The sequence below is a fragment of the Trachypithecus francoisi genome, unplaced genomic scaffold (assembly GCF_009764315.1).
Source record: "Trachypithecus francoisi isolate TF-2019V2 unplaced genomic scaffold, Tfra_2.0 Lachesis_group7, whole genome shotgun sequence".
NCBI classification, from domain to species: Eukaryota; Metazoa; Chordata; class Mammalia; order Primates; family Cercopithecidae; genus Trachypithecus; species Trachypithecus francoisi.
In genome coordinates this window covers 29,788,987-29,933,165 of record NW_022681472.1, presented here as the reverse complement: position 1 = coordinate 29,933,165, position 144,179 = coordinate 29,788,987, and the positions used below count along the sequence as shown (strand labels likewise).

Here is a 144,179-nt window from a genome sequence, read left to right as displayed (position 1 = left end):
ATCATGCAATTACTGCCTTGGTGTGTTTAAGTCTACCACCTTGCTATGTGTTTTCCATTTGTCCCTTCTGTTTATTTGTTTTGTTGCTTATTTCATTGGCATTTTATTTCTATGTGTTTCTTAGGGATTTTTAAAATTTGTTTTTAGTGTTCCTCCAGAGCTAACAACGTGTTCTTATCAGTTTACTCAGTGTCAAAATTGCACTACTTCACCCTTGACACTACTTCCTTCCTTACACTTTCCACCTGATACTTTTCATTTGGCACATCTGTCCTCACACTTCATTCTTTACATATCACTAACCTAATAGCTTTACAATAGTATAATTCCATTAATCCACTTCCCTCAACCTTTCTTTTTTTCATATATTTACTTCTACATATATTGTAGAGCCCAGAAATTTACATTTTACATAATAATGCTATTATTCTTGTTCTAAACAGTTACCTTTTAAGGAAATTACGAGGCAATAAAAGTCTTTATATATACCCATTATTCGCCATTGCTGGCACTCCTTTTCTTTCCCCTCTCTGCGGATTTGGTTTCCATTTTGTATCATTCTCCATTAGCCTGAAAAAGGCCTTTAGCATTTTTTTGGTTTTGCAGGGGTCTGCTGGATCCAACTTCTCTCGGCTTCAATTTATATGAAATCAAGTATCTTAAAAACCCAAGTTTTTAAGGGGCATTTTCTCTGGATATAAAATTTTGAATTGGCAGGATTCCCTCACCACACCTTCCCACCCCATCAGCACTTTGAAAGACATTTTCATTGTTGTCTGCATTCCATGATTTCTGGTAAGTCAGCACACATTCTTATCATCATTCTCTTGTGTATATCTTTTTTTTCCCCCTCTGACTGCTTTCAAGGTTTTTTGTTTTCCGCGGTCCGACAATGATATGCCTAGGCGAGACTTTCTTGGTATTTATCTTTCACTGAGTTCAATGATTTTCTTGGATGAGTAAGTAAATGTTTTTTCATCAAATTTGGGAAAATATGGGATTATATTTATACACACACGCACATATTTCCTGTTCCATTCTTTATTCTCTTTTTAGAACTCCCATAATACATATATTAGACCAGTTGATATTTTCCACATGTTCCTGAGGTTCTGTTTATCTTTCTTTTGCCATCTTCCATCTGCTGTGAAGCCCATCCAGTGAATTTTTCACTTACATAATTTTCTAAAATTTCCATTTGGTTTCTTTTAATGGTTTTAATTTCTCTCCCATGGTTTTCTATCTGTCAATTCAATCAGACATTTTCTTTTAATTATATAAACATATATTGTCTGTTAGCTGCTTTAAAGTATTTGCTAAATCCAACATTTAGGTCATATCTATTGATTACTTTTTTTCAACTATAGTCCTGTAACTTTGCTTATCTAGTAAAATTCTACTGTGTCCTGGACATTGTTAGTGATACCTTATAGAGACTCTGGATTCTGTTATCTTCTCTCTGAAGCATGTTGATTCTTGTTCTAGTAGGCAGTCCAGTTACCGGCTAGTCACCTTTAAATTGTGTACGTCTTGTCCTGTGCTTTGTTATGGAGGGCACGTAGAAGCCCAAGATGTTTCCCACACACCTCTGACTAGGCCTCTGACTTGGCAGAAATCAACCCCCAGAATATGTCTCCCTTGCAGATCTTGTCATGACTTGGTTTCAGGCTTTTTTAGGATGGGTACAAAGCTGTGGTCTTCAACTGGAGATGATTTTCCTTCCCTGGTGACATCTGGCAATATCTGAAGACATTTTGAGTTGCCACAAGTGGGGTGGGGGGCACTACAGGCATTTAGGAGGTAAAGGCCAAGGAAGCTGGTAAATATCCTACAACACACAGGATACCTCCACACAACAAAGAATTATCTGGTTTACGGTATCAATAGGGCCAAGACTGAAAAATGATGGTAAGCCTTACTCCAGGCCATGGTCCTTACTCCTGACTAGGGGATTAACAAGGTGCTAATGAGGCCCTCCTTTCTACCTGAAAGACACCTCCAGTGATTTTCAGCACTGCTTGATGTCTAACATCTCTTGTAAACTGCTCTCTGATAGGCCTCGTGTAGTCTTGCTCTGCAGATGCTATTTCTTGATGGGAAAGTTTATAACATCACGTTGCAAGGGAATGAGCAGAGCAATAAGAATTTTTACAATGTAGCCACTTCTGCTTTTAGAGCTAATCATTTTTAGTTCATATCATTTTCATCATGCAAACCTTCATTTTCTTTTGGGTACTGAATTTAATGTAGGCTCTTGAAAACCTGTCCTCATTATATTTTTAGGACACGTATTTGGCAATGTTTACAAGTAATTTTGTTGAGTATCAGATTCTTAAATTCAAAAGGTAGTTTAATCTGAAGATACCAAAAGCTATACTTATACATGCTGGCCATACATCTGAAATTTTACTTTGTTAAAAATTAACTTACATATATGGATGTGAATATTGTTTCTGGCATGGAAACCTGACCCTTTCATTATGTTTCACTAAGATCTTTACATTTTTACCCATACTACTGGCTCTCCTACTAAGGGATTTTAATGACAGCACTTTGTAAATAAGGAATCAATGCATAAGGAATAAAGTAAAAGACTGAAGACAAAAACTTGTAACTTTCCCAAAGGAGTTTTATGACAAGGTAATGTGAATGAAATAGATACATGACTCTACTTGAATCAAAGAGTGTATCAAGGCCCACCTCTGGCCCCAACTTAGGTGCAATCAATAAAGGATACTGCTGTCATCCATCCACTGTCTTTCTAATCCATAAACTGAGTTCTTTCATTCCCTCTCTTCATTTTCATAATGTACTACATAATTAAAACAACTATCCTCACACTAGAAATTACACTTCCTCACTTTGTTTGGAATCTACTACCCCACCTAGTAAAACAACTGTTCTGGAGTATTAAAAAATCAAGACATTCTGATATGGGTAAGCAGAGATCAAGTAAACGGACCAATAGTTGGCATAAACAATATGATGGTTATATCTGAATACTAATTCATTTATTGCATTAATTTGACCTTCATGTCTTTACCATATTGTTTTTCTTTTCTGAGCAAACTATGAAGTTAGATCATCATTCGGGTGACTTTCCACAAGTATTCAGTATTGTTTCCCTTTGGTCTTGTTTGTAAATTCAAGGAAAACAATGCCAATTAGACTTGCATTTACTTTGCTTTGTTCAGTGTAAAATGAAAGTACTCAATTTCTACCTGATTAGAATGGCTAAGCCTACCAAGCTAGAAATGTGGAAGGTAATTTGAATATTCATAATCCATACTCAATAAAATTAGCTATGTCAAAAATATACATAAATATGAGTAATACTTGAAACCCAGTAAACATGTAAGAAAACTACTTTGCAAAGATAAATACTCAGTGTTCATCATTTTCATGCTCTCTCATGGTAGGTGGCTGCCTGCGAAAGAGCTGTATTAATGAGCAGGATCATTTTTTTTTTCGTTTTTGTTTTTGTTTTTTGAGAGATCAATGTTATTCTTTAGGCTGCCATTCATTTTAAGTGTGCATATTTAAATGAAGCAAGAGTCAGCAATTTTGTTATAAGGAAAATATGGCATCCTACAGCTAAGTATCTTGAATACCTAACCTCTGCTTATTTTACCCTTTTAATTACCACATGATGCTTTGATTTTAAATGAAACAAAATATCTGTTTTCCAAAAAAGATTACAAAATGAGTACTTTGTTTTAGGGTTCATATTTATTTTCCAAATACTTGTATTGATCTTACAGAATAGTGTCTTGGTCTCTCTATTGCATTCAACAACACCAAAAATCTACAACGCTGGTGTCAACAGCAATAATTACTAAAAATTGAGCAAGCAATTTACAACTATCTGCAATTATGGAAAATGGATTCAAAAGGCATCTGTTGCAATAACAACAGTATTTATGTGTGTTAAGACACAAAAAGCCAACATAACTTTAGTACCTCAGGCATTTTTCTAATTGTGATATGTATACAAATTCTGGAAATTGAGGAGTACATTGACCAGTCACCAATAATTATGAAAAAGAAAATACATATAAGTGCCTATTTAGCTAATAGTGTTTAGCTTGACATTGTGCGATACTGTAATCCCTTACAAAGCATTAGAAATCAGTCACATTTGCCTCAAGCTTTTTTTTAAACAGAAGAATAATCTGATGAAGATGCCCTTATTCCAGAAACTGAGGTCATTACTATCTTTGCTCGAAACATTTTAGAAGAGTTGCTGAACAAAAAGAACACCCAATCTTAGTCTACTGGATGAACAGCGACATCTAGTGGTCATTGTATCCCTAAACAAACGCCTTAAAAGCATAAACTCAAGTATCCATGAAATACGTGAAATTGCCACTATCTTTAATGTATTTCCAAAGAAACTGTACAAGGAAATTATAAACACATTCTATAAAGATTCCCTATGATTCAGGATAATATAAATTGAAGGAAAAGTTAACCATGGACTTCTAATTTTTATTCTTTTTTTTTTTTTTTTTGAGACGGAGTCTCGCTGTCGCCCAGGCTGGAGTGCAGTGGCTGGATCTCAGCTCACTGCAAGCTCCGCCTCCCAGGTTTACGCCATTCTCCTGCCTCAGCCTCCCAAGTAGCTGGGACTACAGGCGCCCGCCACCTCGCCTGGCTAGTTTTTTGTATTTTTTAGTAGAGACGGGGTTTCACCATGTTAGCCAGAATGGTCTCGATCTCCTGACCCCGTGATCCGCCCGTCTCGGCCTCCCAAAGTGCTGGGATTACAGGCTTGAGCCACCGCGCCTGGCCCTAATTTTTATTCTTAACAACCTTTTCACAGGTAAACATCCTTCAGAGATTTTTATAAAAATTCAATTTTTATTTCTTCACGACTCAGTTCTTGTTTCTAACAGAGTGACATAAAGAACTCAAACACTATGAACTAATGAATAATAAGTTCTATGGCTCTTATGAGTACATGGATTGGTATGTACCAGCAACAGATTCACACTCCATATGATGACACACTAATGTGCAAATTTAAAATGTTACTACTTAAAAAGCTGCTACTCAATTATTGTCTGATTGAGTTTACTCTAGAGGTCTTAGTAATCTTTTGTAAATCGGGAACATATAGTTCATCAAGGTTTTCTAATATAACTAGGTCACGAAATGGAATTACAGCCCATCACAATAGAATTAAAGAATCATTTTACCATCAAAACGTCATTGCTTCCTAGGTATGCCTTTCCTATTAATGATGAAGTTAGCACATTCTTTGGCTACTGTTGTTCACAGGGACCTCGGCACATCATATCTATGCCTGCTACCCACCAGACACCACAAATGGCTCCTAAGGCCTTCACGGCCAGCTCCATGGTGCCTTCTTGTGACCATGAAAGACTTTTTCTGAGCACAAACCATTTGCTGCAGTTCTGTAGTTATTCATGGGACATACTGGGACTGTCCCTTCCAGATGAACTGAGGTATCCTCCCCAAATCCCTTAAACATACATGAATGAATACAGGTATGCATCACTATCTATCCTTTTAATTCATCTTCCCTAGATTAACTGCCAAGTGCTAAGACTAGACCTTTCTAACAAGTTTTTGTTAATATCATAAACAGATGAAAGATCTGGACAATTTTTGTGTTAACAAACCACTCTCCCCAAATGAAGAATGAACATATTTGGTGCTACCAGGTCATCAAAATACCCACTACCCAGCCATATGACATGCTAGTGATTAGCTGGGACATTCACATAAATGCCACTTATGTGCACGAAGAGGGCTACAGAGGCCACCCTTTCTACCTCCCACTGGACATGACCATCCAGAGGAATGGTATCTCACAGGCACCATCTAAAACAGTAAGGAACCATTACCACTTGGTAATTCAAACTGCGGACCATCTGAAATGGTAAGGAATCATCTTAATATCACTTAAGACTTTTACATAAATGCTAGGCGGATGTGTTCCAATGAGCATCACATCTCCAAGTATATAAGGAATATATACTTAATCTCACTAAAGCAATGTGTGTGATTCATAAGCATTTAAAATTAACACTGATGTCAAATGAGATGCTATACATATAAAGCCTGGGGTTCTCTCCAGCCCACTATCCCCAGTGATTCCCTAGTCCTCTCCTAAGAGTTCTCAATTACAGGAGTGTATGTGTGGGCAGTGGCCACAAGTAACTAAATGTGAGGTTTACCAATGGGACAGACAGTCATGAATGTTGGAGGCACCCAAAGCTTACTTTCTATTGCTCTACCCTATACAGACTTCATTCTCTCATTTTTCCTTATCTCTTTGCCTTCCTATCTCTGCCTGGAGCTGGCAGTTGTAGAATGAAGCAATTTTGTGTCCTATTGCTATCTGAACCCCTGTAATGTGTAACAAAGATGACTTTTGAATTTTAGGAAAAAATACTGCTAACTACTCAATAAGACAGACTCAGAGAGCTATCGGCAATCATAAGGTCTAGCTAAATGCTTGGATGAGCTGCCACCATAAGATCCCAACAAACCTAGAAATAATTTGGTCTGGGTCTAAATGCTAATATCATGCTGCCAAGCCTCTTTCTGAAAAGCAGAAAAGCAAAATATCCCACTCCTGCAAGCAAACCAACCACAAGGGTTGTGCCAAGAACTTTTGGGGCCCTTTTCTTGGCCACCCGGAATGCTGTTGGCAGCACTGCAGAGATTAATATATTGTTGACATGTCCTAAAACCTTGTTAAATGTTTTTCTCTTCAAGACACGCTCGTAATAGGTTTCCAAGTTTGGTCGCTTTCCGTTTCCCCAGTTTCTCCTTGCAAACCCCAGGAACTTCAGTCGATGCAATGTGACAGCAAGTGAGACGTCTGCCAGGGTGAAGGATTCACCGCAGAGCCAAGGTTGCTGGCCCTCTTCTAATTAGAGAAAGGGACATAGAGAATTAGAGGCAAGCACTCTACAGACAGACTCCAGCTGGTATCAGTGTCTCAGCCTTAAGAGTGAGTGTGAGTATACCAAAAGATGAAGGCTATTATATATTTATTTTCTTGACAGCCACACTCAGAGAGTAATTTCATGCTTTAAAAAAAAAAAAAAAAAGTCCATGCAAATGTATCCTAGGCCAAGGAGACTTGCTTGACGTCTGCCAGCCATCCAGGTCCCTATGTAAGACTGCAGCCACTTGAGCTTATCACTTTGTAAGGACACTAAGGGGTTGAGAGTCTCCAGTTGGTTAAAAGATACTTCCTTCTTGTTTATAAAAAAACAGTTCTGCTTTAGAAAAATCCATAAAGCTGAGTCTGAAACATCACTCAGTGGCTACTGCTCTTAGTCACTTAAAGCAGAAGAGCTTTTGTGACAGGAACATAGTCTTCAACTCTAGTCAGAGCAGCATAAATGGCCCACGTGTATACACCTATGTCTTAACCCTGAAGCCAGTTCACTGGCACGTGCATGCTACCAGCCAGTTTACCACATGCCCATGTGCTGGCCCCTTTATTACACTTTAGATGGAGGCTGTTTCCCTGCCTAAGGAAAAAACTAGAGGGACATTCAAGCAATTACTCAAATTATTCAACCAAACTAATTACTATAATTACAAATCGGCCGGGCGCGTGGCTCAAGCCTGTAATCCCAGCACTTTGGGAGGCCGAGACGGGTGGATCACGAGGTCAGGAGATCGAGACCATCCTGGCTAACACGGTGAAACCCCGTCTCTACTAAAAAAATACAAAAAATTAGCCGGGCGATGTGGCGGGCGCCTGTAGTCCCAGCTACTCGGAGGCTGAGGCGAGAGAATGGCATAACCCGGGAGGCGAAGCTTGCAGTGAGCTGAGATCCGGCCACTGCACTCCAGCCTGGGCGACAGAGCGAGACTCCGTCTCAAAAAAAAAAAAAAAAAAAGTCCATGCAAATGTATCCTAGGCCAAGGAGACTTGCTTGACGTCTGCCAGCCATCCAGGTCCCTATGTAAGACTGCAGCCACTTGAGCTTATCACTTTGTAAAGGACACTAAGGGGTTGAGAGCCTCCAAGTTGGTTAAAAGATACTTCCTTCTTGTTTATAAAAAAACAGTTCTGCTTTAGAAAAATCCATAAAGCTGAGTCTGAAACATCACTCAGTGGCTACTGCTCTTAGTCACTTAAAGCAGAAGAGCTTTTGTGACAGGAACATAGTCTTCAACTCTAGTCAGAGCAGCATAAATGGCCCACGTGTATACACCTATGTCTTAACCCTGAAGCCAGTTCACTGGCACGTGCATGCTTACCAGCCAGTTTACCACATGCCCATGTGCTGGCCCCTTTATTACACTTTAGATTGGAGGCTGTTTCCCTGCCTAAGGAAAAAACTAGAGGGAACATTCAAGCAATTACTCAAATTATTCAACCAAACTAATTACTATAATTACAAATCTGTAAAACAGTTAGGTAAAAATCTCCCAAGCATAATTGAAATTATGCAGAAAAATCCTTCATGTAGATGCAGACTGAATTACAATTAGACACCTGGGTTTTTCCGGGTGCAATATCATTGTTGTTATCATAATTAAAACTGCCCATGAATAACAATAATGAAAAGCAGATTACAGAACATTTTTGGTGAGACCTAAGAATGTTCCCATGAATGATACTGATGTTGAAAAGAGAAAAAGAATACAAATGAGAACCTACCTGGGGTTTCTTCATTTCTTCTTTGCAATTCAGTTTCAACCTGATCCAAGACTTTCTCCAACTCATCAAGAATTTTCTTCAAATACTTGACATTGTCATGATCGAGCAGCTTTGACTAATCAACCACCAAAAAAAAAAAAAAAAAACAAAACAAAACAGATTATTTACACCTTTAAAAAAATAAATCTAGGTAAAGCAAAGCAGATTGAAACTCTTACAGAGTTCGGCCTATTTATTTTAGACAACAGGAAGAAATAGAAAAACTCAGGGAAAAAAAAAAAAAAGCTAAGTTGAAGGGAAATATCCCATCTGTGAAAATGCTGCAGAAGCAGACCCACCACCCATTGGCAGCTCCTATGAGGCCAGGTGACCAGAGAAGGCAAAGAATGGGAGGGGCATGAAGAGCTGTCTGCCAAGCCCAACTCAGAAAAGAACTGCAGCAGCTGGAATTGAGAGTAGCTGAAAGGTCAAGGATGAGAAAGAAGTCCAAGTAAAGGAGTTGAAGGGCGAGTGGAGAGTTGGTCAAGTGACTGTGAGTGCAGGTGTTTCTTCTGAGGAGCTCGTTTAGCTAAGATAGGATACGGGAAGGTGGGAAGTTGGGGAGGGTTGGGAGTACAGCTGTTTTCTACACTTTTAATATGAGAGAAGCTTGCATGTGTTGCTGGGCCCAGGGAAGGAATCAACAGAAGCAGAAAAGCTGACCATAAAGCACGCTCCTCAGAGGGCAAAGCAAGTCAGTGTGACACATGGAGGGATGTAGGTCTAGTGAGGACTTCCAGTGGTGGAATACCTGAAATGACAGATTCTAGAATATGTTATGAACTTCCTTTGCATTTCATAACTTTTTTGGCAACTAGCATGCTCAACATCTGTTTGTTAAGCACTTGTCATCAAGTTTGAATATCAAGTCTAATAAAAAATTCTTTCTAAAAGGAGAACATAAGCCAAAGGTAACATGTGCACTGGTGAATTGCAATATTTAAAAGAAGATATTCTAGAAATAGCGGTACTTTACAAAAAGTAGAACATTTACTCCATGCAGTGTGTTTTGTCAACTGAGGACAGCTGATTGACTTACTTTAAGTCGTTTCTGTTTTGCAATGTATGCTTCTTGTAAATCTGGGTTTTCTTCAGCAAGTTTCTTCAGCTCAGACTCTGTGTTTCCAATTTGGCCTGATAATAAAAACATTTTGGAAACAGAAAATTAGTTTCTCCCTTCCACACCAGAAACAAGAAGCAGAGAAACTCAATGGCAAGAGCATGAGCTCTGGAGCTCATGCCCTGCTTCTCTGCCTTGGGCTTACCCTGTCTGTGCCTCAGTTTCCTCATCTTTCAAATGGAACCATAAGAGTATCTGCCATGCAGGGTGAAGACTAAATGAGAAGCTTCATGGGAAGCATGTAGCGCAAGGCCCAGCACTTTAGAATGCTCAGTGCAGGCTTGCTGCTCTGCCTTCCTCTACCTTTCAAGCTTTCTATAATGAACTCCTATATGAAGGGAGGAAAAAGGCTTATTTTTAAAAAATATTAACTGTAGGTCATAGAATTATACTCAAAACTCTTGTTTCACATCATATGAAGGGTACTTACAAAGAGGAGGAGGAGGAATAGGAGGAAAGAGAAGCAGGAAGAGAGGGCAGTGGAGACGAAAAAGAAAAGAGAAAAAGGAAGTGGTGACAAGGAAGGAAGGGAGAGAAGAGGAGAGGAAAAGGAGGGGTATCAAAAAGGGAAAAAAGAAGAATAATAATAATAAAGGTGAGTATCATATAATGGGGAAAAATGGTTTCTGGATTTAGAAGATCTGAGTTTGAGTGTTTCTGATCAACATTCCCAAAGTGTGACCACTGCCACCATCCTTTCCCTTCTTATCCCCAATTATCTGTGCTATAAAGCACACCTCCTGCTCCACAGATCATGCACTGACTCTATCCTCATGACAGGAGGAAGGCAGAAAGCTGGATGTCACAAGTCAATCCCAATAAATCTCCCATCACTAAACATAGAGACAGAGTAATAGCTACACACTCTCTAGTCCAGTTTGCTCACATAATGAAACAACAATTAAGGACCAGAAACATGAACTCAACTGCCCATAATCCTAGGCAGATCCCAGCTTTTCAGATTCTTAGTCTATCTGTTCATGAGAACATGTTATATTCTTTACTTTTCCATAATCCACTCTTCTGAGTTTTACCCAAGCTTGGTCCTCAAAGCCAAGAGCTGATAAATCAGGTCCTATAGACAATAAATGTCCAACTGAGCAAGTGAAGCACAGATTAATACGACTGGTTCACGGATCGATCCATAACATGCACATCCATGAAGCAAACTCAACAACGCTATTCCCAATCTTCTTTTAGTGACCATGAGACATGCTAGGTCTCAGAACGAATTAAAAGAAAGTGTCAGACAGAATTCTAGGTCTTTAAAATGTTTACATACTACGAATCCTTGTAGTTGCATAAGCCGGGATCATGGAGTCCACAGTTAACTCAGGATGTAAAATGCAGCCATGTGTATAGGCATCCATTGGCAAGGAGTCAAGCAGCTCTCGGTAATGTTGTACCCGTGGGTAATACATGCTTCCTTTATCAGGCATTAATCTGGGTGTTCTTTCTAAAATACACACACACAAATATTGAAGAAAAAGTTACAAATGAGTTGTTACCCTCAAAAGCAAAACAAAAACACTAACCACTCATCATTAACATTTTCAACATATCTGTATATTCAAAGAATGTTGTCTCCTCGCCGCAGACATTCAAAGTTTGAAATAGCCTGATGCACCAGACAAGATCCCAAACCATAATCACACTGGTATTCTCTCATTTCTCCACCTTGCAAACTGCACTCAGCCTTCAAGGCCCAGTTATTTCTGCCATTTATTCCATGAAGCATTCCCTAACCTCCTACAACTGCCAACATCTGACTGGCTCACATGTGCCTTCTTCTATACATCCATAACACATTACACACACTCTGTTACAGCCCTTATCACACTGTAATTCATTGCATCTTTTTACCCCATGACTGTCTTCAGGGAAAGGAACCTGGATTCCAGAGTCTAGCACAGTTCTCCACACACTTAAGGCCCTCAAAGTTTGGTTAATTGAATGAGGACTCATTATGGGAAGATAATCATGGGTTACTCTTTTCTAGGTGCCAACCAACATCAAGAGTGACCCTACTGACACATGTGAACGTGAAATGACAATCTATATGGAACAGGAAAGGCCTTTGCTTAAATATCACAGGTGCACTTTCCCCAGGAATTTCTAACAATTATCTCTAGAAAGTGGCTTCTACATACATCCTTATTTGCTAGTTAAAATCCAGACTGTAGAGTCCTTGAGGGCAGGGACCATGTACTGGTTTCTGTTAAATCCCCAGTGCCTAGTATAATGTTTGACATGTAGTAGGTGTTTAATAAATTATAATGAATACATTCCAAAATTTCCAGTTATTATATAGATTACGTGAGCTGGAGAAGCGCTGCAGTAGTTAACACGTACACTGGAAACAAGGGCTGAAAATTTCTCACAAGATCCCACAGCTAATTAGAGGCAGAGCTAGAACTAAAGTCATCTGATTCCTAACGTAATGCTCTCTTTGATTATACCATCATAACATCTTCAAAGGATTTTAATTTCAGAGACTATCCAAAAACAAGAAAGTGAAGGATACAACCCAAAGGTCGGGACTATGTCCCTTCAGAATCTCTTCCTACCTCTGGCTCTCAAATTGTCCCTAAAAAATGTCAGGTCTATTAACTATCACAATTTCAAAGTATTAAGATATCTGCAATAACTTAACCATGAACATATCTGTGATTTCCATTGGTTATCAAAGTCACAGGCACTCCTGATATTGCCATGGATTGTGCCTACATTGCTAATGGAAGGAAATAATTGCTTTAAATATTAGAGCTACAATTATTCCCCATCCAAGATCTCAAATATCCTGAATTCTATTCATAAACCCCTAAGGGCAACAGTTCTCACACTATGGTCTGAGGATCCCTGGGTTTTCCTAAAACACGTTTGGGGGATTTACAAAGTCAAGATGTTTTTATAGAAATACTAAGACATTAATTACTTTTTCACTCTTATTGTCTCTCTCAAGCATACAGTAGAAATTCCCAGAGGCTACAGGAAGCATGACTCTATCACTCTAACAGCCAGTGGGATTGTGCTTATGTAGGCTAATAGTTTAAGTTTTCTCAGTTTTGCTTTCTAAATGGTAAATATTGATAGCCATGATCCACATTTAAAAAATGCTCTCTGGTGTCCTCAAAGACAAAGGGGTGTAGAGACCAAGAAGTTTAAGAACGAATGCTTTAGGCGTCCAAGAACCTCAGGCTAATAACCATAAATAGTACATTTTCAAATGCTTCCCAAAAGGTCAAAGTAATGGCTAGTGGCTCTGGCTGCTTTCTGGTGCCGGGCCCTGGGGCTTCTCTCCAGAACAGCATACCATTTCCTTCCTAGAAAAGTGAATGAGAGCAGGAAAAACAATGCCTAATCGCTTTCTGGGGAAGATCCATCAGGCCAAGCCCAAATTCTTCAAGGAGGACAAATGTTTAAATCAATGAAAATAATTTTCTTGTACTCAGTGTGCCGTTACTATCTAACCATTTCCTGAAGCACTCTGTCAGAGCACCCACTGAATCCAAGTTATCTTCCCATCTCTCTTTCTTTGTGCGCGTCAACCATGCCCTGTCCAGTATCACAGGGGCACTGTGCTGCCACCCTCCTCCTCAAATCGAAGCACAGCAGTATCTGCTGCTTCTGATAAAAGAATTTTTCAAAGGACAACTGGGAATTTCCTTTGAATTATAGAGGAGATCTTCCCTCTCAATCCCATCGTATTTTATTTTCCAGTCCTTCCATAAAGCACCTTTATCAAAATACTAAAAGCAAGAATTTTTTTCTCAGTAATCTACCTCAACCAGGAGTGGGAAAGCAACGTAAGGCATACCGGGGCAGGATAGAGAATTAGGGAGTTTTAAGAAGCAGGCAATGAGAGGAGGTGCCAGCATTGGGGAGTGGGATTGCAATAGTGGAAATCAGGCTTGGTATTAAGCTGGAAGAACAAATAAGTTGGCACAAGACCGGACTTTCTGAAAGAACTGAGTAGGGGACAAGTTTTATATTACACATAAATTTAGGCAGCAAATTATAAACCAGCAGATAGACATAAAGCAGAAAGATCTGATAAACAGCAGAAGAAACCAAAAGAAGCAAAAAATAAAATTAGAAAGAAACAATAAAAGCACTATGCAGCCATGTAATGGAGACAAACGGGTCTGTACATTCTCAAGTCCCTGTAATGCTGAGTAAAATAACAATGGCTCTGAGCCATTTTTAAAAATTACATTTGGTTTTCCCAAGAGTAAAAAATAAAAAGAAATTAGGGGCTTAAAGGCATAAGTTTTCATTATTTTACTAAATTCACTACTCTGGTTACCCATGTTTCCTAGTAAAGGCAGATAAAGGAGGCATTATTATGCCTTGTTTTCAAGAAAGACTCCCCTAGGTCTATTTGTATAACTTTCAAGTCTCCCTTACTAGCTCAATGGAAACAGATTATATTTCATTCCTCACTCTAGCCCTTTGCTGTTTATTTTACTTAGACTGTATAGTGATTACATCAGTATATAATATGCATAACACAGCTGAACAATATTGTACCCTTCAACTAGTGACACACTAGGCTATTAAAAATATATAATAATGGGCTGGGTGTGGTGGCTCATGCCTGCAATCCCAGCACTTTGGGAGGCCGAGGCAGGCAGATCATGAGGTCAGGAGATCAAGAGACCATCCTGGCCAACATGGTGAAACCCCATCTCTACTAAAATACAAAAAATTAGCCAGGTGTGGTGGTGCACGCCTGTAGTCCCAGCTACTCGGGAGGCTGAGGCAGGGGAATCGCTTGAACCTGCAAGGCAGATGTTGCAGTGAGCCGAGATCATGCCACTGCACTCCAGCCTGGAGACACAGCGAGACTGTCTCAAATATATAGTGGTATATAAATATATATCTACATACACACACACACACAATAGTGTTAAACAATTAAGTTATGACCTGAGGCAAAAGATATGGCTGCAAACTGATTACAATTCAATACTGTCATAACTCTGGAACTAGAAAGAGCAAATCTAAATATAGATGAGGGGGAAAAAAAAAAAAAGACCTGGTGTCAAATTATATCAGTTCACTGTATGCATCCAGGATTTTGAGACAAATTTATAGCATTATTGTCAATAAATTTTATGTACTATACATTAAATGTTTACTTTTAAGTGGTATTATAGTTAAGACTTTTAACAGAAACATTTGTAATAATGGAAGCAAAAACTCCTTTATCAGACAGTTCCAATTGTTAGATACACATAATATAGAAAGAGGGCCTCTGAATTTTAATACCCCCTACTTGTCTGCTAAAATTGGACAAATCACAAAGAGAAAAAAAGTTACTCTTTAAAGCAACTTTTACTGACACAATAAAGACTGATATTCTTTTCTATGCCATATGGTATATTTTCTCCATACTTTGTGCTAATCTGCAATTTCAGTCTATGTGCTAAAAGGCCTATATTCAACTATACACAAGAGCCTTTTCTTGATGAACACAAAGATAAATATTAATTGGTAATTCCTTAAATAACTATTTTTAATATAACAGTGACACCAGAATTAACATTCTTTTTTAAATGTTACATTTGATGAAATTCAAATGTAATATTTAGATATATTTTATAGATAACATTTTATCTATAAATTTAGATATCCTAATAAGATTTATGTGATTTTAATATCATACTAGAATAGTTTATTTCCAAACTAAATTCTATTTCCTAAGAATAAATTATATACCTAGACATAAGACATGAACATCAATGTTCAGGGAACTGTTATATTAAGTTACAAAAATCCATTATTCTTGATTCCATGTTACCAGAGTCACTTGGTAGTAATACATATGTTCTAGTATTTTATAGTTATTTCATATATTTTTGATTAGTAGCCAAGTTAAACTTTATTTAAAGAGGTTATGAGTACAATAGCTAGATTGAAGAATCCGTATTTGTGCGTACATTCACCTTGTCCCATCCATTCTTCCTCAGTTTACCTAGTTTGCTTGCTTTCCTACCTCATCTAGCTTTATCAGTTGCTTGCTGTAAAATAACTATTCTTCACCACATGCCCAGACTGAAAGATGTATCATGTACATGAAAGAGTATAAAACTGGACAGTAAAAGCACATGTATATGTTAAGAACAGATTTGGAATTATCACCAAATTTATAGAAAGAAATTATCTTTGAAGACTAGCAAGCTTCTAATGATTTCAGATCTTTAAAATATCTCTGAAGTATCCCGGGACCCTACACCCAATTAATACCCAATAAATGGTTACTGAAAGAATAAATGAAGAGACAGCTCTTGGCCAGCTCTTAGTTTGGCAGCCGTAACTGAATACTTCTAAGTTTCTCGTTTGACCCAAGTTTTGCCCTCAGGAACATCATTCATATCTATACCATTCTTCCATATGACTGCTTTCCAATAAAAAAAAAATCAAACATAGCCATTATTCAACAGATACTCACTATTTCAGACTATGACTTGAAAAGGATTGCCTCAGCTATCAAACTACCAATTATTTAATGAACTATCCAAAAAGTACAAGGATATAAATATTTAATTATAAACACAAAAAAGTTGAGAAATGTCTCCAGATCAGCAAGTCATCATTTTTGGCATAATCCCCACTGGATCGATAACAGGGGACAGCAAATAACAGTGAAGGACATACCAGTTCATTACATTCTGTTCTTTAGAGGAATGGTTACACTTACAGTCTCCTGTCATGACCATGGGCGACTGTACACCTCATGAAATCCATCCACTTATTCTATCTCATCAACATTCCTCAAAGTTACATCCATAATTGGACAAAATGCCAACTATTCCAAACAGCTCAGAATGCAGAGAGTTACAACTCACCCTGTTCTCAATAAAATCTATAATTTTCAAAGAACCTGAAATCACACTAGCCATTTAACATTGGTAACTATCTATTAACCAGGTGCACTATTCTTTTGGAATGCAGCGGGTTTTTTAAAACAAAAGCCTGATACCCATTTTCCTCATACTCATTTTACATTTAGTCTTGTTAAACTTTATCTTATTTTTCCATTTTGTTGTATTTCCATAAGAAATATTTTATAAGCTAGTCATCACTTTGACTATTTATCTTTTCTGTCATTCACAAATGTAATCTTATTTCTTCTATGTCTTTATTCGAATCATTGACTTGTTAGGCTCAAGTCAAAACAGAAGCCTACAAGAACATTGCAAGGGATTCTTGTCCAGGCTAACATCTGTTTCAATAATTCACTCATTTTAATCATTCAAAATATTTATTAAGCACCTATTAAGAAACATTCACTGTATAAGGCATTGGGGATAGTTTTTAATAAGATACACTGTTCCCAACCTCATAGTACTTACAGTGGTGTACAATTCAAACATTTAAAATAAAGTATAAAAACAATTATAAGTAAAATGAGAGTCTACAGTTGAAGAGGTAAGCTGGTATGAGAAATCTATAAATTAATATTCTTTAATATGGTAGTTTATTCATCTACAAATGTGCATTACAATCCTCTAGCTATATTTGCTCCTTTATTCCACAAGGGTATATGTAATGTAATCTCAAATGTTCTACTTAAATCAAGATATACTATATCTAGAACCATGCCTGGCACATAATAGACAGTTTTTTAAAAGTGTTAGGGACATTCTCCTTTCACTGAGATACACAAAAATTTTAAACATATTTAAATAACTTTTCACAATCTATTCTATATTTCTGCCAGATTTAAAGACAGTAATTTACACCAGTGCTTACTTAACTAAACACTAACTTATAGCAGTACTCGCAAACTTTTAATGTACATATGAATCATTTGGGGCTTTTGTTAAAACAAAGATTCTAATTTGATAGATCTGCAGTGAGGTCTAAGGTTCTGCAGTTCTAACAAGCTCCCAGGTGATGCCAGTGCTGCTGGTGAATGGGAACATACAGTAAGTAGCAAGGATTGGTAGAATTCACTTTTCCCTGTCTTTGACAATAGGATGTTTGTCTATGTTGTCTGACTTTCATTCCCCATGAGTTCTTAAAGTATCTTAATTGTGATAACACTTTTTAAAACTTCAGTACTCTGAGATAAACTTCTTCTTGACCTTGATTTATATAACTTAGCCTTGATTTATAAAAACTATTGTTCTCTTGCTGTCTTCCTATCTACCGTAAGTTTTGGGTCCTTTAATCGTTTTTTCGTCCTTCCCAATTGATTGAAAGATATTCAACAAGTGAGTGGCAGCGTCAGACTAAAAACTAGGACTCTTGATTGCTGAGTTACAATAATATTTCAACCAGAATTAAAGTCTGCGGTTTCCGCATTTCCATCCTGTCACAGCCTACAGTGCCTTCTCTTCTAATACAATAAACAGTAATCAAAAGAATTTAGCATTTCCTTTGGTTATTTAAATACAACTTAGCAGGACACAGAACGTTATTTCTGCTTTGTTATCATTCTGTACTAAAAGCAAAAGAGAAAGAATAAGGAAAATTGTAAGAAAACCTAATAATTGGTAACATTACTATGTTGTAAATATAATTTATATCACTGAATTTCTTAGAGGAAAAACAGTGTAAGGAGGGGAGGGAGGAGGGAAATGACAGTAGGAGCAGTTCAAGCAACGGTACCAAAAAACTTAAATGGGATTTTCCACTTAGAATATCTTTTTAAAGTTTTTGATCATTTAAAATAGAATTAACACAATTATTTTGTTTTGTTCAATTATAATTACATCTCCCAAGAAATACAAATTATTAACAGACTTATCCATTTCCAAAAAGCTCAAGATTAAGAAACATTGTCTTAAATGAACTAGTCATTTTCAGTACAGTCCCCAGCATATTAATTTACAAGGAATAGCAAATAAAGATGAAAAGAAAGTACCTCATTAAATGTTTTGGTTTAGGCCAAAACTACCTTTAATTAAAACCTCCAATCACAATCCTAGGGGACCAGCACTTAGATTAAGAACAGGGGTAGCCCATTGCTAATCTAATTCCCTGGGCTTCCCCGGCCCCACTGCCCACCATCTAGGCCTCATACTCATTTTCCTTCTAAGTACCTGAGACTGTTTTTTTTTTTGTCCTAGTAATTTCCTTTGTCAGCTTCCTGTAGTTTGGGGCTAGGCTCTGCTTTCACCCTACCCTATTAACATCAACATAACTGCTAGCAGATGAAAAGTAACAATCTCACACAGCCTTTTTAGAAGAGCATTCAGCTGGAAGCTCTGAGCCCCCCTGTTTTGCTGGCAACAATGTCCATTGTGATCAGCTGTGTAATCTTGGGTAAATCCTTGAAGCTACAGTTCACCTCAAAGGATTAGTATTAGGCAAGATAATGTGTAAGTGGCAAGGACTATGGGAGACAGTCAGTGTAGTATGAAGGCTTTGGAGACCAAAGACTCTACCACATAATAGCTATATTACTTTGGGCAACCCTGTTGCTTTCTCCTCATGTACATAATGGGAATAACTTAGACAGATTCTTCTGAAGACAACATAGTATAGAAATTATAAAATGTCTGACACATAACAAACTGTCAATAAATGATTTACCTAAATGCACTATACAAATTTAAGCCCTATAATTCCTTAGTAAATATATAAAATTAAAACAATTCAGAAGTGACTGGGGCAAAGACCTCAGCTATACTAACATTCTATTCTCCTTTAACATTTGTTGCTTTTTTTCCCCCCTTGTTTTTAAGGTGAAACCATTTGGTTTATTCGATGAAATTGTCATAGTGCACATTTAGAATATTATGAATTTTAGGCTAAGAAATCTCCAACACAAACCACACATCTGCAGTTTTTTGCAAGTGAATTTTTTTAAGTTTCAACATTAACATTTGTACTTTGCACGAAATTCTTTTAAGTAGCATTATACTAGTTTATACAAAATTTGTTATCGACCTATTTGATATTTGTGTGCTTATGGAAATGGAAAAGGTTTTTAATCCCAAACCACCATCATGACACAAGAGAAAGAGAGGAGAGAGAGAAAAAGAGAAAGGGAACACATAGTTGTGTTGAAAGTAAATCCAAGAAATCACAAGTAGCCTTAACATTACCATCCAGGAAAGTCTGTTCAAGATAATCAATGATCTGAGTGGCCTCACAAATTATGTTTTCCCCGTGGATAAGGACAGGCACTTCTCCAGTTGAGTTCAAACGCATAAACCAAGGCTCATTGTGCTCACTCAAGGGCAGACTTACATCATGTTCCTCGCACTTCAATGCCTTTTCAGCAATTACCAAGCGCACCTGGAAGAGTTCACACTGGTTACTACAACACGTGTAAGCTTTCAATTAAATGACTTCCCTGGACACCACTAAGCAGCCTTTCTGGGCTTCCCTGTGTTACTGACATTTTCAACAGTCGTTTTAACAATTCCTATTCCTGGAATTAACAAGTACAGAACAATATTCAACAAATTAAGAGAAGAACACAAAATAAGTAATGAAATGATTCTGAGTGTATTCATTAAACAGTCACCCTCCTCATCACCACCATTTTCTTGGTGTCCTAAACCTGATTATGGGCCCTCCCCAGACAAGAACCTGAACTGCAGGTACATCAGCTCTTGCTGAAGAAAGTGAACGCGAGAGAGCAGAAGAGATCGCAGATGATAAGGGTGCACGAAGGCACCTCCCTCTGCCTCTCGCCCAAGCCCAGCAGGCAAGGCCTCCAGGCCAAATACTGAAAATGATGCTTTTTTTGTCGCATTTCGCGAGAGGCAGAGCCTGGGTCATAGCCACATAAGATTATCTCAGACCGGTTCTCCCCGCTCCCCACCGGGGCGCATCCTGGAGGGAGCACCTGCCCCTCCAGGGTCAGGACGCTGGAGGCGGGTTTCTAGGTGGAACGGACTCTCTGGGCTGGACCCAGCAGGAGCTGTCCCAGTGCTGAAGCCCGATCCGCGCCACCCTCCGCCGCCAAGGCCTGTACCTTTTGAGAGCTGAAGGAATGCGTCCAGTGGTACAGAATGAGCTTAACCTCCGCGTCGGCCTTGCCTTCCGCCCTCAAGGGCGGGCTCCCTCTCTGCTCTTCCTGCCTCCCAGCCATCTCGGGGTAGGCGAGCGCGGGTGGGCCCGGCCTGTCCGCCCTGGGCTTCTCCCTCCCACACTGCCCCGCAAGGCGTTTCCGGGTTTTGAGCCGTGCCTGCCGGAAGGAGGGCGCGCGACCTGCTGGGAAATGTAGTTCCGCCGGCGGCCGAGTCTGCGAAAACGCATGGTCTGCGTCCGGAAAGCCCCTGGCAAGCCTGCGAGTGCACCTGGGACGTGCAATTGAACGGTTGTTTTTTGTTTTCTGTTTTTTGTTTTTTGTTTAGAAGAAAAAAATCAAAAATATAAGACCCTGGTTATGAAGGGCGGTAAGGAAAAATGGTGATAGCAAATTACTCTTCGGTTTGGAGGTTGCTCAGGTATAAAAGCAGCAATTTCCCAAGATACTTAGGGTTGCTCTTAGAGCCTGTTCCTTTTTTGGAAAGGAAGTTCCAGTCGACAAAGCAACAGGAAAAGGATCTATGAGTTTTCATTATAAGATGCTACTATGACATTAATGGACTAATTCCTCAAATTTGACTAACTGCTGTAGATTAGAGAATAGTCTTGTATAAACCGTTAAGTACTTGATTTTGATAATTAAACTGTGCTTTGTAAAAGAAAAAAAAAGATGCCACTATGGAGTCATGCAAAAAAACTGTTTTTGTCATAAACAGCTAATAAACAATGGCGATATAAAATAGCCTAGTTGTTAAATACAAAAATTCTAGAACAGTACTGCCTAAGTTCATGTCCTGGTTTTTCCATTTTCTAAGAATAATAATTTTATTGTTTCTCTCATAAGATTTTTGTGACAAATTAATAATAAAATGTTAAACACTCAGAACACCCTGTCACGTTGTAGGCACTCAGTCTTAGTCACAGGTTCAGTTGCCTTATAAACATTCTGTTTATAACCATAGTCAGAATCATAATTTTATATTAGTCTAGTTATTGTCTCTGAAAACTTGGCATCACATAGTAAGTTGAATTAAAAAATCTCTTTCAGTAATATGTATAAATATGACCATGGAATAAACGCCTGTACAATGTATTTGGCAAATATTTTTTTAAGCACCTACAATGTTCCAGACATTGTGCTGGCTCCTGGTAATATAAAGATGTGTAAGATCTAATATCTAACACTCAAGATATAATCTGGCAGTAGAGACGACCAAGGAAATAGACAATCACAATAAAGATAAGAACTGTCTTAGGGTGAACGCAGAGAACAATGAGAAAGGAGGGCCAGGCAGCCAACCCAGGTCAGAGAAAGGCCCCTGGAAAAGACAAAATCTCATGAGGTTCTTCCTTGCCTTTACAGTACTTCATTTGTTACTCTCTGTAATTCTTTCATAATTTTCAAAGATTTGATAATGTCTTTTTATATCCTTCAGTTAATTCAAGTGGTATGGAAAAAATGAACTCCTTGCCAAAATTGTTTTTATCAGTTCACACTTAAGAGTAAAAGGGGAAAGAGGAAAACATTGAAATCAGACAGAGTGGGGTTTAAATTCTAGCTCTACCCTAACTTGAGCTTTCTTGAGCTTTGACATCATTGTGTGTAAAAAATGGATACATAAAAATTATATGCCTACCCAGATGGCTGTGGGAATTCAAGAAAGGCTGTACATAAAGCACCTAGGGTATTGCCTGGAATGTAGCCATTGATAATAACATATGTGTAAAAGCCCCTTCACTGTCACTAGGAGGATATCATATTACATTTCATCCTCTCTCTTTAGGTCTCAAAATTTTTAAAACTACCCATATAATCCCCCTCTCCCATTCCTCTTCAGAACTTCATTTTTTAATTATCCACCTTCAGATTCCTAGTTTTCTATTCCATTACTTTCAGTAGCAAACACCGCACTTACTTTTGCACCGTTAATACTAAATCATTCTACATATTTGAATAAATTCCAATACTCATGATAAGCCATTTGTCACCTGCAGCTGAAAAAGTCCTGACAATAAAGCCCTGGTCCCTCAAACACTGAACACTTTCTCCATCACATCCTGCCCACAGCAAAGCCATAGAAGAAACACTGAATGGCTTGATTACTTGGTGTTTAGTACAAAGTAATCATAGATCTCATTGGGAGTGTAAACATGCACAGAACTTCTGCAGGCAAATATATCAATATGCTTCAAGAATCTTGAAAATGGGCATAACTTCTAACCTAGCAATTCCTCTATTTGCAATTTAAGGAAATAATTGTGACAAATTCTGACAGTTGATCCTATTTTCCCCTTCTTCCATGGTAATAAAAATTTTAGCTGAGCACATGACTGCTGAGAATAAAGACTGTATTTCCCAGGCTCTATTGCAGCAAAACATGGTCTCCTGGCTATCTTCTAACAAGGGGAAGGTCATGGATGTGCCACAGGGCAAGTTCTGGGAATCTTTCTTAAAGAGACAATCAGCCCTGTGCCTCTTGTTCATCCCATCCTCCATGCTACTTCAGAGAGAATGGATTCTGACCTGGACCATGAGGAATGGAGCCACGCCCTAGGAACAGCTGGGCCATGAGCTTGGGGAAAATTGACCTTCTGAAGACCCTGAGGAGCAGAACCCACACCAACTTTAGTCTGCAAACCTCCAAAATTTTACTTGAAAAGGGAACAAAGGATCTTGTGCAAGGCACCATTATTTGGTGCTTTCTGGATGCTATTGTCTTAACATATCCTCACTAATACATCAACTTTGTAAAATATAGGTGGTTTTTATTTCTTTATGCTTCTGCATAGTCTAATTGTTCTATAATGAATGTGTGTTGCCTTTAACTGTTAAAGGTGTGAACACTAAAATAATATCATTAAATAGATGACATAAGGAAAAATGTGTTTGTTTGTTTTCTCACAATAGAAGAACTGCTACATCTACTTCCAATGATCTATAATCATTTTTTCCCATCCCAATAAAAGCCACTGTTGGTAATATAAAAACCTTATTATCCATTCACATGTTTATTCAGAGCTTCTACTACACTGTGTATTCTGTATCTATGAGATTTTGTAGATCATAGATATGATTATTGTAGGTTCCTTGAGGACAGGAGCCAGGTCCAGGTAAATTTGTTTTCAATATACACTTGTTGAGCCCTAAGTGCTAGATAGAGAAGATACAGAGTTCAAAGTCAGTCACAGTCACTAGCCTTAAGGAAATCAAGTGTGAAGGCAGAGAAATGAGATCCCAACATGGGATGGTTGTGTGAAATCTAGAAAGTTATAGTAGGAATATAGAGAAAGGCACCTAACACAGATAAGCTTCCCAGAAGCGGTGATAATCTTTACCATAACTAGTACCATACTAATGCAATTACCAATATATCCAGGGGGGTGTCCCCACTGGCTCATGATAGCTGATTGTTAAATTTTCAGGAATTTGCAAAGTGGATGTTCAACTCAGCTATTTGTCAAAATTAAATCAAACTGAGTTGCATTTAAATGAATTATTTTTGCCGAGCGCGGTGGCTCACACCTGTAATCCCAGCACTTTGGGAGGCCGAGGCAGGCGGATCATGAGGTCAGGAGATCGAGACCATCCTGGCTAACATGGTGAATAATTAATTAATTAATTTTTAAAATAAAGCTAACAAATACTTAAAACTCATCATGTCCTAATTATGTGTATTATTATCTATACTCCTGAGTTTGTGTCTATCATATCCATACAAAGGAAATAGTATATAAGGATGTGCTACTTGTATATCTCTTCCTCTCTGTTCAGTGATGTCATGTTAGTGACTTGAAATTGGCCATGGTAGAACTTTTTACAGAAATCAGAAAATGCTATCATGTTTAACTTTTTCCCAGAAAGTTGGTTGTTAAATATTTACTAGTATACCATTTAATGTATCTTATTTAGTATTTAATAAATTGTTTTGATGAGGAGAAAGAGAACCCTGCGTAAATTTGTGAATGAGTAAATTTGCATACTAATTTGTTTTCAGTAACTTTTCCTTTCCTAATCAGCTTTTGCTTCCTTCTCCATTTCCGAGACACCCACTATGCTTATTATCTTTTCATCCTCTTCACTATCCTTAGGAAGAACATGGATATGCACAGGTCAATCTGCCCACTATCAAACACTGAGCACTTCCTCTAGCACATCTTCCCAGCAGCAAAATCATGAACTAGTAAACACTGAATGAACTGATGACTGCACTGATGTTCAATATTAAGACTTTATAAACAAAAGGTATAAAGTAGAACGTCTGCATCTAAAGATCACAGTTTTCTTATAATCTCATTTGATCTTCATGATAGCCTGTGAGGTAGCTACTATCCCTAAGTTAGAAGAGCTTCCACTATAGTTATAGCTGAAGAAATGAGGTTTAGTAAGTGAAAGACTAGTCCAAAATCCTGGAGCCAGTAAGTGACAGAACTACATCTCAGACATACATATTCTGATTACTAGTCAAGTATTAGCTTCTACTACACTATGCTAGCCTTAAACCAAAGAGAGAAAATTGTGGACTTGCAAGTTTTAACCAGCCTGAGGTGGACTTTGGAGAAAAATACAGCCACCTTATTGAAAATGAGTCCATGCAGACGGATACTGTTCCATTAAGAGTCCTTGTCAAACTGCTGTATTATTAAACTACTGTCTATATGTCTTTCTGGTGCATCAGACTCTGAGCCTCTGAAGGGCAAAGATCCAATATTATTCATTTTAGTGTCACCAGGAACCCAGAAAGTGCTTGGTACATAAAAGATGAACCCAAACTGCTTATTAATTAATGGAGAAAAATAGCAGGTAACCACTACCAACAACAAATAACAAATACAATAATAATAAATTGTGACCTAATAGTCTACTGCTCTAGAAATTATACGTGTAAAAGTAACTTCATTTGATAAATTTTCATATTTATAAATCTAGATTATAGATCATGGCTCTGTAAACTGACTTTTATGTTAACATTTATTTCAAGTTCTTTCTTCATTTTGCCTATTTCTGAGTGAATGAAGTTCACATGAATTTGATTGATGTTATAAAACAATGAATCACATAACTTCAGAGCCTGAGTCATCTTACCTATAAAACTATGATTAAAAATCTACCAGATATGCTGGCTACACAGAAATATCCAGTTTGGGAAAATTCCTCAAGCTAGACACTTATGTTTTGTGCAATTTCTTCTATGTTTTTGCTTTATGCTTCAATAAAGTTTTACTTTATCCTATAGTACTGTTACGGCTGAGGTGTGTATACATTTATGTAAGTTACTGTTATGTAAAAATCCTATTACTGACTTATCATATATATTTTGACAGGTATTAGGTAATTCCTATATTAAAAAAAAGAAGAAGAAGAATGACAACTAAGCTAGAGAAACCTGACAAATTAGAATACTCTGGATATCTGTTTTTTTCAGGTACTTTTATGAATGGCCACAAGAGGTCTCTCTGTTTTTAAGAATAACCAATCGCCTGCTATTTTTCTTTCTTGACAAGTTAGAAAACAGAAATGGTGATACTCTCCAGAGAATATATTTATCTAATTAAGCTAGTTCAAAACCAAATTTTCCAACATTAAAAAAGATTTTTTTTTTTTTTTCTGAGATGGAGTCTTGCTCTGTCGCCCAGAGCTGGAGTGCAATGGTGTGATCTCGGCTCACTGCAACCTGCGCCTCCTGGGTTCAAGCAATTCTCCTGCCTCAGCCTCCCGACTAGCTGGGATTACAGGCATGTCCCACTCGGCCCGGCTAATTTTTGTAATTTTAGTAGAGACGGGGTTTACCATGTTGGCCAGGCTAGTCTTGAACTCCTGACCTCATGATCCACCCACCTCCGTCTCCCAAAGTGCTGGGATTACAGGCGGGAGCCACCACACTCAGTCATTAAAAAAAGATCTTTTATACCTGTAGAAAAAAATAGAATTGTCTTCACTTTCTCCTGACAGTAGCAATGTTAATACTATTAATAAACACCCAGAAACTACTGTCTGCTCAGCCTTGACCTATGCCAGTAATCTGATCCATGTGAATTACATAAGATTTTTAATTGGAATACACATAAGAATAAAGGGTGGGGGAGGGGTGTTCACCCACATAGACACAGGCTTAAGAAAGCAAGCATACTGTGTGTGGCCAAGACATACTAGAACCACAGCACACTGTGGTCAGGTGCTCAGTGATAAAGGTTCAGTGCCATGACAAAGGTATACTGTGTCAAAGGGGCTCTGTGATCAATATGCTGGGAACAATGCATTGGGGATCAAGAAGCACCGTGGCCCCCGCTTCCAAAAAAAGGGGAGTGCTTATTTTAAAATTTTTTTCTTGAGAATTTTTATCTTGAATGTGAACAATTCGTGTTAGCTGATATTTCAAGTGTCTATAAAATTCTAAATATTATCTAATTAAATGAGATAAAAGATGATTCATCAAGTACATGGATTTGATAAAGAACGGTGATGGTTCTGGCTAGTTTACTAGAGTTCCGATCAACTTGACTCCAGTACTGTATTTGATTTATTGCAGTGGCTCACAAAGTATGGGCCCCTGACAAGCAGTGCAACATTACCTAATTTCTTAGAAATGCATATTCTACTGAATCAGAAACTCTGGGGATGGAGCCTAGAAATCTGTTTTAACAAGCCCTCCAGGTTTTTCTCATGCAGATAAAATTTACAAACTATCAATTTAGTGTATCATTGATGAACTGTCCCAATTCTCAATCCCTAGTTTTCCCTCATCTGTAAAATTTTCAGAGCAGAATAGTGAGAGTCTAAAAGAAAAGGTTAAATAACTTGAAACAACCTCCACAAAATGGTCTGTAAAACCTCATGGTGTCAAGCCACCAGTTAGAGTGCCCAGGTTCAAGGTGCTAAGATTCCACCACCTTCCCCTCAAAAACCATAGATTACCCTCTGAGGGCTTCTAAGCAAAAGCCTCAACAACCTCAGAACAGCCTAGACTTGATTTAGAAACTCTAAAATGTTTTCTCTGGTCTTTCAATGCATCCCAGAACAAATAATCATATTTAATAACAAGTGCAACTCATTAAGTCAGGACATCTTTGCTATGAGGTTACTATGGACTTATAATAGTTTAATATTCTAGTTTCCCAAAGAATGGCTAATAATGTTAATGATGCACTAAATTCTTTTAGTAGGAAATTCACTTTAAGTGAAAATTCACTTTTCTTGTGAAAAAGATTTGACATTATCTATCTATGCTCTTTCATCCACCTCTTCTGTGATGAACGGTGTACATATTCAGAATAAGTACACGAATATAGACCAAAGATGCATTTGCACCACTTGGTTGCTAATACTTCTTGGAGTGTTTTCTGTGTGCCAGGAAATGTCTTAAGGGCTTTATATGTATATTGTACTTAACACTTGCAAATCCCTCAAAGCAGGGAGAAATATCATCCCTGTTTTACTGATGAGGATACTGAGGAACAAAAATTTTCCTGAACTCACACTGTTCATATCAAAATGAGGAATTAAACCCATCAGTCTGGTCCAGGGATTGTGTTCTTACCACTACATGATCTGGCCTTACTATATGAGGCACAACCACAGTCATCAGCTCGATTTCACTAGTCCTACATACAAATATCACCTATTCCTTAAGTCACTAATTGTTCTACCTTAGGAAATTTTTGCCCAAGATTGTTTTGAGTTCATAGAAAAAAAACTGGGAGAAATAGGGTAGAAAGAATATCCTGCTAAAAGTAAACCGACTTTTAATAATAATATAATTATTATTATATATGCTCTAATAATATCTAATTTCCTTCTAAAAGCTTACAAAGTGCCTTTGTAAACAGTACTCATTTGATTTTTCCAACAGCCCTTCCAGTAGAAATAAGACATTAGCACTGAGGTGTGAAGTTCACTACCTCACTAATAACCAGTAGAGCTGGAACTAAAACCCAATTCTTCTAGCTGCAAACTCACTGTACACTCTAACCCTGTCCCACAGCCTCGGTGTGGCCTACTACTTGCCTCAGCTTGTATGCAGGACCAACTCTAGAGCCCTCTCTTTGCCTACTGGCAAACACAGCCTGACTTCAGTTCAGTTTCTTGGCTTTTGGACACATTGGTTGGGTCATGGAATCTTCCCAGTGCATGAGGAAGTTTTATTCAAATATTAGATGACAGTGGGAAGTGCCTCCTTTTTTTCTCCTACATTTCTAGGAGAAATGCAGTTTCTCCACTGTAACATAGCATTACCCTTCACTCCAGAATATGGAGTTGTTGTTAAGAGCTCAAATTCTAAAGCCAGAACTGGATTCAAATCCTGGCTTCACTGCTCACCAGCTATGTGATCATGGGCACGGCTTCCTCATCTACAATCCAGGTAAAGTAATTATACCACCATTATTGGGATATTTTGAGGATTCATTGTAATTTTTAACATGTTAACTATTTAACACAATTTTAGCACATGGCACATAAGAAGTATAATAGATAATAATGACAGAATGGTAAAAATAACTGGTTTTTTTAATACTCTGGGTAAATGTCAGCTAATAATATGTTCTCCAGTGTATCCTGCTAGATTGACTGCACTTTGTAACTTCATTTTTGGCAATTCTCTCTAATGGTTTACAATGAATTTTAGGTACTTACACTTCAAAAATACATGTGAAATAATCACTACTAGCTGGAAATTACAGTTTATTAAGAAGGAAATAACAAATAATAAAAATCCTTAGATACTACAAATATATCCACAGATTCATTTCTTGACTTCATGCTATGCCTGCTGAAAATCATTAAAAGAACATTTCAATGGTTATATTAATATTCTGCAAAAATCACTTATAATATGAAGGTAAGAAAAATCTAGGAGAAAAAAAGGAGGCACTTCCCACTGTCTAATATTTGAATAAAACTAATAATATCACAAACATTTGTCTTATTAAGAATAATTAAGAGGTATATTTATAAATGCAACTATAAAAGCCTGTAGGATATGTTAGACACAATCTTAGAAACGCACATTGCAAAGAGGATACTTAATGCTTAGGTTGAAATTGCAGCTTTTATATATTTCCTAAAGTTAAGTGCTTTCTTATTAATTTAAAATATGTTTGTGTACATTTTAACTATCCTCTCAGTGGAGAGTGCCTTTTTCTTGCTATTTCCCAATAAATGATCCAAGTAGTCTTCCTGGACATCTTATTTTATCATTCTCTTTTCACATTTAAAGGAATCTTTCCAGAGATTTAAGATCATTTGAAACATAGCTTTGCCATTCAAATTAAGAGTATTTAAGAATACATTGGTATTTATTTTTCAAACGTCCTTACTGTTGTGTTCTTTTTGTCACTAAATAACATATAGAAAAGTTAATTTATGTCTGCATAGTCTCTGGCTACATGAGAAACACAGGATAAAAACTCAGAGACATAAGCTTTAAAGAAAGAAAATGCTAATGTTGCAAAGGTTTCTCTAAGTAAGATTTTGCTTTTTGATGGTATAAATAGGGCAAGTTAAAGTTCTGGGCAGCAGCAGACCCTAAGCAGCAATAATCATTTATGCTCCTTTGGCACCAGCTTCAACACACTGGCATGATTTTTTTTTTCTTAACCACTCATTACCAAGGACAGTGAGAGCACAAACATGAGAGTGATTACAGTACTATAAAAACATACTTCGTTTTATCTTGTTTGTCTTAATAAGATCCTAAAGAAGCATAAGATATCAGTGATAATAGAATATAGTGCTGAATTTTACAGAGACACCAAAGTGTAAAACAACATTGGCTTTCATTTCTTAAGTACTATATTTTTCAAATAAAAGTAATATTGCAATCCACAGAGAAAAGATCAATTTAAATCCTCAGTATGTAACTGAAACAAATGAAAGCATGGAGTTCAGTCTGTGGTTACTAAAGCTCTGTGAGAGAAAGGGGTGGTATGGCCAAAGTGAACCTGCTTCCAGGGACTCCCTGTGGGGACAGGTTGGAGAAGTCAGTGAACCGCAAAGATCGCAGAGAGGAAAAGGTTGGCTTTATGAAATTGCATCATTTTAGAGCAAGGAAGTTTAACAGAAAAAGGGAAACTGGTCAAATCCAGGTGATGCTTTGGTTTCCAAAGCACATGGGAAGAACCAGCTACATATGTTAGCTTGAAAACGATTCGGCCTGAGAGACTCCTGCTGTATGCAAGTTATGAAAATGCATAAGCCCCATCCTGCCAGTTTCAAGTGGCAAAAGACGATGGTAAAACCACAACTCCCCAGAGATATGGCCATATAGTATATGAAATTGGAATATATATGAAAATAGAGAGATGAAGATGAGGCATCTAGAGTCTGAAATGGCTAGAACCCAGCTGCTTGGTCTGGAAGGGAAGCCTTGATGAGTTTTGAGGTAAGGGAGATGTTCCTTCCTGTTAGACTTCCCAGAGCAAAAGTGCTGATTCTGTGCAAAGAAGTCACTGAAATCTGATGGACCCTCTTTAAATAACTGATGACCAATGAGAGCCCTCTTTTTTACCTTCCTGATTACGCCTGTGCCTTGATGGCTGTGGCAGCTGCAGACAACAGCAAGTTCTCAGGCAGACATGCAGAGAAGTTCTCAGCTCTGCTCTCAAGAGCCCTGAGCCAGCTGTCCTGAAAGCTGATTTAGAAGGTCCTCCCCTGTGGCCAAGAGGGTGCCAAGTCCCTTCTAGCTCTGAGTTGGGGTCTAGACCCTATGCCCTGTTTCTTTCTGTGCTAAGTCACAGCTCTGAAATCAGCACCAACTTTTGTACACATTCCTTCCAAAGCCCTGAGCCACCCCTTGTAGCCAGTGGGCCTGCTGGGTGCCATAAATGTGATCCTGTCTGTCGTTTTAGCCTCAGCAGAAGAGCGACATGACCATATTTATTGCTGTTGCTATTCTGGGGGGTGGATGACGTTTTTCTCCCCTTGTGGCTGAGCCCTGCCTGTTCATCTTTCACCACTCCCTCCAAGTCTACAAGACTAAAACCAGTGATACAAATAGATTCTATCAAGAGGAAAGTTAAAATGAGAAGTTCTTAGGTATTTCCAAATCTATCTGCGGTATGTCATCAAAAGCTTCAAAATCTGTTGACCTACATTTTAAATGTGTACTGTTAGCATCCCACTAGTACCATAAACAGCTATTGGTGGTAACCTTGTTAAGCAAAGAAAAGATGGATAAGGGCGGGGTGGGGGCGGGGGCTGGTGAAAAAAACAACTTACCTGATAAGCACAGCTTAGAAATTTGGCAAATGTTGGCTTTTTCACCAACACAATGTTGAGTGTTGGGAGTGTCCAAGATTTTCTACTTGCCCGTGTGTGAGCTCAGTCTCTCCACTGTTCCCAAGACACTCCTCTTTTGTGACATGAAATAAACTAAATGACAAGACACCAAAACTCCAATTAAGGATAAAATGATACGGGCCGGGCGCGGTGGCTCAAGCCTGTAATCCCAGCACTTTGGGAGGCCGAGACGGGCGGATCACGAGGTCAGGAGATCGAGACCATCCTGGCTAACACGGTGAAACCCCGTCTCTACTAAAAAAAAAAAAAACTACAAAAAAAAAAAACTACCCAGGCGAGGTGGCGGCGCCTGTAGTCCCAGCTACCCGGGAGGCTGAGGCAGGAGAATGGCGTGAACCCGGGAGGCGGTGCTTGCAGTGAGCTGAGATCCGGCCACAGCACTCCAGTCTGGGTGACAGAGCGAGACTCCGTCTCAAAAAAAAAAAAAAAAAAAAAGATAAAATGATACAAGGCACAGGTGACGGCTCCCGGGAAGTAACTATATACAGGTTTTCTAAATGAAGGACTTAGATACATAAATAACTAATTACAACATGCATTACATGATGCACCAACTGAGAGGGATTCTCCCTGCTTTTTGAGGTTGTAAAAAGGAAAGAAAGAAAGAAAAACAACAAGTGAGAGTGATTTTGACTTAACCACTAATCCATACTCATTACCAATTGGTAAAATCTTCTACCATAGCTTATAATCCCTCTGTGTTTGTATGCACCTAGTTCATCATACGCATGTGACATTTTAGCAAAGCTAAGATGACTGTTCAGATTCCTTGTGATCTTCTGCAAATTTGGTTTGAAATGTACACAGAAGCAGAACAGTATAGCGGAGGCAGCAGGTTGCAGAGGTGATGAGCACGGGCTGTGGGTGTAGAGCCCTGCTTGGCCACAAGCCAGGTGTGGAAGTGCTTGAAGACTCCATTTCCTCTGTAAAATTAAGGTCATAAGCGTAGCCACCTTCTAGGCTTGTTGTGAGAATTAAATCAGAGAAATCTCTGTAAAAGCAGTTAGAAAAATTAAAAGGCTGAGAACAAGAGCCTTGTTTACATTTTAGTACAGGGGCATTTAACCTCCCTCTAACAAGTTTCCTTTGGATCCATTGTAGTTCATGTTCAATCTGTCCGTTCAGTCTTAAAATGACAATACACAGGAGTTGTGCTCCAGATTCCGACGTTTCTGGCTGTCTGCCGGGGAAATACCTTTTGAACATTCAGGGTATTATTTAAAGTGCACTATCAGCTGAAAGCTCGGCTAATTTTCATCTGAGAAGTCCATAAACTACAGAATTATTTAAATAAAAGCCTTCGAAGAGGACCTGGTTCTTAGTGCCAAGAAAGTGATTTTTTATATATATATATATAAATAAAATAATATGTAAATATATAATCTTACAATAAATAAATATATATATCACATATATGGCTTATCTGCACTGATGTGTTTTTTACTTTCTTCTCTCTTTTCAGTTGCATATTTCTGCACAATTACATCACAGATGTGTACAAATGAAGCCATCTTATTTTTCTAGGACCAAAATTAGTAATTCTAAAGACCCATTTCTACTTTTTTGTAGAAAAAATTAGCTGTCTGTAGAAAAAAGTAGCTTTTCTGGCTGTCTCCTACTCATCCTCCAGAGCTTGGCTTAAATGTCACAAAAATGAAGCGTGGAAAAACACCTCATTTTGTCCCTTTCAGGGAAACTTAGCTACCTCTAGTATAATATAATCCTTTTGGGGGTAAATATTCAGTCACCCTTCTCTGTCCCTCTGGTGGTGGGAGGAAGGGTGGAGAAAGGATCTAGTTTTCAGGTGGCTTGCCTCAAGGGAAGGGCATCTGGTTTAAGAAACATCCTCTGGTACTCACTGGCCTCCCCTGAAGTGTCTTTTCCAACAGGATCTTTGGCACTTGACCTCTGGCCTTGCTGCATCTGCTGAGAGATTCATATCTGAGGTCACTCATGGTCAAGCCTCCCAGCACAGTCAGCGTGTGGGTGGCCACTCCTCCTTCCTAAGGCTGACTCAATCTTGGCTCTAACTGATCCTGTGAAATACAACCATGTCTTCCATCCAGGCTGTCCCTTTGTGATGCACACCCAAAGCCTCACCTCTCACTATACCACAGAAACCCACCGACAGCCCACCAGCTTGCAACTCTTACCCAGGTTACGCCAGGAGAACTCATCTCCAGTTTCTTCCAAACTTCAACTCATGACCCAGAAGACCTACAGAGGCTTGTTGTAGCTACAGCTTCATAGGAAACAGACTGAGATTTGCTTACAGAAGGTTTATTGGCAAGAGTTCTCCATACAACATCTATAGAAGTGACGGGAGCCAGGTTAAGCAGAGAGAAGTTAGAACTGCCACACACTTGCAAAAAAAGCTGACTGTACAGGGAACTGGAGATGGGACAGCCTTTGTGAGTTGTTCCAATTGAAGCAAGGGAGCCAGACCTTTATCTCCCCGACAGCCTATCAGTTATTCGATGTGGGCTGCCCCCAGCGAATTCGCATGACCTCTCACTAGGAGGCACTCTTTGGCTAAGGGCAATTCTGGGAGAAGGAGTTAGTTACAGGCATCAGCTGCCAACACTCACATCAACAGAGCGATTGAATGCTGGATCCCAGAAGTGTGTCTGGGCAGCACTACAAGGTCCACTACAGGGCTATCTCAGGCTCTGCCTAAATATCCAAAACCAACCCCTCTACAGTGGCTGTCCTGAGTTGGTTCTGAATATTTGAAGAGGCTGCTGCCATACCTTCTCCTAAGACATCTGGGAGGAAGTCTCATTTGAGACACTTGTGCCCTCAGATAATCAAATCTGGAAACTTCTGTCCCCACTCCCTCTTGAAGATGTCTCCAAAATGCTCCGATATCATGTCCTACATCCTCTCTCATCTATGTTTCACAGTTAAAATCCTGTATTCAATTCTCCAATTGATAACTTTTGGGAACCCCATAATCATTTTTTCCTCCTTTCAACAAAACCTGAATCTTACAAATATTAGCCTTGATCTCTTGCACATCATTTCTTCCAAAGTTAAAATCCATTTGCAAGTTGAAAGTTTCAAGTTTATACCCTTTGTAATTTGACCTCCTCTGCTCCTGAAGTAATCAACATTGTTGAATGATGAGAAGACTTGTGAAAACAGTGAAACTAGCTTAAGCTGATATTTCAAATATATTAACCTGATCAGCTTACAAATGGAGGCTACACCACTTTCTGCTGTGTCATGAAATGTACATTTCTCTTATTGGCTGCTCTTTGCATTTGGCAAGTTATACAAAGTGTTTTGGAGCTCTCAGTTTTAGAAGGCCTTTACTCAAACTTCCTTGTGAGCTGTTCTTTATGTGCCTGAGAACAGGGCTCAGGTTTTCCAGGGCTCTTATATTTTCTTCCCACACCCCAGTGGATCAGTTTGTGGACTTGACTTTGGAGCCTAGTTCTCTACACCTTTTTCAGCCACATGGCCAAGGAGGCAAAGACCTCTCAGTTGCCTTTTTCTAATCCTGTCTGTCCTAGATACCATAAGCAGGAATCACAGGGACGTGTGATCTCACCCAAGTTGGTCTCTCCTTAGTCTCAGATCTTAATGATCACCTGATCTTGACCATACCAAACGCTGGGGTCTAATGATCCCTTTTTAGGCTGTTAAAAGGTATAATTTATCCTGTCCCTATGGATCTATGTGAGAAGAAATCGTTTCCTTTTTGTTTTTCCTGTAGGAATAATCTACTCTTAGGATTCCAAGCAGAAGTCCACATACCCATGGGAGTTCACCCATGTATCCTAAGGGGTCTGCTGATTCTCTCCAGATTTTTCATCTCCATGGGCTGTTACTTGATTTCAGAGGCTGATTTTATGTTTATGTTTAGGCTGACTTCGGCACTAAGTCCTTCTACTTTAATTGATTCTGACTAATGAGAAGAAAAGCAGACCTAATACATAATTGATGCATCTCCACCGAGCAATAGCCAAATGGTACACTGTACAAAGAAAGGCTTCCTACTAGATAGCAAAGCAGAGTCCTGAACAGCATCTAGCAAGACACATGGGCTGAAATTAGGAGTGTGGCTCCATGGGTAGTACCATAACATTTTAAAATGAAAAACATCATCTGTCACATTAAATTCAGGTTGTTAACTTTGATATTATTTGTTTTCAATTATGTTAGCTTTATGTTCTAAATAAACTATAAGCATACAGAGGTATATCTTATATTTTATGTATTGAAGTACACATATACAATGATTGTAAGTTTAAATAAAATAATAAAATTTAATCCACCACGGGAGAAAGGTCTGGACACATTTTTGTTTTCTTTCAAAAGTTATTCCTGGATTTCTCAAGTTTAAAAATAAACACTGTTGGCCGGGCACGGCGGCTCAAGCCTGTAATCCCAGCACTTTGCGAGGCCGAGATGGGTGGATCACGAGGTCAGGAGATCGAGACCATCCTGGTTAACACAGTGAAACCCCATCTCTACTAAAAAATACAAAAAACTAGCCGGGTGAGGTGGCGAGCGCCTGTAGTCCCAGCTACTCAGGAGGCTGAAGCAGGAGAATGGTGTGAACCTGGGAGGCGGAGCTCATAGTGAGCTGAGATCCAGCCACTGCACTCCAGCCTGGGCGACAGAGTGAGACTCCGTCTCAAAAAAAATAAATAAATAAAAAATAAAAATAAACACTGTTCTATAGCAGAGGGGTCACATCTTGCTTCAGCATATGTATCAGAACCAATAGAGAGGGGCTAGAATTTAACAACATTTTCATATTTTCTAATATTACACTTCTGCCTCTTTTGCTTTCTCTGCCCCACCTCAGCTATGGGAGGGTAATTAAATAGTCACTGCTTCTTACTGAACTCTTAGAGTAAGATCACAAACAGGCCCTGGTCCCTGCCTTCCTCCCTACCATCATCTCTCACCAAGATCCTCTCCTTTGCTCAATGAGCCTTCTCAGTCCCTTCAATGTGCCATACTCATTGTGCCACACTCTTTTCATAAGTATTTTCTCTTCTCCAGTTGATCTACTTACTTTTCTGGCTGTCTTCTACTCATCCTCCAGAGCTTGGCTTAAATGTCACGTTTTTAGAAAAGCATCTAAGAAATATCTATTGAAGAATGGATGGGTGGGTGGATGGATGGGTGGATGGGTGGATGGTGACCAGATAGAGGGATGGGTGTGTAGATGGGTGGATGGTGGATGGATAGATGATGGGTGGATGATGGATGAAGGATGAATAGGTGGGTAGATAAATGGGTGAATGAATAGATGGTAGATGGATGGATGGATGAATAAGTGAACAGATGGTGGGTGGGTAAATGGGTGAGTGGGTAGGTGGATGGTGAATGGATGATGGATGAATGGGTAGATAGATGGATGGGTGGGTAGGTGGATGGATGATGTATGGATGAATGGGTGGGTGGATAATGGATAAATGGACAGATAGATGGGTGGGTGGATGGATTGTAGATGGATGGATGGATGGATGCATGGGTAGGTGGGCAGATAGATGAAAGAATGGTGGATGAATGGACAAATGAATGGATGGATGGGTAGGTGGGTGCAGGGATAGATGGGGAGGCCTTCCCTGATCTTGCAATCTAACTGAAAGTATCCCTTGCTATTCTTTTTTGTAGCACTACTTTTTCTTCTGTGGCACAACAGTTGGAAATGATATATTGATTTAATATCTATCCTTTCAGTGGACTGTAAATTCCCTGAGGGTAGGGAGTTAATGACCTTATACCCATTACAAAGCACTCTATTTAGAAGGTACTTGTTACATATATATTGAGCAAATGAACAAAAGGAAATCTTGAAGATTATATTCACATCACTGAAATAGCTATAAAGAATGGAAAAGCCCTTTTCTAACATTTTAAAATATTTTAATTAATGAATTATGTTAACATGGAACAATCTAAAAGAACAATACGTTTTGAGGATAAGTAACCTGTGGCCTTTGAGAGGGAGAATCATAAACCGAAACAGCATTTGCAGATGATCCTGCTTGGACATTAATCAGAGACAAAATATACACCATAGTCAGTATGAAAATTACCTCAAAAGGTGTATTTTTAAAGCAAAATTCTACTACTGCTTGGACAGAATAGTTCTTGGGATATATATGATTCAGCAGTCACCACGTGCTTATAGTAGTAGAAAAGAAAAATTTGGTTTCTTTTTCATCCAACAATAAAAAGCATCTTGAAAAAAAATCTGAAAGAGGTGGTCCCAGGATCACTTGGACATACTCTCTTCCTGTGTGTTCAACCTTACAACCCTCCTGTTTCAACATTGCTCTTAACCACCAGGAGTGGTGGACAGGAAATCCAGGTAATCCAGATGCTGATACTCAGAAGCAGGGACAGGCCAGTGTGCCCAGTTGCCACAATGTCCAGCTAGTCCAGGGCCATGTGAAACTCGCAGCTCAATCAAGGGTTCCAGCCATTCTCAAGTGGCTGGAAATCACAAGGGCTGGGGCAGGGAGTACCTTGCTGTGTCATGGCCTAAGAACAGAGCTCTTTGGGGGCTTACTTAGCCCAGATACTGAGCCCATTGCTTCTCCAAGGTGGATGAAAGAGACAGACTTCCCACGGTGCTGGTCCCTAGACATAGCACCTCCTGAGTTCAGTCACCAGATGCTGGGCAAGAGAAGAGAACTTACAAGTCCACCCACTGGTTTGGCCTAATTATCAGAGTTTTGTTAAGGTCTTGGTTTCAAGGCCACCTCATAATGGCTAGTTTTGTTTTGTAAATATCAACTATCCATTGTACACTTATCCTTAGAAGATATGTTCTTACATAGTACCTTTGAATTTTGCTTTTAAAATTACAAGGAGAAGGATATTGTTTATAACTATGAAAGCACTTTGAGAGATAATGTATGCAAAAAAAATAATAAAGTCATGTTGGGATCACTAGTTTCAGACAACTTTGAACTTATTTGACGAGCTTAACAAATCTAAGACAGGCCGGGCGCCATGGCTCACGCCTGTAATCCCAGCACTTTGGGAGGCTGAGGCGGGTGGATCACAAGGTCAGGAGATTGAGACCATTCTGGCTAACAGGGTGAAACCTCGTCTCTATTAAAAGTACAAAAAATTAGCCAGGCACGGTGGCGGGCGCCTGTAGTCCCAACTACTCAGGAGGGTGAGGCAGGAGAATAGCGTGAACCCAGGGAGGCGGAGCTTGCAGTGAGTCAAGATCGTACCACTGTACTACAGCCTGGGCGACAGAGCGAGGCTCCGTCTCAAAAAAAAAAAAAAGAATCTAAGAATCTAAGGTAGTCCACAGGAGAGGATTACCCTATAGCAATGTTTCCCTGAAGAGCACTCAGTGTATTTCTTGAAAACAGATTCCTGAACATCAATGCCAAGTCCACGGAATCAGATGAATTCTGATATTGAATTCATCAGATGTACTCTGATTCTGTGGGCTTGGCATTGGACACCTTGGCATGTGCATACAGACAGTCCCCATCTTAGGATTTTTTTGACTTTACAATGGTGTGAAAGCAATATGCATCCAATAGAAACCATACTTCAAGTACCAATACAGTCATTCTGGTTTTCACTTTCAGTACAGTATTCAATAAATTACATGAGATATTCAATACTTTATTATAAAATAGGCTTTGTGTTAGATGGTTTTGTCCAACTGTAGGCTAATGTAAGTGTTCTGAGCCCTTTTAAGTAGGCAAGGCTCAGCTATGATATTCAGTAGGTTAGGTGTATTAAGTACACTTTTACCTTACAATATTTTCAACTTATGATGGGTTCAATGGGTTTATCAGGACATAATCCCATAGTATGTCAAAGAGCATTTGTATTTAATAAGTTCCCCTTAGTGACTGTCAGCAGGGGAGTTTTGGAAATTGCCCTATGATAATGATTCTCTATCAGATAAGTACATTAGGATTGCTAGGAAAGCTCTCAGAATGTATGAGATGGGGCCACTCTGACATTTTGCTAGAGGAGAGAAGAACCTACAGAAGCATCTTTTGAAAATGCTCACCCAGTGATTCTTACCTTTGCTTTGATGAAATTATCCGCCCTAAAGGAACATTTAGTATGGATCCGAGGTATGGAAACAAGGTATGATTTAGCATAGGCTGTTACATCGAAGGAAATGATGGTGCATACTTCTTTCTAGAAATAACAAAACTTTCAGAACAACCAAAATGGCAGGACTGACACAGCTGGAGGTTTCTAAATGTCCACTTCTGTCACAGACAGGCAAACAGTCTATGAATTATTCAAGCAGTTGGTGAGTCGGAAATCACTCATACCGTCTGGATTACCCAGGCAGTCTTTTTCCATTTCAGATGGTAAGTTTTGGAGGGTCCCAAAATTTATCAAGTCTATTTACTGCTTTACACAGGCTATTGCATCATCTACCAAATGGTGGTTCTATCCAGTCACATATACAGAATGGAATTTTCAAATAACTAAAATAATAAAATGCTAAGATGCTGAAGACTGACATTTCAATTTAATTAGTAATAAGTACTATAATTTCAAGTTTCAAATTTTCTTCAGTAAAGCTTTCCTACTCTCACCCCATTGATTTGTATCTTTATAGGTTTTTACATATGTACAAATACAGCAAACTATAGCACACTACATACATTGTTCAATATCTTGCTTTCTTTTCTATCTAATAGATCTTGGGGATTTTCCATATCAGTACATAGAAAGCTTCCCCATTCTTTTTTAAGAACCTGGAAATTTGATTTTAAACCCAGTTTTAGTAAGTTCTGATTCAGACTTTCCATCTCTCTCTGACCAAAAACTACCTGTAAATATAAGTGTGTATGTGTGCATGTGTGTGTTATCTGTGTGTTCTTTAAAGATCACTGAGTGTATCAGTTCAAGGTCTCCAAAAAGCAGATTCCAGGATACATTCAGACATATCAGAGATCTACCAGGAGAACACACATCCAGGATAAAGGCCACAGGAAACAGGAGTAGGTGGGAAACCCATGAAAGGAAAGCAGGGAAGGAAGAATTGCGTAGAGAAGGCTCAGACTGCAGTGCAGCCCTTAAAAGGTTTTAGTCAGGTCAGTGGGGAGCACTTGAAATCTCACCCATAAGAGGAGGTTTGTGTTGAGAAGGAATGACCCAGTTCTTGGAATCCCACTGTGCTTGGTTATTGGCTGGAAACAGCTTAGACAGAGTGTGGCCTCAGCATGAATGCTATTGGAATTCAAAGGTGCAGCAGCTACAGGCTGTTCACCAACCTCTTCTCTCACAGCAAGTTCTCCTGAAGGAAGTTCTGAATGGTGCACATCTATGACCACCACTATCTCCCACTGCACTGCAGAGATTGTCTTCACATGTATCTGGGGGCAGTCCCTGGGGGCCTTTCTTCCCAAAGGGAAGCTCTGATAAGGGAAGTTAATGGGACAAATAGCAGTCCCTGTTTCTGAACTCAGCCTTGCAGTTGAAAATGGTTTTCATCTTCTCCCTTTCCTTTCCTTCATTCTCCTCACCATCAGCTATCACATGAGCAGGTTCTAGTGGCTTACCTAATGGTGTAACCTAATCCTTCATTTCTGGAAGGTCTGAACCCTTTGTAAGTCATATCTTTCTCATACCAGGGTTGCCAAATGAGTGCATCCATGGTTACAAGGAATCTGTAGAGTCCCAGGAAACACCCAAATGGATCACCTGGGTCTGCACATATTTTCTGTCCCCATTATATAAAAGCCTCCTTCTGCTCATCAAAGTCAACCATTCCTGCCAATTTGATGATTCCTCTTCTTACCTGCTGATCCCTGGGCACAATCCCTGGATCTACCAGGCAGGAGCCATAGTTTGCAGCTCTGCTTTGTCCCCTGGCAAGAGTGCTTCCCCTCTGGGGACCCTGCAGAGCCCAGAGATGCAGGGATAGGAAAGACACTGAATATGATAGTAAGTGAGGTACTATTGCTTCTAACTCTTAGTTCCTAGGCTTATATGTCCTCCCTATTAGTGATAGTGCCATAGAGAAATCTGATTCCGTGCATATATCATATCCCCAAAAATGCCACTCCATCTTTGCAGATTACTACCAGAAACCAGAATTATAGCTGTGCCTTTAGGAGACCATTCCATTATTCTATGAGGTTAGCCCCTCAAATATTACAGAGGTATGCAGTAATACAGAGTCTAAGATGCAGTGGACCCCACAATCAGGGCTTGTTCTGGCACCTCCTTCACTGTGAAGTGGATTCCCTGGTTGGAGTTTATGTGTGAAATTCCATGCCTGTGAATCAGGTATTCTATAAGCCCCCTGGACAGTGCTGGTACAGGCTGAGGCTCTGTGGGGAGGAAAGGTAAATCCATACCCAGAATGTCTATCCTTAATAAGGATGAACCACTGGCTCTTCTAGGCCGAAATGAGTCTGATATAGTCAACTTACCACCAAGTAGGTGATTGATATTCACAAGGAATACTCTCTGTTACTAACAGATTTGACTTGCAAAGTTAGGAGAAGTTAAACTGACCTCAACAAGCAGCAGTCCTTGCTCTTGGTCCCACGTGCAACTTCTATTTCTACCATTGAGTCTACTAAGCTCATGTGCCCCTTGCTCCAGATTTGGGATGTCTGCTGAGGAAGGCTGACATTAACTGGCTGAGTCCTGTCATCTAATTGGGTTTTCAGTGCCTCTTCCACTTTGTGTCCATTCCCATATGTTCATCCACATGTCTCTAGCCCAGACCTCCATGTTTTCAGTCTTCCAGTCCTTCTCCATCCAGCCTCTGACCAGGCAAGGCTGTTAGCCACTGCTCAGAAATCTATATAAATATTCCCACGTGGGGCCACTTTCCCTTCCACACAAAGTATATGACTAGTTCAACATTCACAGTTCTGCCCACTGGAAAGATTTTTCCTGTCTACAGAAGTTCAAGACCACTCCTGAATATAGATATAATGCAGCCTCCATCCATTTTCAGCTTCATCCACATACTGAGCTCGTCCAACCATAAACCAGACACAGGTTTTTCCTCCCCCTTCAGCTGGTTATTTGAAACCCCAATCTGCTCAGAGGAGCGAACCAGTGGAACCCTGGTGGGGGACATGAGGGTCTGTCCCACTCAGCCCTCAAGAAAGGGCAACCTGTTCTTGCAGCTTTCCATGCCCTCTGGTCCCACTCAGCTTGCTCCCAGAGATCCCGGTCCCAACTCACAATAGACTGCTTCTGGATCTGTCCAACTTTGTCTTGTCAGAGTCAAGAGGACTCAGCTCATAATGGGAAATTCTGAATGAACTGGCACTTTGTCCCATGGTCAAGCATTCCTTTACTACCAAGGCCAAGTAACTTTCAAAGAAACTGTTTCTCAAAAGATGTGAGACTGACTGTTGCAGATGATATAGATCCTTGCTTTAGATCCCCATAGACCTGCAACTATGATTCTTCCACAGGGGCTTGCATAATTTTCATATATCTTTTCTCACCACTGATACCTCCAACACCATAGGACCTGCCTGATCATATGGCCCAAAAGGCAGGGATGCTTGCATCACAACCTGGGCCTCTGGCAAAACCCCTTCCTGCTCTGAGCCCTCTCAAAGCTGGCGGCCTCCCCTCTGTCATCTAGCACATAAGCTGAAGTACTGTCTAAGTGTGTATGTGTTGCTTCCAGAACCAACGAGTAGGCCTACCGGGTGTTCTGCTTCCTTTTTGCAGTAGAGGATGCAAGACACATCAATTTGCCCTTAACTTGGAGAGGCTCTCAGGGGCAGTGGCCTTGATGCAAAACCCACAGGAGATGTGAAGTTGTGGCAGCTGGAGTCTGTTTGCCAAGTACCCTCCAAACTGTAGGTTCTCTTGAAGGGAGATCTGAGCAGTGAGCCTCCACGGCCACTCTTTGGATGTTCTGATGTCTCTGTAAGCTTTAAAAAGTGCTTGCCACGTGAAAATGATGCAAAATGCAAGAGATGACAAAAATGCTAAAGTGTGATGAGGGAAAGGAAGAGGAATTTAAGCTTTATTTGGAATGCAATCAGTATCTGAAGAATCCTACAAGGGCTTTGAGGTGTGCATGCTGAGCTGATATGCAGATTGGTACTGCAACGCTTGGCAAAGATACCACATCCCCCCTTGTCATTCAGTTAGAGGAAAGCCTCTTCTATCATTGCCTATTGTTTCAAATCCCATTCCCAAACTCTTGGAACCATTCACTCCTCGATTATAATTTACATTTCTTTTACTGCCTAATAACTGATTTCTTTTTTCTTTCCTTCAGCTATGAGTCATTTAGTAGCTACTTACTCCTTTGCTTTCAACAATATTGTGTACCTCCCTTCTTTATGCAACTGCTTTATGAAAAGGTTATCTCATCAATTTTTACAACTTTTAACAACATCTCAATACTGACTCTCTTCAAAATGCTTTTATATTCCCTTGCTATCTCCAAGTCGTGCAGTTTCAAATACTGAGTTGCCTTTCAGACATAGTTTCAGAACAAAGCATTGTGATTTTAAATGTAGGATGAGAGATGAACTCATCGCCATGTCTCCTCAGATTCCTGGGACTTCTTTTTCAGGAAGTCTCATCTGTTCTTACAATCACAGATTGAAAGACAGACTTGAAAGAGTGGTAAACCTTCCTTCCCTTCATTCCTTCCCTTGGTAGGGTGCCTCTTAATTCAAGAAGATCATTGCATTATAAATATCTGGAAGGGTATGCCTTTACTATATCCACAAACAACGTGCCACTGACTACCCAAAATTGTTTCAACCATAGCAGTCCATTAAATCACTCTGTCCTCTGAACTCTTACGATACTTGGCACTTATTGGCTACTTGTAGTTATCGCCCTTGTATGTTTATTATTTTTCATCTCATGTCTCTTTAGAGATATTTTATATCCTTAAGTGCAAAGGCTGGGCCTTACTTCTCTATGTCTCCAAACCTGATAGTAATCATGTACGCATATATATGATGAATAAACATAAGCACACATATACATACATATACATATACATTTTGTGGTTTGGTTCAGGCACTACATCTCTAATACAGACCTGCAATCCACTCTGTCTTTAAGTTACCACTCTTTCAATTCTCCCTTTCATCTGAGGTTACCTTTTTTATTGTTAGAACTTTCCTGAAACCCTCTGTGAGTCTCATCATTGGACACGGATGGTGTCCATGTCTATGTGGAGCTTTCCCCATTAGGAAGAGGAGGCAGAGGGCCACAAGAGACACATCATGAGAAGAAACCAAAGCACTGCCCTTGAGAGTTAAATAGGCTCTGCTGGTGTTTTTAGATCAGAATTAGACTATTTCTAAATCAGACTCTTGGCTTCTAGGGCAGGATTGCCTAGTTATACAAGACAAGCCAACAAGAATCCAGCAACTATACAAAATTCTGCTACCATGAGGCTAATAGTTGGAATACAACAGATAACCTAAAGTTAACGAGACTAGAAAGGGATAAGAAGAAGAAAAATACACAGGGAATGACACAGCTGAAGTGATGGGAGATAAAGACGGAGAGAAGAAGCATGAAATATGGGCATCATAGAAGCCAAGGAGATGAGTGCTCACAAGTATCAAATTCACTGTTGCCACTAGCAGGATAGGAACTGAAGAGATGCCATCATATCTGTCAAACAGAAGTTCCCTAATGGCTAGACAAGCTTCACTAGACCGGTGAGAACAGAATCCAAATCAAGTAGTACATAAATCAAAGGTGGGGATGTAAAGACCAGAATATACTCTTTCAAGATCTGCAGTTTCAAGTATAGACATAGAAGACTTAAGGAAATGGCAGACCAGCAAATTAGGACTGTTTTAATACAGAAAACACAAGAGCTTGTGTTTTGGCTGAAAGAGAACAAATTAAAGCATATTTAAAAGAAAGAAGGTTGGGAGGCCAAGACGTGTGGATTGCTTGAGGTCAGGAGTTGACCAGCCTGGTCAACATGGTGAAACCCTGTCTCTACTAAAAATACAAAAATTAGCCAGGTGTGGTGGCACACATCTGTAGTTCCAGCTACTTGGGAGACTGAGTCAGAAGAATTGCTTGAACCCGGGAGGCAGCGGAGGTTGTGGTGAGCCAAGATTGCACCACTCCACTCCAGCCTGGGGGACAGAGTGAGACTCCATCTCAAAAGACAGAGAGAGAGAGAGAGACAGAGAGAGAGAAGGAACTGACCCAGAACCTGGGGAGGAAAAAGGATATCTTTTCCTCTTGGAGGCAGGTGAATGGGAAGAGGAAGAAAATGGGAACCTATGTAAAGTTTTTGAAGAGAGGAAAGGTGCAAGTGTTCCTAGCTCCTTCTTCCTCTGTAAGACAGAAGACAGTGTCCTCTGCTCAGCAGGAGAAAGCTGGGATGGAGATGGGCTCCAGGATGGTGATAAATATCTGGAAGTTGCCTGGGAAAAGTTGTGCTATGTAGCATGGAGGACTTTGATGAGAACCAATGGTGTGTTCAGTGACAGTGGCAATGAGGGAATGCTGTCAAGAGTAGAATTATAAAATCCCAGTTTACAATTTTCAGCTGGACCTTTACTTTCAAATTCCAGAGAGGTGGCCTTACTAGACCTTACTTGCTGGATCAAAGTAAGGTCCAGGCTATGTCCGAGGCCTGAATGAATAGTGCAAGTCTCAAAAGGGGGTGTTACTGAACTACGGCTGTCAAAGGTAGGAGAAAAATGGGCATTATTTACTTGTCAACTTATTTTTAATTTTTGACCTTTCCTATCTAATTGCCTACTGATCATCTCTGGGGTATACTTCTGGATCATTCTCTCCTAAATAAATATATCTTCCCCTGCCTCCGTAATTTACTGTTCTTCCTCCTTAAAAAAAAAAAAATCTAGACAGCAACATTATCATTAACCCAGGCAGCTAATCTAAAAAAATAAGAAAGAAAAGTCATCTTTACCACACCTTTTTGTTCTCTGCTGAGCATCTGAAAGCGCTCAATGTGTTCTCATCCTCTCCCCAATCAAGGACAGGAATAAAGAACCTCCTCTAAAGTCACACAGACCTGGGTTTGAATCCTTCCTCAACCATTTCTACCTTGAATAATTCTGGGCATATGAATAAGCTAAACTTTATTTTCTCCTTCTATAAAATGGTTGTATGACTAGTACAAATCATCTAAAATTATGAGAGTTAAGTGAATTCATACCTGTAAAGAAAAGCTTAGTATGGTATCTGTCACACAGTAGTTACCATAAAAGATTTGAAGACCATTAATCTTGGAATTCTCTTCCTCTTCTGATTTCACGCTGCCTGCAAAGTTTCTCACCATATTTCTTAATTTTTATATTTATCATGGACAAATTTCTTGAATGTTTGTGAATGCTATATTGCTAATAGTCAAATTTTGATTATTTGATTTTATAAATCAAGATGTTAATACTTTTTGACTTATCTATCAAGTGATTGTAATTGTATGTGCTTTTCTACACACTTTGAATCATGGTCTTTAGATGATAAACACCTACAGATTAGCTTTTAGTCATTTGTAAAGTTTTTATTAACAACTCTCAATAATCAGTCTTTTTTCTTTTCTTTTTTTTTTTTTTTTTTTTTAGAGATGGGGGTCTTCCTATTTTGCCCAGGCTGGTCTCAAACTCTTGGGCTTAAATGATCCTCCTGCCTCAGCCTCCCAAAGTGCTGGGATTACAGGCAAGAGTCACCTCATCCAACCAATTATTAATCTAATATGTAAATAAAATGAAGTCACCAATAAATTTTTAAATGCACCTTCATTTTTTAAAAGACATCATTAAATCCCAGCAAAACATCTTACTAATATGTTGTTAACTGGTCACAGTCACACTCAAAATAGCTTACAATATGTTATAAAATTTTTTAGAATGGAAATACATAGTAACTAGGTTTTCAACATGGAGGAAAACAAACTGCTAGGACAGTTGCTGGCCCCTGGATTTTCATGGCCTCTCCCACTCCACCTGTCAAACCAACATTCACATTCTCTTCTTACTAATCCCTTCTTAAAGCTAAATTCAACCCCCCTTATCCAGGGCAAAGGTTCAGAGGGAGAGGGAAAATAAGGACATTAACCCTGACTATTAAACTGCAACATTATTCCACTGTCTACTATCTGCTACGCCATCACTCTCAGCACCTCTTCCTCTTCCTAGTTCTCTCTCCCAGTCTTCTCCAACCATTACCATTGACCCTGAACACTTACATGAACACATACGTCTTCGTGACTGGGGAAACATTCCATTGTGATAGCAGCTGGTAAATGGAAGCATGGACTATATGGTTATTTGCCAAAAATGGCTTAGTAATTTACCAAAAATATTAACTTTCTTTCATAAAAAAAGTCAACATTAGAGCTAGGCTAGGATTAAGATTTGTTAAAATTTAATCACAGATATCTGGTGGTAAAGTCTCACTTTTAATTAAAGTTCTTTGCAAGGCATCTATTAGGGATAGCCACAGGAAAAGAGTAAGCAATAAATGGCCATGTCTTTTTTCCTCCCCAAATCTCCATATTCAAACCAGATGTATGTGCACCTCCCACCACAAATGGACTAGATATCCATTACAGAAGCCAGAAACTTATTTCATGCTGTATGTTCCAGAAAATCCCTCATTTACATGACAACTAATTAGAAAGAGTAATAAATAAATACATAAAGGTTTCCCAAATTTATCCCCTTAAAGAACATATATGGGTCCTAACACACCAGGTGGGTCCAACAACAACAACAAAAAGAGGTTAAGGGACAAAGACTACTCTATGACGAAATCTAGTTTAGAAGGAGACTCCCCATTCAAAATATTGGCTTGACCAACCACACCTTTTCTCATATCATACAGAACCTCAAAATATATGGGAACACATCTTTCTACATTAGCTCCTGATTCTGGTGTATCCCTAACAGGGAAGTGGAATTATGGCTTAGCCACAAAGCCCTGGCCCTCATCTTCCCAGCGGCCTAAATCAATCCCCAGTCCAGGACAAGATGCTTTGAGAGATGCATAATTATTTCAGGCCACTAGGGTAAGCACTATTCCTGGCAACTCTGCCGGCAGTGCCATGGATGAGGGCTCCTAATTCTCTTTGGTGATTTGGTTCCGCATAAACTGAGATTTTTCTTTCAGTTTTTCAGCCAGATAAGCAGGAAAAGTCGGCTCTCATCCTTAGAGAGAGGCAATCAAGGTCAATTTGAGTTTCTTTTCTGTGCAGTTTAGTCTACTTTTTCCCAGGCTGTCTTTCTGACACCTGTCCTTATATCTATATCTGATTATCAAATACTTAGTGAGAGAACCTTTGGCAGCTTCTGATGCTCACATAGTCATCCAAAGGCCTCTCAGTCTAAGAAGTAACAGGAATACACTTCAAATCAGTTTCCTTGAGAGGCCAACCTGAGACCCTAGGCTGTGAACGCGGGAGAAGTGTCTCCCATGGGTATTTTGAGGGTGAGGTGAAGAATAATGCTTTTTCTCACCAGAGACAGTGCTGATTCAACTTGCCTATTACCAAATCTCTAATTTTTGGTTTGGCATTGAAGCCACAATATACTCAGTTATTACCTAATATAGAAAGAGAAAAGCAAATCTTGTCATTCCCATTCGGAAGATGGTGAAATCGAGGTTTAAAAGTTTAGAAGAGTTGTCTAAAGTGAATTCGACAAAGCAGTGTTGTAGCTAGAAAGTAGATCAGCTGACATCTGTCCCTGGTTTTGTAGGTCACAGTTCCTTTGCAAGTTTAGAGCAGTGTTTTACTTACCATATTCCTCTTTGCAAACTTCTGTTTACTTTCTCAAACAGTGGACACCAGTGGAGAGGTGTGCATTCCAGACACTTACACAATATACACAGACCGAGCCGTCTACCTGTTGGGCACACAGCTCCAAACTCAAGAATCTCTAAGGCTGTTAAGAAGCACAAACGAGACAGGAGAGGGAGCAGGCTTTAATGTAAAAGGAATATCCTGTACCGCTTCAAAGGCCGATTTAAAAATCCTCTTCACCACTATTAATAAAAAAATAACCAATATATTCCGTGCTTTTTCAAACTGTACTGCTCACCCTCAGTGTCTTCATTAAACAAACGCAAACACGTGTGCTTTGAAACGGGTAGGTGTAAAAGAACACTGCACAATTATATCTAGGCTGCCGCAGATTTACATCACATGCATACATATATCTAGGAGATATCAATTCACGATGACAGCTGAGCATGACAAATGCAACAGTACACAAGTTGGAACGCTGGAAACAATGCAACTACAAACCCCATGCAGACAAACACGCACACAATGAGTTTTCCCTCAACACACAAGTGGCCGCACTCACAGGAGCTTAACCACATTGAAAAACCCCAAACACAAACACCAGAGGCTCCAGCGCCCGCGAGCAGCCCCCACAGAGGCAGCCGCGCCTTCATCTCCAGGCAGGGATTCTCGAGCGTCCCCGGGTACACTCGCCCTCCCACCGGCATCCCACTGCGCGAACACATGAGCGCCAGCCGGTCCCCGCGCGCGCGCCCGCCCGCCGGGGAAGCAGCGGCTCCCGGGGCTGGGGGCAGGGCCCGGTGGGGCGGGAGCGCCGCGGGGCCGGGCCTCGGCGCCCGGGGAGGGGACGAGGGGCGGGCGCGGGGCGGCGCCCGGCTCACGTGGGCGGGCGGGAGCAGCTGAAGGTCCGCTCGGGAGCCTGGGCTGTCCTCTCGCGCGCGGCGCTGGCCGGGGCGGCGGCGGCGAAGGAGGAGGAAGAGGAGGAAGGCGGCGGTGGCGGCGGCAAAAGAGGAGGGAGGACGGGGGCGGCGTCGGACTGGAGCCGAGCGGCGGCGCGAGCTGCCCAGGGCGCTGTCGTGAGCTCGCCCGCCGGGCCCCCACCCCCGAGCTACACCCTGCCGTGCCCAGCACTGCCCGCGTCCGTGCCCCTGCGGGGAGCGCGCCGGGGCTGCCCCCCGAATGACGGGCGGAAGGTTCGACTTCGACGATGGCGGCACCTACTGCGGCGGCTGGGAGGAGGGCAAGGCGCACGGGCATGGCATCTGCACGGGGCCCAAAGGCCAGGGCGAGTACTCGGGCTCCTGGTCGCACGGCTTCGAGGTGGTCGGAGGCTACACCTGGCCCAGCGGCAATACCTACCAGGGCTACTGGGCGCAGGGCAAGCGGCACGGGCTGGGGGTGGAGACGAAGGGCAAGTGGATGTACCGGGGGGAGTGGTCACATGGTTTCAAGGGGCGCTACGGGGTCCGGCAGAGCCTGTGCACCCCCGCTCGCTACGAGGGTACCTGGAGTAACGGGCTGCAAGACGGGTACGGCGTGGAGACCTACGGGGACGGAGGTGAGCGGCGTAGCGGGCGGCTCGGCTCCTCCGCGAGCTGGTGCGGTGGGCTCTGCCCTGGCTGTGGGGAAGTGGGGAGGACGCCGGGCGCACGTGTCCGGAAACCCGCCAAAACACCTGGGGGCGCCTCCCGCCCGCGCCCGCCCTTCCCAGAGGAGGCGCTGGGGCCGGACTGGGGCGCAAGGGCTGGATCTGACCCCGTTCTTGGAGCGGACCGTGTGTCCACACTCAGGGGAGCTAGGCGTGAATGTACCTGGCCGGCGCCAGCGCTGCGCTGCCACCGGGAGGGAGCGCCGCCCGGGAGGGTTGGGCTGGAGAGAGGACGCTGTCACTTGAGCCCGTCACATTACGTTCCTGATCCCTCCCTCTCCCGGCTGGGTTTGAAATCGCCACTCCCGTGGAGTTAGAGCGAACACCCTGAGCGGGTGAGGCTGGAGGTCCGTGCTGACCGCTCCCCGGATTGGTTTCACGTGGAGTCGTATTTCGCTTCTGGTCCTCTAGTAGCCTAAAGATAGAAGCCAGAACCCCATAACTAGAATGTTGGGGAATTGTACCTTAATTGGGGGTGCATTTGGAAACGTCCGAGTTATGGGAGCAGAAAGGCCACCTGATGCAGGTGGAGTTCAGAGTGTGTGAGTTCCTAGTTTTCATTCCATTCCTTAAAATATTGGTCTTAAAAGAGTAGCAGTCTTTGCTGACCTGGAGATCTTGGACAAATTACTAGGAAGATATTTTAGAAATGGTCAATGAGGTCTACATTGAAAAAAATACAATTGGCAGGTGTGTTCCTATAGCTGCTAAGTTAGCAGCTACTTTACTCCTGAGAATGGCAATACTGAAACAAAAATTTGCATTATGTATGACCTAAGCAGTATGCCTGGCTGTGAACAAAGATCACCTTTCTTTTCAGACTTAACAATATTTGCCAAAGGGATTGTGTATATACCAGGACAGAAGTTCCTCTTTTATTAGGAAAAGTATACATTACTGAAACAGGTGTCAAAACTTTATGAATCTCCTTGTGTAATATGCTGAGAAAGATATTCATGAATAGCTTATGCTTTAGCAAAGTGCATTTCCTGATAAACATCATCATATATAGTTGAAAAGGGTTGTGGGAGGCGACATCACTTTTTGGAATTAAGCAGCTCAGAGTTGGAGGATATTAAAGGGATGTAATTGAAAGTTTCTCCAGCCCACTGCAACCCCATTTATACCATTGCTTATATAAAAGCTTACACAATTTGTACACTTCACTTAGTCAGAACACTTGGGCCATGTTTCAAATGCAAAATGGCAGAATGGTAGAACTTGCTAAAAAGGACATCTTTTCATCCTACAGTATAAATTAAGCATATGGTTCTCATGGATTAAAAGAAAAAAAGTTCTCTAATACTTTTCTGTGGGGCTGAGTACCGAGTTTCACAGTAGTTAATTAGGACCCTTAAATGTTCTGAATTGGCATAAAGTACCTGGTTGACAGCGCTATAAATATGTTAGTTGGTAACTGGATTTTGTTGGAGGCCCCAGCTCTATTGTATAACTAAATTCCATGCTCAAAAGTAGAAGGCAAAATTTACTTTTTTAAATGTGTGCATTGTTTTATAATCTTTTAAGAAGGGCAGGGATGGTTCTCTTCAGTTTTGGAAAGTTGAAAATAGTCTCCTTTTAAAGATGCTATTCATTAAACACACTCTCTTGGTTTAGAGTATTCATTATACCTAGTAATCAAAATATATATAGCACAGTAGAGGTTGTCTGTGTACATGTCGTAGAAGCCCAAATAAGTCTCCAGAATGATTTAATGAATAATCTGCCTTCAGTTTTAAAATAAACTTAAAAAAAAAAAAAAAACTTAAAACTTGGCATCATGCTAGGTGGTACTGTGGTTTTCTTCTACTACCAAAAAAATCTAATATGCTACAGTTCGGAAGAAAAACCTTAAAAATCACGGCTGAATGTTTACTCTGTGCTAATGGATTTTCTGCTGTCTCATATGTAACTTTATTTCATTAGAAAGTCCTCAATCATAAAAGGGGAGTCTAAAGCAAGTGTATTGCTATAACTTATTTCATACAAAGGTTTTGGCCAAAATAGGAATATCACTAAAAAATTAGCTTGTTTTCTGCTGTTCTCACTAAGGAGTTAGCTTGTTTTTGTCTCCACTCTCCCCGTTGCCACATGTCCATCCCTGTACACCCTGTATCAGATTCAGGAAAAATCTGATTCCGTGTTTTTTTGTGGTGACATTAAACTGGAGGAGGAAGGAAGCAGTAATTCCATGTGAGAAGTATCACTTATTTTATTAGTGATTTGTGTATGATGTGTTGCTGAAATAGAAACCCCCTGAATATTAACAATACGTTAGTCTCATACTCATGAAATCCAAGTCTAGGTGCCCAGAATTTTTTGTGCTAATTCTGATCTGTACTTTGTTTTTTCACTTGCCGTAAAACTATTGAAAATTTCTGGGAAAACAATGTTTTGTTAACTAGATGCATACTTGCACATACCCATTCGGAGCATATAAACTGAAGTTTGGCATAGTGCAGTGCAAATTTGACTGAAACTCCTAAACTGGATGCCTTCCACTACAAGATTGTGTAGTTAAAATGACTAAATCTTAAAAATTAGCTCCCAAATGAACACAGTTTAAAACTGGTAAAAGTAATTTTTATACTTGTGAAATATGCATCTACATTTTAGGAATCAAGAGGAACTAATTAGAACTTTATTTGAGCAGCAGGGAGAAGTTGGAACCCACCTGCTTCATAAAGAAATAAGCCCTTTTTTTTTTCTAGGTTCATTGACTAAACTAAACCTATTTTAAATTTCAGATGAACTGCTAACAGTTTGACTGTAAATTGGTTTCTAGCAATTCTGTGGAGGAATTCTTTCATATACTGTGATTTAACAAAATGGGAGAGGAATGTGGCCAATGCTCTTGTCCCCCCTTCCCTGTTTGACAGTTACGCAGAGACTTAAACTTTCTAATTATTGCTGTTGCCTTAAACAGCTTGGATTTTCAAGCCATACTTTTTTTGGAAATTCTAAATACTGTACTAGTCTTATTTTTGAAGATAACAGTTTAAGGAAACTAGCTGTTAATTTTCCATCAGTGTTAAACATTTACCAAGATGGTATGGTTGTATTTTAAAAGTGTAGATACTTATTGATATCAAACAGCATGTCTCCAAATTGTTCTAGCAAAATTAACTTGTCACTCTAGACAAAAGTTAGGAGGATATGATTACAGCTTTCTTTTAACCAACAAAATATTAAAAATAAGGTGGTTTATTTTAGTATGTTCAAGCCAGATTGTGAAACTTTCATCCTAGAATTTAAATTTTACCCGTCTAGGCAAAGGAAAAGTCAAAGTCAAAATTTCCTAAGAATTCCATTCCCATTCCTGTTGAGATGGTGGTATTTGGAGATGGCCAGTATTCAATAGGAATCCTCTTAGCCTGAAATGTTTTACATGACTATCTTATCCTCTTGGGTTAATCTTTCGGAGAAAACTATGAGCCACCCACCTCCTCAGAAGTTCATAGATGTCAGGTTAAGACTTCACATCTACCCAGAATATGACAGTTAGAGTACCAGACCCACTTAGTATTTCATTGTATATCTACTATTGCCTATGTCACCTATGTCAGAATGAACAAAAAGAGAAGGTAGTCTTGAAATTGGTCAAAACTGTTGACTTGGGAGTTGTTATGGTTTTAACTTTTAAGTGCAATGAAATAACCAGCCATTGTTCAACACAGTTATATAAAACCACTAGCATTTTTGCTCAGTGTTTTAAAAATGAATATATGCCATGCAATAGAAATCTGTACATGGCAATATAAAATGCAAAGTGACTGCAGGGTAGACCTATATAATCAGAAATGGAAAGAGGTCAAGACAGACTAATCATTATTTCTATGACATTGTGAATTGTTATGAATAACACAGAAGTAATTACATTTAACATTTTCCAGATAGCTTCTTTTGAGGGATACTGTAAATTAAAATTTACCCTTAATTAAAGGAAATGGCCTTGATTTTAAAAAGAAACTTCTAAATTCCCTAATTTAACATTCATTTCCTCCTAAGATTATTTTAAAACCTATACCAGGTTATTTTTTAATGTCTTTGGTTATTTATTTAGTAGCAAAAAATTCACTACAAATGCTTTAGATGACAGATTATCCTGAAAAAGCATAATATTTGTTGACAGAGTGATCTGGTATCAACATTGTAATAGATAGTGTCAAATATACCTTTTCTCTGAGATGAAGTCCAAAATGGTAACAGTAAAAGATTTCATCTGGCCTTACATCAGTTTCTCCAAGGGTAAAGGGTATACCTTTTAGCCACCATAGCTTTTTACAGTCAACATAGTCATCAAACACCCTCTGTCCACAAACACAGACCACAGGACACATGAGAATTTTGTGTTCTCCTATGAAGTAATTCCTGCCCTCAGGGTGCTTCTAGTCTGTGGTGTGATTTACAATGCAGTGGCAGCTAGGGAAATCCATAGAGGATGCAGAGATTTGGCAAATGACATGGCACAAAGCTTTGACCTTTTCACTTAGAAGCACAAAAATGTTAAATTGCTCATTTTTTTCATAATAGTTCACTGTATTCATAATATACATTGTGGTTGTCAAATCACTCTTAGCTCAAAAAGATTCACCCAAATTCAAATGATAATCCTGAATATTCAACAGTTTTCTCCACACTAAAAAAAGAGATGCTGAATGTAGCAGAAAATTTAAGACGTTCATTTGATGACTGTGTCCCAAGTATTCAGATTTAAGCCTGTGTGCTTTTTGGAATGTTATACTGACATAGACCTAAAAGTCATTTTTTAGAGTTTTCCAGCTAAATTAGTAATATTAGAATAAAATGTACAAATAGAATTCATTTCATATTCTCCTGTTCCCTTGCCTCCTTCCTAAGAGGAATTTTTGATGCATTAATTTCAGAGGAGAATGTTGTTTTCCAGTGTTCACTTTTTGTATTAGAAAGTAGTGGTTTTCCTCTGAAATACTTGCATAAATTTTTTAATGAAAAGCAAAAATTATCTGACTACTGGAAAATTCTGTACAATGACATTAAAACCTTACACCTAAAATTACAGGGCGGGGATTCACAAGTGGATGCAAAGTATCCTCCAGGGTTAACTTGGAAATGGTCAGATTTGACCTTGGGCAGGCCTGCGCCAGTGTGCGCTGGATGGTGCAGGTGATTGCGCAGCTTCTGCTGCCGACTCACAGTGCTTTCTTGCGGTCTCTCCAAGGTACCTACCAGGGCCAGTGGGCCGGAGGTATGCGGCATGGCTACGGAGTGCGCCAGAGCGTGCCCTACGGCATGGCCACGGTGATACGCTCGCCGCTGCGCACCTCGCTGGCCTCGCTGCGCAGCGAGCAGAGCAACGGCAGCGTGCTCCACGACGCCGCGGCCGCCGCCGACAGCCCGGCTGGTACGCGCGGTGGTTTTGTGCTCAACTTCCACGCAGACGCTGAGCTAGCGGGCAAGAAGAAGGGCGGCCTTTTCCGGAGGGGCTCACTTCTCGGAAGCATGAAACTTCGCAAATCCGAATCAAAGTCTTCCATCTCCAGCAAGCGCAGCTCTGTCCGCAGCGACGCGGCCATGAGCAGAATTAGTTCCAGTGATGCCAACTCCACGATCAGCTTCGGCGATGTAGATTGTGATTTTTGCCCGGTGGAAGACCACGTGGACGCCACCACCACGGAAACCTACATGGGTGAGTGGAAGAACGACAAGCGCAACGGCTTCGGCGTTAGCGAGCGCTCCAATGGCATGAAGTATGAAGGGGAGTGGGCAAATAACAAGAGGCATGGATATGGCTGTACCGTGTTTCCTGACGGCTCCAAAGAAGAGGGAAAATACAAAAATAATATTCTGGTCCGTGGGATAAGGAAGCAGCTTATACCAATAAGACATACAAAAACTAGGGAGAAGGTGGACAGAGCAATTGAAGGCGCCCAAAGGGCAGCTGCCATGGCGAGAACCAAAGTGGAAATAGCAAATTCAAGGTAAGTAAATGCAGGGTGGTTGGTTTTGCCGGGTTGGTCAGAACCATGGAGTATCAAATGTTATGTTTGTCTGCCGGTGACATTGCTAAATGCGTTCTACAACTGCTAAAACATCAAAGGTGGAAAATGATTACCTCAGTAGAGTCAAAGTCAGAAATGTACCTGCGCTGTTCTGAAACTTCCCATCGTCAAAAAAATGTTGAAGGCACTTTGAGCTCCCCTTCCCATTCTAAATTACTTCCCTCATATTAAACAGCGTGAGGGAGTTCACTGAGACCCTGTGCTCATCTTCCTGAGCCCGGGAAGTTGCTGTTTTCTTTTTTTCCTTGTTTTAAGAAGGACCTCTGAAATGCTGCCATAGAAAACATTGTGTTTTGTGTGCCAAAAGAAAATAGCAATCCACGTAGAAACATACTTAGTATAGATGTGTACCTTTATTCTAATATTTACATTGGAGGTAGGTACACTAAGCCTAGCTTACACAATTCAGATTCTGTTTATGAAGTCTTATAGGTAAAATTGGTTTTGAGACAGCCACCAAATCTACATATGGCAAAAGTGGAAAATAACATGACAAAATCTGGCATGCATTGTTTAAAACAACAGCTATATGGGAAAGGCAAAGAGACCTACGAGAATCGCCACATTCTATGCAGAAGAGATTAGGTCACTGGTGTATTAAAAGGAAAGGGGTGGAGAGAACCTGACAACCTGACATGGACAGATGGGACTCTCAATGTGCCAAGGTTGGAAGAAAGAAGAGCGGTAGAGAAGGGCTAGAGTGAGTAGGAGAAAACCGGTGAATAATAGATTGACAAGTGGGGTGTATGTGTGGGCACAGAAGGACTACGTGCTTAAAGTTTTACCATTAATAGCTGGTTTCAGGGATCCAGCAAGAGGGATGGAGAAATCTATGGGGAATAAAGTTCTATTAGGGAAGGATATTATAGGTGAGACAAAAAGAAAAAGGTGTGTTTATAAATGGAAAATTTTATTTTTAGTCTTATTTAAGTGGGTACTGACTAGCCACAGCTTTGGAAGACTTGAAGCATAAATTTAGCATAGAATGTTAAAAATCCTGTTTCTGCTTCAATAACACTCTTCCACAGAAGTAAACGCCCTTTTGAAACCACAAAATGTTAGCATGTCTTCAAGTTTTTGTTATTGGCATTGAATTAATGAACCTCCCTTTTTTTTTTTTTTTTTTTTTTTGGTGGAGCCATAATGAAATTTCCATTGTTCAAACTTTTTAATGTACAAAAAAAAAAAAAAATGGTGACATCATGTGGTTCAACTTAGTACTTCTAGAGTTCTTTTTTTTAAATGCCCCTACTTAAAAAATAAGTAAGGCTACTAAATAAGGTTGCATTTTTTGCATTACTTTTAGATATAATATTATATATTATGTTAAAAGGCTTCAAGATTTTCATCTTTATCCCAAACTAATTTCATTTCAAAGCTAATATTTTTTGTTGATCAGCACAAACTTTCATGAAGTGTCTCTCTCTCCTGTCTTCTCTACCAGGCATCTTTTACTTCAGATCACTATTTTGGATCTACTTTGCTTTTCAGTGTTCTTATGGATCAGATACTCAGCACATCTAATCTTGCTGGCTTACTTTTAGACCTAGTGATATACATGTTGTTAGGCCCTAACCTCTAATTTTAAATGCACATGTTGTTTTCTCATTACAACTTAATGATATGCTAAAGGTAGATCAGTCTTGGCAGATGAAAAGTGAACCTGTGCAGAACACTTTAACACTTCTACAACTGCTAAAACATCAGAGTGAAGTGGTGGTTGCCACGGATTGTAGGGTAGGGAAAATGGAGGGCTGCTATTCAATGGATACAAAGTTTCAGTTACTCAAGATGAGTAAATTGTAAAGATCTGCACTACAACATTGTGCCTATACTTAACAATACTCTATTTTGCATTTAAGACTTTGTCAAGGCCAGGTGCTATGGTACATGCCTATAATACTAGCACTTTGGGATGCTGAGTCAGAAGGATCTCTCAAGCCCAGGAGTTAAAGACCAATCTCTGCAACACAGTGAGACCCCCATCTCTACAAAAAATAAGAAAATTAGCCAGACATGGTGGTGCACACCTGTAGTCCTAGCTACTCAGGAGACTGAGGTGAGAGGATGACTTGAGCCCCAGAGGTCGAGACTGCAGTGAGCCGTGATTGTGCCACTGCACTCCAGCCTGAGTGTCACAGCAAGACCCTGTCTCAAAAAAAACAAACAAAGAAAGAATTTGTTAAAAAGGTAGGTCTCAGGCCGGGCGCGGTGGCTCAAGCCTGTAATCCCAGCACTATGGGAGGCCGAGACGGGCGGATCACGAGGTCAGGAGATCGAGACCATCCTGGCTAACCCGGTGAAACCTCGTCTCTACTAAAAAAATACAGAAAATTAGCCGGGCGAGGTGGTGGCACCTGTAGTCCCAGCTACTTGGGAGGCTGAGGCAGGAGAATGGCATAAACCCGGGAGGCGGAGCTTGCAGTGAGCTGAGATCCGGCCACTGCACTCCAGCCTGGGTGACAGAGCAAGACTCTGTCTCAAAAAAAAAAAAAAGAAGGTAGGTCTCATGTTAAGTGTTCTTACCACAATAAATACTGTTCAGATGACACAATCAACAGCTTAAAAATATTCAATTAACCTTCTATATTTTACTTACCTTCATTGTTTTAGTCATTTTCCCAGATACCTTACTATTATACAATGAATACTTCCAATCAGAGCTTTGTAACTTGTTTTTGGAGAAAGCAGTTAAAGGAATGACATTTCCCTTATAAAAGCTCTGATTTTAGAGTCCTACAGTCTTTTAAAACCCTTAAAAATAAGAAAAGATTCTTTTAAGATTTGCTGCCTGGGGGATAGGACTTTTAGCTACGTTATTGTCATTAACCATGGCTCTTTCTAATGCCAGAATGTCTACACAGTATCTGTACAGAACATCTATATGACCCCTCTGTGGTTGCTGTTATCAATGTTTTTGTTTTTAAAACTACTGAAAATTTAAGAACATAAGATGACACTCTTCCCACCTAGCCCAGTGCAGACAAGAAAAACTAGAAACTAAGTCTCTTGGCAGCTGCTGCTGTTGAAGTCACAGTTCATCATTAGCAACAAAAGGAGATGATCAATGAATAGTTACCAACTATTCAGTTTGTCCACCCAGTTGATGTAAATCACTATTCTCAGCAACATAGTGAGACCACATCTCTACAAAAAATAAGAAAATTAGCTGGGTGTGGTGGCGTACGCCTGTAGTCCCTGCTACTCAGGAGACTGAGGTGGAAGGATGGCTTGGTAGAGAAGACTGAAGGCCCCCAGTTTCAGATCTGGAAAGGCCAAGAGAGAGCATCTCATCCAAGCCCCTCACATTCAGAGGCAGGGACTGAGGCTGTCTCCAAGATCCCAACACTCCCTGTAATATTTTCATTTCATTTATGTTATTTCTTCTGCTTTAGGGACTTTTATTTATTATTTAAGTCCCAGGGAAATGGACGCACCCTTGTACCATCATCCTATTTTATCTTGAAGCAAAGGTTCAAGTTGACTCTAAGGGAAAACAGTTATATTCTCCAATAATGTCTACAGGAGACACAGAACCTACCATCTTTGGCCCGAAGATTCCTGAAAGCATGGTGGATCTGTGGACCTTTGCTTTCTCTGAAGAGGGAGTTGTGTTGCTCCGCAGTAAACACATACAGGAGGCTTGTTTCAGAAGGCTTATTATGGGCCCCTGTATAATTCCGACAGATCAAGAACTATGGGGATGACATAACAGTAGATAGTAGATATCACATAGTAGATATAGAGTATTTAATAGATTCCAGCGGGTTAACACTTAGAGTCAAGACCATAAGGGATACTTATAATTTACTGACTCCTGGAACTTACTTTTAGGCCTCTGCTCTGCTCCAAAAGGTACTGTGTTTATAAGATTTACAAAATTTTATTTCCCTTTTTTCTTAGTACTGAGGGTACAAATCATCATCTGGGATTGAGAAAGAGTGTCAACATTTTTTTTTTTTTAAGAAATGTTCAAAAGGTAGAAGAGCAACTCTAAATATCTCAAGAAATGAGTATACCTAGCAGCTACTGAGACCGCTTCATGCCAGTAGCTGACATACCACCTCTAGTTCTGGATCCCAACTGCTCTGTTCTTAGATGAAGGTGCTACTCTGACAGATAGATGTTAGAACTGGGGAGAGTGGAGCCAGTTCCTAAGCCCAGGCTCCATGGTCTTTCCTTTGTGCACCCTTGATGGTAACTTGGCCAACCAGATCCTTTTGAGTAACTGGAGTGCTGTTTTAGAGCCCTAAACTATAACTAGAGCCTTATAACTTAGAATTGGATCCCCCAATATGCGAATTTACTTTCTAGAAACTGTAATAAGCAGAATCTGTTTTGGTAGAGGAGACAGAAGGCCCCCAATTTCAGATCTGGAAAGGGCAAGAGAGAATATCTAGTCCAAGTCCCTCACATTCAGAGGCAGGGAATGAGGCTCTGCCCGAGATCATCCCACCGTCCCTGTTGTTTGCGCTCTATTTCTTAGGCATTCAGTTTTCATTCCCTTAGCTTTTGCCTCCTTAATTCCTTCAGCTGTTCCTGTCATTTTAACTGTATTTATCATTTCAACTATATTTCTCATTTTGCCAATTTTTACTCCATTGACTCTTATCTCCAATAATTCCTTAAATGAGATGTTCGAAGATGTCACTACTCTTTGAGAAAAATACTTTAATAAAGAATGTTAAGGTAAGACATTTGGTTGAGAAAGCAAATAAGAAGTGACCCTTAGAGAACTCCACTTCTGTAGAAATGAACAGATCACTTAGGAAGAGGTGTAGACAGAAGCAGAGCTTGGTGTGATCTGAATATTAGAAGAAATAATTACCTTGCAAGAAGATAGAAGATGTAGGAGGATTGGGAGAGAGCTGGCCTCAAGCAATTGAGAACCACAAGCCTTTGCTTGTACTGGCTTTGTTATATTAGACAGATAAGAAGAAATACTATAAAGTGAGGAGGTTAGCAAGTTAATAGGTAACTGCTCCATTTTGCAAAATTTGACTAACTCTGACCAGCCTCACTTAAGCTAGTGAAGCTCATTGGTACTCAGCTGAGCAGGCTCCCTATACTACCAGGAAGTGTCAGTGATGGGGATAGGTGGCCAGTCACATGGGACTCTGCTGCTCCTTTTGCCAACCTCTCCCTGACCATTACTGGCACTTCAGGTGATGATCGGGGCTACCTAGACATGTAATCTTAGGAGGGAGTCTCTTTTGCTCCCTCTTCAGCCCAGAACTAAGGTTGGATGTCATGTTTGCCAGTTTTGGACTTAAATATAAAAATGATACATACTTTTCCTGTAGGATTTTTAAAAAGCCATTCCCCATACATTTGCATAAAAAAGGATATATTGCATTTTCACGCAGATCTCCCCTCCTCCCGCATACTCAGAATGGTTCAACCATGCCAGCTTGCTTTCTGTTGGAAAGAAGGTCTCAGCCCCTGTCCCTGCTCCCTCTGGCTGGCTCCTCAGGCTACTGGGTCCTTATTCTGCTTTAAGCCTAGGTCCCTTCGTAGTGGAAGTTTTCCTCAACTCCACTTCCTCTTAGCCCACTTCTAGTCTAAAATCCCCCCCCATTAGTCTAAATTGATATTAATTTAACGGTATTTGTTGAATATCTCTCACCCCAACTAGATTGGGAAGGATCGGCTGACTCTGAAGTCAGCTTTGCTCACTTTTGTACACCCAGCAGTGAGCTTAGATTAAGACATGTTAGTAAGTGCTCTAGTAAATATTTGGTGAATTAATTAATTAAATTCTCACGACTTAGGGTATGACCACTGCCAGTGCTCCTAATTTTGTTTTGCTGGGCAAAACCACATTTTAAGGATGGAAACTTAGCTCTCCATGCTATAATTTGACAGTAGTCAAGGTGTGCAGAAAATGCCAAATGTGTGCTACAGGTACCCTTTTCCTTAATTAGGTCAACATTGTTACAGGACATAACCAGGGAACAAGAACATCAGGTTGAGCCAAACTGTTACCTCCATTCTTTGTAAGTATTGAGCTGGTCAGTGATACATATGAGAGATTCCCTTCCAGATGTGGAAACTCCAGGAAGCGAAGTTGGCTTAGCTTCCATATTTGACAGCACCAAAACATGTAATATGCCAGAATGCAGGCGCTTTTTTTGGTGGGGGGGGGGGGGGAGCGGGATTTTTCTTGTTTGGGCGTCATTTTTCTTAGACTTAAAGAAAATCATTTAATTTAACACATAAAGTTGGCTGGGATAGAACAGTTATTCACAAGATCACTTGACTTGATTCACATTTCACTCATAAGTAATTAAAACCCAAAGTCAACTATGAGTCAGTGCACATTATGGATCCAAATTAAACTGACTATTACCAGTATCAAAAAAAAGAAAGCCCATTCTCTGCTAAGTTATTATAAATGGCCAGGTCTTTGAAATTCTTAAATTATCCTCAACAAAGGGATCGTTTGCAAGTCAAAGCTGTTTATAAGCTATCTTTATGTCTGTACTGTAATGATAGTGGTTGTGTTATATTTTTAAACAGAAAGTTTAGATCACCTTTTCTATGGATTTTTTTTTCTTCTGGTGCTGTGGTTAATTTTCAGTAAGTATCACAAGTGATTTTTACAGAAAGGGGAAATCCTTCTGATGCCTTCTGAGTCATTTTAATGAATAGACTGTTAAATAGTTAAAGAAATTTTAGGACAAAATCACCTAAAAATGTGGGCATTTATTGCTAAGGAAAGCATTGGTTATTTTCTTTAGTTCTACTACCTGTGTTCTTCCATATCTGCACCTTGACTGCCTGTCACTCTTTGCAACTGTTGTAACCAGTGCTTCTAGGAGCAAATTCTAGAAGCTTGGTTGAAACACCCAGACTCTGAAGTTCAGAAAAGTTATGGTGAACAGGGAGCAATTATTACCTTACCCTTCATGGCAGGGTTGTTTTGAGAATTGAATGGAAGAGTGGGTATCATGGGTCTTTGTAAACTATAAGCCACACATAGCAGTTGTTATTTAGGAAAATGTTACAATCCTAGAAGTACCATTTTCACAAGTGAAAGTTGATAGAAGACCAAGGAGCCAAACTGGAATGGAGGTAAAGATGAAGTGAGAAAGAAAACAGGAAGGGAAGGATTGCGAAGCAGGAATGGGGATAACCAAAGGAAGAGAGTTAAATCTACCGAGTTTGACCACCTGTGTGCAGACATGAGCATGTATCAGAACTCAGCCCATTTTCAGCACCAGATCTGTGTGAAGTCAGCAGGCAATTTTATTTTTTTAAGACTGAAAAGTGAGCAAGGAAATGGCATATGCATTTATATCAACGTATTCTGAAGATAACACAGGATAATGAAGGTCTTACCTTTATATTAAGTATGTTAGTGTAGGCCAGGCATGGTGGCTCACATCCTTAATCACAGCACTTTGGGAGGCTGAGGCGGGCAGATCCCTTGAGGTCAGGAGTTCGAGACCAGCCTGGCCAAAATGGCAAAACCCCGTCTCTACTAAAATTACAAAAATTAGCTGGGCATAGTGGTGGGCACCTGTAATCCCAGCTATTCGGGAGGCTGAGGCAGGAGAATCGCTTGAACCTGGGAGGCAGAGGCTGCAGTGAGCAGAGATCACGCCATTGCACTCCAGCCTGAGCAACAGAGTGAGGTCTCAAAAAAAAAAAAAAAAAAAGTTAGTGTAGATCACCATCATCCTTTTATATTTTATATTGTTATCCTTTATACATTGGGTTGAAACACCCAGACTCTGAACCTCAGAGTCTGGGTGTTTCAACCAAACTTCTGGAATCTGCTCCTAGAAGAACATATAGTTTTCAAATATGTTTCTCTTCTTTATCAAAGAATGTCCATTTCCCATGGGAGAAAGGGGGGTGCCTAGTCTAACTTCCTCACATTTTTTCTGGGCTCTTTAAAGAAAGACATGGTTGTCCATATCAAGGGGCCCAGGAGCAATCATTCAGAATTCTCTCTGTGTGCATGCGCTGAGGGAACAGCTGAAACCAGAAAGAAGATGTAGGTACCAGCTCTGTCCTGCCCACCGCTCCCCCTCAAGCAAGGGTTTAGGCTCGGTTATAATAGCACTGAGAGGTGTGACTTGGAAGCACAGAGAAATTCCTCTGGCCAGCTCCTTTCCTTCAGCTCTGATGTCATATCACTCACCATGCAACGGGCCATTATGCATAACATGGGAACACTTTGTGTTGTGACAGCCTTGTAAAACCTCCTTAGGATATCTCGTTTCTAAAGATCTTTCTTTAAAAAAAAAAAAAAAACTTTCTCCAGCTTTCCCAAGTCCAGGCCCATTCAGACACTCGGAGGCATTGAGATGGACATGTGTTTTAGTGACTGATAAGTAGGTTCAAGAGAATACAAATATAATGAAAATTAGTCTTAGGCCATAATAAATGGGAAGGTCACACAGTTCTCCAGACTTTTAAACCATTAAAAACATGATTTTAAAAACTCAAATTGTGTAGACATGGACTTCCATTTTGATTAAACAGGGAGGGCAAGGAGAAGAGACTCTATAGGGTATGAATGGGATATGAGGCAATATTCAGTTCTGCAGAGACCTACTTAGTGAAAGCTGGCACTGAAGTCTGGAAGGGAAAACTAAAATTTCAGGATGACAATAAGCCAGGTTTTGGGGACACATGTTGACCCTGTTTTAACTGTAGAAGCCTGAGCTTGCTTAAATAGTACAAACTTCAACAGATTCCAGCTCATTTAGCCCTGAAATATGACCCTTTCTCAATAGTACAAATATGAAGAATTAAAGCAGCAATTTCTTTTTAGTATAGCATCATTTGTAATGAAAACCACCCTACTCCTATGTCTTCTGGAAAGCCCCCCAAAATGGAATTGCATTCATATTTTATCCTGTATGCTTTGTGTGAGTTTCAGCTTTGACCTGGAGAAACTCTGTTTTTAAGCAAGTGGCAGAATTCTGCCTGCACGCTGCCATAGCTGGTAGACTTTTCCAAGCAGCAGCTGCCAGGCAGCCGAAGCACCCTGCTCACAACTTTCCATTATGGATTAAGCTGACTCTGCCAATCTCACTTTACTCAAGACACCAAACTGGACGCTTGCAAGACTAGTGCCTTGCAAATCTTTGAGATGCTTTTCTTATTATAGATGAAATATGAACATTGTGTTTAGGAACAGGATCCAACAAATGCCAAAGGTATTTATGTAAGTCATTCAGCTTTAGTACAACAGCCTCTTGAGAAAAAAGTCAAATCAGCTTTTAATAATTTCACCTTTCTGTTTAGTTGCTGTTTCACATTTGTTTGTATAATATGCTAAATTAAAAATAAGCTGCTTTCACAAAAATTTAATTAATATGTAAGGAATCAAGATTGGCTCCCAAATAGTACAACTCTTTGAAGTCAATCTTCTTAGGACTTCCATGTGGGCCAAAAGAAAGTTATTTAAGCCAAGTAAAATACATTAATGCACTTTCTAGCACTTTTAATACAATAGATTGTCAAAGATTAACAAACAATTTTATTATGTTTTTGTTAATTTTTAAACTCAAATATGGTAAAAAATTTTGGTGACTTTTACTGTATTGAATCAATGGAATTTTGATCTCAGTTGCTTGATCTAGAAATCCCTATCAATGCCATTTTTCAAATTGGTGTGGGAACTTTTTTGAATTATTATTTCAAGATTTCAAACCCTCCGTCCATTAGGGAAACATTTGAGATACACGTGGGGAACATGTTTTGACATGTTAAGATAACCCATGGAAGCCAGCAATTTAGGGTTCAAGGATAAGAATGGAAGAGCCTCAGATGATGGGACCTTACTGCCACCTTGTTTCCTCCACCAGCCCCAGACACTTGCTCCCCAGCCCACTTCCTGCTCAGCCCAAATGATTTGAAAATCAGTTGAACTGTGTGGACTGATAGATTACTTTGTAAAGACTCAAACACCCTGGAAGGGGTGATGGTAGCCCGGCCCATTTTATAAGGTTCAGTTCTTAAGAGAAATACCAACCTTAATCATTCTTAGTTACATTAATCCATTACATACAATGGAAATGTAAAATTATGATTAAGGCCTAATCCTTTTCAGCATGGAGTCTGGTTAAGACAGATGAAAAAGCAGTTATTATCCATTGGATTATCAGCACATTACTTAGGTAATGCATAGGAAGGGGTTGATCATAGCCTGCGGCTGGAGGCAAGTATCTGCAGGCTGCATCCAGAATGAGAACCAAAGGATGTGTGGGTATTTTCCAGAAGATAGAGGTGGGTGCAAAGGACAGTGGACCATGTGTATTTGGGGTCTGGTAAAATGTGCAATATGGTTGGAAAAGAGTGCTAGGTGTAGGGTGTTGAGAGATGAGCAGGGTCTCTTGAACCTATAAGGGGGAGTTTGGACATTATCCCAAGGGTAGGGGAAGGCTATTGATAGGTGTTAGGCAGAATTACATCATCATCTTTAGAAAGATGACTCTGGCTGCAGGTGGTATAGGGAATGGGGACAGTAAGGGGCAGTGAAACTGGAGATAAATTAGTCACAGGCTGGGCACAGTGGCTCACACCTTTAATCCCAGCACTTTGGGAGGCTGAGGCAGGAGGATCACTTGAGCCCAGGAGTTTGAGGCTGCAGTAAGCTGTGATCATGCCACTGCATTCCAGCCTGGGTGACAGAGCAACACCCTGTCTCTAAAAATAAAAAAATAGTTATCTGCTAACTAGTAATCTGAGTGACAGCCTATGTGTTGGGCTAAGCTGTGGCAGTGGGATGGAAAGAAGCAAATGATTGAATGAGAGCCTCCCAAGCAGATTCACTAGGACCTGTGGCTGGTTGAGTTAAGCATGGTAAGCCTGGAAAAGGAGTCATCAGAGTGGCTCCAAGTTCCTGGCTTAGCCAACTAATGGATGGTGGTACTGTTTACTCAGAAGGATACCCGATAGGAAGGGACAGATTTAGGGAGGAAGATAAGTTTGGATTTTTGGCTTCTTGAATTTCAAGATGCTAGCCCAAAAGATAATGGGGGAAGATGTATCTGGAACTCAGAGATTTGAGCTGTGCTTGCAGAGCTTGGAGCCAAACCCTGGGGAAGACTCTTATGGGACATGCAGAGAAAGAGGAAATCTGTGTATGTAATACTAGACACAGCTCTTTTTAAGAAGTACAAGTAAAGCAGTTCTCACATGAAGTGACTAGGAATTTGTTGCCTTATGACAATGCAATTCAGGTATCTGAATTTCTATTCTTGAATTTGTGAAGTTATGCTTTCTAAGGTTTGTGCTCAAGGGACCTACCCAGTGAGCAAACTCTGTTGGACTGTTTTTCTTTTTTTTTTTTCTTTTCTTGGCAACCTACTGGAACAAAATATCACTGTCACAAATTATTATACTAAAGAAACATCGGCTGGGCGCGGTGGCTCAAGCCTGTAATCCCAGCACTTTGGGAGGCCGAGACGGGCGGATCACGAGGTCAGGAGATCGAGACCATCCTGGCTAACACGGTGAAACCCCGTCTCTACTAAAAAATACAAAAAACTAGCCGGGCGAGGTGGCGGGCGCCTGTAGTCCCAGCTACTCGGGAGGCTGAGGCAGGAGAATGGCGTAAACCCGGGAGGCGGAGCTTGCAGTGAGCTGAGATCCGGTCACTGCACTCCAGCCTGGGCGACAGAGTGAGACTCCGTCTCAAAAAAAAAAAAAAAAGAAACATCATTTGGCAAACATTTATTTAGTGCCAGCTCTGTCCAAATATGGCACTAGGCCCTGGGAATACAGAGATGAATAAGAAACAAGACCTGTCATTAAAAGGAAATACCCTGCCAGATTCACAGTACCTTTGTGCAACTGGCAGGTGCTGTGGGGCTGCAGGTTGGAGGGACCTACCGAGAGACACCTGTGACCCATCCCGGGTAAGCTCGTCATAGACACTGTCCTGGAGCTCTTCGCACCAGCAGTGCTCCTTGCCTCAATGTCTTCTGCCTTGTCCCCCTCCTTGCCTAAGCCCCGTCAGTCCTTAGCAATTACACTCAAGGTCCATAGCAGGCGTGGACTGCGTTAAGAAACAAAATGTCTCTTCCAGTAAGTAATTTTACACCTGATAACAGGAATGCTATCAATAGAGCACACAAAATATGTGTACAAATGTTATAATGCAAAAGGGAAAATTGCTAGTGGTTTCTTTAAAAAGTTTAAAAAATTATTTCTGCATAGAGTCCATAAGATACAATTTTGGGTGGTAGCAGGATCTTATTAGCAGTATTTGTGTACAGAAACATTAAAGTTAGCAATTCGCAGTAAATGAATGTTTTGGCAGTGTTTCCAGATAGGGAAACAATGTAGATGCTACTAGGTTTCCCCTAAGTGTGTTATGCGCTGGTGCACATTGTTCTCTCCTTGTGGTCTGAGGAGAGTAATTTGGGTGATAACTTTTGGCTATACACAAACAGACCCAAAAGGTCTTGAGTGGTTACCTGCCGTGAATTTGACATCTGTCATCTCATCTCATCCCCATGGCAGCCCTGTGAGTTGGTAGGAAACTGAGGCATAGAAAATTCACATGGCAAGCACACGACAGCGTCAGAGCCCCAAGCCCTTCCCCTCCACTGGGTTTTGAGAATTGGTACAGGAATTTTTTTTGAACCCATAGGTTCATTTTTTTGTACCCTCCTTATGCTCATAAAAGAAGATCTGTCTGGGAACAGCATTATTTAGTCATAGACTTCTTTTGGCCACTGTTTCATTTAACAGACATTGTTCATTCAACAACCACAAATCTTGTGAGCCAAACATTCATAAAAATATAAGGTCAGTATAAAATGGTAAATTCTATAAAAAAAAAAAAAAAAACGATGACAATGCAAAAGAGGGAAGAACACTGAGGGCATATGGGGCTTACAGGGATGAGGCTGAGCCTGTGCACGTGGAGCATGAGTGGAAGTTAGGGTGCAAACAGTGGCCAGTGTTGCATGCAGCAGGAAGATCCTGAGCAAGGGTGGAGTGGAATGAAAGTGTACAGTGTGAGTTCCTGCAAACAATTGGATAGTGGAAGAACGCTTTCTCCAGGAGTGATCTGTCCACCCACTGCAGCAGATCACAAGGGGTGCTGAACATTCTCTAGTCCTCCACCCAGTACTAAATTAATGTTTCTTTGCATGAGGTCCAGAAACTTGCATTTATTACAGACTTCTGAGGTTATTCTTGGGCACACTAAAATTTGGTAAGTGCATTGGGGGTATATGATAGGAAACAAAATTCCCAAGGTTTGGGAGGTGCATTTTCTACTCTTGGCTTTGGGGAGTCTTCAAAGCCAAGAGAAGGGAGCTATCTGCCTTTGAATGGATGGTCTGCCTACTTCATGGAGAAAGAATTTAAGTGGGGCCAGGACTGGAGGCCTGGTCTGTGGAGGAGGTGATAAAAGACTCTGGTTGAGGGCAGGGGTAGCAGAACACAAGGGATACAATTAGCAGGACTTGATGGACTGCAAGTAGTGGGTTAGGAACAGAGGCAAGTCTGAGATGTTGTGTGGCTGATACTCTAATACCCCCATTAGGGTTAATGAAAAAGGTTCATTCATTCCCAGTATATGAGTGATAAATTATTCAATTAGTAAATGTAGTGATTCATTCCCAGTATATGGCTGGTGGGGGAAATGGGGGGGCGCAGTAAGGCCCCATCATTCATATGAAACAAGTAATCTTTCTGGGTCTCTCTTTCTTATCAATAAAACAGGGGTGAGGAAGTAGGAAACTTGACCAGATTGTCATAGAAAACCTGAGTTTGGATCTCTATTCTTTTGTTAATTCCTCTCCTTTCGCCTGTTTTTGAACCTGACTTTACATAACAATACCTATGTTTCTTACAGAAATTACTCAGTAAATGTGGTGAGACATCATTGACATTTTACTTTTCCAACTCCAGATTTTTCCTCAATCAGAAGATGGTATAAAAGGGAAAATGTCCACCTGTGTACTCTTAGGAACAAGATTATAATTGGTTAGGACCCTCTAACCAAAATTAAAACCATTTTGAAGTACCAGTAAACATTCCACACGCACAACTCACCAGTTATTCTTGTTTATATCAGAAGTATTATCAATACTTACACACTTAGTACTGTGCTAGATGTGAAGGGAGAAAAAAGCATGGGCCTGACCCCCACCGCCCCACCCAACACACACACAAGCTTAGAGTCAGAGAAAAATGCATGTACATGGGAGGTAATTAAAAAATAACATGAAGCAGTTCTGTCAGTCCCGTATTTGTTTATTAGTGCTCTGCCACATTCCATGAAGGTTTCATAGTTTATATAAACATCAAAATGGCTAGTCTTCTAGGAATTACAAAAGAGTGGATTGACTTGTTTATAAAGCAGTTCCAAAGACTTTTTACTTGGCCTATAGCCTAGTGATATTTTGTTTTTGTTTTCGTTTTTTTCATGGTACTGTGTGAATTTGACAGTAAAAGCATTTTGAAAAATTATTCTAACTCTTTGCTAGATCAGAGTAACTTTCAGTCCATTGTTGGAACTATGAAAATGTGATTCTAGAGTAAATAGTCACTAATGTTTAATTCCATAAGCGAAAATGAGGGTGAGAAGAACACATTGAAGGGGTTTTCTTTTCTTTTTTTCTTTGAACTTTTCAGTAATGAATCACTTTTGCGGTGTTAAAGTTCAGCTACTAAACTTTATGGTTTAAAAGTTTTCTTTGAATTACAGTTGTTATATTTGTAACAGTTATAGATCTGCCACTGTATTCAGCACCCAATGGTAACATGTTAAAGATATTTCAAGGGAAATAGAAGACATACACCAACAAAGGGTAAAAACAAAACAAGCCTCAGACAAGCACCCCGCTCCCCATAAACAATGTCTATGTAAATATGCATATGTGGCTGTGGTTAAAAGAAAAACTTTAGCCAAATTTAACAGAGTTTAATGGAGCAAAGAACAATTCTCACATCAGGGAGCCACCCGAGCCAGAGTGGGTTCAGAGATTCCAGTGCAGCTGCATAGTTGAAGAAGATTTATAGACAGAAAAAGGAAAGTGAGGTACAGAAACAGCCGATTGGCTGCAGCTCGTCATTTGCCTTATTTGAACACGGCTGGAACCGTTGACCCCCTTTGATTGGCCCAAAACTCAGTGATTGACACAAGAGTAAGCTACAGTCTGTATACAACTCCATTTAGGTTATAGTTCGTGATGTACAGAGAAACCTTTAGGCTGAACGTAAAATACGTGAGGAGGCAGCTTTAGGCTAAACTTAACACCCTAAAGAAATGCTGAATAATGAGAAAAAGGGAGAAATATTAGAGAGTCGAGGTGAATAAAGAAAGTCCCAGTATGATTAGTGTCTGGTGCCAGGAAGAGTTGGTCTGGAATGACTTTGTAAAGAATTTGGTCCTTCAGCAACATTTTAAAGGGAAGCCAAGGCAAGATTTGTTCACAGTGGATGGAAATTTTACCAGGTGGGAGAAGACTACATCTAATGAGGTACAGCCCAAGGAGAAAGAAACCCCCTCAAAGGTAGTGAAGATCACCAGTGTTTATTATTTGTGGGCAGTGTTGTCTTCGTGACTTTTTGTAGTAGGTCTTAATTTTAGCTTCATAGCCTGTTTGATCTTCTCCTCGTATTCTGGGTTGATGTTCCATAATGACTCCCACTGCCAGTAGTAGAACCTGAAAACAAGGATCTTTCATATGCACACAGCTCTCTCATGCCCTCATTCTACCACCAGGAAAAACATCCAGAAAGGTAATAAATTTGGGGAGAACAGCAGTGGTGTGACTACTCATATTTCTGAAAATGAATGCTGTTGTAGGAAAGTTAGGAAAGTGGTGGAGATATTGGACACAGCCCTGTCAGATTTGTACCCTGTAGCTTCATCCTCTTTTGAAAAGTCTTACAACAAACCCACCTGGATTTCGCGTTGCAGTGCTGTCGAGTACAGCTGAGTCATGGCAAGAGAAGAGGACAATTAGATAAGGGGTGCCTGACTATTAAAGGATCTGAAAAACACTAACCAAGGTATTATGCAACACACAAGTGGAAACCGTTTCAGAGTGCCGAGGAAGTTATTAACAGGAGCAAAACAGTATCTGAGGAGAGTGATTTTAGCTACAGTGCTCAAGGTAGATTGCAAGCAGCAGAAGTAGGGGATGAGATCATAAAGGACATGAATAAATGCATATAGGCAATAAAGAACTGCACCCTTGAAATTTTTAAAGGAAAACCCATCTTGTATACAACAACCAGCTATGTACAAGAGAGTTAACACTGTTAATGATGTGAATACAATTAGCTAAGAACATAACTGGCACCATAAAGGCTGATGGAGACATTAGGGGGAGAAAGATCGTGAATCTGATGTGTGGACATTCAAGGTGGAAGATAAAAAAGATAATTTGAGTTTCATGTAAGAACAGTACTTTTTGAAGCTTTGAGCACTTAGCAGCTTCCCGAGGATATGAATAAATCAAAATCGGAGATTGGCACTGTCATTTATAACAGCAATTATTAGAAAAGTGAGTAGAGGGGGCTGGAATAGAGAAATCTCTAAAGAGGAGGAGGCAGAGATGGTGACCTGTGTGTGGAAAGAAGCAGAGAATTATTTTTGTGCTGCTATTAAGACAAAATGCTAGACAACGTTCAATTGTTATAAATGTAATTTCTCTATTTATATAATTTCATCATCTAAAATCAAATTAGCAAATTCTTTTTCTTTATTTATTCTTTCTATTTAATAAGAGTAGTCATCACATTAGATAGCTACACACTATCAAAACTTTAACTCTTCATGCTCTTTGACTACATTTATATAAAAGAATGAAATTCACATCTCTGACTTTCTTTGCCTTAGAAAAGGCATTTTCCAGTTTTGATTAGTTGTGTGCAAAATGGAGCAAAAGAATGAGCACATGGCTGACATGAAGATACTTGTCTTACCAGTTAAGCAGTGTGGAAAACTTTGCAATGGCTAATTTCAGGCCCCAAACGCTGTGGTCTGGGGCTGTACCTCTGGGAGGACATTACTAGGCATTTTAACTGCATGGAGTCAGTAGGGCAAAGAACAGTGAATGAGTTAAGAGTCTTGCGAAGCACACTTGGATGCAGCTTGAGAACAAGAGCAAGGGGAGCTGAGGGTCTGTTTTGTGTTATGTTCTGTGGTACCATCTGTGTCTTTACGTTCCTTAGTCCCTGCTGGAACTTCTCTCATGTTTACTCTGTTTGATGTCCCTCTCTGGTTTGTAATAGAGAATCTATACAGTCTCCAAAGCTGGTCTGGAGCACAGTCCAGCTGCAAATCTTTGGTGATGCCAAGTGTCTGCTTGAGAGGACTCCTTGCCCATCCGAGTCTGATCCATCCTGCTCCTGCAGAGGAACAGCCAGGTGTTGGGTGCATTTGATGAAGTACAAGAGTCTCTGATGGGCAGTCTGATTTTTCTGTTAAGAGAATACTAGTTATGTGAATATTCTGCTCTAGTCCACCAGCAGTTTTTTTTTTACTGTTCATCAAACATGAAAATATGTAAAGAAAAAAATACTTTTACTAAATGATGAACAAATGAGTCAAAATATAAAATTGTTTATGTCCTGAACTCTTCAGGTATCAATTTCTCCTGCAAAATGATATCTTGCATTGGATCATGCCTTATGCTTTCTGTCTATATGTGGACTCTGAGTTAGCCAGAGATGTAAAAGTTTTAAGTTTTCAAGCCATGGAGGTTAAGAAGGGATTTCTTGGATATATTAATTAGCTTGATTTAATAATTCTGCAGTGTATCCATATATCAAAGCATCACGTTATATACTATAAATATATACAATTTTTATTTGTCAATTATATCTTAAGTTGTAAAAGGGGGAAGAGAAGGGATTTCTTGGTAGGAAAAAATGAAATTTTTAGGCAAGTTGATATATTTGCAGGCCCTCCATCAAGCAGCTATGAAGACCTTTAAGAACTTAAAATAGGCTTTGCATAACTGGATTTTCTCATGACATTTTGAAGAATTTTTTCCTTTGAGTTTTCTGTTCCTCCTTTCCCCATTCATTGCATCTCTATGATTAGTATGAAATTCTGCTCACTTAAATTCTAAATAACTTTTAGAAGGCTGAATAAATACTGAACTAGTGAACTTTAAAGCCAGATAGAGTTACTATAAAATATTTTTTTCCAGTAATTAAGCATAAATCTAAAGCAAGTTAGGATCATTTTTAGTGAGAACTAACTTTGGGTTTGTACCCAGAATAAAATGTTTGCTTATACTACTCTGGGAAAGAAAGTGATAATTATGAATAGGTCATTTTTAGATGTCAGTGACTTACTTTATGCTTGTTAGTATATACTATATAGCTAATAAAAATAACTCTGTTTTCTATACCTTGCACGGGACCCGGCATGGATGCCAAGACATTGTAGGCACTCCAAATACTTGGTTTTAATTTATCTCCTTTGAGTTAATATTCTTCCTTGGAGATTTGGAATAGGCAGTATTAGGCTAAGATTTAATCAGGTTTCTGACAGTTCATATATTAGCCCAATACTCCGTGTGTGTGTGTGTGTGTGTGTGTGTGTGTGTGTGTGTCCTTACTGAGATTGCTGCATACCAGTTGTTCCATTTAGTGGAAATGGTGATTATTCGTTTCTGAAAGTCGTTTGTGGTTAGTGACAATGATTTCACAGGACTCGGGTAAAACACACACGCAACGCCTGAGTGGTTTGAGATAAAACCAATGAGTTGCAGTTTTGGAGGTTTTGTTGACGCATGACCTGGGGACTATACCCACTCCTTGAACAGGTTTCAAATCAAGACATAGGAGCAAGAACCCAAAAGGCCCATCTGCAGTCTAACTGCAAGAGAATATCCTGCTTTTCCTCAGAATACTAGTCCTTCCCTATGTTTAGGGCCAAGAATGCCAGAAAGACTCAGGGACCTTATTAAACTGAGCTAAGGGGGGAAAATTTCATTCAAGTGTCGTCTATGAGATCTGTTAAGCCTTAGATTTCTTACCCAGAAAATGGGATGAGTTGGTACTCAGCTAACAGGAGTTTAGGAGAATTAAATGAGATCAAGTATATGTTAGCGCCCTTGACACAGTGAGTAGCACTTAATAGGTGCTAAATAAACTGTTACAGCCAATAATTGTTAAATATTTTCATGCCAAGTATTGTGAAAAGACAGTCTTTGTCCTCAGAGTGTTCTGGGCCAAGAAATTGAAAAAGCCAACATATAATATATGATGTGATGAGAGCTGTGATGTAGCAAAGAACTATATATACACACATATAGAACTATATACACACAGTCATACATATAGTCACATGGGTGACTATATCATTGATGTATACATGAGCCCAGCAGAGGGTCCCTAATCACTTGGAGGAACCAAGAGACTTTCTAGAGACTTGAGTCTTCAGCAGGGCCTGGAGGAAACCAGTAGGAGTTTCTAGAAATAGGGGAAGAAAAGCTTTCCAAGCAGAGGGACCTGCATTGGCAAAAGCATGGAGAATTAGGAGCTCTCATCTGTTTCTTCCCTGCTAAAGTGCTATTGTCATTCAAACTTGTGTAGGTCCAGGGCACAGAGAAGCAGCACGTGTGGTTAGTGGTTAAGCACACACTCTGTGCCACCAGACATTCGTTTAGACCCTGGCCCTGCCAATGCTGTGAGTTGGGCAGATGGCTTAACCTTTCCACGTCTCAGGCTCCCTCATCAGCAAAATGGGAAAAAAACAGCAATAGCTACTCAGAGGACCAGTGTGAAAATTTAAAGAGTTAATAATTTGAAGTAGAAAGTGGACACTAAATATTTCATGTTAGAGTAAATGTTGTGATCATTTGAACCAGCATTTTCCACATACCTGCTCTATGTAAAGCATGTACAGTAGGTGCCTTGGGAGAAACCAAAATGAAAAAGATATGGACTGTATCTTCCAGGAAATTTATAACCAAGAAACAGATGAATATGTAAACAACTAGCAGTGCAGCTTGAAATTGAGTAATAGCTACATGGAGGTTCAGACAATGTGTGGGAGCATCACCAAAAAAGAAATTTGTTCTGAGGAAGAGGAAGAATTCTTGTGAGAAGAGAGATTGGTGTAGAATTTGTGCCTAGTGCTCATTTTGACTTGCTTTGTCTTGGTCGTACGTGAATCAGGACAGGGACGTCTGGGCCTGCTGTTGGCCTTGTTTCCTCACCGTGGCCGACTTTGTCTTGGCTTCTCTCTAGTCTACCTGGACAGTGTTCAAATCTTTCACTTAGAGTGAAGCTGGAAAGGTGAATAAGATAGGTTTGATTTATCAGTTTTATCACTCAGCTGCTTGAAGGAGGTGCAGAAGGAGCAGGAGCTGAGAGGGCAGGCAGCACCTGGGGAACTTTATCTTCAGTGAGAAGAAATTAGGCTACAGAGGAGTCCCCAGGCCCTGGCTGTGGAGCACATTGGCATAATTCCCCTTATGGCCATTTGTGCTCCTGCCTCCCGCGTTCAGATGCAGGATTTCTCCCACAACCAGCCCCCTAGGACAGACCAGAGTGCGGCCTGCATTGTGTTTTGGAAGTCGGGGCTGAGATGAAGGCAGCCCCTGCAGTTAAGGGGGACCCTGGTCTGTGCCCTACAGAAGAGACACCCCATGCCCAACCTAGGAGCTGCTGGCTCTTGAATGCGAGGTTGGTGTCAGTTGGCCCCCTGTGTCTTTGTCTTCCAACAATGGAGTCTAGACTACCCTATTTTTGCCAGAACTATCTCATGGGCAGTGGTCTAAGCCTGGCACAGTCTCATAGTTTCAGCTCTGATAAAGTGCCCTCCCCTGTTTATGGTCAGTCTGGTCCTGGAAGGAGAGGTGGTAAGTCAACTCTAATTCAATTATGGTTGCCAGAAATCAAAGAAGTGAATGTGAGTTCCATCACCAAGTGTTACAGAAGGCAGAAAAGGCAAAGCATGCCTGTAAAATCTTTAACATGACAGCCTGGTTTTTGCTGAGAGAAATTTAGGGAATTATTTTGAAATATTTCTGCAAGATGGGGTAGTGGTTTGTTCAGCTGTGCAACTTGAGATCTTGGTTCTGTCACTTTAAGTGGCCTTGAGCAACCGGTTTCACCTCTCCAAGCCTTAGTTTCCCCATCTGTAAAATGGGCATGATATTTAGTGGCCCCTCCTCACAGGGTTAGAATGAGTGCTTGATGAGTTGGTGTGTGTTAAGTGTTTGGAACGGTGCCCAACGCTGGTAAACTCTGTGCAGGTGTGAGCCCTTACTCGTATGGGTCACATCAAGAGATTTTTGGTGAATTTGTTTTCCTGCTGCCACACTGGGCCTATCCGAGGATACAGTAGTGTCTTTGAGGCATTATCCAAGGCTTTTGTGAAGTACAGGTCATAATATATATTTTTTCAGTTACTGGATTAGCAGTAGAAGTTAATTGGCAATCAGGTCTCTAAGAAAAATAACTGTACAGGATCCTACTCAAATTCTGGAAAAGGGTAAATGATTTTCTCCTAATACTTTGCATACAAATATGAAGAAAACTCCCAGCCTGCAGTTTGTATGACCACACCTCTGTTTGACATTCCCAAAGGCTGCTCCAGGGTGTGTGCAAACTGTGGCTCTAAAGACAGATTTCTTTGATGAAGGGTTCCTCTTTAAAACTCGGACCAGCCCGATTTCACCCCTGCCTGCCATCTGCTATGAAGTTTAAACAGCTATGAGCTGAACACCTGTGTCTTTGTCTTGCTTTTTGCCTTGCTAAACAGGACTTGATTGGACTTCCCTTTTCAACACAATTGCCCACCTACACATCTACATTTCTGTGTTGCTGCCTCATATGGCTTTGATCAACCTATTCAGAAGAAATAGAATTTAAAGTACGAGAAAGTAGCATTAAAGTTCAGTAGGAAATTCTCCTTACACTACTTTTCTGGGTTTTTTTGTTTTTGTTTTTGTTTTATTTTGTTTTTTGTTTTGTTTTTTAACAGCAATGTGAAATGTCTGTGTTAAGATTATTAAAACATCTTCATTTTACCCGTTTGTAAGTGTGTCTGTTTAGGCTTTAAGGAAATAACTGAAGCCATTCTTTTCCCCCATATGCAGTTAGGTAAACTGCAATCTGCAAAATATCATCAGAAGAATTAGGTAAAACACAGGGAGCTAGAAGTCAGTGCCCACAGCCCCCTCCGCCATGGGTATTAGTGGCAGTTCATGGAAGACCTAGACCAAGCCCCTTGCTTATTGGCCATTTGATGTTGCTTCCTCGAGTAAACACTGCTGGGTATTCAGGGGGTTCCAAGTGAGCATGGAATAGTGCCAGCTCTCAAGTGGCGTACTAGTTAGTAGTGGAACATTCCACATCACTGTGATACAAGGTGGAGAGTAAGTGCCATGAGGAAATCAGTTGTGTTTTTCAGAACCTTTTTTTTTTCTGTTTATTATTAGTAGTATTATTATACCTTAAGTTCTAGGGTACATGTGCACAACATGCAGGTTTGTTACATATGTATACATGTGCCATGTTAGTGTGCTGCACCCATTAACTTGTCATTTACATTAGGTATATCTCCTAATGCTATCCCTCCCCTGTCCCCCCACCCAATGACAGGCCCAAGTGTGTGATGTTTCCCACCCTGTGTCCAAGTGTTCTCATTGTTCAATTCCCACCTATGAGTGAGAACATGCGGTGTTTGGTTTTCTGTCCTTGCAATAGTTGGCTGAGAATGATGGTTTCCAGCATCATCCATGTCCCTACAAAGGACATGAACTCATCCTTTTTTATGGCTGCATAGTATTCCATGGTGTATATGTGCCACATTTCTTAATCCAGTCTATCATTGATGGACATTTGCGTTGGTTCCAAGTCTTTGCTATTGTGAATAGTGCCACAATAAACATATGTGTGCATGTGTCTTTATAGCAGCATGATTTATAATCCTTTGGGTATATACCCAGTAATGGGATGACTGGGTCAAATGGTATTTCTAGTTCTAGATCCTTGAGGAATCGCCACACTGTCTTCCACAATGGTTGAACTAGTTTACAGTCCCACCAACAGTGTAAAAGTGTTCCTATTTCTCCACATCCTCTCCAGCACCTGTTGTTTCCTGACTTTTTAATGATTGCCATTCTAACTGGTGTGAGATGGTATCTCATTGTGGTTTTGATTTGCATTTCTCTGATAGCCAGTGATGATGAGCATTTTTTCATGTGTCTGTTGGCTGTATGAATGTCTTCTTTTGAGAAGTGTCTGTTCATATCCTTTGCTCACTTTTTGATGGGGTTGTTTGATTTTTTTCTTGTAAATGTGTTCTTTGTAGATTCTGGATATTAGCCCTTTGTCAGATGGGTAGACTACAAAAATTTTCTCCCATTCTGTAGGTTGCCTGTTCACTCTGATGGTAGTTCCTTTTGCTATGCAGAAGCTCTTTAGTTTAATTAGATCTCATTTGTCAATTTTGACTTTTGTTGCCACTGCTTTTGGTGTTTTAGTGATGAAGTCCTTGTCCATGCCTATGTCCTGAATCGTATTGCCTAGGTTTTCTTCTAGGGTTTTTATGGTTTTAGGTCTAACATTAAAGCCTTTAATCCATCTTGAATTATTTTTTGTATAAGGTGTAAGGAAGGGATCCAGTTTCAGCTTTCTACATATGGCAAGCCAGTTTTCCCTGCACCATTTATTAAATAGGGAATCCTTTCCCCATTTCTTGTTTTTGTCATGTTTGTCAAGATCAGATGGTTGTAGATGTGTGGTATTACTTCTGAGGGCTCTGTTCTGTTCCATTGGTCTATATCTCTGTTTTGGTACCAGTACCATGCTGTTTTGGTTACTGTAGCCTTGTAGTATATTTCGGTTACTGTAGCCTTGTAGATGTGTGGTATTATTTCTGAGGGCTCTGTTCTGTTCCATTGGTCTATATCTCTGTTTTGGTACCAGTACCATGCTGTTTTGGTTACTGTAGCCTTGTAGTATAGTTTGAAGTCAGGTAGCGTGATACCTCCAGCTTTGTTCTTTTGGTTTAGGATTGTCTTGGCAATGTGGGGTCTTTTGTGGTTCCATATGAACTTTAAAGTAGTTTTTTCCAATTCTGTGAAGAAAGTCATTGGTAGCCTGATGGGGATGGCATTGAATCTATAAATTACCTTGGGCAGTATGGCCATTTTCATGCTTTTTTTTTTTTTTTTTTGAGACGGTGTCTGGCTCTGTCGCCCAGGCTGGAGTGCAGTGGCCGGATCTCAGCTCACTGCAAGCTCCGCCTCCTGGGTTTACGCCATTCTCCTGCCTCAGCCTCCGGAGTAGCTGGGACTACAGGCGCCCGCCACCTCGCCCGGCTAGTTTTTTGTTTTGTTTTTTTTTTTTAAGTAGAGACGGAGTTTCACCGTGTTAGCCAGGATGGTCTCGATCTCCTGACCTCGTGATCCACCCGTCTCGGCCTCCCAAAGTGCTGAGATTACAGGCTTGAGCCACCGCGCCCGGCCATTTTCATGCTATTGACTCTTCCTATCCATGAGCATGGAATGTTCTTCCATTTGTTTGTGTCCTCTTTTATTTCATTAAGCAGTGGTTTGTAGTTCTCCTTGAAGAGGTCCTTCACATCCCTTGTAAGTTGGATTCCTAGGTATTTTATTCTCTTTGTAGCAATTGTGAATGGGAGTTCACTCATGATTTGGCTCTCTGTTTGTCTGTTATTGGTGTATTGGAATGCTTGTGATTTTTGCCATTGATTTTGTATCCTGAGACTTTGCTGAAGTTGCTTATCAGCTTAAGGAGATTTTGGGCTGAGATGATGGGGTTTTCTAAATACACAATCATGTCATCTGCAAACAGGGACAATTTGACCTCCTCTTTTCCTAATTTAATACCCTTTATTTCTTTCTCCTGCGTGATTGCCCTAGCCAGAACTTCCAACACTGTGTTGAATAGGAGTGGTGAGAGAGGGCATCCCTGTCTTGTGCCAGCTTTCAGAGGGAATGCTTCCAGTTTTTGCCCATTCACTATGATATTGGCTGTGAATTTTAGACCTGTATTCCTGATGAACATTGATGCAAAAATCCTCAATGAAATACTGGCAAACCGAATCCCGCAGCACATCAAAAAGCTTATCCACCACGGTCAAGTTGGCTTCATCCCTGGGATGCAAGGCTGGTTCAACATATGCAAATCAATAAATGTAATCCATCACATAAACAGAACCAAAGACAAAAGCCACATGATTATCTCAATAGATATAGAAAAGGCCTTCGACAAAATTCAGCAGCCCTTCATGCTAAAAACTCTCAGTAAACTAGGTATTGATGGGACGTGTCTCAAAATAATAAGAGCTATTTCAGAACCTTTTAAGTGTGAAGTAATGTTCATAAGGGCAAAGGGCTTATCCATGTGGCAGCATCAGAAAAGGTCATGGGGAAAGGGGAGTTAGAAATGGATCTTGAGGCCGGGCGCGGTGGCTCAAGCCTGTAATCCCAGCACTTTGGGAGGCCGAGACGGGCGGATCACAAGGTCAGGAGATCGAGACCATCCTGGCTAACACAGTGAAACCCCATCTCTACTAAAAAATACAAAAACTAGCCGGGCGAGGTGGCGGGCGCCTGTAGTCCCAGCTACTCGGGAGGCTGAGGCAGGAGAATGGCGTAAACCCGGGAGGCGGAGCTTGCAGTGAGCTGAGATCCGGCCACTGCACTCCAGTCCGGGCGACAGAGCAAGACTCCGCCTCAAAAAAAAAAAAAAAAAAAAAAAAAGAAATGGATCTTGAACCATGACAAGGATTTGGGCAGGTAGAAATGGGGAGAGAGTGTTCTAAACAGAGCAAAGAGGATGAGAAAAGGGCACCAGTGCAGGTGCTGGGGGTGCCAGCAGCACTGTGGGAACACCAGTTCTTAGTGTGCTACTGCAGGGTTATGTTTATTGCATATTTTTAATTTAAATACCTTTAGGATTATCTCCTCCTTGTTTTTCAATCAAAGCATGAATTACCATTATTAATATGTTAGCCTGTCCTCGCTAAGATGGTGTTACCTTTCTCTGAAGAAGGCTGTGCTGTAGCTAGTGGTGTCAGTGGAATGGACATAGGCATTGCCAGACTGCAGTGGTGTTAGGCCATAGTAGCCATTTCCTATTAATCGTGTAAAGAAATGAAAATCAAATCTGACTGGACTGTTGCTTCATTTTCTCAAAACAGGAGTTTCTATAGAAAACAACCTTTCCCGTTACTGAAGATTGCTTGGTTTATAGGGTCCTGTGGTTTTAGTATAGATGTGTTTCCTTGGACTAGTTTCTATCTTTCAGAGTTTATGCTGCAGCTTCCCCACTCCCTTCACAGATGGGTGGGCCCACATTGACCCAGCAGTAAACTCTTAGGTAAAGTCTTCACTCCATGCACAAAAGAAGGGCATAGTTTGAGTGTCATTTTTAAGGCCAAGTCAACTCTCTACATACTTAAAATATCTACAAGCTTTTACCTGAAATGTGCAAACAAAAGGTTATTCAAATAACCTAAGATTGTTACAGTTACATAAGTCCGTGGTTTCACACCCTCTGTTTATTTACTATTAGGTTGGTGCAAAAGTAATTGCTATTTTTGCACCAACCTAATTAATTGCAAAAACTGCAATTACTTTTGCACCAACCTGGATATTTACCAAAGATGACATACATTCTCTTGAGAAATTGTCCATGGGCTTAACTCTGCGTTTCACTTTCCTAGTAAAGCATTTCCTTGACTATTCCTGTGCTCCTTCACTATCCTTTCCTTCTCCGTCTTGCTTTTTCTTGCCTTCTACCTACATTTGCCATTCCTGCCCACCCCCATTTTCTTACTCTTCCCACCTCCCCACTTATAGACTACAATCCTCTGTCCTTCTGGATGTCTGGCTCTACTTTCCCCATTTTCACCCCAAAGTCGTTCATCGATCTAGTTCATTTACTGGATGTTGATTGAGAGCTTACTCCATGCTCATGACGTGCATGTTGTTGAAGAAATGGGTTTTCAGAGGCAGCCCTTGGGTGAGACAAATAAGTACACAGCCAATTGCAAGGCATAAGTGCCGGTGCAGCTGAAATTCTGCTGCAGAGGGCGGCGGAGGCTTAGCAACCCACGGAGGATGGGAAGATGAAACCTGTCCTCCCCAAAGCCCCTCCTGGGGCTGCTTTTCCACCTGCCTCCATCTGCCCTCTTCTCCATGGCATTCAATACAGACCTCTGTTTTGGTGTAATACTTATTAGACAGTATTGTACTGAGTCCAACCAGTTCTCTTTAATAACTGTGTACCTTGCAGATAGGACACATCCAATAAACTGTGACTTCCCTAGAGTTATTTTTCTCTGCAGTAAAGTGAGACTGGTGACTTAGAATTATTGTCAGGGGTTTTCTAGCTGAAAAAAAAATATTGTCACCTAAAACAAGTACATATTTGTGTTGAAAATTACATAGATGTTTTCTCTTTAGTTTGTGATTATAGGGACATAGTTTAAAAGTGAATTTCTTCAGTAAGATTAATTTCCAAGAAAAAAAGTTATTTTGTTTCTTTTTTGCTGGTTTTGAATGCAGCTGTTTGTTACCAGTGCCAAAACAGTGCATGTGAATGAAATGTATAGTCAGAGGGAAATTTCACGTCACTGGGTGGAATTTCACCCTTCTTTAAAAGTCTCCACTTTCTGCCTTAAAAAAAAAAAAAAAGAAAGAAACTGGACTAATTGTTAAATCGTATGTGTAAACTAATGCAATTTAGTGACCTTCTCAGAAATCATTTTGAAGTGATTTCAAGAATTCTAGGAAAAAGATCTAGGCTGTTTCTAAATGTAGTAGCCTGTGATTTTTAAAGATTTCAACCCTAGGTACTTTGGACTCATAATAATCAGTAGATAACCTTTTTCCTTAACATTACAAGAAAAAAAATGTAATTTTTAACTCACAGTCATTATTTTTTTTTTTTTTTTGAGACAGAGTCTCGCTCTGTTGTCCAGTCGAGTGCGATGGCGCAATCTCAGCTCAGTTCAACCTCTGCCTCCCAGGTTCAGGTGATTCTCATGCCTCAGCCTCCCAAGTAGCTGTGATTACAGGCACGCACCACCACAGCTAACTTTTGTATTTGTAGGAGAGATGGGGTTTCACCGTGTTGGCCAGGCTGGTCTCAAACTCCTGAACTCAGGTGATCCGCCTGCCTCAGCCTCCCAAAGTGCTAGGATTACAGGTGTGAGCAACCACACCTGGCCAACTCACAGTAGTTCTTATTAAACCATTTCTTATGCATGCAAGAGCTCCAAAAGCGTTACCGGGTTTTCTCCACCACAAGTGCCTGTTTCAGCACTTGCGAGTTATAAATTCAAAGTAGCTCCCTGTTAGCCCAGGGTTCTATCTCCTACATAGACTCTTGTCATTACAGGTGGTGTGTGAGTCTTCAAAAGCCTGCCTTGATTATTTTTTCCATTTTATTTTCCATTTTCCTGGGAAATGATCGTGTTTTATAAGCTTAATTCAGTTTGGCAAATATTTATCACTTACTGTTTGAGCAAGCCCTGGAAGGCTCTTTAGGAAGATCAGACATACACACCATTTAACTACCCATCAATGCAAGAAAAACTGTAACAAGTAAAAATTTTAAAACCAGATTATTTTATTTCTGCTTTCATGAATTTCCAGTGTAATGGAGAAGATAAGAGAAATAAGTAAGCATGTATCTGGTCAATTACTTATATGTTTGATAGAGTTACAGACATAATTATAACATCAGATAGGTTAGGGAGACACAAGTTTCATTTAAGAAATGAACTGTAGGGGAAGGTAGTGGGGAAGAGGGATCAGGAGAGGCTGGCCAATCGGTACAAAGTTACAGTTAGGAAGTATAAGTCCTGGTGTTTTGTTGCACAGTGGGGTGCCTCTGGCAAACAACATTGTAGTGTAGACTTTTAAGATAGCTAGAAGAGAAGATTTTGAAAGTTATCACCACTAAGAAATGATAAATGTTTAAAGTAATAAATACAGTAATGACCATGATTTGATCATTATGCAATGTATACACTCATTGAAACATCACACTGTACCCCATAAATGTGCACAATCATTATGTCAATTATCAATATTAAAAATTAATTTTAAGAAGAAAAGCAGAAAAAAAACTGTTGACAGTGTTTTAAAGGAAAGGACAGCTACATTGGAAAGACTTGGTAATGTGTAAGGTGACAGTCAAGAGAAATGGGAGTTTATGGTGACCGGCAGGATGTGGATCAAGGTAACCACCAGCAATGGGTGTGAAGCATTGCATATGAAAGTCTTGTTAACAGGATGTATTTTAAATAGACGAGATTCTTGCCCTATATTTACAAGTGATTATTTTAAAACATTTAACTCCGTATTTTTTGAATAAACGATATATGTTCATGGTTCAAAATTTTAAAGTACAAAATGGTATAGATTGAGTGATAAATCTCCTCCTCACTCCAGCTGACTACGTCCTTTCCCTGAAGGCAGTGAAGTATCTTCATAAAATTTTTTCTGATGTTTACATATATGGAAATATGTTTTATCCTCTTTGATGCAGATGGTTACATGCTCCAAGTCCATAATTGCTATCCGAAACTTTTTGGGTCCAGATATGTTTTAGAATTCAGAACTGGATTTTAGAAAAGCAACATGTTGCATATAATACAGATTACATAATATCCCCAGGGGGTCTGAGCAGCACCAAGTAATCAGACACATTAATTCTCCAGGGAAACTGAATAGTCACACTAAGTGGGATAAAGAAGAATCATAAATAGCCTCATGTCAGTTGCATTCAGGTGTTACTGTCAAGTTTTGACACTAAATTTATAAAAAGGAAATTTTGGTTTTTAAAGCCTTCAAGATCTTAGAGTTGCAGATAAAGGATTCTAGCTCAGAAAACACTGCATCCTAGTTTGTTTGTTTTTTTTTAATTTAACAATATACTATATATTGGAATTCATTCCATAAAGAGCTTCTTCATTCTAGAAGTAGTACTGGCATACATGCTAGACTTGTAGGAAATATTTTAAATACATATAGTATTTATATGTAGTATTTATATGGAAAAATTCATATAGTATTATAGTATTTATATGGAAAAATTCATTTGTGTGTGTGTATGTGTGTATGTGCAGTTAATAGCAGAATCAGGTCTAGATCAAGTCACTAACTTTGAGTGTAAGGTTCTTTACAACATCATAATGCCTGCTGGTTTAAAAAAAAAAATCTCCAGTTAGAGATAGTAACCATAGGCTGGGCGCAGGGGCCCACACCTGCACTTTGGGAGGCTGAGGTGGGTGGATTACGAGGTCAGGAGTTCGAGACCAGCCTGAACAACATTGTGAAACCCCATCTCTACTAAAAATACAAAAATCAGCCTGGTGTGGTGGCGCCTGCCTGTAATCCCAGCTACTCAGGAGGCTGAGGCAGGAGAATCACTTGAACCCATGAGGCGGAGGTTGCAGTGAGCTGAGATTGCGCCACTGCACTCCAGCCTGGGCGACAGAGTGAGACTTTGTCTTAAAAAAAAAAAAAAAGGAAAGAAAGAAAGAAATAGTAACCATACCGGCGTACCGGTCTATGAAAAAAAAATGTAGTTTAACCAAGCTAATAGAGTAATAATATTCAATATTATAACTTGTTTAGTGTTGGGGGAAAAAAGCCTTAAGAACTGGAACTCAATTTGTATTATTCCTTATGAGAAATCTTTTGCCAGGTAAATATATTCAGATTTATTTATAATATCATTATCTTTATTCTTTGTAGGAAAGTTGCTAGTAGGAAAGGTTGTTTCAATAATGGAGACTTTTTTTTAATTGGTGTGTCAGCAGATGACTGAAAGGAGAAAGCCTTGTAATAGCATGCACAGTTGTCACTGTGCACCGGTGTTTCAGCAGAGAAGTCTGACTAAATAAGGCAATGCCCAAGTGAGCCTTATCAGCGTTTGACCGGAATACAGGCTAGCTAGCTGATATACACCACCCAGCCACTCTCTCCGCAATCCCTTAACTTCTCAGCAGATGTGCGTTCATCACGTCAAAAGTTACTACCTACAGTGCTGGAAGATGTTGCACCTGCATTTTATTTTATAAAAAGTTGAATAAGAATGAAACATAAGTCTCTAGAGAGGATAAAGGAGAGAGTTCAGTTTACTGTTCCAAAAATGTGTTATGCATGTAAGCATACTTATTTTTAGTGATGTGTCAGTAGGGAGTTTGTTTAGGAGTTCATTCACCAGCCCTGGCTCCTGAGGGCTTTTTCCCCAACCACCACAGCCCTCCCCAGCTGGCCTGAGGTTAAGAGACAGGAGGACTCCGGGGTCCAAGGGAAGGAAATTTGCAATCACTGCCACCCCTTGAATCCCCTGGGTGGAGAGAAGGAATGTAAGGAAAAGAAGAACGACTCAGACTTTAAATCCTATCCAAACGCTAGCTTGCCACTGTTCTTTTCATTTCCTCCATCTCTTTGCTCTGTGGTGTTTATATTCTGTCAGTCTATATATTTATAAAAAGAAAAAGGAGCATTTTTATGGGACTAAATCCAAGAGTTCAATTCTAATGCCAACAAGTACCACTTTCAGTGTATGTTAGTATTCAAGCTGCAATCTGGGCTTCTAATCAGGGCTTGGGGAGGGGGAGCTATGTGTGCACTCGGCACGCTGTTAAAGAAGTTTCTGAAACTGATGATTGTATATTATACCACTATAAAATAAAAATAGAACGAAAAGATAAAAATGAGTGTGTAGAGCCAAAGCTCTAAGTTAGATTCATAACTTGTATTCATCCTCTGCCTACCTATATTTCTGCCCATCTTTCCTCCTTCCCACCTTCCTTTCCCTTTTCTTAACCTTTCAGTGTAGAGAGTTGACGTCATCACAGCCCTCCATTTCTGGCTTGCTATATGCAACCATCAGGGCAAAGCCCCTGTCTTGCGCGCCCTGTTTCCCATTCCCCTGTATAAGCACTCAGTAATATGTTTATTATATGTCATGTATTATGTAGACAATGAAAAATGTAGTGTTTTCTTTATTTTTTTAGTTTATGTAAAGGCTACTATGCCACACAGGCCATTTTCTTTTATTTATAATTTAAACATATATATTTAAGATATTAACAACATTTTATATTTTACATGCATTTTAAGTTGTATTTGTATGTACTTTTCACCACTCAACACCGTTTTAAGATTTATCCATGCAGCCATATGTACACCTGGTTCGTTCTGACTGCTGCATAGTAAAGTCTACGTACACGTTTTACTTACCACTCCCCTAATAACCCCTAATGCCCCACTGTCATAAGTATTGCTACAATAAACATTGTTTAACTGTCTTTTAAAAGTCAAGATGCCCTTCATTAAAATACCTCTAGTAAAATATTGTACCCATTTAAATTCATTTATTATGTTTAAATGACACATATAATTGTACATATTTATAGAGAACAGTGTGATATTTTGATACATGTATACAATGTGTAATGATCTAATCAGAGTAATTAGGAAATTCATCACGTCAAACGTTTATCATTCCTTTGTGTTGGAAACATTCCCAGTCCACTCTTGTAGCTATTTGAAAATACATAATGAATTGTTAACTGTAGTCACCCTGTAGTGCTATAGAACACTAGAACGTATTTCTCCTACCTAACTGTAATTTTGCCTCAGTTAACCTCCTCTGGCTATCCTCGTCTCCCTCCTCACCTTCTTCACCTCTGTTAACCACTATTCTACTCTACGTCTATGAGATTAACTTTTTTAGCTTCCACAAAAGAATGAGACCATGTGGTATTTACCTTTCTGTGCCTGGCTTATTTTCAAATATGTACATTCTAAAACTCTTAATTTAAAATGTTTTCCTGCAGTTTAAAAGACTGTTGGTATCCACCTCAGCATGCATGCATATTCATGACATCTCTGTCCCAATGGCACAGAAAAAAACTTAAACTTTCCAATGGGCTATAGAATACATTCTGTGGTTGGGCAGATTGCCCCAAGTGTTCTGTTTTAGAATAAAACATTCACACATCTTTTGAGTAATAGCTTTGGGTCTTTGATAGAGAAAACTTGGTGGAAGATCTAGACTGGTAGGCATGCAAGGGGAATTGATTTTATCCACACTCAGTGAATAACTCAGTGATTTAAGATAGTGGAGTGTGGGAAGAACACATGCTTTGGGGTAAAGCAAAGTCTTGACTCCACCTTGGGCAAGTAAATTAGCTTCCCTGAGCCTTGGTGTCATCATCAATAACCTTAGGATACTGATAGGGAAATCAAAAGGATTAGGTAGGTTCATGTATGAGCTCGATCTTGTGTAATGCCTGATGCATGGTGATCCTTTCAACACAGGGAACTATGGAACATTTGGAAAGTCTCCTAACCTCAGGTTGAATTAGACAGCTTCTTAAGCATGTTTCCAAGAGCCGGTTTGGGCATTTCTGTGTAGCCTTTCCCCATCTTCCAGTGTGTTATAATGTCAAAGGTGGCTGCCATTCAGCTCTCCTGGGAAGGAAGAGGCTGGCAGTGGGTGTACCAGTGGTTATAAGAAAAGGGCAGGGTGTGGGAGGGGGAAATCCAAGAAGATTTATCGCATGACCTAAGACCACAGAAGTATGAATGTGAGGGGATAGTTGTGGAATGAGTCAGGTCAGGGTTGGGGTAGCTCCTACTAACCACACAGGACAGATGAGAACGAATCTGGAAGACATCACAGTGATCCTTAGTCTTGGAATTTGGATCCCCTGCAATCAGAACTCTTAGCATCTTTTATAGACTCTCATGAAAGCGAAATGTTCATATCAAACATGAGTTAGAAAATTGTCCATAGTCACTTGTTTCTAAAGAAGTATGGGGCTATTTCAGTGTGTTGGGTACTAAGGCTAGGTCTGTCCAACTGAAATTATTGGGTAGACACATCTGTCCACTTAATATTTTCATAACTCTTAACCAAACTGGCTCACTGAGGGATCAGTAGGATTTTTCCTCCTACTATATTAAATGAAGACTTACATGTCCAAGTAACCACTGGTAACATTCTGATCCAGGGAGGATAACAGTAAGCAGAGCTAGTTTAGCAATACTAGTTAATTTCCAGTTGATTATTAGTTTTAGCTGTAGCTCACAGAATTGATAAAAGTCGTCTTTATCTGAAAGATCAGTTTAGTGAAAGTTCATTTTAAGACTTTAAATAGAAAAGTTTAGGATGTTTAAGACTTAAACACAAGAACCAGTATAATAAGCAAATAAGCAGCACAAGTTGGCAGATATTTCCCCATAACATTTTAATTATTTCCAAGTGAAAGACAGAACCATGTGGAGGAAAGAAACATGAGCTGAATCATTGAACACAGTTGGGTTTAGTCCTGATTCTGCTGTTTATTGATGTGTACTTTGGACAAACCATTACCTACTGGAGCATATTTCCTTACACATAAAATAGAGGGAATAATAACCTTGCAGGACTGTTGTGAGAGTCCAGCATGATGATTTGGTTCATAAAGTGTTTAGCAAAATTCCCAAAATATAGATGCTCAGTAATTACAGGGCAGGCAGTATTATATATGTGTATCATTTGAGTATATATTTTCATGCATGTTATAGTCTTATATAAATATTAGATTTTTAATTTCCACATTTTTGAGAACTTAAGATGGATTTTTGATGTTAAATTTAACTCTAGAATGTCTTCTGTTAGTTACCCTCTGGCGTGCTGAATCCACAGTAGACAATGTATTGCCATCCTTCCTTTCCTCCTCAGTTTCCCTGTTATCCACTTTTCTCTGTGCTATTCCTTCCCTTCCTGCCTCCCTACTTCCTTCCCGCCTCCATTCATTTCATCACTAATAAGAAAGGTGAATGCGTCAGTAGAATAATCAAAAATTAAAAACCAATATTATGTGAACCATCTGTCTGCTTTGCTGAAAAGTAGCCCAGTTCTGGGAAGTCAAATTTAAAATGGCCATTTCTGCACATAATGAGCTTTTATCCCATGAGGATGGCAAAGCCCCCAAGTTTTCACCACTTCACGGCTGAGGAAGTGATACCTTTTGCCCAATCCATTAGGGATATTTGTACTTTGCACCCTGTATGGTTCTATTATGACGCCTCCTACCATACACTTATAAAAATAATCAACTATTAATCCTCGAGTGTTATGTTAATACACATAAACATCTTGCTAGACTTTACAATCTACAGTTGCAAATACATATAGCTTAATTTTTTACTTACTACAGATGATTTCATTGCTGTGCATAGGCCATTATTTAAGATTCTTTATCATTCAAATGATAGGAAAGTTTAGTTAGAAGGTGTATTTGCCTCTCCTTTGTTGAATGTGATACCTCTATGTTTTTTTTACCACAGCAAAAAAAATTTGTATTTAATACAAAGACTATCATCACTAAATAACAATAAAGAGGTCTAGTTTTCATTTATACAAATAAATGAATTTCTCTAAAAATAAAAATGCAGCTACCACAACTATTGAATATTCAAGTTGAAGGGAACTTTAGAACTCTTTAGTTTTCCAGTGGTTTTCAAACTGTGTTCCTCAGAATTCTTAGGTTTTATTGAAGGGCTGTTGTTGGAGGCAGGGGAAAGCCAAGGGGTGGAGATGGGTAGCTGTAAGCCAGAACATACACACTTTTATCTGCTTTTATAGCAAGGGGAGAGAATATGTTAGATTTTTGTATAAGAAATGAATTGGAATTGCCGTATTCCTCACCCCTTAATTTTAAATGAGGAAACGAATATATCACAGGTAGATAGAAGGCCCTAGGCCTAAGTAGCGAGGAGTCTGCAATAGAAGGAATCCAGTGTCTTAAGCCCCCATGCAGAGCTACTGCTCCACCTGTGTTCAGCCCCTGGGACCCTAAGATCCCAGCTGCTGCCAGTGTCAGGAACGCAGAGGGATTAAAGTCTGGCAGCCCTGGTTTTAGACTAACCTGGTTGTGTTGCTTCTGAGGAAGTAAAAACTGCTAGGAAGTCTCCGGTGTCATCTTCTGCTCCCCTTCCCAATTTACCTATTGTTTATTTTCAAACCTTAAGCCTAGCATTAGGTAAAAATTACTGTTGATGACATTTTAGCTCAGCTCCCAAAGAAACTGGATCCATATTGGAAACGTTGAACAAAGTTGAGCTAAGTCACCTCCACCGGGTCTTTGTTTCTCAAGGATTGGTAGAGCCTTGGGACCCTAGACAAGGAATGTCCTCTGGCCAGCCAGTTACTGAGTCAGAAATAGGGACTTGGTGTTTCTACAGCCATATACCGGTGTTTCCAGAGTGGGAAGAGTGGCCCTGTGGGTTGTGGCAGCTTCTAACTTAAAATGATGCTGTGTGTGCACGCGTGTGTGTGTGCCCGTGTGTTTGTGTTTATGTGTGTGTGTGTCTGTCTTGCTTCATAATTTACAAAACTCTTAACACACATCCCTCATTATCTTCCCACACAAACATCTTGGCAATACCACTTCCTCACATCCAAGACTTTTAAGTGGTCTGCCAGAGTCACGCAGCTTACAAATGGTAGAACAAGACCCAAATCCAAGTCTTTGACCAGCACCCCATTAACTCTCTGCTGTCCTGTTTCTCTGTCATCCCTGAAGAAGGGAAAAGGATACAGTAGTTTGGCATAACATATTACTTTAAACTTGGTTACTGTTTTCTGGTAGCATTTTACAAAGGTACATAAGTGTATTAGTGTGAGTCAGTCACCCCAGCCAACACTGTAACTCCCTTCTTAGCCTGTTGACTTAAAGGTAGGAGGAGCCCAAAGTGTGCAGGTGGCAATCTTAACTTCCAGTTTAACGGAATTGTGTCTTCCGGTGGCAGCATTCCTTCTTCTGGAACTAAAACCTCTAGGCCAGCAGAATGTAATGTCACGGGAACCGGAAGCAAAACTTTTGCTAGTGGATCACTGGGGTAATGGTGAGTGGTGCCACTTCCACTTCCACCCCTTGATTTCTGGACCCGTGAATCCTGGCTATGGGAGAAACAGTACCATATATTGGACTTACAGTTCCCCTGGCTGGGGAAGCCTCACAATCATTGTGGAAGGCAAGGAAGAACAAGTCATGTTTTACATGGAGGCAGCAGGCAAAGAGAGAGAGCTTGTGCAGGGGAACTCCTCTTTTTAAAACCATCAGATCTCATGAGACTTACTATCATGAGAAAAGTAGGAGAAAAACCCGCCCCCATGATTCAATTACCTCCCACCGGGTCCCTCCCACAACACGTGGGAATTCAAGATGAGATTTGTGTGGGGGCACAGCCAAGCTATATCAATAAATATCATATATATTGCCTCTTTTTGTTTAGAAACGGGAAATAGGATTTTATATTCATATTTTCTTGTATATACTTAAATTCTGGGAAAAATCCTTTTGCTTAACAACAACAAAAAAACACTGTTTAGTTATGCCTGGATTAGTATCAGGGTGAATGGGAGACTCTTCCTTTTTTTAAAAATATATCTTTGAGCCATGTGAATATATTACTTATTTAGAAACTTATTTTTAAGTTATTAATCAAATGGATAAATATTCTCTGCATGCCTTTGAATGCTCATTCTTTGCCCAGCACTGTGTGTATTTTTTGTTAGGATTTATGTATATCATCTGTGAGCCTCATCTAACCCTAAGAGGTGGGTTCTACCACTATTCATGTTTCACAGATAAGAAACTGAGGCACGATAAGGCTAAGTAACTTACCCTGGGTTACAGGCTAGTGAGTGGTGAGAGCTGGTTCACATCCAGGCAGTCTGATTCCAGAACCCATGCTCTTAACCGCCATAGGAATGGATTAGACAAACAGCAAGAAACTCAACTTTGGTTGTGTACAAGTATGATGTAAGAGGTACTTGGAGTTTGGCACTTTTGAAGTCTGTGAATCCTAAATAATGTGTCTACATCTATAGTCCAGGAAGACTAAAATTCCATTATGCTTATCTAATCCAAGGATTGCATTTATGCTGTGGTTGTAACAATATGCTGTAGATTGAGGTAGCCGGCTTTTCAATGCCAAATATTACAGGTGCCAAGACACCTAAGGACATGCCAAGGGCAGTGGGTGGGAAGGGAACAGTGAGGGCCTCCAGATGGTGGAAGCACAGCGGCGACCGGGATGGAATGGCAAGTGTGGCCTCAGGGTGGCCTTGCAGGCAGAGGGCTTCATATGCCACCCCAAGATCACAAAGTGCTTGCTAGAGGGGGTTTGGCCTGCGTCACCTGCTGAAACCTCAGTGAACGAGAACAAACAACAGTGGCAACACCTCAGCATCTTACAAGGGCTTAAGGGAGATGTTGAAACTTGATAAGTTTTTTATCTTAAAGTAACATAATTTGAAGAGCTAGTGTAGCTAACAATCACTTATGACATGTTATGGTTGATTATACTCTTATTTAAACTAAAAACTCTTCGTCTCTTAAAAAGTCAGTATATGCAAGAATCAACTCATACAGTAAGGAGAACTGTTTATGTTGATTTGAGAAAAATTTTAAAAATCATTTGGAAGAAAATGTTCATCTTTTATTAATTCAGATGATGGGGAAAACCAAGGATTTACAGACAGGATGGACAGAAAGACCACCATAGCAAAAATCTACAGCTCGACTAGGACAGTGGGGTGGGGTGCAGGTGCGCGTGTGCAGTTCTTACCTTCAGGCCACCCTAGCTTCCGCCACTCACCAGCTGGTGGCCCAAGGTAGATTACAGATGTTATGCAGAAACTCCTCAGATAATGCTAGTTAAATCTGGCGTATAATAAGCTCTCGATGTTAACAGTAATTATCATTATTATCAATACTTACTTGATTGACTTAATATCATCAGTATATCCCAGGTATTTATATTTTTGCAATGGTAGTAATTTATAGGTTGCAAGTCATTGACTAGGAAGAGTCTGTCACTCTCCTTTATATATTGTCCTGTTACTGCCACATAAAGGCGAGAGCCTGGGGCTTGACCTCCATGTTACAAAGGGCAGAGTTCACAGGTCATCTCCCTGCTCCCACCTTCACAGCCTCGGATCAGCCTGTTGTTCAGGATGAGTGGAGCATGAGCCTGTGGCTAGTGTAGACATCTGAGACCTGTCCCATCTGTCACGACTCTTTTACCTAAAAACCTTGGCCCATGCCCTTTTTTTCCAGCTCCTAGCACCTATGGTTTTATGTGTCTGTTTAATGTTAGTTTCTCTCCTGGCCTCCTTAAAAGGATATACACTTTCTCTTAACTTCTCCTTTACCCTCTCATTCCTAGAAATAATGACCCATAACCCTTTCATTCATTTAAATCTTAGAGCATGTATGAGCTATATGTGTGTTTATAGTTGATAATGCTACAGGGAAGCATACAGTATAATCAAATTTGAACCATAATTAGGAATACTTTTTAAAAATATTTTTAAAAGCTCAGGCCGGGCACGGTGGCTCAAGCCTGTAATCCCAGCACTTTGGGAGGCCGAGACGGGCGGATCACGACGTCAGGAGATCGAGACCATCCTGGCTAACACGGTGAAACCCCGTCTCTACTAAAAAATACAAAAAACTAGCCGGGCGAGGCGGCGGGCGCCTGTAGTCCCAGCTACTTGGGAGGCTGAGGCAGGAGAATGGCGGGAACCCGGGAGGCGGAGCTTGCAGTGAGCTGAGATCCGGCCACTGCACTCCAGCCTGGGCGACAGAGCGAGACTCCATCTCAAAAATAAAAATAAAAATAAAAATAAATAAAAGCTCAATAATAACCACTTCGATTGTTTTTTAAGGCCAGAGTTGATCTCTTTCCTGATTTGATTCTGATGTAAGAAAGAAGACTCAGAAACCTTTCTCCCCATTCTCAGAGCAGAGGGTGGGGAAGTGCCTCTGCCTCATATCCTTGTTCTGTGAAGAAAAACTGATGACTGTTACATTAAAGGATTGGAAGTTCCTTTAAGAACGTTATGCTCCCATTGTCTGTTGTGTTGTAGACAGAGTGGGCCTCCAAGGCAGGTTCTTGATCCCGATTAGTGAATACACAACCTCTTGCTGAGTACAGTTCTGCATAGTTACGGTGGAAGAGTCGCTCACATTTTTCGTTGTCATGCTGGCCTTAAGAATGAGCTTGGAGAAACATCTTAGAAAAAGAAAAGAAAAACTAAGAAGACCTTAGGTAATTTTCTTACTTAAAAGAATACCAGAGAGTTTGGGAAGGCATTCAGGAAAGAAGATGACATCTTGTTTACTGAAATCTGGAATTTGCTCTTTGAAAGCTCAGAGCGCTAAGGGTAACATGGGATTTATTTGGAGTTGTGTTTTCATGATATTCAAACCATAATTATATTCAATAACACGTGCCCTCCAGTAAAAACAGACATCTCTGTTTTGCTACTATGTAGATAAGTTTGAAAGTCTGTATCCCTGACTACATGTAACCAAATAGTCTGTGAATGGTCCCTCCTGTGTTAGGGACATTTAAAAGTGGCTTTGAATTAATTCAAGTCTAGGTGGATGAAAACTTTTTTTAACTTAACATTTCTGAGATGGTTTTCCTGCTTATTCCAGAAAACAAGAGCCCATTCTGTTATTTACTACTTGCTTGGGTAGTAATGTTTATTCAACAAAAAATCAAATAGAAATTTGGCTGACAGTAGGAAAATTCTCATAGCCTAGGCAAGCAAAATAAACATCTTAAAAGTAAATAGGCTGAAACCTTGGTTTCTGTACTAAAATTCCTCTAGATCTGCTAGGTGAATATGATCATATAATTTAAGCTGGATTTTAATTCCACTGGCCAGCAAAATGAAGATGTTAATATCAGCATCATGTGTGTTAGGTCTTTAGGCAAAAGTCCTAGACATGTAAAACATTTCCTTAAAAGTTAACTGTCTTCTGATTTTTCATGATAGAGGGATAATTCTGGCTTTAGGTCAACTTTGAACTGTGGACGTTTACAAGCCCTCAACAGCTGTTCTCTAGAAAGATGTTTTGTACATTTTATTTAATTCTTAATGATTCAGGGCATTTCTGACCTATTTTTCTTCTTGAAGCAATAACATAACTCTAGGTAAGAAGTTATACCCTCTGTCTAGCACAGAAATGTCTAAACTAATGGCAGTGGAGGGGGCAAAAGGGAGGCACAGCTTAGAACCAAATGTTCTTAGAATGTCCACGTCTAAAAGCTCAGAAACTTGAGAAAGCTGGCTTTTTTATGTGCATGCAGTTTCTTATAAGCTTCTCTCCATAAATGTATTACACCTTACAAAATTTATATCTGGAAATTGGTCTTTGAAAAATTATTCTATAAATATTCCAGCAGTGCTCAGCTGGAGCCAGAAAGCATCTTTACTTTTCCTTTCATTATTGTTCATATTTCTCAATTCAGTCTCTTTAAGTTTCTGGTGACTGCGCCACCGGTCCCTGCCATGGCTCATTTCTCCCAGAAAACACCCACTGCCCCACCTATTGGGTGGTAAACACCTGGGAATCAGGGAGTGGGAGTCAAGCCAGGGTGTGTGGTACAGAATCTCACAGCTTGATTCAGAGCCAGCGCACAATTGGATTATGTCAAAAAGGGAAAAGGTGCCACGTGCATTTGCCGTGTTTCTTCGCAGAGCAGGCCAATTTAAATATAGCCTACTACCACAACTTGTCCAGAATTAAAATAGCCTAGAACAAGTGGCAAATGGCAGGGAGTGGGGCTCCTTGCCAGAAGATGGCTAAGGGACGGGAAAAATGGGCTTTTGAGAGAGGTTGTAGAGGCTCAAGTAACAACAGAAGATAGGACACCTCCTTCATAACTTAAACTTCAGGTCAACATAAGGTCCCAGAGCATAAAAAAAAAAAGACTGATTAAATCACTCAAAAGCTTAGAAGGGTATTTCAAAAACTGAATAAAATGTGCTGTATTATTTTTAAAATAAAATCTGGTTACTAAATTCCAGTTTAATGATTTCTTACCAAGAGGCAAGGACAGTACCATTCCAATTAGGTTTTCCAGACATAGGAGACATTTTTAAGCCATGAATTGAATTACATAATAGCTCTGTAATAAAGCCTTATTTGACAGAGGAGCCTGGTACTGTAGATAATGAAATTATAACTTAAAAATATGAGCGATCCTGACTTGTTGTCAAGGCAGTGCTAATATAAGAGTTGTATTTAATATTTTGGTTAAATTATTCATTCCTGAAGTGTTTTGTGTGGTTGGGTTTGTCATCATTGTTGTTGATTAGTTTTTCTTGTCATTCTTCCTGGGACTCAACAAAACCAAAAAACATTAGATTAAAAGAAGAATTCAGTTAAGTATTTGCCCCAAATGAAAACAAAAAACTTGGCCGGGCGCGGTGGCTCAAGCCTGTAATCCCAGCACTTTGGGAGGCCGAGGGGGGCGGATCACAAGGTCAGGAGATCGAGACCATCCTGGCTAACACGGTGAAACCCCGTCTCTACTAAAAAATACAAAAAACTAGCCGGGCGAGGTGGCGGGCGCCTGTAGTCCCAGCTACTCGGGAGGCTGAGGCAGGAGAATGGTGTGAACCCGGGAGGCGGAGCTTGCAGTGAGCTGAGATCTGGCCACTGCACTCCAGCTTGGGTGACAGAGCGAGACTCCATCTCAAAAAAAAAAAAAAAAAAAGAAAACAAAAAACTTTCAGATACTCCTAAGTTGGTGCAGATATATACATATTTCAATCTAATATAATGTATACATATTTAAAATGTGTGTACAGGTTTATATATTCTTCTCTAAAATTCACAATCATATTAAACCCACCGAGCAAACATTCAGTAGTTGAGAGATTTTTCATTATACAAGGGATTCATCACCTTATAACATTTAAGTTGGTAGTTACAAATGGTGTGGTTAAACTGATAGTTTCTTCTAGGATTACAAAGAAGATGTTAAAAATAATCTAGGTCTTTCCATTATAATTAGAGTAGACAAAGTTTTGGTTTAAAAATTAATTTCAGACTTTGACAGCCAAGATAGACAAACTGTTTTCTGGAATTATGCCAGCACCCTAGAAAATATATTTCAATAAGTAACTTGCAAGAAGCTGTACTTGTAGTATCTCAGAGCTAAGGGTCCCACAGAGGCATCTCTGATCAAATCAGAAGCTTTTCATTTCACTCTGCCATACAAGATCATGCTTTGAGCTGTTGTTACTATGACGTCTCGGAAAAACATTACAGAGAAACTTCATATTTATAATTGACTGTTGCCAGCAGTGATCTTTGCCAGTGAGAGATTTAAGGGAGAAGAAGCTTTCTTTTCACCCCTAGCATTACAGAGGGGTTGGAGCAGAATGATGTATGCAATGTATGTAATAAGTAGGGAGAGAAGAGTGAACATGATATTTAGAACTAGGCAGAATTACCTGTGTGCCCAGAGTAGCAAATAATGTAAAAGCATTTCTAGACATGTGTAGATCATTAAGTATGTTGAGGTTTTGTTGGAGATAGAAAATATAGTTGATCAGGCAATGAGGATTTGGACAGCAATGAAAAAATTTCAGGGGAGACAGGCCAGGGTTGAGTATTTTAGGGAACACAAAGTCAAAAGTTATCTGAAACCTGGAGAAGTGTCACTAGGAAGACAAGGAGCAGCAGGACATGCGTAGCATTAGTAAAAGCTCCTGACGGCATAGCTGCAAGCAGTGAGCAATCCCCCTTTGAGTTTCTGTGCAGTTGCCTGCCTCTTTGTCTTGGATGGGAAGGGGCTTTTTAACTCTCCTTATTCTGTGGAACAAATGCCATTTTCTGTGGTGTTCCAGCTCTTGGAAGAAGCCCTGTCTGCCAGGGCAGTGGGAGCTCCTGCAGGATGTGATTCTTCCAAACAACGTGATGGACCTCACAGGCCTCTCCTTGCCCTGACAGCCCTCATGTTTTCAGGGCTACTGGCCAGCCCACGAGACTCCATATGAAACTATAAAAGGGTTTTCTGTGCCCCTGTTTTCTTCATGCCATAACAAAGCATTGCCTGTGAAGTCCCATCTCCCATTGTGCCTGTTGCAGCAACATTTAGGTCCAAATTTTTAAATACATTTTTAAAATGTATTTTTAAATCCTAGAGAGCTTCATGGCTACAGGGTTCTCTGCCTTAAATGGAAGGGGATTTTTCACATTTGTGCTTCAGGTAGGGCAGAGTCAGCCAGTAAGGTGAGGGCACATCCTTTTGTCACCAAGTCTGTTGTCATGTCGGAAGACGAGTATGATTGTATTGAAAAGACAGGAAGAACTATTTCCAGTACTCCTATCGCTGGCCAAGACTTAGCACATTGAACAGGTCTAACTTGGCAAGTACAGCCTGATGTCTAGGGCAATCCTAGACCCCACTAAAGTAGCTGTCAGATAGCAGCGAAGCAGCAAGCAAGGCCCTGGACCCGAAAACTAATACTAGACAACTTGCAACAAGGGGGAGGGTGGGCCTGGGGTGTTGGCAGGTTACTTTCCCTACTCCTCCCGTTTCAGTCGACTTCCCTACAGTTACAAGATGGCAGTCCATAGATTCTGAATTCTTGGGCCTCTAGAAATTCTTGCCTCGGTGGAAATGACGTCCTAAATTTCCCCCTTGTTTGGGGGATGTGCAACATTCCCATTGTGCCTAGAATAATTCTTGAGATTCTTTGGACTCAGTCTGAACCTCGTATTGGTGAGGAGTAGTTCCATTCAAGTTACTGCATCTGTCACTAAGGAATGGAGTCCAGGAGGGCAGACCCTGCATTCCTCAGTGGCTGCAGCAGGAGTCCATCCATTCCACCGACAGCCGTGGCATCCCAGGGCCCAGAATCAATCCCACCACGAAGATAATAAAGGTTAAAAGCTCATCAAAGTGTGTCTAGAGGATCTACCCAGGCAGACAGCAGGCTCCTGGTCAAGAATATCCCAAGTCCTATAAGCGTGGTAAGTATGTAAACTTTGAAGCAGTTCACTAACAATCTATGAGAACCAGAGGAAAAGATTCCTGTTATTTGAGCCAGGGTTTAACATGATTCTTGTACTTAGTTGGCTTGAATCCTGACTTGCATTTCTACCACCATTTTTAATGAAGGAGAATTGAACATTTTTATCTTGATGTACATGCATTCATCTTCAAAACTGACTTTGCTCCCCAAATTGTACCAATGTTACTTTTATTTAAGGGTACTAAACAGAAACGAGTCACCCTGGTTTACATACTTGTTTCTGCTTCCATTTTCTCAGTGTCCTCGGATAAGCTATTATTTTATCTGTTGAGTATTGGGATGAAGAATTTGTTTTTGGTGTAACACAGCAAATGCTAAAAATAGGTAAACTCAACAAATTTGAGACTCCCATGAGGAAAAATAAGAAAACTTAAGAATTCAGGAAGAACTAGATGATCTTCTGATATTTCCTTTTAAACTTGGAGGCGTTGATTACTAATTTGGTGATTTGGGGAAGGCAACTATGAGTTGGATGAATCTGTAGTATTTTTAACACCACCTAAAAATGTTCCTGCTAAAGAATAACCTTGATGAAAACCAAATCTGTCCTATAGTCTTTAGTAAGATGTTTCCTAGGCTGTGTTATTTCATTTGAAGGTCAGCTGAAACTGGTTAAAAAATATATATATTGGGAGAAGATAGCTCAAAATGTGCATTTTTCAATAGGAGGCATAAATGTATTAAAATAAAAGATTGAATAGAGAAGTAAGGAGAGCAGTGACAGATTCACAGAGAAAGCATGAATACAAGAAGATGAACTCTAGATATAAATGAATTCCTAAAGTAGAAAGAAAAATGTATAACTAGATGATAATAACAAAATGTTTGCTAAAACAAATCTAGAAGATGGTAATAAAGAAATCTCTTTTCACAACATAGTCTTCATCCTAAAGGTTAGGAGACCTGGGCTCTACCCATTGATTCCTCTGGGTAGCCATATGACTTTGCTGTGTGACTTTGAATATATTCCTTAATCTCGCTGAGTCTCAGGTCTCTACAGAAGGAAAAGTAATTGCCTGGTCACCAGGAGGGATCATGTGGACTCTCAGAGCCCCATTCAGCTCAAATAGTGTGTTTTAATATGTCTGTTAAAGCAGAAGTTTCAAGAGCAAAACCAGAAGTTTAATATAAATCAAGGCAAATACCCTTGTGCTTGTTATATTGTTTTCCTCAATATCTGTTGCAGCAAGAAACTGAAGATTTAAAGTAAAAATATGCATGGGCTTCTTAGTTGAACTATAGAATGAATGATTCCTTGTCATCAAACAGATGTGAAATAAACAGCGTGACGGAGCGACAGTTCCTACAAGGAAACATGAAGTGAATAAAACAAGTTCACTGAGAGAATAACTATACCCCTAATTTTTTAACGTTCCTCACAAAACAGTTCTCTCATAAATTCTGTAACTTCAAAATGTGTGCCTTGACAAGGATAGAGCTTAAGATGCACAATGGTTTTGTACAGCCAGTCCCAAGCAAGTTCATGTTCATACTGTTCAGCATCAAAAGCCTGATAGAGGAATAGATCTTTTTGTTCTTCACTGGTTGGGCATATCTAGACAGAACAAAGTGAGGTGGCAGACTGGTGGATTTGAGATTTCTAGATAACCATTTTAGATAATATAAAACAGATATTACCTTAGAGAATGTTTTTCAACTGTGAGTTCAAGGAGGAGTTCTAGAGGGTGCATGTCACTTTTAAGGAGTGAATGGTGTTTGCTTAATTTTTAAAAATGTAGTTATAAGTATGTATAAAATGGAATCATTTGAGCACCACAGTGTGCATTTAATGGGCATTTGCAGCTGCTAGGTGGAGATTAGGTCAGTTTATGATCTGATCACTTGGTCAGTGTGTCATTCAGCTGAATAGCCCTAGCTGCCATCATGTATTTTGCCCATGATGCAGTCTTGAATTGCTCTAATTCCTAGTCATGTTTAAATATGTACCCATAGTGGACCATTGGTAAAGGACAAGAAGCATAACAACACTGATAGGTGAACAAAAACAGCATTGACGTTGGTAATTCTCATCATTACCCAGAAGGTCTTCTTAGGTTCTGAAGTTCTTATCAAGCACTTTCAGATGTTTGCTCCAGTGCTAACAAGAACATGGAGTCAGGATTATATCTAGTATCATTTTATAGAATATGCATCCATTTTAAAATAATTTGGCCTGCCTGATTTTTTGCTTGATCCTAACTTCACCCTTTCTATTTCCTCTGGTCCAAAGGCCTCCGTTGGCTCTATACACTTCCTTCCTTCCTACCCAGAACTCTGTCATGGGTTATACCATGCTCCCCATCCTCCTTGCTCCATGTCTCTGACCCTGCATCAAAGCCACCTTTTCCCTTCACTTCTCCCAGAAGAGACAGCCCTGCTAGAGAACGATGCAGAATCATATATATTCTAATGTGCCTTTCTTAACATTTCTGAGAACTTCTGTACAGTGCTGACTCCAAATCTTTACCTCTTTAAGCCCCAGATTTCCCCTGCCAGCTGTTTATTTCAACAGAAGATCAATAATGGGCAATTTATCTACTAAGTATCTCTCTGTGTTAATACTAAGTACTTCATATATATTCGTTCTTATCCCAGAACAACTCTACGAAGTAATATTCTCCCCATTTTACAGGTGGGGAAATTGAGACTAAGGTGATACAGCCAACATGTGATAAAGTGGGGTGTGCACCTGGGTCTGCCTGGTTCCAAAGCCCACAACACTTTAGGTCTTTTTTGAGCTTGGGCTCCTTCAGGTTTTATGATCCTTAAAATCACTGGATCACCCCTTTCACTGTTCTTACATTCTTTCCTGTTTCCTTTCTTTCACTTATCCAGGACTTAATTCCAGCAATTGTCACCTTTTCAGAGCTGCTTCATTTTCTCCTGTTCTCTGGGCATCCTTCCCACCTTCCAACAGGATCAGCTCTCATTTTCTTAAAATACGAGTAAAACGTCTTTTTCCTTGATCCAGCTAATCCTTCTGGTTACTGTCCAAATTTCCTCCTTCCTTTCTGGGTCAAAAGTCTCCAGCATGTGGCCCACACCTGCTTCCTCGGCTTCCTCTGCCCACTTCCTCGCCAACTCCCTTCAGTCCAGCTTCTGGGGTGGTCTCCTTGTGAGAACTGCTCTCTGAAAGGTTCTTATCAAATTCAGCAAACTTTCCCTAGCTCTCACCTTCTCCAGTACTGACTCATTTCAGTGACTGCACATAAATCTGCCAGGCAGGCTGAGAAACATGCAGCTGCCCCAGAGATAAGGCAAATTCAGATCTGGCCCCCTTACCTCCTAAAAGAAGCCCAGGATTTATGCAAGAACAAGAACTGTGAACAGCTTTATTAGAAGTTCCCCTTCCACCTGTATGCTACTGCTGTTCCATTTACCTTCCTGTTTCCTTCACCCAAGGACACTTTTGTCTCAGTCCTCAGTTCTTTGCTTTTTTGACTCACTTATTTGGTGAGTTCAATCACCTTTCATTGAACTCATCTTCTGTGACATGACGCTCACAGTTCCGTTTAGAACCTTGACCTTTAATTTGCATAGCAGCCCTGTATCTCCAACTACAGATGCCTGTGTCGTGTAAAATCCTACTTGTCTAAAACAGAACTTGTCATCACTCCCAGACCATAGTGAGGTCATTTATTTGTACACCAAATTAGAAATCTTGGAGTTATCTTTTATGTTTTTCTCTTTTTTACCTATTTATTCATCCGCTAATATTTGTTGAAGACAGCCTCCATGCCAGGCTTATGTTAAAAGTTCGAGAAACAGGCACAAGTCTGCCCGCATTTTACAAAGTTCCGATCCCTCTTTCCTTAAAATGTCCATCAGTTATTGCTTTACGTTACAGCTGTTTCCTCTATTAGATTCTAAGCATGCCAGGGCTGGGTTGCATGCAGCAACTTCTCAACAGAGAGCCCAGCCTTGGTTTTTTCTCTCCTCACTTCCTCTGAATATATAAGATGCTCTGTAAATAGTAGTACATTAGGTGACTTCCTTTTATTTTTAGTTGTTGTAAAATATGTATAACATAAAATTTACCATCTTGACCATTTAAGTATATATTTCAGTAGTAGTAGCCCCACATTGTTGTGCAACAAATCTTCAGAACATTTTCATCTTGCAAAACTAACAATCTATACCCATTAAACAATAATGCTTTATTCTCCCCCCTCCAACCGCCTGGAAATTACTGTGCTACGTTCTGTCTCTATGAATTTGACTACTGTAGGTACTGCATGTAATATTTGTCTTTTTGTGACCGGCTTATTTCACTTAGCATAATGTCTTCAAGATTCATCCATGTTGGGGCATGTATCAGAATTTCCTTTTTAAGTCTGAATAATACTCCAGTATGTATATAATCACTGCATCCCATTGAATGGGAGAAAATATTTGCAGATCATCTCTCTGATAAAGAGTATCTAGAATACATACAACACATTTTGTTTATTCATTCATTGACATTAGGATTGTTTCCACCTTTGGACTATTATAAATAATGCTGCTATGAACATAGGTGTATAAATATCACTTTGAGACCCTTTCAGTTTTTTTTTTTAGTATATACTGAAAAGTAGAATTGGTGGATTCTGTGGTAATTATATTTTTAATGTTTTTAGGAACCACCATCCTGTTTTAACACTTAGCTGCACCATTTTCCATTCCCACTGGCAGTGCGCAGAGCGTTCGGTTTCTCCACATCCTTGCTAACACTTGTTATTATCTTTTTTTTTTTATAGTAGCCATCCTTATGGGTGTGAAATAGTATCTCATTGTGGTTTTGATGTGCATTCCTTTATGCTTAATGATGCTGAGTGTCTTTTTACGTGCTTATTGGACATTTGTGCCTCTTTGCAGAAATGTTTATTCAAGTCTTTGGCCATTTTTAAATCAGTTTGTTTTGTTGTTGAAGTGTGGGAGTTCTTTATATATTCTAGGTACTAACTTATGCTTAATGATGCTGAGTGTCTTTTTAAGTGCTTGTTGGACATTTGTGCCTCTTTGCAGAAATGTTTATTCAAGTCTTTGGCCATTTTTAAATCAGGTTGTTTTGTTGTTGAAGTGTGGGAGTTCTTTATGTATTCTAGGTACTAACCCCTTATCAGATATATGATTTGCAAACATTTTATCCCATTCAGTGGGTTGCAGTGATTATGTTTTAAAGAGAAGTTTTCATCTTATTTAGTGGTAATGTTTTTGAACTTTTGAATGACTCTCATTATAACGGACCTTTCTCCAAAAATTATTCCAAGAAGAAAACATCCCTTAAATATTTCTACGTCAGATTTTTCTCAACACATAACATGGGAAGGTAAATCTTAGATAAGTTTTATAAAGCTCAATGAAGTAGAATAACCAATTATTTGGCATATTCCAATCAAGGATTAGAAATGTGCCTTTGATCTGTCCTATCCAGAGAATATAGCCTTTAAGCTTATTAAGCTTTTGATCAAGTGTTAAGGAATAAAGTCTATAAAGTACTTAATTAAGTACTTATTTTCCAAGCTTAAAAAATGTTCTGGTGATAGAGAAAAAGAAATCTTATAAAAGGGGGCTGAATAGTAGACACCGCTATTCCTAAATTATTACACATGTCCCCTGAGCAAGGAGCACACTGCAGGGGGCTAGAGTTCAGAAAACTTAGTATTACAAGAGCTTATTAATCCAGGAATGTTTTGTTTCATTTATTTATCCTGCTTTCCAAAAAGTATTTGCGGGACTCTATAATGAGTTACATACATGATAGAATTCCTGATATTGGGTATAAAAATAAAGTCATGTGGTTAGAAAGGATTACTGTGCTCATACATTGAGGATAGTTTCACTCCAGGTTTCCGGGTAGCCTTAACAAAAAGAGAAGCAATCAATCCCATAGTTCATGTTGTATGATACAAGGAAGCACAGGAGTTAAGCATCAGAGACCACATTTTTCCTGGCACCAGACTCTAAGGAGAAGTGTATCACCTAGATCTTTATAAACATGACAGTGATTCCCCATAATGGATAGCCTTTTACAAAAGGCATATGAACATTCTTCATGTGAATCTGGGCTCCTCTCCTCTCCCTACGAATCTGTGGATGCGTTTGTAGGATGGAGTAATGTGGTTGAACTTTTTATCTCATTGACAAAAATCACTTGTGGCTCAGAATGGCCTCACCTACTCTCTGGCTATTAATACTTTCAAAGCCTATATCATAACACCTCTGCAAAAGTGTAGGCCCTTGAAATATCAAATGCCAGACTTCATTAGGGATATTATTCCCTTTAGTACAAAACAAGGCATAATAGTTTACATTTTATATTATTTAGAAATAACTGAATAACATAATAGTTTACATTTGATATCTAAATAACTTGATATTGCTTTTAGAGAAAAGGAAGACAGGAACTCCTGCCTTGGCAAAGTGGACAACTATTCACTGGTGATATAACTTGTTTTAAACCAGGACATAAGAATTCTGTCTTAAAGTTATTATTCCAGGTCCTATCTTTTAAAAAAAAAAAAAAAAGAAAGAAAGAAAGAAAGAAATTTATGGAGAAAATTAACATTCAGTAATGAATAGATGGTGAAGATGGGTTCACATAAGTCATCTTCCCAAATCAAGTTTACTGAGAATGGAGCTTTAGCAGAATTATTGTCTATTTTAGACCAAAATCTTTATCAGCTTTGTCCGTTAGCAGATGTATAAAAGATTGCAAGTTAGAAGTTGGGACAGACATCTCAGGGCCCTATGTGTACCGGTGCTGAGCCTTGCTGAGTCTGTCTTATCAGAGACCCAAATCCAGATTGAAAGAGTCATTTCTTACTAGGTGCAGGTAACTCAGAAATCACACCTCTGATTTTAAACTGATGCCTGTGGAGCCAGTTGGTTATTGTCCCTATCAAGAGTATTCCTTGCTTAACAGATTGATTTCTTCTTAAGAGCTCCAACTGTCTGCACGGGATAATTGGTTTTCTCAAATCTAGGTCTCTCATAAATGAATAATGTCACAGTCCAAAAGAAAGGCTAACGGCTCCTATTTTATGCATTTTCTTACCCATGGTGCCATAACCCAGGAATGAATTTTTGGTTATTAGGCATTTCCAAGACCACCTGGAAGGAAATAAAATGGCAGAGAGGAGAATTGAAGTAGGGAGGTCAGTTACCTTTGTACTAACCCTGGTGAGGTGACAGTGAACCAGAGAACGTGAAATGGCTGGGTGGGGGAAGATACTCGGAAGGTGGTGCCAGCTGGATTTGCTGACAGTGGATATGGTGTATGAGAGAATGGGAGTTGTCAAGGATGATGCAGAGGTTTTGGCTTGAGCAACTGCAAGAATGGTGTTGCCATCAACCAAGACTTGGGTTTTTATGTGCCAATTGCTTTTATTTTTAAATTTTCCTAATAATTTTCTTGAAATACTTGTACATCAAAGCAAATCACAAGGACAGCCCCTGAATCAATTAGGTTATCGCCTCTGCTGTCAAGTTTTCAGAGTCAGATCAGTAAACCAACTTAGACGTAATATGTCACAGATTTTTAAAAACATCAATATCAGCGCAATTTTGAAGCAGTTTATTGTTGAGAAAAGACTATATAAAAAGTAGAAATAGTGCTTCACCTTTAGCAGACTTGTTCTCCATTCTAGATGAAAATCTTTATCAGCTATGTGAGAGTTCACAGATGTATAAGAGATTGAAAGGAGGTGGGAGATGTCTCAGGGACCCACGTGTACCTTAGCAGGAGGAGAATATGCTCAGCACGTTCCATGTATGATTGAGTACGCTTTTTGTTAAAGTCTTAAACGTTTAAGAAAAGGAAACTAGATTATTTTCTCCTAAAGCAACTAGAGAGCTCATAAAACACTATTTCAGTCATTAAAGAAAAGGAAACCTCATCAAATTGCTGGTTAGGAAAATAATTTGTCATTAAGTTTGTAACTACAGGTGATGCCTAGCATTCAGAAATTCCCCATTTATTGTTGTGGCTGGTCACGGTTGACCTCTGCAGAGCTTATGTCCAGGAAGGGAGTTCTATAGCTGCTCAGTGAGCATAACCAGCTGCCCAGGTCTCCGCAGCCAGCATGGCTGTGGCGTCTTCACCCATAAGGTGCAGCTCTTCACAGGTTAACAATTTGGTTTGTTTATAAAAATGTATAGCCCTAAAAGAAAGTCAACAGCTGATGCTTAACTTAAAGAAGTGGCCTTTCAGTTAATTTTTACTGCATTTGATGGCAGAAAGTATCTGAGATAATGGTATTTGGAGATTCTTGAAGGTCTGAAGATTTGTAAATGTCAGCAGTCTTTTGACAAATGAAATGGTTTGGGGCACGTATGCCGCTTTGGTGTATGCACGTTTTGCCTGTGACCAGCAACAGCATCAGGGCATGCAGTTTGAGTGGTTTCAGCTTATCTCTCCAGACTGCCTAACCTGAACCCTCCCCCCAACACAAGAACAATCACAATTGACTGATTACAGGGGTCGTGTGTCACTCTGGAACTGAGCCTGGGATGTGATCACATGAATTCACTAACATGAGCCAGAGGCAAGTCCAGATTATTCCTGGGCAAAATCTAGACATGCCAGTGGCCTTAGCTCTACAGGCTGGTGTTAACAGCAAACTCACAGTGGGTTCGTATTCTTCCTTCTTGTCATCGGTTCCAAAAGCTCTTGAGCAGACTTCAGGATTCAGGTTTGAATGTGGTCTTGACTCATCTGGCCAGCTATACAGTAGCACTGAGCCACAGAGCTAGGCTGGATAGAAAGGTCCTCCTTTGCTGTGTGGTCTTACAGGAAACAGCGAGTAAAAAAGTAAAGGATTAAATACTAGCAGCCTTCACTGATTCTGTGCTTCCAAAATATATTTGCAGAAAGGTTAAGCTGCATTTGTCTATTCTCCAGTTTAGCATATTATAAAAAGTAATAGATATACTACTACTGTTTATTTGACTGTATGGTGGTGTGTTGTGATTGGATCAGAGTAAGTTATCTGTACTTGAGTTTTGTAAATTTATTAAAGGGCTAAGAGATTGTATTATAAAGCAGCATAGCTGTATTCTTATGGCTTCATTAATTATGACACCTAGACATAATTAGGCCCTGGCTAAGAATAGCAGACAAAATGGAAAATCATTTGGGGGGGAAAAAAGTTTAGATTCTGAGAAACTGAAAGAACATTAGTAGAGGGCATCCGTTGATTCTCAGGCACAACACACAGAACTAAGGCATTACCCATCATAGATTAGCAATGGCACCCATGCAGGGTTATCCCGACAGCTGGTCATTTAAGAATATGTCCCTCCCCTCTTGATATTATTTCCATTTCATATTTCCTGATACCCTGTACACAAATAATCTAAAGCGTCCTCCATGGTTTAGAAATAGCAGATTTGATGATTCATTTTTAATTAATAGACTTTATTTTTTTAGAGCAGTTTTAAGTTATCAGAAAAATTGAACAGGAACTACAAAGTTCCCATATACCTCCTCTCCTCATGCATACACACAGTGTCCCCTATTATTAACGTCTTGCATTTTGAGGTGCATATGGTCTAATTGATGAACCGGTATTAATACATTAGTATTAAAGTCTATAGTTTACATCAGGATTAATTCATTTTTGTGTTATACAGTCTATAGATTTTGACAAATATGTAATGTCCCCCCCTACAGTATCATGCAGAATAATTAAACTCCCCCAGATATGCCCTCTGTTCCACCAATTCATTCTTCCCAGTACACCCCGAACTCTTAGCAACTCCGGATCTTTTTATGGTCTCTATGGTTTTGTCCTTCCATTCAGTTTTAAGAACTACTCAGCTTTTCCTAAGGAAGCATCATTTATTCCTTTATTCATAAAGTGGTCCCTCAATAAATAGTATGTGCCATGTAGTGTTCTGCACTTTGGGATTATGACAGAGGACCAAAAATTAAAAATCCCCATCTTCACAAAGCTTGCATTCGAATACATCTAGCCTCCATGCTTGCTTAGAGCCTAAATAGAAGTGAAAGGGGCCCCATGAGAGCACAGGACGAGAGGAGGTTATTGAAGAGAGTAATGTGAAAAGGGAGCCTCCTACCAGTTGGCCCCCTTGTCTCAGGCCAGGCCCGATTCTCCCCTGCAGTCTGGTCCCAGGAGTTGCGCCTGCCAGCCTCCTCCAGCTGCTGCCTGTGTGTTCTCCCTGAAGAGCATCCAAAGTCCTTGCCTTTTCCCAACTCCTCCTCTCTCCTGCTGTCTCCAACATAAGTGTAAGCACCTTTTTCAGACTTCCATTAAGTTTTCACTGCTAGTTATCTATAGCCCTACCTAGTGCTAATAAAATACAATCAAAAGTTTACAAAGCCATAAGAAAGAGGTGCCCATAAACATCTGAAGACTAACAGAACAAGGCCTTCCCCTTTGCAGAGCAGATAAACCAGAGTTTTTGTTGTTTTTGTTGTTGTTGTTGTTGTTTTCTTCCCCTCCAGCCCTCTCTGGGACCGGTAGACATCATTCCCTGGTCCAGCCATAAGAAACCCTATTCTTTTTCCTGCCACCTTCCCCATAACCCTAGTTATCCAGAAAGATGAGAGGTTTCCATGAGTGAGGACAGGCCAGGGAGGTGATGGAAGACTGAAAGATCCATTTCATCCCTGCCAGTTCTGCCTCTCTGTCACCTTTTTGGTTCATACAAGAAACATGCCTAAAAGTCAGCTAAATGGACTCCTCAGGAACCCTTCTGAGCATGTTCTTAGAGCGGGCCCTGTGGGTTTGCTCCTGCTGGCGAGCGCCAGTAGTGCACATCTCCCCGCTATACATCCAGCGGCATCATGCTGGTAGCCTGAAATTGGCCACAGTGAGAGCATTTACACATAGATATGAGTAAACGCTACCAATCCCCATTTTGCTAATTTTTTTCTTCAAAGAGCTACTTCACCAACATGCCAGTGGGCAGACCTTTCTTAGTCAAATTCTTACACTGATTGTACCATAGAAATTAATTCGATAAACACTGTATTAATTTATATGTTCTAATTCTACTTTCCATAATTTTAGGGGTGGGGAGAAATGCCAACCAAAGTCAACAGGAGATTTGATCTAGTAAGTTTTGAAAACCACACTTAGCATCAGGCTACACAGACCTTGTGCTTACTTTTCATTTCCCTTGAGAGAAGGGCTGAGGTAATTCATAGGAAGTTTAGTTTCATCTATGGCATCTTCATTGAAATTTTATGGCAATAGAACTGTAAAACTTTTGCTCTTGTGGATGTCGGACCATAATCATAATTAACATTTCTTTTCCCAGATTACAATTTACTTGTCCCTGTGTAAGTAACAAGGGGCCATCTATGCTGACTCGTCCTTTTGTACCCCATGTAGGACTGCACACGCCAGGGCGAAGGCCGATGCTGCCGACCAGGCCGCGCTGGCCGCTCGCCAGGAGTGCGACATCGCGAGAGCTGTGGCCAGGGAGCTGTCACCTGATTTCTACCAACCAGGTAAAACAGTGCTTTGATGAGCGAGGCAGGAGCACTGGCTTTGGTTTGCTTTTATTTCCTTTTCGTTTCAACATAAAGGTCTGTGCTTCCTGAATCCCAGCAATACTATTATACAAAATAAACAGGGGCGCATGTGGATCCTTCATCTGAAATGCTTGGGACCAGAAGTGTTTCAGATTTCAGATTTGTTGATATTTTTCTATATTTGCATATACATAATGAGATCTCTTGAGCTGGGGACCCAAGTTGAAACACGAAATTCATTTATGTTTCATAGATACCTTATACACATTGCCTGGAGGTAATTGTATACAATATTTTTAATATTTTTGCACATGGAACAAAGTTTTAACTGCATTTTGACTGTGACCATTGATCATGTGGAATTTTCCACTTGTGGCATCATGTTGGTGCCCACAATGTTTTGGATTCTGGAGCATTTCAGATTTTTGGATTAGGAATGTTCAACTTGTAGTAATAAATATCACCTGAAGTCTGAGTGTTAGCCCTGGAGATGGGTTATTCCCCAGAGTCTCGCCCTTCCTCCCCTCTACATATGACCAACAAAGTTTGAGCTGATAGCAGTAAACTAGACAAGAATCTAAAAGAAATATCTGATTCTAACAAATACTTCCAAATTCAGAGGCACTTTTAGCATTAAGAGAAGAGCCAGTCGGTACTGTGACTGTTTTTTTCAACGTATCTGAGTGTGGTTAGGAAATAAAGCAGCATACCACTTAAAGAGATTAATCTGCCCAGATTAAGAGGAAAATGCATGTCATGATGGAAGAAATAAAAGTGACAACCTCAAAAAAATCGATCTTGGTCATCTGTCCCCCCTCAGATGTTAGTAAATAGCAATCAACAAATATGTGCAATAGGTTTAAATATTTAATTAACTTTCTAGTAGTTTCCCAGTAGACTCTTTCCACCCCTCTCTATAATATACTAGTGTTTTTGTTTTGAATTTCAAAAAGGCAATATTCACCTTTTTTATATATATTCCATTGTTTTCTAAAGAACATCTGTCTAGTGATTGTTCGAGGCATCAACAGATTTCTAGGTGAAGAAACCAAAATAAATGTTCTCAATTTCTATTAAGAGTTACATTTCTTGGTAAAGAATTTTTCCACCCTGGTTTTTGTGAAATCAAGCTGTATAACTATTATCCTGTCGCTAGCCCAGCACCCTGCATGAGATAGGTGTTCAATACATGTTTGGTTCTGGTGAGGGGTATACACTGTTGGAACCCATAGGGTATCACTGAGTCCTAACGAACAACATAAGTCAGAGTGAACAAAATAGCAAGATTCGTAGAAAAGCTAGAAACTTGGCTATAATCAAGGATGGAGCAATGAGAAATGACCTGGAGAATGGGAGCATGAGATTCCTGCAAAGAAAGAAGACAGTAAAAGGCCAGGCAAAGAAGATTCGGTTTTTACAAGAGAAAGGCTGAGGAGGGACCCAGGGTGGTTATTGAATGATAGATACCATCATCACAGAGTGACTCGTCTAAGAGTTCAAGTCCAAGGCAATCACTGAGAAGGGTGTTTTCTTTCACATGCATCTCTTTTAAACCTCTGGTTGAGATTTAAATCATTTTTTATATATATGCATTTTTTTAAGGAAAAGGAACCTCTCCATTTTTTTGCAACGACCTCTGGTAGGAATAAACTCTCCTCTGGCATGAAATGAACTCATACTTCCCTGGTACCTAACTATATTGGCAAATTAGCTGTTCCAGGGCATGAGAGCTGGGGAAAGACTTCAGCCACCCAGGAGAAATTGTTCTCTCCTCCCCAGCAGTGTTGCCATTGGAAAGAACCTGACTGATCAGGAGACACTGGACTTGAGCGGTTCTGAAAGCACACAAACTTACTGTTGTCTGCAGATGGTGATTTCTTGGTTCTGTTAATTCTGTTGGGGAATGGGGTCCCTTTAGATTCCTATTAGGTGTTAACAAGAGGTAAATGATACAAAAGATCATCTCGGTTTCCCAGTCTGAATGATTTTAAAAGCCTTTTCTGGTGTAAAAGCATTTGAGGGGGAAAAAAATATTGTGGGAAAATGTAATTCCACCCTTTCTTAGCTAAAACAGCTTCACATAAGCAAGTTGTGCATCAGGAATGAATACATCACAGTAGCATGGATGACAGCGGGTCTATTTGAGACCAGAGCTTGTGGGGGAGGCTGCAGTCCCCTTTGACCCACAGCCAGCACTTCCTTCAGCAACTGTATAGAAAGCCTTTTCTGTTACGGGTATTATTGATCTTCTCAAGGGAGCATAACTCATGCTCTCCACTTTGCATTTACAGGGTGAGCGAATCAGATAGACATTTTCGAAAAGGGCTTTCAAGTACTTCTAAATTAGGTTGGCCATTTAATTTACATATCTCAGATATAAAAGTCTCCATTGTTTGGAATGCATGTGTTCGTGCATAGAAGTTGTTAACCCTGTAATAAAGGATGCCTGTCATAGCTTACATGTTGAACGCTTCCATGGCAAATTACCTATTTTCAGGAGCTGGCAGTATTTTCAGATATTTTCCATCTTAATTAAATTTTATGATCTTTAATTTAAAACTGTATTATTCTACAATTCAGTTAGAAACTAAGGAAAAAACACAGCCTCTTGATTATAAAAGCGAGAAATGGAAAAAAAAAAAGGTTGCTAGTAGATTATATGTAGATTAATCAAAAAATTTTTTAAATAAAATAATAACTTTTCTCATTAAAGAAAAAAACACAGCCGTGTGGGACAGCTTTCTCCCCCAAAGGGTTAAGCTCTAATAAACAGAAAGCATATAAATGGATGTTTGTGAATGTATATATAGATAATTGTGTACAAACACAGAAACCTAAATTGCCATTAGTGGGAGTGACACAGTGAGTCATCCCCCAAGAACTTAGAAGATTGCCCTCTGAGAGTTCAACTTGAAAATGAGTCCCTGAAACTACACAAAGGTAGATCAGGTAAGTAATAGGATGGCTTTAAGAACCACAGGATTTCCTTGTTACCTGATTGGCTATAAAAACATCTAAAGAAAAATTGGTCACCCAAGGAAATATAGAAGAAAGAGAGTCACAGAGGCAAAAATTGGCAGTGTTCATCCCAACACTGTCCAGAGGAGGAGAAGCCTGACCCAGAACCTTGGAGGACTGCTCTCACATTGGCAAGGACGTTTCTATTATGGGGAAGGATGCGGGGAACTGTGACCCTGGTGTACGGCTTTGCTGGCAAGATCACCCTGACTCAGGAAATGGATGTATCAGGCTAGCCCAGCTTGATGCCATTACATATTTGATTCAGCTCATGCTTCTTGTTCTGATTCCATGTTCACCAGTAACTTTCTAATTTTGGTTGAGCTTTCCATGGAGTTCTGCCAACAGGGAGAGCGTGTACTGGTAGTATCAACATGAGTCCCCTGACCTATGTGACACTTACATTCCTCATTGTAAACTAGTGAATTGGCCTTCTAGGATTGTACATCAGTCTGGTGAGCTTTAGTAATGTGAGTTTGCCTCAAGAGATGGCTCTGCTTCAAAGTGCTGGAAAATCAGGTTTCTATGCCAACAAGGCTGACATAGGCTTTAGAGCAAGGGTGTCCAATCTTTTGGCTTCCCTGGGCCACATTGGAAGAAGAATTGTCTTGAGCCACACATAAAATGCACTAACACTAATGATAGCTGAGGAGCTAAAACAAAATCACAAAAAAAAAACTCATAATGTTTTAAGAAAAGTTTGTGAATTTGTGTTGGACCACAGGTTGCACAGACTTGCTTTAGAGGGTAACCACTAAGGAAGCAGGAGGGACTGGGGCAGCGACCCTTCCTGGGAAGGAGGATTGGGAGACTAGATTTGTGGCTCTTTCTCCCACTGTTTCAATTTCTTTTTAGGCCAGACACAGTGGCTCATGCCTGTAATCCTAGCAGTCTGGGAGGCCAAGGCAGGCAGATTATGTGAGGCCAGGAGTTCACGACCAGCCTGACCAACATGGCGAAACCCCATCTCCACTAAAAATACAAAAATTAGCCGGGCCTGGTAGTACATGCCTGTAATCCCAGCTACTTGGGAGGCTGAGGCATGAGAATCATTTGAACCCAGGAGGCGGAGGTTGCAGTGAGCAAGGATGGTGCCACTGTACTCCAGCCTGGGTGACAGAGCGAGACTCCGTCTCAAAAAAAAAAAAAAACCCTTTTAGTCAAGATAATTCATTTTAATTTCAAGTGATATTAAGTAGCGTGTAAAATCTTTATATTTATTGATGGGGCAGGGGCTGAGTATGAGTTACATTAAAACACTGCCCTGGAATGTGGTAAATTTAGTACTTGGAGCCCTCTTGGGAGAGAGCCAGCCTGCTTCCCTGGGTGTCATCCCCAACAAGCTTTGTCTTCACATGTGTAAGCATAAATGTGCTCATACACACAGTGTATTGACTATTTAGAGTGAAGTCTTTAGCACAGATTTTTATGGACCAGTGTTAACTGAGCTTGCATTTCTGGTATGAATTAGAAAACTTCAGAAATCAAAGCATATCTCCATTACATAATTGTCTATGCCTATCATTAATATGTCATGGATTTGGTTAAGAAAAGGGAAGCATCCTGGAATAGATGACTTCTAAGCTCACCTTCCAAACCCAAAATTCTGAATAAATTTTTTCATTAAAAAGGGAAACTGAATAATCCACTAGATGACATGAAATTAATAATTCATGAGTTTCCTGGTTACTCATACCACATATTCATTCTGGTACATTCAGTTGCACAAATGGGTATTGAGTGCGAGCCAAGTGCAGGGTACTAGAAAGGATGTCCCACAGTTTGCAGACCAGAGCAATATGACTGTAGTCACAGAAATTGCAGGATTGTTATAGATGGGACTGTGAAGTCCTATAGGAAAGGAGTGTTCTTTCTATATCGAACACAAAAGTGATCCTGCTATCAGTTACACAATGTGTTTAGACTCTTTCAATCTGGTCCTCTTTTCACTGATTGTCGGTCTCCACAGAAAATGTCCAATTGCTACTTAATGACTACTGCTGTTGCTACAAAACTTTTGATATTGGCACTGTCCTCATAGACATTTGTTTTGGGGAATCTATGGTGCTTCTGCCCATAGCCAGCCCACCGAGGCTCACCTCTGAAGAACTAGCTGGATACCCTGCTGCCACCATCTGCCATATCTGTTCAGAGCCTTCGTGCCAACTGGAACGAGTAACCTTTGAGTGTTGGTGGATGGCATGCTGAATGTTGTTTGTTTTTTCACATTGTATGGCAGCCATATCCGTGAGCGGGTAAACTGTATCTGACTTCTTCCCAATATGAGTCTCCAGGAGGAGAAAATCCTTTGGGATTCATAGATACTGTCTATATAAACAGATGAAAATGCTGACTACAACGACTATCAACATTTGTCATAATTTCCCTCCCTGGCAATATTCTGACTAGTCTTTTTAATGAACTGCTGCATCTTATCAACTTTATGTTGCTGGCTCTGCAATACTGACACACACATTTACTATACAGAACAAGTAGCAGGCACAACATGTGCCTTCCAAGAGAAAATAGTCCAGGAAAAACTTCTGTCTTCTGCATTATATTAAATGTCTTGTTTTAAAAGCATTTAATCTTCTTCTGGAAAATCTAACCATATATCCTCATTTAGTTGGCTAGGCCTTGTATGACTGTGCCACATTGGAACCATTTCCAATGGGATATAGTCATGTAAGGCTGGTGCTATGTCCACCTCTGCTCATATTGCTTGCGTACTGTCAAATGCCTATAACCCAGAGTGTTAGAATCACTCAGATAGTTTGTTAAACAATATTTCTAGGCTTCAATGTTCATACTTATTAAAATCTCTGAACATAGCACCTCAGATGCTCTGATAAGCAGCAAGCATAGGCGCCCCTGCTTTGGGAATGCGTTTTTTTCTCTTACCCAGATATTTTTTGAATGCATAACAAAGCTGGGAATTTTTTAGATGGGAAAGTTGATGCTAAAATATACTTCCACCATTCTAGTAAATTCTTTGAGCTCAACAGATTTTGAGTATCATCAGAAGCCCTGTAGATCAATTTGAGTAAGTATACCTAAACTCATCTTAGCAGAGTGGGCATGAGTAATCATGTAAGACATGCCTTTCTTACTACATTGAGGACAAGAAAACTGTCTAAAGAGGTGACATGTCAGATTTCTAAAGGTTAAAGAAGTGATTAGACCAGTATTTGAGAGTTGATAAATACCATAATAAATACTTTGAGTGGAATCCAAAATGTAGCTTCATAAGTTCATTAATACAAATTCTTCCAATGGCCAAATCAGTCTCACCTTGGCCTCTCCACCTATACTGGTGGTACTGAAGGTCACTAGGATACATCCTAATGTTTTTAATGTATATATTGATAAGTTATAGTTGTATATATTTTTGAAGTGCAAAGTGATGTTACAATTTCTTAATACAATACAGAATGATTAAATCAAGCTAATTAACCTGTTTATCACCTCAAAAAATGACATTTTTTTTTGTGATGAGGGCATCACAAAGATTTAAATCCTAAATTTGTAAGCTACGATCTCACGGTCTCACATCTTCTAAATGAAATGCATGGGCTTTGTGACAGCTGCATTTCTCAAGGTGCAGTGACTCTTTACCTTTTCCCTCCAACTTTGAGAATGTATAGTGAATAATGTTTGCCAGAGTTTATTTTTTCACTCTTTTCTGTATATTTAAGTTAAACATTAGCTTTTAATGTGCCTTAATCTTAGTAGATATTGCCAGTTTTTCTTGGCAAAAATAACCTGCATTTATCTTTAGATCAAAGATGTTAAAAGTACTTTGTATTTTGTGTAATTGTTTCAGCATTAAGTGGCTGAAATTAAAAGTCCATTGGCTCCAAAGCCCTTGACTATTTTAATTATCTTTGCACAGTACATCCACTACCATACGTAGATGGGTATTTTAGTAATGCTGTGAAGTCGAATATCAGTAAAGCACAAATAAAACCAACTGTAGTGAAATTTTGGGTAGAGAAGTGAGGGGAAACTATGTAAACATCACATTGCGTCAAGATCTATTAGAGAATGTACTTTATCACAGAAGAAGAGGGGTTTTGTTAAAATACGCCTGCAGTTGAATCACGAGGGGCTTCTCCATGACAGACTAGTATCAGTGACCTGATGAGTTTTAAAGAGCAGAGGCAGTTCAGCTGATGGAAGACATAACTTTTTTGTGCTCATGCTGCCCTGTTTCCCCTTAATGCTATGTCCAGACACACAGCACCAAGAAAGAATTCAGAAACAGAAGTACATCACCTTTTGAATGCTAGCAGTTGCCCCTTTTCATCATTCAAGATACCTTTCACTGGCCTAAGAATTCACACTGCCATTTTTGATGGAGGAATTAAAAGAAAATTGTCAGTTATATAAAGGGGGAGCTTACCCAGTTTAGAAAGGAAGTCTCAATTGTCAATGTGCGATCTTGACAGATTTGGGAAACTTGAATCCCCAGGAGTGGATGTATCTTCTAGAAGGTGGAAACTGTGATAATACTGTTATGTTTTGTGCCCTGAGTATAACTTGCAATGCTGGGTGCTCAGGAATTCTTGTCTCTGGCTTTAAAATACTATGTGTTGCATTATGCTTTTTTCTTAAAAGATACATGGGAGCTATGTGATTTTTTATTTTTCAGCTGCTATAGCTGTTTCCATTTCAGTAAAATGGGGATAATAACATGTACTCCCTAAGATTTTGGTGAGGCTTTAAATTTTGGATAATTCCTTGTATAATTAAATAGCAGTCTCATTACAATAACTTATTATTCAGACCACCATGAGAAGAGCAATTAAAGTATAAGTATGCAGTATGTATTCTCACAATTAGGGATAATTGCTGTTCAGCCCCTCTGTAAATCTTTTAGTGAGTTAGTGAGTTTGTCTGGGGTGAAGGGTTGCGGGGTGGAAGGCAGGAAGGAAAATGAACAGATGCAGTGCTGTGGAATTGACAAGAGCCTGTCAACTCTCTAAAAGCATGTCGGTGGGGTCAGTGTCTTCCATGTATACTCAAGAGACGTCAGCTTCTGCCCATTTGTGAGGAAGAGGGTCAACTGCACTGCGTGTGACCTTGACCTCATGAGGCGAAAAGTGGCAGATGGGTGGAGTGGTAGCCAAAGTATGCACAATGACTTGCTGAGATCTGAAGGCCCTGGAAGTCTAAGGTCTCTGTATCAGCCCAGAGATGCCCCTTTCCAGACCACAGCCTCCTCAAGTTCCTAGGGCCAGGACATCTTGTGGCACACACCCTGTTTCTTTACAGCTTACTCCCCATAAAATAACAATGCAGCAGGACCACTTTTTTTTTTTCATTTTTTTCCTCCTCTGTCAGAGGAATAGCCACTTTTTTGATGAAAATTTGTTCCCATTTATAAAAAATAACAAGATTTTTATAAACAATCCGGAGGGATATAAAAAAGGAAAAAAAAAATCTTGAAGCTACAGAACCAGAGACAACTGCCTTGTGTTGACTTTGATATCTGCAAAACACTGCTTGTGCAAATCCGTGTTTTCCATAACTGTGAATGGATTACATGGAAGTGACTTTGTGTCATGTAACCTAAGCCTTAGACTTAGGTTGTTTCAAACTAGGAAGTTTTAATGCATGTTTGATGACAAATCATTAAAAATATAGTGTCTGCAGGTTCCCCTCTTGCAGTATACTTTATTAAATTTTCAGACACATACAGTAATCAGCTTACTTCCTTGTACAAGTGTATACTTTCTGTGTCTTAGTTACACCACATAATTTGAATTAGCAGATTATGCTAGATTATGATATTGTGACCAGTGTTCCATCAACATGAATTTCGCCTCTATATTCTGCAAGTAGGCAGAAAGAATGCAATTATCAGGAAAGTCAGAACTGTTTAGATTCTGTATTATCTTAAAACCTTTCCATAATAAATAAACTTTTCCCCTAGAGAATGAAATGTGTACTTAGTCAAAACCTTATGAATATATTATTTTTAAAAGAGAAAAGGTTAATCTGATTTAGCAAAAAATATATGTATATATCTATACACATATATATATACACACACATACATATACATACCACCTTTTTATTTTTTTATTTTTTATTTGTTGGCCAGGCCCCGATTACGTCAAACAGAGATTTCAGGAAGGTGTAGATGCTAAAGAAAATCCAGAAGAAAAGGTACCAGAAAAGCCACCTACACCAAAGGAATCTCCTCATTTTTATCGCAAAGGCACGACACCCCCAAGATCTCCTGAGGCAAGTCCCAAACACAGCCACTCTCCTACTTCCTCCCCAAAGCCCCTGAAGAAGCAAAACCCCAGCTCAGGGGCGAGACTCAACCAAGACAAAAGGAGTGTGGCTGATGAGCAGGTGACGGCCATTGTCAATAAGCCCTTGATGTCAAAGGCTCCCACGAAGGAGGCAGGAGCGGTTGTGCCCCAGTCCAAGTACTCTGGCCGCCACCACATCCCCAACCCCAGTAATGGGGAGCTGCATTCTCAGTATCACGGCTACTACGTGAAGCTGAACGCCCCCCAGCACCCTCCAGTAGACGTGGAGGACGGCGATGGATCCAGCCAGTCTTCCTCAGCACTGGTGCACAAGCCATCCGCTAACAAGTGGAGTCCCTCCAAATCTGTGACAAAACCAGTTGCCAAAGAAAGCAAAGCTGAGCCAAAAGCTAAGAAGTCTGAACTTGCTATACCAAAGAATCCCGCAAGCAACGATTCATGCCCTGCTTTGGAAAAAGAAGCCAATTCAGTAAGTACTGCAAGTAGCGTTTTCTCTTTCTTTTTTCCCTTTGGTTCTTTCAGTGAGCTGTGTGGTGTGACTGTGCATCTTGATCACAGCCAGGCTAACCAAAGTTCTAGAAGCACAGGGTTGTTTAAAGCAGCACGTAACACATTTGTAGTTTGAGACAGCAAAGAGCTCTCCAGACAGAAATTCCCCCCACTACGCCTGTGTTCACCCGGCCCCACTTTAGATGTAATTCAGGTAGGTAAGATCTGACCAGCTTAGCACAGCATCTTAGCACATTTTAGCAAGGCTTTAACAGCGTGTCTTGGTGAGCTTCCTGGTAGCTTGCTCTCTGATTGCTGGAAAGGAATCATGACGCCTGCCAAGGGCCAGCCGCTCTCAGAGCTCTAGGAAAAGGACAGCACCAAGTTCTTAGCCCTCCTGTTTTCACCACAGCGGTCAGCATCTTTACACAAAAGAACCTCTCCTCTAGCCATTGTGAATTCTTCTCATACACACCCAGTTTGGATTTTAAATAGCCAGGCTTTGCAGCTAGGACATTTTTCTTCCCCAAAAGAGAACTGAAAATTTCCAGTAGTTCAAGAGAATTTCTTTGGTCTTCTGTGTTTTCAAAGTGTGAGAACTCTTACAATTTCAGTTTTCTGGTAGATGCAGGTTATTAGTATCAGTTAGTCTTAAGCATTTAAGATATTTATTATTCAGCCAGAAAAGCTCTGTATTATTGAAAAATCTTTATACCCTCTTTCAAAGGAAATTTTTTGAATAATGTATGGAATTAGTATTTTATCAAATGCTATAGAATTTGTAAAATCTGAAGCTAATTATTGATTAAAAATGACCTCTTGACCTGGTCACATCCCTTTAGAACAGAGGTGTTGAATGTTACACACCTAGTATTCACTAGTAATTATAGAGACATATTTGCATAATGGTACGGATTAATATCTTGGCCAACAAGAATATAGTACAGCCATCAGTTTCTTATTTTTGTCTGTTTTATTTACTCACATGATTAAGCAATTAAAATTCCTCTGTTAACTTATGCTTAAAATTTCTTAAGTGTGTTTATTTTGCTAGTATCTATAAAACACTGGTTGTCTTCTTTTTTCAAATTTTCAACTTTTTAATTAGCTGGACATAAATTATTCAGATTAACTGGACCAACTTCCTAAAAGTCAACTTGCATGGAGAAAAATTGTTTTCAAAACAGACTAACTTTAAGATTCTGACTCTTCAGTAGGCATTCATTTTAAAGATTTGAAACCTTAATATGTCAATATCCTGACATTACAACTGTAATAATCACTATTGAATTTGTTAAATGTAATAGTTTACTTCTCGTTTGACTTTCAGCATTTTTATCCCCAAGTTAATAAGGCCTCGCATATATCAGTATTAGTTTGCCTGATTTACAAGGAGAAAAATTCAAACAATGCAAGGCCATATCTTTTATACTTTTGGGTACCCATTTGTGGGCTTTAGTTGACTTCTAGACCTCTACAAGGGGAAGCGTATGCCCCAGTGTCCTGTATATTAGGCTGTGGTAGGGGGAAAATAAGTTGAATTACCCAGCTCTTAGCTGAAAGAATCTCTCCGTAAAACAGTAGTATACATATGTTTGGTAAATTCACAGCCTCCTCATTTAGAAAAATCATTTGTTTTATTTATTTGTGGAATTCTCAGATTCTTGGAGTTAGCCAAGCATCCTCCATCTCAGTAGTTGGTCCTTGTAGAGGACAGTAGTTGAACCCTGTAGAGGGTTCCCCTCTACACCCCAAGGGGGAAAGGAGGCCCCAGCAGCTCTGCAACCACCCTGAGCTTTAGACTGCCTCTGCAAAATTCAAGATTGACTTGGCACCTTCATGCGAAGATTCTAAGAATTAACATTGTCTTCCTAATAGTAACAAAGCTGCCTTCCCCACTTCTGAGAGTCAGGATGTGACACAGTCACAGAGTCATCATAAATGTTGTCAGCGGATGACCTTTAAGACAATGGAGTACTACATAGTTTTGAGAGAAAGACGTGGTGTAAGTTAGACATTCATAAATAATTTTAAAATTCACAGAATTGAACTCTGTTGCCAAACTTCCTTGGTTCACATCCCAGCTCTGTTGCTTACCAGCTGTGTGACGCTGGACAGTTTCCTTACTGCTGCGTGCCTCAGTTTCCTCATCTGTACCTATCACAGGGTTGTTGTGAGGATTAAATGAGTCAATACTTTAAAAGTTCTTAGCATAGTGCCTAGCGCAGAATAGGTGATGAAGAAACCTTAGCTGTTATGATGTTTGTTTCAACACAATGCTAGTTGAAGCATAAGCAGTTCAGAAATATTCAAGTAGATTTGATCCATCCTCAGGATCACCCTGGATATTGGTCTCCTAGAAATACAGAAAATCTCCTGGGACACAGACTAACACAGGAAATTAGTTAACTTGAGTATGAGAGGTAGGAGAAGGGAGACTCTGGCTTTGATTACTTTCTTGAGGAAGATTTTCCTCAAGAAACTTCTGTGACCCCTGTGGGCAATGGTTGCGTATGGACTCATGTCCTAGAGACACACATTCAATATGATCCCGAAATTTTGTAGGATTTTGCAACATGACAACTCTGGTAGGGTCAGAAGAGGCATCTTTAGCATCTTACCATCAAGTGGGGGAATTTTCCAATTAGGTATCTCAGCCCATTCTGAAAAATGACTGCACTTTTTTCTCAGCCATTCCTGTGATTTGCATCCAAGTTTGTTTTGAGGTTTATTTGAATGTGTGTAAAATTTAAAGCATCCCCATCAAATCGGGTTTGAACCTCACCCCAAAAAGAGGTAAATATATATAATTAAACTTTGCTATTAATACTTAATTAAACTTTGCTTTTCTCATGTGTTTCTAACTAGAGAAGCTTTAGATTTCACATAAACCATAATAACTCTTCTAGCAGAAAATTCCTTACAGTTTTAATATGAATGACAGTCTCTTAAAGGAATAAAAGATTGATTTTTTGAGTTAGGATTTCTTTCTGTATTTTGATTTCCTGTTTTTTATTTTCTGACCGCCTGAAAATTTCTTCCAATCAAGACTTACCCTGTGCCCTACTACAGCTTCTTGTATTACACCTGTCCCAGTCAGTCTTGAAAAGCAAGACAGATTTTTTTTCATTTTGCTATTTTAAGCTACAACTGGCCACCACAGTCATATTTGTGGGACTTTACCTTAAAGCTTTTCACCCTGTATCCTGTGCCTAGGTATATAAAGAACACAGAGGCCAGGGCTTGGTATCTGCCACTGAACATAGCATCCTGGATTTTTTTTTTCCCCTGGTTGCTGTTTGAACCTTTCATGTCTAGTTTTCCCTCATCTTCACTGAGTCCACCTTTAAAAATAGCTTTCTAAGTGGAACCACCCTGGTAGGATAAATATATATGTGTGTGTGTATATTAGAACATATACAGGAGAAATGTGTGTGTGTGTGCAAAAGAAAAAAATATATATGTATGTATTTTTCATTTTGGATAAAGCACTCATTCATTATTCATTAAATCTGAATTGCAGTACAGTGATATGTGGGCTAAAAACTGGAGAAAAGATAGTAAACTAAATTCGAAGCGAGAGAATATACAAATTCAAAATACTAATTCAAAGGGGTTAGATAAATTCACAGAATCTTATACAGATTTACGAAATGGGAGTTAAGGTTCAGGCACACCTTGGACTTTAGAAGTTGGCTTCATGGGAGGCATGTTCTCTGCAATTTCACTTTCCTGGGTCCACTGTAAGACACCGAAGTCTACGTTGTATTGTTCTGACCAGGTGTATTTTTCCTCATCTTTCATATCACTAAATTACCTTTGAAAATTATAAAATAAACCCAGTAGCCCAGAATAGTTGAAATGATCCAAAATTCTTAAAACACTCATGAACAAAATCTAATCCAAGTGTGTATAGTAGTACAAGTGGAACATCCAGAATGTTCCAACATCTGGTCGTGATGTGAAGTGAAAGAAGCCAGGCACAGAAGAAGGACAACCTTTGCATATTCTCACTTATTTGTGGGAGCTAAAAATTAAAGTGATCAAACTCATGGAGATGGAGAGTAAAAGGATGGTTACCAGAGGCTGGAAGAAAAGTGAAGACATAGGGGAGGGAGAAGTGGGGATGGTTAATGGATACAAAAAAAAAAAAAATAGAACAAATAAGATCTAGTATTTGATAGCACGACAGGGTGACTATAGTTAATAATAATTTACTTGTACATTTTAAAATAAAGAGAACTGAAAAAAAATAAATAAATAAAAATAAAATAAAGAGAACTGGGCACGGTGGCCCACGCCTGTAATCCCAACACTTTGGGAGGCTGAGGCAGACAGATCACTTGAGGTCAGGAGTTCAGGACCAGCCTGACCAACATGGTGAAACCCCGTCTCTACTAAAAATACAAACATTAGCTGGGCATCGTAGTGAGCACCTGTAGTCCCAGCTTCTCAGGAGGCTGAGGCAGGAAAATCACTTGAAGCCAGGAGGCACAGGTTGCGGTGAGCCAAGATCGCGTCACTGCACTCCAGCCTGGGCGACAGAGCAAGACTCCACCTCAAAAAAATAAAATAAAATGAAAAAATAAAATAACTAAAAAGAGTATAATTGGATTGTTTGGAACACAAAGAATAAATGCTTTAGGTGATGGATACCTCATTACCCTGATGTGATTATTACACATTGTATGTCGGTATCAAAATATATATACACCCACTATGTACCCACAAAACTTTAAAATTTTTTAAATCTCCAAAATCTGAAACTTTTCGAGCACCAACATGATGCTCAAAGGAAATTCTTATTGCAGCATTTTAGAATTTTGTATTTGGGATGCGAACCCATACATCTGAAAAAATCTGAAATCCCAAACACTTAGGGTCCCAAGCATTTCAGATAAGGGATATTCAGCTTGTAATAGCATTTCCTTAATCTCTGTGCTGTTGTGACATTGAAAGATCATCTCCACTATTTTCTGAGTTATAAGAGTTTCCTGCATTATTTTTATGCTCTAAATTAACCATAATTGAGGAGTTGCACAGGTTAGGACTCTCCTATTAATTTAGAACATAACTATTCTAAAAGAGCAGTTGGTCGTTATCACAATTTGATATTTTTCTGATACTGTGGAAATTATAGGATATAGATAAAAATGTCATTTTAAATAACTGAATGGGAAACTGCCTTTAAACTAAGGCCTGTATCTTTAATAGACATATGGAGAAAAGAACATGGAGCTCCAAAGTGACTCAAACTGGCTGAGGAAACTTGAGCAAGACACCTATCCTCTTAAGCACTGTAAAATGGAACTAATAATCACTTGTGAAGAATAAACAAAAAAATCTACTCAGAGATGCTTAACCCACTGCCCAGCATTATAAAAACCTGCAATAAATGTTTATTTTCCTCCCATTTACTTGAGGTTTAGGAACTGATGCTTTTCTTCTTCTTAATAGTCCCCACTTAAAGGGGACTCATGTTTACTTCCTCTCCCTCCCCCATTTACTCATCACCCTGTTTGTTCTTCATTTAATGCAAATGATTAATGAAATGATTAATGAAATTAAATCATTTCAGTGATTTAATGCGTTTTGTTTAACAACCCACATTTGGGTCAGGCACTGTGGTTCATGCCTGGAATCCCAGCACTTTGGGAGGCCAAGGTGGCAGGATCACTTGAGGCCAGGAAGTTGAGACCAGCCTGGGCAACATAGTGAAACCTCATCTCTACAAAAAGTACAGATATTAGCCATGTTTGGTGGCACACACTGTTGGTCTCAGCTACTCAGGAAGCTGAGGTGGTAGGGTGGCTTGAACCTGGGAGGTAAAGGCTGCGATGAGCTGAGATCACACCACTGCATTCCAGTCTGGGCGACAGAGCAAGAGCCTGTCTCAAAACAACCCACATCCACAGCACTTGGAAATGTGCTGGAAGATAGTAGGGTCTCATTAAATATTGGTTGCCTGAATGAACTGGGCAATGTCACGTGTCTGTGCACTGGGTACGTAGCAGTGAGTAAGACAAGGCCTCTGCCACTGTGGAGCTCAGTGTCTTGTGGGGGAAAATAGCAGTTAAACAACAAAGGACAGTCAAGTGTGAAATTCATTGTGATAGAGCAGGGCACTCTGACCTCTACCACAGAGATGTGGGCTCAGTCAGGGAAAGAGACCTTCTTGAGTAAATGATGTGTGACCCAAACCCTAGACCCGAATTGATGAGAGTGCTTGACCAATGATAGCTCCAATCTCCCTTATTCACTTACCCCACACCCAAAACACATCAATACTTTTGAGGCCTCTGTAACATTGTTTCAGTGTAGTCCTACCCAATATCCAAACAGAGTACCACTGTTTCCTCATCTGTAAAATAAGGACAATAAAACTACCTACCTCCTAAAGCCAGTTTAGAATACTTTTAATGCTATATAAGAATTGGACACTATTTTCACAGTAAATACCACAATCATGGCTTTGTAAAAAAAGATGGCTTCTTCATGGAGCAGATCTGAAAAGATGGGTTATATGAGGTTGGTTTGTTTAAACAAGTAAAATTTGGGGCCCTTGGACTATCCGGTATTTATTATAATGATATTTATCAAAATAGGATCCTGTAGTTTGTAAAATATAACTTGATTTCTAACATGTTGTGATTGTGATTAGAGAAATTTAAAAAGCTAGGCCTGTAAAATAACTTCTGCAGGTATCCAACTTCTCACTTACAGCTTTTACTTAACGGAAAGGGTGGTGTCCAAACAGAGAACCAGGGAAAAAGCAGGAGGTAGAGAACCTCGTTTTGAGTTTTCCTTGGAGGCGGCTTTGTCCTACAGATTTTGCTCTCCTGTTCTAACCGCCCTGAGGAGGAAGCAGCTCTTCCTCATCTGACCTGCATTCTAACAACAAAAGCACCTCTAACTCCCAGCCCTTCGTAGGCCCTATTATGGTGAGCTGTGTCTCTCAGCCCACGCTGTTGTCCGTTGTTTTGAGGTAAATGAAGTAGATCAGTTGTTTAAAACGTTTTTAAACTAATTCAAGCCTGGATTCATTTTTAAGTGAAGGTTCTGAAATGTCTCCATCTAAACATAGCATTGCTGTTTTTAGTCTACACCTTTTGGAACTGCTGTCATCTTTTATGCCTTATTTACTGCAATCATGTTAACTTTCTTATTTTTTCAGTAATTGGCTTTGGTAATATCTTGATATTAACATGGAAAAGTTGGAATTATTTTGTTCTCTTTCATTTTCAGGGCCCTAATTCGATCATGATTGTCCTTGTCATGCTGTTGAATATCGGGTTGGCCATTCTTTTTGTTCACTTTCTAACTTGATTGGAATTAGGAAAGGTAAGAATTGCCTTAATTTCTATCTAAAATCATAGTAAATAATATTCTTTTCTCATATTCAAATTTGCTATTTTTTTAACAATGACATATTGTCCTTCACTTTAATTTTGGCTATGCCTGAATGTGATTCAACATAGTTACTTAATGCTATAACTGTTTTGACCCTTCAGTGAAGTCCTGACAACTAGTGGTGTGTTAGCCCACAGTTCTCTGCAGTGGTGCCGTCAGCCCTTTAAATGGCCCACCCCAGGCAGACTCAGACACAGGGAAGGAGGCTTGGAATTAGGATGGGATCGCAAGAGAGATGAAACTTGGAAAATTCAGCCAGAGGACCTGTTCGGTTCCCCTGGGAGTGCTTTGTGGCTTTGGGGTCCTCTGGGAGCTGAAGCGCACGGCCATGTTGGAGAGCAAAACTTAATAATAATTCTTTTTTAAAATCTGCTGAAGCAGCCCCATCCGGCGAAGTTCTTGGCATTGGCTACTCCATCTGTCCTAGCAGAGTGTGACTAAACTGGAAATGTATGGAGCTGCATTTTTTTTTTTTTTTTTTTGATGGAAGTCAACAGCTGCCTTACTATTTTACCATCTGACGTTTTTAGTAGGGAGCTGGGGAAACGACTGCCCGAGGAATGCGGTCGGAGGATTGTGTTGCTGTGGACGTGGTTCCAACATTCACTCCTATCTCATTAGAAGAAATAGGTAGCAGCATCACTCACCAGTCTTATGCCATGACCTGCTGCTTTAACATCTCCTGGAATGTTCTGGGAGAGAACGTTTCGTTTGCTTGTGCACGACTCTGTTCATTTTTGCTGTTTATTTAAATATGATGTATAGTCATCTACCACCTGCGGTCCTGGCCGGACCGAAACACACGTGTTGCATCTCAAGGAAAAGAAACAACAAAATGCTAGTGAAAATGTGCTTATTTTGATAGCAATATACCATCTTTTATGTCATTTATTCTTCCTATACTTGTAAAAGGTTATTTATCTTTAAATTTTAGCGATTTGAAGACACTATGCCTTCCTAAGAACTAATTTAATTTTAAATATTTTTAACATTACTGAGGTGAATTATTTATGCACTTAGGAAGTGCTAAATTTTAAAAGCCGAAACACAACAGAATTCTAAGAAGTATAGTCCAAACGTTGCATGGATTGCAGTAATCAGTGTTTAAAGGATTCAGTTTCTTTGCTGACGTACTTTACAACCAAATAAAATCTTGTCGGTGGCTGTGTTAATTCCCATGAAAGTTAAGCAAGATGCTATTAATAAACTGCTCTGCTCTTTCTTGTTTTCTTTTTCCAACTTAAATTTCTGTTGAATACATTCAGGTAGAACATAAAGCCTTGTTCAATCACTGCCTCTCAGTTTTCTGCCTTTCCTGTTTTTCAAAGTCCTTTTGTAATTTCATTTCCCATTTTAAAGGCTTAGACATTTTTATTTTAAATATATGTCTTTTACAGTCTTTTGTCATTCTGACATTTCTGGGTTTTTGCTGTTTTATAATTTACCCTTTATTATTGAGAAGCATGCTTACTTAGAGAAACTAAATGGTCTTTATAAAAGTAATTAGTTAAAAAGAAATCAGGGGAGGAAAAGTATCTATCTAATCTATTAAATCTTTTTAAAACATTACATTGCAGAGGGGGAGCTACTCCTAAATATTTTCATGATTTGCATGGTTTAATCAGATTTTTTTTTTCTTTTTTTTTTTTTTTTTTTTTTACCGTATTAGCTACCTTTTCAATGCAGAAGACAGTTCACACAATTCCCTGGTTAGCACAGATGTGGACTGAGTGCTTTGCCACCTGCAGGGTAGTAACCCAGTGATGTTTCTTACAGAAGCACAATATGTTGAAAATCCTGGGTGTGACCAATATGGAATAAAGAAGAAGGCAGAAAGAGAGCAAATGAAAAATTTCAACTTGTATATTCATTTTTTACATTTTGCTTTGACTTTTAAATTTAGGAAGTCCGTTTTTACCTGAGAACAAACGTTTAAAGTTCCTGTGTCACTCTCAGTATTCTCACCACCCCTTCCAAACCCTGTAGCTCCTTATGCTGGGAAAGCTGGTTTTTTAAAAAAATAATAATAAAATATTTAATCTTATTAAGTGTTTATTTAAAATGTGTAATGCTTTGGAAATCATGGGTAACAGCGAGAGGATATGTTTATAAAGTGAGCATGTTGGTCCCATTTATAAATATATGTATGATTTATAAGCTTTTTTAAAACAAAGCTCAAATTGTTGGTATTTTTCTAAAATGTGCACAGCTGTATTTTACATGAAGGCTCTTTCTAATGGGTTGTTATACTGTACTCAACATTTTGGACAGCACATGAAGTCTGCCAATGTACTTAATAAAACATGACTTTGTTTATTTAAAGTTTCTTGCTGTGAAAAAGAACTCCTTACCTGTGAGTTCCTTTATTTATAATTCTCGAAACCAAAATGTATAATGTACAGTTTTCACAACTGTATCTGCTCTAATAAAAAAAAAAAGTTGGTTATTAATAAAGTCGGAAGTGTGTTTTCTTTGTGAGTAAATTACTGTCTTGAGTTATGTGGAATGCTTCGGTGGTGGTGTTGAAAGAGATCTGCTGAAAAAGTAACAGCAGAAATAGAAGGAAAAAATGCACACAGAAGCCATGTGCCAGAAGGTAGTTATACTGCACCACCAACTGGTTCTACATTTCTTTCATCCTGGGCCTTTCAAATAATTTTGCAAAATAAGGTTCATTGCTCTGCTTAATGCCTTCATTAATTGGATTAGTGCCTTATCCAGAGTTTAAAGACTGCTCTTATTTTTAAAGAAAACCTGAAGTAAATCTCCCTCCTACATGGGCACTTTTCAATTAATTAGAATTTTTTTTTTACCATTGTGCCCCAAATAATATGTTGCTATGACCCCTGCTGCTTAGGTGCACTCCTGGAAGGTTAAGCACAATATGGGTTGAATAAACCTGCCGCCACCTGGACTTCCAGCCACTGTGCTCCCTTTGAAGCCATCCAGGGTGCTGGCCTAAGCTGCTGGCTTGACACGTAGGCAAGCCACCTGTGCACTGTGATAAAAGGACCATCTCCAAAACAGCTTTCCAGGGAGGTGCCATGGTGCTTTTAAATTCCCAAATTCATCACACCTGTTGAGGGCTAAGATCTTGGAGCCCCTCATATAAATAATGCACAGAGTTATTGCCTCTAGGGCTGAACAGATTACTCAACTTCAGTAATTAGCCTCCTAGCAAATCCTAAAGGAGGAGAACACAGAACAGACTTTTGAAGCAGGGAAGGAAAGCACAAGGTGCTAGAGAGATTATTGATTCCAGATTCGTGTCCAAGCCACACATTGTGAGCGCTGATGCCAAAGCTAGGGTGAAGCTTGTGTGGTTGGGAAGTCTGGAAAATATTCTACATGCCCTTTTAATGCAACAACTGTTTCTCAAGAGTTGTGGCTAGCAGGCACCCCAGGCATACCCTCCCTGCCATTTGCAGCTCTCCTGCCATACTTTGGAAAGTAACATAGCCTCATCGTCCCAACTTAATAGGTGGCTGTTGATGTGGCGTATTCTGCCAGTACAGTGTCACGGTTCATCAGACTGCATTTGATTATTCCAGGTTTAAGAATTATCTGTTCTGACAATTCACTCTCACCCCAAAGGTACTGAAATGCAGTGGCCTCTATAATAGGGGTCTGGTTTATAGGAATAGGAGAAAATAGCAGAGATAGAGAAGACAGTGAATACTGATGAATATAGTCAATATAGATGAAATTCCAGCTTTGGTCATGATTGATTATGGATCCTTCTCTAATCCATGCCCCTGGTTTCCTTATCAGTAAAATGGGTGTAGTCATAGCACTACCTGGCCTCACAGGGTGATGGTGAGAATGAAATGACCTTATTTATGTTAAATGCTTACTGTAGTGCCTGGCACATAGTAACTGCTTTGTATGTTTTTTACTGACTGAAAGAAATAGGGATAAAATAATTAAATTCCTATTAGTGTCTCAGACACATTGAAAAATACAGTGAGACTCCATTCTAAGGGTCTTTTTGTAATGTTTAATTAGGTCATGGGTCATGGGATGTCCTTGCTGCAGTAATGACAAGTCAGTCTTTCTCACCGGGAAAATTAAAGGCCCCACCTACAGAGTTCCTTCTCTGTGCTAACATGTGTTTTCCAATATAGGAGAATATGAAGACATTTGCTTTACAAAGAGCTTTCACATCAGTGTCTCACTGGATTCTTACAATCTTCCTGGAAAGTTTTCCCGCAGTTAAATGACATTGCACAAGATCACGTAGCCATAAAGTCATAAAAATCTGTATCAGAGTCCCAGATCTGACACTACATCTTGTGCTTTTTCATTTCACATATTGACTAGCATTATTCCACATTGCCACTCATCAGCCATGAAGATGTGATGGCAAATACCATGAAATCCAAGGTAGGAGTGCGGGTTGAATGGGCCCATTTCTATCTGTCATAAGCTCCTTAATGAGCCACTGAGTTAATAATAACTACAGCAGAGTCTTTTAAAAGTTCTGAATAGCATGTATTTACAATCCTGTTTCATCACTTTTAGCAAGATATTTATATAGTAATATATTTGAACCTTATACTAAATATTACTAAAATTTAACATATAAGTAATGGTGTTTTTGAAGAGGCATGTTGTACATGAACTTGGCATCTGTGTTTGAACTTAAGCTCAATAATGAACACAGAAGTTGCACAGATTACCTAGAAGACATAAAAAGGTTTGGCCCAATGCTGTGGTATTCTTTTGATACCTTATGTCAATATTCCATAAAACTTCCTTGGTATTCCCTTGAATCTGAAGTCTGATTTAGGTAAGCCATAATGGAATTAACACGGAAGCGAGGACCTGAAATTTGTTCAGCTGGTGGTTGATAAAGCTGTTTGCATACTGTGGTAAAGAGCGTATCTATCCTTAAATGGAGACAGAGATGAACAGAAGATTATAGCACTGATATACACATTCTTCCTTGTCTGCTGCCTCAACCCAAGCAAACTCATTCATAAAATGTGAAGAATGATATTGAACATGTGCAGTGGATTTCATGATGATATTTGCTTATGAGAAAACAGTGGAGGTCTTCAGTTTCAGGAATGCATATGCCACATCCTTGCCACTTACAACATATATTTGGAAGAAAAGAGTCACAAATATCATCTGCACAATAAAAGCAGAAGCAAAGGTGAGGATAAGCCAAAGATTAATTATTCTCTGGACATGATTATTTTCTGGACATATTTTAACAACTGTTTCCGACCAGTACAGTGAGTACCTATCTAGAGGTCGCATAGCTGCTTTGGAAGTTGATAAAGCCCAAGGAGGCGCTTAGACATAGAATTGCTGTAAAGCCAGCAGGTGGTGGAATCCATGACCTAAGAACTACAGATGCATCGTAAAAGCAGTTTTACATCAGATAATTAGGCCAAATAAGAAGTCAAGATTGAAAACATTCTAATTCATACATTATCCAAAAGGATAAATATTATGTAAGTGTGCTGTTACTCACTGAAACAAAGCAAGAGTTTACAAAATCTCACACAATAGAGCACCAAAGAATGAGATATTTATATGCTCAAAATAAGATTTGATGTTATCTACATTCAACTTGTCATGATACAGCAAGTAATGTGAGGAATTCAGCATAATTTTCTTGTCTGGGTGTCAGCTTTATTCCATTCAAATTTTTGTGTATAGAAATTGTTTTCCGTTTTTACTAACAATCATGTTCATTTTTTTCTTCACAAAGTAGTATTACTAATCCAAAATGCCATGGCAGGCTATATTTGGGGGTTTTCATTGGTTCACTCAAACTATCAACAGTTCCCCTGGATTTGTTTTGACATTCTAAAGACTACCTGAGTAGGTTATAAAAGAAGCACTCCAAACCTTTCTGCTCTCCTGCTGCTAGCTTTCAGGAATGTTAACATTGCCTGTGTGTTCAGTACACTTTAGTCCCTTAGTCCCCTGCAAAACCTGAGCTCTCCCTCTCACCTGACCATAGCGCCTTGTCAGCATCACCACACCAGTAGCATGTTCAGAGTTCACCAGTGAAGTTTGACAAGCAGATCAGATTAGTTGGTGATATTAATTCGAATAGAGAAGTATAAGAAGAACTGAATTTGGGCATCTGGTCTTCCTTTCTCAGATGCCATTTTTTGAAATTTGGGCATCTGGTCTTCCTTTCTCAGATACCATTTGTTGGGTATGCCAGCACCAAACACCACATGCCCAATTCTGGTAAACTCTAAGGATTGTTTTGGTGTCTGTAAAATGGGAACAATAATATCTGCCTCATAGTGTTTTTTATAAGAATCAAATTAGGTAACTTTAATTAACTCCCCAACACATAGTAGACTCTCAACATAGAGTAGATACTATTACATTAATAGTCTCAGTTTTATTAGCAATTTTTTTTTTTTTTTTTTTTTTTTTTTTTGAGGCAGAGTTTTGCTTTTATCGCCCAGGCTGGAGTGCAGCGGCAGGATCTCAGCTCACTGCAACTTCTGCCTCCCAAGTTCAAGTGATTCTCCTGCCTCAGCCTCCCGTGTAGCTGGGATTACAGATGCCCATCACCACACCCGGGTAATTTTTTGTATTTTTAGTAGAGATGGGGTTTCACCATGTTGGCCAGGCTGGTCTCCAGCACCTGACCTCAGGTGATCCGCCCGCCTCGGCCTCCCAAAGTGCTGGGATTACAGGCGTGAGCCACCGCGCCTTATTAACAATTTTAATTGCCTTATTAGCAATTTTGACTTCATCAAACATTTATTATATGCTTAATTGATACTTCTTTAAATTCATTGAAAAAAACATTCTACCAGCCTTAGATCATTAAGCATCAGGTCCTGCCCTAAGAAATGTACTCTTCATACAGAATCAATTGTAGTTTATACAATTAAATGGGTTTCTTCTCTAAAGCAAAGGGCAGATAAAATTCAAAGCTTTTTAATAGTCATCAGAAGGTACACTGGTGATTACTGATGCATCTCTCGTAAGAGGCCTAGGAATATTCAATAACACAGAGCACTCATATGCACTAGGTACAACTGTGCATTCATGTCTATTACAAAGACTGCATGATAAAAAGATACAATTTAGGTATATAAGAAATGATCCTGACAAAGATTCGCCACGATGTTTACACTCTTGGTTGTAGGAATGAACTTCCTGGTGCGTGTACAGCCTCAGGATTTTCACTGATATGCAGAAATGTGTTAATGGGCCTAGCTATTATGTTTAATCACTGTGGTCATGAATATGAGCAAATGGTTTTGGCTTTAAATAACATTAATATATTGAATCAGAAATAATAGCATGCCAAAGTATCATGTCAGATCTTCCATAGCTGAGTAGTCAGGGTAGCAACCATTAGTTTATAAGTTCAGTGATTCATTTGTATAAAGAACAGAAAAGATAAAAACATATATCTGTTCCAGTTCAGTGCAGACATCCAGATAGCTTATCTCAAATCCGGTGTTAAGCTTAAACTCTTGTGCTTTTCTTCAATAAGTAACAAGAAACAATTATACTTTAAACATGTCATTTATATTTTAAGGAAAATATGACATTAGATGAAAGTCACCTCCTAGGACTTTAAATATTAGCCTTTATGTCATTAAAACATTTTTTTTTTTTTTTGAGACAGAGTTTCGCTCTGTTGCCCAGGCTGAAGTGCAATGGCACACTCTCAGCTTACTGTAACCTCCGCCTCCTGAGTTCAAGCAATTCTTCTGCCTCAGCCTCCTGAGTAGCTGGGATTACAGGCGCCTGCCACCAGGCCCGGCTAATTTTTGTATTTTCAGTAGAGACAGGGTTTCACCATGTTGGACAGGCTGGTCTCCAACTCCTGACCTCAGGTGATCCGCCTGCTTTGACCTCCCAAAGTGCTGGGACCACACCTGGCCCATTAAAACATTCTTTCACCGGCTGGGCGCAGTAGCTCACGCCTGTAATCCCAGCACTTTGGGAGGCCGAGGCAGGCAGATCACGAGGTCAGGAGATCGAGACCATCCTGGCTAACACAGTGAAACCCTGTCTCTACTAAAAATACAAAAAATTAGCCTGGCGTGGTGGTGGGCGCCTGTAGTCCTAGCTACGCCCGAGGCTGAGGCAGGAGAATGGCGTGAACCCAGGAGGCGGAGCTTTCAGTTAGCTGAGATGGCACCACTGCACTCCAGCCAGACAACAGAGCGTGACTCCATCTCAAAAAAAAAGACAAAAAAGTATTTTACCAAATCTCATTCTATATTGACCACAATAGAAAGGAGACTATTTCAGTGGTTCTTGAACTTTAGCAAGTATTAGAATTGCCTAGAAGTGAAAACAGCTTGCTGAGTTTTTGATCAAGTAGGTGTAGGAATTTATACTTCTAATATGTTCCTGGGTGATGCCAATGCTGCAAATCAGGTGGCCACATCAAAGTGGTCCCCAAAGGAATTGCTGTAGTATTTAGTCAAGCAATGAACAAGTATTAGGCATCAACTACACACTCAAGGCCTTCTGCTTGGCTGTGTGTGTGATAGAGTAAAGAAAAGGAAGAGTGGAAAAGAATATGTACACACATCTAACATCTGTATAACAATTTATTATCATGTTATTTAATCCTTATAATAACTCAGGAAGCTAAGAGGTGTTTCATTTACTTTGCATTTGAGAAAACCAAGGCACAAAGAGGTAGAGAGAATTGCTTAACAGAACACAGCTGATAAGTAACAGAGCCAAGAGTCCTACCCAGGTACTTTTGGCTCCAAGTCCTGAGTGTTGCTTCCCCTGCATTTCAGGCAGCTTTAATTCTGTCCTCTGGCCACCAGGCATTTAAAACACAAAGCACAGTTGGAGAGTCCTTCTGCCTGCCATCAGGCAAGAGAGCAGGAATGTTGAGTCCTTGTGTTAATTGGGACATTGATAACTGGTTGAAGGCATTGCATTTTCTGTTACATGAATGAGAGTCATTCTCAAATCCGTATAGTAGTTTATAGACATTTCTCTCACACCAGATATGAAATTGGACCTCATTCTTTAACATTTGCACACTCAAATACTTCGATTTATCAGACAGTTCTCACATTTGCAAACCTACACATAACTCCCTCTGTCCATCTGGGTAGACTTTCTTGCTTACTTTTGAAAGAAAAAAACTGTTAAAAATGACGACGGTGTCTGCACATACGGATTCCATCATGTCCTGCTGACCTCCCTTAGGAAGCCAGATTACTGGCAAGAAGGCAGAGACTGGCAGGAAGCAAGGGGGCTTTTAGAAAAACATCCTGATTCTTATTTTGTCCGTAGATGTGTGTAGGACTTAGAAGATCAATCCTTCAAAGAGCAAAAGACAAGCTCCCTATCTGCCTCAGAGAGTTTATTCTCAATACTAAGATTTTCCACAAATGATAAAACTAAATGATACACAGAAGAGAAAATGCGGAGGGTCAATAAACATGAGAAGATGCTCAGCCTGACTGGTAGGCAGGAAGTACGAAGTGAAATAATACTGAGACTATTAAAGTCCAGCGCCTTGTCACATTGATTACATTCTTAGCTGAAATGGGAAAAAGGCCAGATGTGAGATCAGGACTGGATCTTAAATTCAGATCTTCTTTACTTTCCAGCTCTGGAAAGCTTTCCCCGATCATCCCTGGCTGTGAGAAATGCCCTTCACCATGACTCCAGACCACCTTGCTCTATTCTCAGCACTCCACCCTGCAAAGCAATCATCTGCTTTTCCATCCGTCTCCACCCCTAGGCTGTGCGCTTTCTGCAGGTAGAGACTGTCCCATCTCTCTATTCCTAACAGTGCTCCATACATATAGATATTGAATAAATGTTAACTAACTGGTGAGTAAATTGATGAAACTAAAATAAACTTGTCCTGGACAACTCACATATTAATGTAAGATAACCATTTTCCATAACACTCCCTGACCACCTGATCCCCAGTTCTTTTGTCTCACACAATCAGTGTTACTATGCTAAGTGGGGAGTGGGGGTTGAATATTTTGTGGAAGGGTAAGAAGTTTTAAGTATATGCAAAAGTCCTGCTGAGAGATCATTAATTTCCATTCTTCAAAAATTATGGCTGAGTGCCTTTGTAAAATTGGTTTGCTAAGCAACTTGATAGTATCTCTAAGAAGGCCAGCAGATCATCTACCTTGACTAAGAAAATGATTTCTTACTTCCTTGGAAAGACTCATATTAAGATCAGTGCATGGCAGAATGGATGCTAGGAGCTTAGAGAAAGAATTCCTGATTCCTTATTTACCTTAGCATGGTAACTGTGAAGGTAAGAGGAGTGGACAGATTAGAGCAACGTTGAGAAGATAGAATTAACCCTACATGGTGATCAGTTGGTGTGGAGGATAAAGGAAAAGTTGGATTCGAGAATGGCATCCAGATTTCTGGCTTGGGCAGTTGGCTGCACGGATAGAGAATGGAAGAGGAGGAGCAGGTGTCTGCAGGTGAACCGAAGACACTGAATTCACTTTTAGACATGGTGGACCTGAGGTGTCTATGAGACGTGCCAAGTAGATTGAATGTACAGGTCCAAGGTTAAAGAGAATACTGTGACCAAGATATGTACTGAGTGTAGAGAGACAAGAAAACACTTAAATGCAATTGTTTGTTCTTCTCTTTACAAATTATTTATCCATTCATTGAAGCAGACCTCTCAGCTTAACAAGGCTACATTCGGTAATTATTTTTAGTATGGTAAAATACACATGACATAAAATTTACCATTTGATGTGGTTTGGCTGTGTCCCCACCCAAATCTCAACTTGAACTGTATCTCCCACAATTCCCACATATTGTGGGAGGGACCACGGGGAGGTAATTGAATCATGGGGACCCATCTTTCCCATGCTTATTCTCATGATAGTGAATAAGTCTCACAAGATCTGATGGGTTTATCAGGAGTTTCCGCCTTTGCTTCTTTCTCATTTTCTCTTGCTGCCACCATGTAAGAAATGCATTTCACCTCCTGCCATGATTCTGAGGCCTCCCCAGACATGTGGAAATGTAAGTGAAATTAAACCTCTTTTTCTTCCCTGTCTAAAGTAAGTCTTCATCAGCAGCATGAAAACAAACTAATACAGTAAATTGGTACCAGCAGAGTGGAGCATTGCTGAAAACATACCCGAAAATGTGTAAGCAACTTTGGACCTAGGAAACAGGCAGAGATTGGAACAGTTTGAAGGGCTCAGAAGAAGACAGGAAATTGTGGGAAATTTTGGAACTTCCTAGAGACTTGTTAAATGGCTTTGCCCAAAATGCTGATGGCAATATGGACAATGAAATCCAGGCTGAGGTGGTCTCAGATGGAGATGAGAAACTTGTTGGTAACTGGAGCAAAGGTGACACTTGTTATGTTTTAACAAAGAGACTGGTGGCATTTTGCCCCTGCCCTAGAGATTTGTGGAACTTTGAACTTGAGAGAGATGATTTATGGTATCTGGCAGAAGAAATTTCTAAGCAGCAAAGCATTCAAGGGGTGACTTGGGTACTGTTAAAGGCATTCAGTTGTATAAAGGAACCTGAGCATAAAAGTTCAGAAAAATTGCAGCCTGACAATGTGATAGAAAAGAAAAACCCATATTCTGGGGAGAAATTCAAGCTGGCTGCAGAAATTTGCATAAGTACCAAAGAGCCTAATGTTAATCCCCAAGACCATGGGGAAATTGTCTCCAGACCATGTCAAAGACCCTCACAGCAGCCCCTCCCATCACAGGCCCAGAGGCCCAGGAGGAAAAAGTGGTTTCGTGAGCCAGGCCCAGGGTCCCCATGTTGTGTGCACCCTAGGGACTTGCTGCCCTCTGCCCCAGCCACTCCAGCTGTGGCTGAAAGGGGCCAACATACAGCTCAGTCTGTGACGTCAGAGAGTGGAAGCCCCAAGACTTGGCAGCTTCCATCTAGTGTTGAGCCTGTGGGTACACAGAAGTCAAGAACTAAAGGTTGGGGACCTCTGCCTAGATTTCAGAAGATGTTGGAAATGCCTGCATGCCCAGGCAAAAGTTTGCTGCAGGGGCAAAGCCCTCATGGAGAACCTATGCTAGGTCAGTGTGGAAGGGAAATGTGGGGTCAAAGCTCCCACAGAGAGTCCCTATTGGGGCACTGCCTAGTGGAGCTGTGAGAAGAGTGCCACCATCCTCTAGACCTCAGAATGGTAGATCCACTGACAACTTGCACCACACACCTGGAAAAGCTGCAAATGCTCAATGCCAGCCCATGAAAGCAGCCAGGAGGGAGGCTGTACCCTGCAAAGCCACAGGGGCGGAGCTGTCCAAGACCATGGGAACCTACCTCTTGCATCAGCATGACCTGGATATGAGACCTGGAGTCAAAGAAGATCATTTTGGAGCTTTAAGATTTGACTGCCCCACTGGATTTCAGACTTGCATGGGTCCTGTAACCCCTTTGTTTTGGCCAATTTCTCCCATTTGGAATGGCTGTGTTTACCCAATACCTGTACCCCCATTGTATCTAGGAAGAAACTAGCTTGCTTTTGATTTTACAGGCTCATAGGCAGAAGGGACTTGCCTTGTCTCAGATGAGACTTTGGACTGTGGACTTTTAGGTTAGTGCTGAAATGAGTTAAGACTTTGGGTAACTGTTGGGAAGGCATGATTGGTTTTGAAATGTGAGGATGTGAGATTTGGAGGGGCCAGGGGCGGAATGATATGGTTTGGCTGTGTCCCCACCCATATCTCAACTTGAATTATTTCTCCCAGATTTCCCATGTGTTATGGGAAGGATCTAGGGGGAGGTCATTGAATCATGGGGGCAGGTCTTTCCTGTGCTATCCTTATGATAGTGAATAACTCTCACGAGATGTGATGGGTTTATCAGGGGTTTCCACTTTTGCTTCTTTCTCATTTTGTCTTGCTGCCATCATATAAGAAGTGCCTTTCACCTCCCACTATGATTTTGAGGCCTCCCCAGCCATGTGGAACTATAAGTCCAATTAAACCTCTTTCTTCCCAGTGTCAGGTATGTCTTTATCAGCAGCATGAAAAAGGTCTAATACACCATTCTAATGATTTTTAAGTGTACAGTTTAGTGGTATTAAGTACTTTCACATTTTTGTGCAACCATCACCACTACCCATCTTCAGTAGATTTTTTAAATTAAGATTTATTAAAATTGCCTTTCAAAA

The 144,179-nt window shown here is 39.9% G+C and overlaps 2 protein-coding genes across 8 annotated transcripts; one reads left to right on the top strand and one right to left on the bottom strand.

The window, feature by feature from the left end:
* Window positions 1-5,056: 5,056 nt before the first annotated feature.
* Window positions 5,057-20,945, bottom strand: GDAP1 (ganglioside induced differentiation associated protein 1). Of its 2 annotated transcripts, none has more exons than XM_033202489.1 (6): window positions 20,755-20,945; window positions 19,877-20,069; window positions 11,098-11,271; window positions 9,735-9,829; window positions 8,657-8,771; window positions 5,057-6,901 (listed from the first exon to the last, which is right to left on the bottom strand). In XM_033202489.1, the coding sequence occupies exons 1-6, from the start codon at window positions 20,869-20,871 to the stop codon at window positions 6,519-6,521; spliced, it is 1,077 nt and encodes a 358-aa protein (XP_033058380.1). In that variant the 5' UTR covers window positions 20,872-20,945; the 3' UTR covers window positions 5,057-6,518. The 2 variants fall into 2 exon arrangements, with proteins under 2 accessions (XP_033058380.1, XP_033058381.1); XM_033202490.1 differs by having other exon boundaries at window positions 20,022-20,069; window positions 20,755-20,934.
* Window positions 20,946-50,719: 29,774 nt separating this feature from the next.
* Window positions 50,720-133,507, top strand: JPH1 (junctophilin 1). 6 transcript variants are annotated; one of them, XM_033202487.1, is made up of 6 exons: window positions 50,720-51,380; window positions 56,671-57,430; window positions 113,713-113,831; window positions 122,980-123,626; window positions 130,892-130,987; window positions 132,726-133,507. In XM_033202487.1, the coding sequence occupies exons 1-5, from the start codon at window positions 51,002-51,004 to the stop codon at window positions 130,970-130,972; spliced, it is 1,986 nt and encodes a 661-aa protein (XP_033058378.1). In that variant the 5' UTR covers window positions 50,720-51,001; the 3' UTR covers window positions 130,973-130,987; window positions 132,726-133,507. The 6 variants fall into 6 exon arrangements, with proteins under 6 accessions (XP_033058378.1, XP_033058377.1, XP_033058375.1 ...); XM_033202486.1 differs by having other exon boundaries at window positions 131,587-133,507; XM_033202484.1 differs by having other exon boundaries at window positions 131,438-133,507.
* Window positions 133,508-144,179: the final 10,672 nt, after the last annotated feature.

Excerpts from the sequence above, each read along its gene's own strand:
- GDAP1 (XM_033202489.1), bottom strand. The coding sequence starts at position 20,871 with ATGGCTGGGAGGCAGGAAGAGCAGAGAGGGAGCCCGCCCTTGAGGGCG. Across the intron at positions 20,070-20,754 it reads ATTCCTTCAGCTCTCAAAAG|GTGCGCTTGGTAATTGCTGA; the intron begins GTACAGGCCTTG and ends GAACTCTTCCAG. Across the intron at positions 9,830-11,097 it reads TGCAACTACAAGGATTCGTA|GCCAAATTGGAAACACAGAG; the intron begins GTATGTAAACAT and ends TTTTATTATCAG.
- JPH1 (XM_033202487.1), top strand. The coding sequence starts at position 51,002 with ATGACGGGCGGAAGGTTCGACTTCGACGATGGCGGCACCTACTGCGGC. Across the intron at positions 51,381-56,670 it reads GGAGACCTACGGGGACGGAG|GTACCTACCAGGGCCAGTGG; the intron begins GTGAGCGGCGTA and ends GGTCTCTCCAAG. Across the intron at positions 57,431-113,712 it reads GTGGAAATAGCAAATTCAAG|GACTGCACACGCCAGGGCGA; the intron begins GTAAGTAAATGC and ends TACCCCATGTAG.